Here is a 144,179-nt window from a genome sequence, read left to right on the forward strand (position 1 = left end):
ACACTGTTTAACTTTTTGGAGAACTGCCAAACTCTTCCAAAGCAACCGCATCATTTTGCATTCCCATCAGCAATATGTATACTTCCTAATTCTTCCACATCCTTATCAACATTTGTTGTCTGTCTGTTTTTTTTTTTTTTTTTTTGTCTGTTTTATTATAACCATTCTAGTTGAATCTTTGCCCTTGTCTTCACACACATATGAATTAGGATTAAAATTGTTCCTCCCAACCCACTGATTAATTATAGTAAATATTTGGTCCGTTTTCAGGTAAGAAGCTGACATAAAAGAGATCAAATGTAAGGTAGCCAGTAAGGTTAAATTTTTAGCAGTTTTTGGATTTGACAGGTCACTATTTAAACCCTAAGGAAAAACAGAAAACCAAGTCAGTTTGGTTCCTGAGTTTCCTGTCTGGCTTCTGCCTGCTACACAATGAAGCTTTCAGCAGCAGAGTTATTATCACTAGGTTTGTATTGCTTTCTGATATTGAAAATTCCGCAGAAAAGTAATTTAATCATACTGAGCTCTTTCTTCTCATCCACCCAAGTCTGTTCAAAAACCTGGCTTAGACTTTACTTTTTCCTGAAAATGTTCTTGATTTATTCCTCTTGGCCCTTGTAATAACTTTGACACTCAAACATTGCGTTGATGCTTTTGTTTCCCCTACTAGAGCTTCTGGAACTTGGTTTTATTTTGTTTCTTCCAAATTAGTCATAAGCTCATTAAAATCAGAAACTGTCCTTTTTACTTATCCTCCACAATACTTTATTCAGAGGGTCTTGAGTAGTTTAGTTCACTTACAGTGCTTGTGCAACTCAGATATTAGTAATTGCACAACTTGCCTTCTGGCATATTGGGTTGTATATTCCAACTTGCCTAAGAATTAGAAGAGATATTTTAAAAGTTAAGTTCCCAGCCCCTTGGACTCAAGATTCTCAAGCAATTCTGAGCAAATATTCTAAGAACCACTGTTTGAGAAATATTTAGAAGAGCATTATAAATTTGTCAATAATAGGAACTTCTCTAATCTGAATTTTGTTAACCAGAGCACCTTTTTAGGGCAGTGTCCTCTAGATTCATTTATTGAACATTTACCAAGCACCCACCAGCCTATGCCAGACTCTGAATATGCAACTGTTTGTGTTGACATACCTCAAAACAGTGACAGGTTGGAAAAGAAAGATGCATGTTGTTAGATTCTCTGCTGCTCAACCTGTGGAGTAATTTCTTGACTTTGTCATGACTAATTCCCAGGAGATGGTAACAGATATCCAAGGCTAGTCACTTCTCTGGCTGTATTGCTTCTATTGGAGGGGTCTTAATGTATATCTCTTACCCAGTAAGTGAATAATGAACGTGTCCATAATACTGTTTTTAATGTAACTTATTGTGTCCATAATACTTGAAAAGAGCTGTCTTTTTCTAGCAACATAGATGAGATATACATATGGGAAGAAAGCAATTATAAACATGGAAGGAAAGATAAAAGTACTAAGTACCGCCAGGTATTTTACATAAACTACATCATACTACAACCCTGAACGGTAGGAAGATATCCCTCCTCATTTTGCAGATGAGGAACCTAAAATCCTTGAGATTATACAGAGTTTTATATGAGCTCATTACTCCTGAGTATCAGAGTTAGGATTTAATTCCAGGTTTATGCTCTGAAGTAGTTCCCCAGAGAAAAAGAGAAGAGACAGCTGTGAGAGTCTCTTATACTCTGATCTCCTGCTTGTTTTTCATTGATCTTTGTACCATCGATTAACTTTCAACCATCTCTTTACTTTGACGTGTGGCAAAAGGCATCAAAACGTATGAACTTGAAGAAATTCAGTACATTCTGGAGACAGATCCCTTGTGTGGAGACCTGAGAGGCAGGACTTCTGCGTCAGTTTTTGGGGGTCCTTGTGGTGGTCTAAGTGGTGGCAACTGGCTGAGAGAGTAAAACACATTCCAAACGTGAACATACTTTGCTACATCTTGTTCCTAGATGGCAAATATAATAGTATATTAGAAAAACAAGTATAAAACATATCTTTGAAATCACTTTAAAATAATGATCTGTAACTCATGATTAATTATTCTGTTTGCACACAAATACCATCAGCCCTTAATACTTCTTCCTGAGAAGTCCTCTAGTGAAGAGCACATTTCCAACAGTGAGGCGCCACAAGTCGGTCACGTGAAGGGAGTTTTCACCAAAATGCATTTAAGAAGTGGAAATGAAAGTTTTCCTGACAAACAGCAGATTCTCAATCTGTCCATCATGTTGCAGTGTCAACTTACAGAGCCCTTGGCATTCTGAGATCTTGCTCATGAAGAAGGTGCTCTCTGAAATTGCCTGGATACGTTATTGATCATCCTGAGCAACTCAGAACCAAAGTAGCCATTTTAGATTCAGTCTTGTAGCTGCCCTTAAGGCTTTGCCGCTTTACCTTTCAAGTTTCTCCTCCTTTGCCCACAATCTCAGCATAAGAGCAAAACCAGTACAGTCACGGTTCATCAGCATTTCAGACTGCATAATATTCTGTTGTGTTCTTATTTGGACTTCAATGTAAATGGAGTAGAGTTAGATAAGGATCTCTCTTAAAAAAAAACCTCTTCAGGCCACAGTGTAACCCAGTTTTATGACAAAAAGCTTCTGGATCTGATAAATGTTGTTGGCAGTAGTTGGAATAGTGTTGGGAGATAGAGGCTAAATTTCTTTCAAAAAAGGAAATTTGGGAGGTAGGAAAGAAAAAATGGAAGAAGTTATCTATTTTTGAAAATATGGTGTAGGAAAGGATGGAAATTTGGGAGATTGAGAGAAGGACTTTAAGTGAGGAAGAGTTGAGTGGGTTTGGAGGCTGAGAGGAAGGCTGTAATTGAAAGGGAAATATGCAAAAGATGGATTTATTCTGGGAGGAAAGCCCTTGAAGAGAGGAGAGGATAGCATGAGGGATCAGCACTAGAAAGGAGGGGGAAAATTACTTTCTAAAAGAGAAGGAACAGGGAAAATCTGGTCATTAGTCAAAAGGGGAGTAGATTGGAGCAGTTAGATGAGATGGCCTCCTTTGTTTCAGTTAAGGTCAGGTAGCTGAGCATGATCACAGATCAAAACAAAAACAGTGGTTAAAACTATAGTAGAGTTATGCATACGGCACTATGAGAAAACAAAGATCACTTAACTCAGCCAAGGCAGGTGAGGAAAAGCCTCTGGGAGGGGACATTTGAACTGGATGTTAAAGGATGCCTAGGAATTAGCTTTGTGGTTTTGGGAAGTAAGAAGGAAGAGAGAAGAGCAGGGAAACGTCTGGTGCAAAAGCAGTCGATGTTGAGTGAATGTGCCCTCTCTGGGTAATAAAACAGTTTGCCTGAATGAATATTGGATGCGGAGGTTGAAAGAGCCAGAAAGGTCTAGGAGGAATCTGAAGTTTCTAGCTTAGGCCAGACTATGAATGCTGGTATCTTTCACCAAGATAAAGAACAAGTGAAACCTAAGTTTGAGGGAACAAAGAGTTCAGTTTGGGGCATTATTACATTTGAGGTGTCTATGAGGCATTCATGTGGAGATGAACAGCGTGAAGTTGGTTTTACGGATTGAGAGGTCAGGAAAGACTATACAGAAACAGATCCAAGTCTTTGGATATAATTTTAAACAATCCAAAAGTCTTAGTGGCTTAACAAAAAAAAAAAGGATTATTTCTCATTCATGCTATCTGTCCAATGCAGACTGGTAGGAACCCGCTTCAGACCAACACTCAAAGAATCAGGCTGATGATGGAGCTGTCCTCTTATAACCCACTAACTGGAATGTGAGGCCTTTCTCAGTCACTGTAGCAAGGGTGAAGACCATGCAGGGCCTGTACTAGCTGTGTGTACTTGGGCCCAGAAGGGACACATCACTTCTACCTCTACTCTGTTGGCAGGATTTGTCATGTGTCCCTAACCACAGAGTTTGAAAAGTCCCATCTTGTGTATGCCGAGAAGGGGAAGAAAACCAGGCAACGCCTGACTCACAAAGGAACCACATCTATAACTAAAACTCTATTTCTACCATTTTATATGCAGCATACAGCTTTCTGTTTTATCCAACTATCATTCCTTCAGGCCTATCACATAGACATTCTGCTCCTCTAAGATTAAGAGTACATGTAGTTCCCTAAACACGCCCCATTATTTCACACTTGTGTTCAACATGCACCTTCGATGTGCATCTGGATGCCTTTGTGTCTCCTCTTTCCTCTGCCTGGCACACCCTCTTCTCATCCAAATGACAAACTCAGGCTGCACAGTTATCTCCTTAAAACCTATCTTAACCTCACAGGCAGTACTGGGCATTTCTCTTGCTCTACATAATCACTATTACATCTCTATTAGTTTAACAAGATTAGTAGTTTATATGTTCATTGCCTCTACAAGCTGTAACTTAAAGACCAGGCACCTTACTAATTATTCCATTATGTTTAATATTTTCCATTAAACAGCATAAGTTCAAAGACTTGAATCTTGGATCAACTACTTGCAATATTTGTAACCCTTGTTAATTTACAGGGATTTAATATACATTTTCTGTGTTTGATTTTTTCTGTGCCATAGTTTCCTCATCTATAACAGAGTTGTTATAAGAATTAAATTAGTGTGTAATAAACTATACACATGCCTAGCACAAAGCTCAAAACCAAGTACAGTAGTTTTTTTTTTTTTTTTTAATTGAAATGTTTGACATAGTGTGTAAATTTAAGGTGTACGTAACTGATTTGGTACACTTATCTATTGTACTGCTAGGTAGCATCTTTATCACCTCACATAATTATTTCTTTTCTGTGGTAGGAATAATTAAGGTCAGTCTCTTAGCAAGTTTGATGTTTATAATATTGTTGTCTACAGTCATTATGCTGTGCATTAGTTCTCTACAACTTAGCTGATCTTCTAGTGCTAGTTCGTTCACGTAAACATCTCTCCTATTCCCCCAACCTGGTAGTTCTACATAGTAACTATTATTTTTCTATTTTTAGGAGTTTGGCTTTAAGATTCCACATAAAAGTGATATCATACAGTATTTGTCTCTGACTTATGTCACTCAGCATGTCCTCAAGGTCTAGTCATGTTGTCACAAATGGCAGGATTTCCTTCTTGTGACTGAATAACATTGCATTGTCTGTTGTGTATGGGTATGTATTATCTTTATCCATTCATCAGTTGATGGGCATACTCAAACTGTTTCCATATCATGGCTGTTGTGAATAATGCTACAATAAATATGGGATTGCATAACCTTCAATATCCTGTTTTCATTTCTTGGGGTATATACCCACAGTGGAATTGCTGGATCATATTGATAGTTCTATTTTTAGTTTTTTGGAGGAACCTCAAAACTGTTTTCCATAGCGGCTGCAGTTTACAACCCCACTAACAGGGTACAAGTGTTCCTTTTTGTGCACCTTCTCACCAGTGCTTCTCTTGTCTTCTTGAGGATAGCCATTCTAATAGGTGTGCGGTGATACCTCATTGTGATTTTGTGATTAATGATGTTAAGCATCTTTTCATGTAACCTCTAGGCCATTTTGAAATCTTCTTTGGGAAAATGCCTATTTTTTATTTGGATTGGTTTCCATTATTGAGTAGTGTGAGGGTGTGTGCGGATTGTGTGTGTGTGTGTGTGTGTGTGTGTGTGTGTATTTTTCTTGTATAGAACTATATGCTGGTGACAGTTGGAGCCTGGGTTCTCTGCACAGAGACTCTGATGTGGTCCTTTGTAAGACGGTCAGTGAATTCCTGATAGGTGACTTGGTAAACACAGTCAGAAGTGAGCTGTAGGTCTTGGAAATGGCATCAAAAACAGCTTTGGCAAAGTTGCCCAGAGGGTGGCAGTGCAGCCCCTGGCTGAGGTGTAGTAGTCATAAATACCAGCCATCATCGTAGCTTCTTGGGCACAGAGGCTGAGACAGAGCCAGTGCCTCTGGGCAGGGATGAGGTGCACTGGCACAGCCACAGCAGCAGGTCACCTTGCGTGGCATGGTGTGGGGCTTGTGGATCTTGTTCCTCCAGTAGCCTTGCCGTACAGGGACAATGGAAAACCTGGCCAAGACGATGGCCCCATGGATGGCTGTGGCTACCATCGAGCACTTAATACCCAGAACAGCATGTCCATTGTAATCTCTGCTGGCAACAAATACCTTGAACCTGGTCCACTGGTGAGCAAGGGTTTGCTTTTGAACAGTCATAATTTTTAAAACCTCATCCTTGAGGGATGCCCCTAGGACAAAAAAAAAGTCAATGATCTCAGATTCCTTAATGGGCAGGGAGAAGAGAGAAATCTCCACCAGGGACATGATCTTCATGTCCTTGACCAGGCAGCCCAGCTTGGTAATGGGGATCCACTTCTTGTCCTCAGCCTTGCCTCCACAAGCGCGTTGGCCTTGGTCTTAGCCATGGCCCAACCATAGCTGTAACCCCAGCCCTGGATGCTGCTGCTCAAGCCTCTGTGGAAGCCACCATGACCTCCCATTCCAGGGCCCCCAGGCCTCCAGGTCTAACTAACACCAGTGTCATCCGCCACTTGGCGTTTTCTCAAAATGTTTATATATTTTGGATATTAGCCTCTTACCCAATATCTGCTTTGCAAACTATTTTCTCCGATTCTGTACCTTTTCATTTTGTTGATTTCTTTTGCGGTGCAGAAGCTTTTCAATTTGATGTAGTCCCACTTGTTAATTTTTGCTTTTGTTGTTTGTGCTTTTGGTGTCATGCAAAAGTCATTGCCAGGATTGGGGCACCTGGGTGACTCGGTTGGTTGAACTTCTGACTCTTGATTTTGGCTCAGGTCATGATCTTATGGTTCATGGGATTGAGCCCCACATTGGACTCCGTGCTGACAGACAGCACAGAGCCTGCTTCAGATTCTCTCTCTCCCTTTGCCCACTCCTCTGCTTGCATGCTCTCTCTCTCAAAATAAGTAAACATTAAAAAAAAAAAAAAAAAAAAAAACAACATTGCCAAGATCAATATTGAGGAACTTCTTTCCTGTTTTTTTGTTGTTGTTTGTTTTTTCTAGGAGTTTTATGGTATCCGGTCTTAGGTTTAAATCTTTGACCTATTTCAAGTTAATTTTTGTGAGTGGTATAAGATGAGGGGTCCAGTTTCACTTTTCTGTGTTTATGCCATTTTCCCAACACAATTTGTTGAAATACTATCCTTTCCTTACCGGGTATTCTGGCTGCCTTGTTGAATGTTAGTTGACCATATATGTAAGTGGTTTAATTCTGGGCTTTCTGTTCTCTTCCACTTGTCTGTGTGTCTTGTTTTTATGCCAGTACCATGCTGTTGCAATTACCAAAGCTTTGTAGTATAGTTTGAAATCAGGAAGTGTGATGCCTCTGGCTTTGTTCTTCTCATGATTGCTTTGGCAATTTGGGCTCTTTTCTGGTTCCATACAACTTTTAGGGGTTTTGTCATTGTTTGGTTTGGTTTCTATGTTTGTGAAAAATGCCATTGGGTCTTTGATAGGGATTGCATTGAATCTATAGATGGCTTTGGGTAATAGGGACGTTTTAATAATATTAATTCTTCCAATCCATAAGCATGGAATCCTTTTCCATTTGTGTAAGGTTTGATTTCTTTCAATGATGTCTTGTAGTGTTTGCTGTACAGACCTGCCTTGGTTAAATTTAGTCTGGGTATTTTGTTTTTGATGCTACTGTGAATGGGATAGTTTTTACCTCTTTTTCAGATGCTTATGGTTACAGAAATGCAACTGATTTGTCAATCTTATATCCTGCAACTTGACTAAATTTATTGATTAGTTCCAATAGTTTTTTGAGTCTTCGGGATTTTCTCTATATACAACATAAACTGCAAGAAAATTTTTGCTTCTTCATTTCCAATTTGGATGCCTTTTATTTGTCTTGCCTAATTCTTTTAGCTAGGGTTCCCAACACTTGTATTAGGAGTGGTGAGAGTGGGCATCTTTGTCTTGATCCTAATCTTAGAGGAAAGCTTTTGATTTTTCACTGCTGAGCAAGTTAGGTGTGGGCTTGTCATGTATGGCCTTTATTGTGTATGTTCCTTCTGTTTCCAGTCTGTAGAGTTCTTAAAATGAAAGGATATTTTGTCAAATGCTTTTCCTGCATCTGTTCAGGTGACTGTGTGATTTCTATCTTTCATTCTATTAAATGGTGGTATATGAAACTGATTTGCCCATGTTGAACCACACTTGATCCCAGGGTAAATCCTACATAGTCATGGTGTACAATCCTTTTAATGTGTTCTTGAATTTGGTTTGCTAATATTTTGTGGAGAATTTGCAGATCTACAGTCATCAGAGATACGGGTCTTTAGTTTTCTTGTAGGTCCTTATCTGGCTTTGATATCAGGGTAATGCTGGCCTCACAGAATTGGCCTAGAAGTATTCCCTCCTCTTCAATTTTTTGGAAGAGTTTGAGGATTGTTAACTCTTCTTCACGTTTGGTAGAGTTTGCCAGTGAAGCCAGTTGATCCTTGAATTTTCTGTTAGGAGGCTTTTGATTACTAATTCAATCTCTTATTATTAATCTGTTCAGATTTTGTTTCTTTCTGATTCAGTCTTGGTGAATTCTGTGTTTCTAGGAACTCATCCATTTCTTCAATTACTTAATTTGTTGGCATGCAACTGTTCATGGTAGACTCTTAGGATCCCATGTATTTCTGTAATGTCTCTTCTTTCATCTCTGATTTTGCCTTTTTTTTCTTAGTCTAGCTAACAGTCTGTCAATTTATCTTTTTGAAAAATGTTTTGTTCTTTTTTTGTATTTTTTTCTTGTCTCTTATTTCTGATCTTTATTTCCTTCCTTCTAGCTTTGAGCTTAGTTTGTTCTTTTTATGGCTCTTTAGGTGTAATGTGAGGCTGTTTGAGATCTAACTTCTTAACATATGCATTTATCATTCTAAACTTCGCTCTCGTAACTGCTTTTGCACAGGTTTGCTGTTTCCATTTTCAGTTGATAAATTTTATTTCCCTTTTAATTTCTTCTTTGACCCCACTCATTCAGAATTGTGTTGTTTCCACATATTTACAGATTTTCCAGCTTTCCTTTTGTTGACTTGTAGTTGCGTACCATTGTGGTCAGAAGATAGATTTCAATCTTCTTAAATTTGCTAAGACTTGTTTTGTGTCCTATCATATAATCTATCCTGGAGAATGTTCCTTGTGTACTTGGGAAGAATATATTGTTGCTATTGGATGGAAAGTTCTATATGACCGTTAGGTCCATTTGGTCCAAAGTATGATTTAATTCTAACATTTCCTTGTTGATTTTGTCTGGATGATTTACCCATTGCTCTAAGTGAAGTATTAAAGTCCTCTACTATTATTCTATTCTCCACTTCTCCATTCAGATTTGTTAGTATTTGCTTCATATATTTAGGTGCTCCAATGTTGAATGCATAGAGTTTACGATTATTGTTATCATCTGACTGTAGTGACCCCCTTTATTATATAATGACCTTCTTTGTCTCTTACCACTTTTGGCTTAGTTTGTTTGGTCTAAGGGCAAGTACAGTAATCCCTGCTCTTTTGGTTTTCACTTGCAAGTAGTATCTTCTTCCATCCCTTCACTTTAAACCTATGTGTGTTAAAGCTGAAGTGAGTCTCTTGTACACAGCATATAGTTGTCTTTTTTTTTTTTAATCCAGCCATTCTGTGCCTTTTGATTGGTGAATTCAATTTACATTTAGAGTAATTATTGATATGTAGGGATTTACAACTGCCATCTTCCTGGTTGCCTTCCTGTTCTATATTTCCATTGTTCCTTTTCCCCAGTTCTTGCCTCCCTTCTGTTCCCCTCTCCTTCTGTTTCAACACTGTAAATTGATTTTCCACAGTAGTATATATGGTTTCACCTTTATTTTTTGTGAATCTAAATTTTTTAACATGAGGTTTACATAAAACATTTCATACATGGAAGAGTCCATTTTATGCTGATAGCAACCTATCTTCATTTGTCTATAAAGGGTCTATTTTATTCATCTTTTACTCATATATATTTTCTGACAGCAAATTTCTTTTTATATTGTGTACTGTCAGCAAATTATAGTAGCAAGTTATTTTTAATACTCTTTTCCTAAAGGAAAAGGTGAAAAGTACTCAAATTCAGAAAACTCTAATTCTGTAATATGGTATATTATAGTTGTGGCTAATATGCCATTTTATAGAATTAGAGTTATCTAAATTTGAGTATTGTTCACCTTTACCAGTGTAAAGATGGTTTCATGTCCCTGATTAGCATCTTTTTATTTCAGCCTGAGGAACTCCTCTCAGCATTTCTGCAGGGTAGACCTAGTGGTGATAAATTATTTCAGCTTTGGCTATTGGGCAAGTCTTTCTCCTTCATCGCTAAAGTGTAACTCTGGCTGGAAGTTTTTATCTTTTGAGACTTTGAATGTCATTCTAGGGTTTTGCCACTGAGAAATACGCGGACAGCCTAATGGGGCTTCCTTTGTAAGTTACACTCCCCCAGCCGTCTTTAGGATTGATTTTTGGTGGTTTCCTTGTATCATGTCTGGGAGGTGTTTCCACATTGAGATACTACGGTGATCTATGTGAACTCTGTGACTTTGGATGTTCAAGTCCTTTCCCCCAGGTTTGGGGAATTTTCAATTATTTTTCAAACTAAATTTTCTGCCCCCTTCTCCCTTTGGTCTTCTGCATCATTTGAGAATTTGTATTCTCTAAGTCATTTATTCTGTCTTCCAACTGCTCTATTGTACAGAGTCTTGCTATAGTAGTCTTCATCTCATTCACTGAATTCTTCAACTCCAGAATTTGGTTCTTTTTTGTGATTTCTCTCTGGTGATTTCCTTCCTAATATCATTTTCTTGTAGCTCGTCGTGTTCTTCAAAACAGCTATCCTGAATTCTTTATCAGCTAGATCTGCAACATCCTGTCTTTGTGTGTAGTCGTTGAATTATTGGTGTCTTTTGGAGGGTGAAATATTTTTTCATGTTTCTTGTACGTTTGCATGGCTATTTTCACATTTGAAGTAACAGACGCCTCCCGAGTCTTCACTGGTTGCCGTCAGATGAGGTACTATCACTGGTGTCACTACGTCAGAGGTGTCCTCAGCCTTTGAATGGGTGAACCTGCTCCACTCTTCTTGCTCCCTCTAGTGGCAGAATTCTTAAACTTTTCCATCTTTTCTTGTAACTCAAGTCTAGCTGCTGGAACCTTTTGTTTTCCAGAAGGTGGTGCTATAGCTCCACAGCTCTAGCGTGTGATTTCTCCCTTGCCCAGACTCTTGGTCCATTTTTCTGAGAAAACTCTGAACACCGGGCCTGCTCTCACTGCCCCGCTCAGGAGCACGCGCGGGTATCCAGCACATAGTGAGAGGTGGCGTGAATTTAACTCAGGGCTTTGGGGAGGCCTGTGGACCCAGTGGGGCAATCTGGTGGGGAGGTCTTTGAGTGGGATACTCCCAGAGGCAATATGGGCAGACTTCCTGCTGAAGTCTTGAGGAACTGCATTCTTTTAATGCTCTTTGATATTCCTATCTACAGTTCCTTCACCTTGTCTTCCCTCCCCTCACTCATGAAGTTCCCACTTCAGTATCCTGGCTGTCACTGGACAGAAACGGGTTTCTCCAGCCATGACCCACACAACTGGCACCGCTGGGCACTCACAGCTTTCCACCTCCTCTGAAGGAGAGGTGACCACTGCCGGACAGCCCCGTGCAGCTAGGTGCTGGGTACGTAACTGTCAACAAAAGAGTTTCCTTTTTATGTCTCTACTGTAAAGTTTACTAACATTAAAAAAGGAGAATCAGCTTTTCATTAATGAACAAAGAGTTAAAAAGAAAAATGTCAGTTTGAAAGATTCCATTTACCCCCAATGATTTTTTAAAATTCTATTAATTCCAAAAGACTAAAGAATATGGAAATAATGAAAGTGATACTCACCTGTGATATTCACTTCTCAAGAAAGAATGCTCCAGAAAAAGAACTTGATAAAAACTATAGCAATAAATGACAGTACATTGATAGAGACCTGAATGTTTTATTGTAAGAAATACCTTTACTTTGACCCAGTTAACAAAGGAGATTTTAATAAGACTTCACTTTTCCGTTGAGGGAATAAATTGGGGAGGGGGGGGGCGGGAAAAAAGGGTGAAGACAACATCTAAACGTTGGGGAAAATGTGGAGGGGACAATGCAGGCTTAGTCTGCTTTTATACAGTTGTTTGGGAAACCGCATTTTAAAATCTAGTAAAAAGTAGTAAGTAGAAATTTTTGCCAATTTTTGTTCTTTATTAGGCAATGTTTCCACGTGAGAAAAGTTCTCTTATAGCTCTAAGTTAATTATTTAATAATCATTTCATATTGTAAGATTTAAGTGTTACATTTCACCTTAGCAGATTGTAATCCAGAAGTAGTATAAAATAGTATTTATATATATATCATAGCAGGAAATAAAGGGGATATAATAATCACTGTTAATGATTTTCACTTTTAAAGAAATACACTTCTATCAAACTTAAGAGGAATCCTTTATGGCCCAAAGGAATGGAACTCAAATTTTTAACGAGTTATTAAAAGAAAATTTAGAATATAAATTAAAATGTACTTGAACAAGTTCCAAATATACTTATTATTAAATATAAAGATGTTAGCTCTGGTACGTAGGAAAATATTTACAACTAATAAAAGCATATCGTAGAATATACATGTTCTCTATATAAAAATACATAAAATATTTTACAGTCCAAACCAAAGGATCTTTTCGAAAGCAGGTTTTATCCATGCAACGCTATTACAATACCATCCCATTAGCACTACTGGAACTCATACATGCATGGAAGAAATCTAACAGTAGCCTTCATTTAAAGCTCATACTTCCTTCTTAGGGCCTGTACATCTTCTAAAGTATAATGTTTGTTTGGTGTGTCTGAGAGGTCATCAAAGAGCTGTTCAATTTGCTCCTTTTGGCCCTTGCTAATTAGTGTCAACATCATCTGGAAGAAGGAGAAAAACTGTATTAGCTTCATTTAAAAATGAACATTTTAAAGTTACAGACACCCTAAAACAAAAATCAGTATCTATGTTTTGCCACTTACCTTGAACCTTTCTGCTTTACTTAGATATAAAAGATGCTGATACACCAAAGAAGGATCTTTCCCAATAAGATTATTTTTCAGAGACTGAATGAGGAGGAGGAATGTATCCCCTTCAAGTTTGTTACTCAACAACACTGGCAAATCTTTCGGTTCAGTGACGGCTAAAAGGTGTGCACAGGCCTCTTTATCGTTCCTCGTGCTGATGGCATTTATGACCTGACCAAATTCATAGGCATTGGTAGGCCTGGCGATCGGGAGTGTTTCACGGTATGCTGGTGGCCCATTGGTTGTGTCCTCCTTCCTGGTGGCAAAACGGTCACTGGACACCTCCTCAGAGGTCCTTTCAGGCTCTTCTTCATGGCCTTCGTTCACCTTCATAAGGAAAAAAAAATTATACTATGACACAACAACCACTGCACAAATTCTAAGCTCTATTTATTAAAATGGGAAAGAACTGAAAAACACTGGTAGACTCTATTTTAGTCAAATTCTAAGTGAAAAAAGTGTATACTTTATAATGAATAGGAAAACCTACTCTTTTTAGGAAGTGTTAAGTATCCATTCATGAAAGTATGTTTTTAAGTTTAAAAAATTTTTGACACTGAAAATATCATGAGGTTTAGTTTTCTATGAAAGAAGACCTATAACAACTTTACCTCTTTTTCGTGACAAGTATTTCCTCACATTTAACAGAGACATGAACTTAAAATATTTTTTCTTACCTCCTTGGAAAATACTTCTAGTTTCTTTCACATATTTGCCTCTTACTCTTAGCGGAAATGTATGATAAATGGGATATGATATTAGCATCCATAAGGACACAGGAATTCATGAGCTGACATTCTTCACTGACGCCAAATGAAAAAGCTAGAGCGCAAGACACGGAGTTTGATTCTGGGATACTCCAAAATCTCCGATTAGGCCAGTCTTGTTTCAGAGTGCTAAAAAGGTCTCAATCAATAAAAAAATCCCTATGGGGTATGGCTGGCAGGGCCACGGACACTGAATGAGTCCTGTCAGGATTCTCCAGGTGTACCCTGAAGCAAATAGGCTTCCAGAGCAATCTGGAGTAGAAACAATGCAAACTATAGGCCAGATGGGGGTGGCTGGGGGAGAGAAAGGAGAAACCTCAGGAATGCAGACTCCCAGTACCCTCGATGGACACAAGCTGGGATCTACAGTGGCTAATTATAGCAAAGGAAAGTTTTGTCTTTATAACTGGTTAAAATGTCTTTATTGGACATCCAAGTAAAAAGAAAATAAAAATTTTTTTTTGTAGAACTCAGAGAAATAGGATTTTAGCATCTACGAAATCCCCCAAAGAGTACTTTCAAAGTTAATCAAATACAAATACCTCTTGAATTTCAATTTTCCTTCTCTCTTTTTCTTTGTTGAATGATGCATTATCCTTAAGGAGTCTGGTTACCTCTTCCAGTTCCATCTTTGCCTCAATAATACTTGAATCCAGCAGAAGAACTTTATTGAGATCGTTTAAACTTTTCTGATAATCCTGAAAGTAGAAAGGCAGAGAAAATAATTTTTATGACAAAAGAAGAGGCACAGATTAACCCAAACAGAAGTGAGACTGAGGGGCGGAGTGGCACAGAATGTGTGCGGTGGGCTCCCTGTAGTGTCCTGATTACAAAGTCAGGCCCACAAAGTAGTCTCGGACTGAAGTATTAAAACCCATAAAAGCGAGCACAGAATCTGGAGTTCTTAGACTCCAGTTCACTTGTGTATCACAACCATCAGTCCCGGATGTACAGGAGGCGTTTGCTGTCTGCGAAATGAACGAACAGCCTCATGTTAGTAGTACCTCACTAAACAAGAAACTGGAACGGGGGCGCCTGGGTGGCTGTCGGTTAAGCGTCCGAATCTTGATTTCGGCTCAGGTCACGATCTCACGGTTCATGAGTCTGAGCCCAAGTCAGGTTCTGTGCTGACAGTGTGGAGCCTGTTTGGGATTCAGTCTCTCTGCCTCTGTCTTTCCCGCCCCCACCAAAGTGAACTTAAAAAAAAAAAAGGAACAAGATCCTACTTATTTAACCTCTTGAGTTTCAGTTTTCTCATCTTTAAGGATAACAAAAGCTTTCCTACTCGAGTTTTCACAAAGCTGTACCAAGCATAAATGAAGTAGTGATATGAGCGGTTTAAACTTTTATAAAGGGTGATACAAATGTCAGTTGTCACATCGTATCCTGTACCATAAAACCCTCCAAAGCTGTATACTGTTCAAATAGGCTAGTGTCGACATTTATTCTTCCATCGAGTCAGACAATACGCTGGGAGAGGTTGAGGGCAAAGAAAAGGCATCTAAACGCATAGCAGAATGTGGTAGCTGAGACAGAGGCCACAAAATCAGTCTGATGTGACAGGCCATATTCTAGAACTACAGACTACACCAATGTTCTGATTAAGCCAAAGTTAATTCTGTGACGAGGCAAAGAATTGCAATGATGTAGAACGTCCCTAAGTATTCATGACCTACCAATAACAGCCTGCTCTGGAGGCTGGGGCACGGGAAGCTAAGCTTGTGGTTACATGACATTCCTGGGGGACTAGCTGTGATGCCACATCCCTTCTCCCTCTGTCCAGCAGGACACTGCAGCAAAAGTGATTTGTTTAAACAGATAAACTTAAATCTGCTCAAATTCATTAAAAAAGGTAAATTGTTTACAAACGATAGTACATTATAAACTATTAGGAACAAACCACATACCACTGTGTCAAAACAGTACAGCTGGAACCAGCTACAGAAAACCCAAATGACACCGCATTTCCATCCTAAGTGCTCATGCTAGGAACCATACTGAAAGGCAAGCAAGTGGGGCAGCAGGGCAAGCTGAGGTAGTTCCTGCTAACTCTGACCATTCTCAACATTTTGGAAGTATTAGTTTACTCTCACAGCAGCCCTGTACATACTAACTTCTGTCCCCATTGAAAAGGTAAGGGAACTGAGGCACAGAGATATAATTCTTGGGATGATCGAGGCAGCAATGACCAGAAAGTGAACGGGAATACAGTTGTGGAATCCTAGCGAGATGCCTGAAAACAGATTTGTGAGCTACAGCCTTGGAAATGAAAGTCCACCAGTCACGGAGGCAATATGTATGGTTTTTCAACCCATTCAAGAAAAATCTATGCATAAAGAGCAATCTGTCTGGTTGAAGAAGACCTAAGAAAATAGGAAATACACTTCGATAAGAGTTAAAACAGAGGCGAGCAAATGTAAAGAGAAAAAGAGCCAGAAAAGTGGAGACACTGGAAGACAAGGGACCGCGGGCCAGATCCCAAAAATGGTCACGCAGCCTGGCCCTGGCCCTTATGGAAGTTTCTGTCTTATGAAGGGAAACAATATAAAAAAGTAAACAAATGAGTAAGTATGGACTATCACTAATGCAAGTAAGAAAACCAAGGTTTCCGATGATACTAACGAGGAGGAAGGAGTCTTTTTTTTTTTTAATTTTTTTTTTTTAACATTTATTTATTTTTGAGACAGAGAGAGACAGAGCATGAACAGGGGAGGGGCAGAGAGAGAGGGAGACACAGAATCTGAAACAGGCTCCAGGCTCTGAGCTGTCAGCACAGAGCCTGACACGGGGCTCGAACTCACGGACCGTGAGATCATGACCTGAGCTGAAGTCGGACCTTCAACCGACGGAGCCACCCAGGCGCCCCAAAGGAGTCGTCTTTTGACACAGCTGTCAGAGAACATAGGACCTGAAGACAAACAGCCACGGGGGACCTGAACACAAACAGCCACGCGGGAGGGAAGAGCAGAGCATACACGAAGAGAAAAGTATGGCTCTGGCAAAAAGGAAGACGTTCAAAGTTGCTAATTATACCATTAGGCCTTAAAAAAAAAAAGTATAATCACATGTGTTTGTGATAATATATATATTAATAGATGCACTTAAACTGTAATAAGAGTTATGTTACTTTTTGATATTTTTGGCCTTCTAGCATACCCACTTAATTGGCTGCAAATTCCTTAATGCAAGCACGATGTCTTATTTACCACTCTGCTCCCACAGTCTAGCACGTACGTAAGCGGCACTCGATTAAAGAAATAAATTCTAAGACAAATACCATATGATTTCATTCACATGTGGAATTGGAACAAATGAACACGGGGGTGGGGGAGGAGGCAAACCTAGGAAGACTCTTAACTCTGGAGAACAAACTGATGGTCACCAGTGGGGAGGTGGATGGGGGTACAGGTGAACTAGGTGTTGGGGATCAAGGATCTAGGCGCTTACTGTGATGAGCGCCAGGTGTTACACTAAGCGCTGTATCACTAAATTCTACACCTGAAACTTGTATTGCGTTGTATGTGAACTGAAATTTAAACAAAAACTTGGGGAAAAAGGAATTCTAAGTGAAAGCCCCGTGATTTTTAAAACTGGCGTGTGTGTGTGCGTGTGCTACTAACTACAGGCAGGGCACCTGCTCCTCGTGAGCCTCCGCGCCAGCCCCTCCCAGACACGCCGAGGAAGTGGATCCAGGCATGACTTCTGGTGCGTTTTGTAAGCAGTTGTCGCTTTTGAAGATACTGAAACTAAATTCGCTTGGCACATAACTCAAACTACAGGACGTATAAACAAAACTGCAAGAAATCAAACCAGAAAAACAAACTGCCGGCCTCATAAATCTAGTGGGTTGGATTACTCAAATTTGGGATCATCTTTCTGCAGAGTACAATTTCTAGAATGCATTCCAAAGGAGTATAAGAAGTCTTTCGTTAGGTACACCTCTCACATTGTGTCAGGAAGACAAGTTCCAAGAGTCAGGCAACCAGCATGGAGTAAAACTGCTCTAAGAGTCTGGACACGCATACACTCCTGAGTCATCACACACACCTACCCTCACGTACCTGAATTCATCGAGCTCAGAAAAAGCTGAGGGAGTTTTGAAGAAGCCTCTCTTAATTCATGGTGCCACATACCATCTAAGGAATCTATACGTGAGGTTTATAAATGAGCGTGTTGCTAACAAAAAAAGCAGGAGTGGGGGGGGGGGTCAGGTCACGTGCACACCGTGGCACAAACCTGCAGGGAAGGTGGCGCACCCCAGCTCCATGGAGACGGGAGTTCCCGTGCTCAGGACCCTTCTGGACCTGGGCCGACGCACCTCTACCCAGCTGTTCATCTGCATCCTTTATAACAAACTGGGAGGGGCGACAGGGAGGGCAGGCAGCTGCGTGGCTCCAATGGTCTGGAGGTCACAGCACAGCCTCCGAGCGGCGAGCGGCAACCTCAGTGCATGTGCGATGCACAAAGTCCTGACTCCTCAAGGCACAACGAGCACAGCTCATATGCTGCACTGTAGAAAAACATGACCGCCCTCTCCCAACAAAACCCAGGTTTTACAGAATATATTTTTAGTATTTCCCCGTCAGTGATGGGCAGGAACTAAAAGAATTACCTCAAACTCAGTAACGTCAAACCTAACTATCCCCCTCCCCACTCAAGCCTCTCCCTCCTCCTGAATACCCTCCATTATTGCACTGCACCACTCAGCTACCCAAGCCAGTAACCCTGGAGGTACCACCTTTGTTCCTTCCTCTGTCCATCTGCTCAGTAGGTCCTGTCGACTTTACCTTCAAACAACCGTCAGTTAATCTCTCTGTTACGGGCTAATTGTGTTCCCCTCCTAAAAATTCCTATGCTGAAGTCTTAACCCATAGCACTTTAGAATGTATACTTCAGAATGTAATTTGAAGACAGGTTCTTCTTCATTTTTTAGAGAGTGAGCAAGCGAGTGTAAGCGGGGGAGGGGTGGAGGGGGGAGAGAGAGAATCCTAAGCAGGCCCCACGCTGTCAGTGCAGAGCCTGACGTAGGGCTCAATCCCATGACCCCGGGAACCATGACCTGAGCCGAAATCGAAATTGAGAGTTGTACGCTCAACCGACTGAGCCACCCAGGCACCCCTGGGGATAGGTTCTTTAAAGAAGTAATCAAGTTAATGTGAGATCATTAGGGTGGGTCCTATCCAATATGACTGGTGTCCTTAAAAAAAGAGGAAACTGGAAGACAGACATATACAGACAGAAGACAACGTGAAGATACAGGGAAAAGACAGCCAACCGCAAGCCCAGGAGAGGGGCTAGAACACATCCTTCCTTCACAGCCCTCAGAAGGAGCCATCCCTGCTGACGCCTTAATCTCAAGATTAAGAACCGTAAGAACTCTAACAAAATAAAGTTCTGTTGTTTAACCCGTGATGTGGGTACTTTGTTATGGCAGCCCCGGCAAACTAATATGCCTTCTCTCTTCCCTCTGCCATTACCTTCCTTCAGGCAGCTGACCTGGTAGCTTCTAACCAATCTCCCTACTCCGTGCTGGGTCCCCAGTGATCCACCTTCCACACTGCTGGCAAATCTGTCCCATTGTGCCCTCCTTGACCACGTAGCCTTTAGGGGTTCCCACCACCTTCAGGATCAAGCCTAGTCACCACAGCATGACCTTCGGGCCTTTCATGATCTGACCATCTCTCTCCATCCCCACTCCTACTCACAGCTGGTCTCTTGCTGTACCAATTCATGAACAAGTTCATAACATGTGGGCGGGGAAAAATCATAGCAGCTATATTAATAGCCCCAAACTAGAAACAGCTGAATGTAATTAACTGGTGAATATGTTAAAAAAAAAAGTTGTGGTATAATCAGTAATAAAAATTAGCAATAAAAAAGGAACAATTCCTGGGGCGCCTGGGTGGCTCAGTTGTTTGAGTATCGGACTTTGGCTCAGGTCATTATCTCGAGGTTCATGAGTTCGATCCCCACATCGGCTCTGCGCTGGTGGCTCGGAGTCTAGACCCTGCGTCAGATTCTGTGTCTCCCTCTCTCTCTGCTCCTCCCCCACTCACGCTCTGTCTCTCTCTCTCTCTCAAAAATAAACATTTTAAAAATTTAAAAAACAATTCCTAATATTCACATAGTACAGATTAACTCTCAGATGCTATGCTGAGCAAAAAAAAAAAAAAAAAGTCAAACAGTAAACTCTATAGGACTATGTTTATGTTACTGTCAAAAAGAAGCAAAACTAATCTACAGTGATAGAAACCAGACGGATGGCTGCCTGGGAGTGGGGGCAGAATAAGGGAAATAAAGAAAAATGGGCATAGGGAATTTCCTAGAGAGATGCAAATAATATTTACCTTGACTGGAGTGATGGCTACACGAGAATTTACATTATTCAAAAGTCAATGACCAAATTAAGAAAACAATTCTACTTATAATTGCATCAAAAAGAATAAAATACCTAGGAATAAATTTAACCAAGAAGGTGAAAGCTTTGCACACTGAAAGCTATAACACACTGATGAAACAAACTGAAGAAGACAGAAATAAATGGCAAGACTTTCCATGCTCATGGATGGGAAAAAATAATACCTTTAAAATGTTTACCCTACCCAAAGCAATCTATAGATTCAATGCAATCCCTATTCAAAATTCCAATGGCATTTTCCACAGAAATAGAATAAACAATCCTAAAACTTACTATATGAACCACATAACACCCCGAATAGCCAAAGCAATCTTGAAAAGGAACCAAAAGCTGGAAGCATCACACTTCCTGATTTTAAACATTACAGAGGTGCCTGCGTGGCTCAGTTGGTCAAGCGTCCAACTTCGGCTCAGGTCATGATCTCGCAGTTCACGAGTTTGAGCTCCACATCGGGCTCTGTGGTGACAGTTCAGAGCCTGGAGCATGGTTTGGATTCTGTGTCTCCCTCTCTCTCTGCCCCTCCCCTGCTCATGCTCTGTCTCTGTCTCTCTCAAAAATAAATAAATTTTTAAAATAAAAAAAATAAAACTACATTACAAAACTACAGTAATTAAAATAGTATGGTATTGGCATAAAAACAGACACAGAGATGAATAAGACAGAACAGAGAGCTCAGAAATAAAAAGCCATTCATAAATGGTCAACTAATTTATGACAAAGGGGCCAAGAATTCTCACTGGGGAAAGGACAGTCTTCAATAAATGCTGTTGAGAAAACTGGACCACTGTCTTTACACTACATACAAATATCAACAAAAAAAAGATGGACCAAACTTGAACATAAGACTTGAAACCATAAACTTCTAGAAGAAAACATAGGTGGTAAGCTCCTTGATGCTGGTCTTGGGTTTTGGATTTGATGCCAAAAGCAAAGGTGACAAAAGCAACAATAAACAAGTGGACTACATCAAGCTTCTGCACGGTGAAGGAAACCATCAACACAATGAAAACTACCAAGTGGGAGAAAATATCTGCAAATCCTGTATCTGATAAGCAGTTATCCAAAGTACACAAACAATTCACAGACCTCAATATCGAAAAAATAATCTGATTAAAAAATGAGCAGAGGAACTAAACAGACATTTTTCCAAAGAAGACATACAGATGGCCAACAGGTATATGAAAAAATGCTCCACATCACTAACCAGCAGGGAGACAGAAATCAAACGCACAATGAGGTATCACTCTTGTCAGAACGGCAATCATCCAAAAGATAAGAGATAACAAGTGCTGGTGAGGATGTGGAGAAAAGGGAACCCTCGTGCGCTGTGAGTGGGAATGGAAACTGATATAGCCATTATAGGAAACAGTATGGAGGCTCCTCAAAAAACTAAAATAAGACTACCATATGATCCAGCAATTCCACCTCTAGGTATTTATCTGAAGGAAATGAAAACATGAAATCTGCAAGACCTCTGCACTCCTGTATTAACGGCAGCAATATTTACAACAGCCAGGACATGGAAACAACCTAAGTGTCCATCAATGAATGAACAGATAGAAAAAATGTGGTCTATTTACAGTCATACAAAAGAAGGAAATCCTACCATTTGCAACAACATGGATGGCTCCTGAGGGCATATGCTAAAAGTGAGGTAAGACAGAGAAAGGCAATTACCTTATGACTGCACTTGTACGTGAAATTTAGAAAACAAGACCAAAAACAGAACTGAATTTACAGACACAAAGAACAAACTGGTGGTTGTCAGAGGCAAGACAAGGGCTGGGGAGTAGGTGAAATGGGTCAAAAGGCACAAACTTCCAGTTAAGAAAGAACTCATTGGATATAATGCACAGCATGGTGATACAATTAATAATATTGTATTGCATATTTGAAAGTTGCTACAAGCATAGATCTTAAAAGTTCTCATCACAAGAAAAAAAATTTCAACTATGTGTGCTGATGGGCTGCTAACTAGACTTACTGGTGATCATTGTGCAAATCAAATCATTAGGCTGTATACCTGAAACTAATACACTGTTAGTTGTCAGTTGTATCTCAATTTAAAAAAACCTCTAAAGGGAAAAAAATTAAAAGATGTGAAAGCTTACAATGTGTGAATTTCATTGTATTATACCCTAATCAAGTTGATTTTTAAGAAATAACAATCTCAAGAAATGCCATAGCCCAGTCTGTTCTGACTTTTCTTTGTGACATTACTTTCTACAAATATGTACATTCATTCAAGTTTTCCATGCAGAAGAATCAGCCTCAAGAAAAGTGTAATTATACAATACTTTCTTTGCAAATAATGGTGTGGTTTTCTTAGAGAAGAATGCCACTCTAAAGGAGCCAGTTTAAGGCCCAAATCACCAATCTCTGATGTCTCTACCAACTTTCACTTGGTGAACCAAGCTTCCGTTCTGATGCCTTCCTCCCACCCCACAGACACCTCAATCCTTTGGTGGAGGAATCCAGTGGTTGCCTTCAGTGATTCAGTAACAAACCTTCCTGTTCCATAAAATGGATCTATCATTAACTAACAAAAGTCCTCGGAAAATCCGGAAATAAAATAATAATTTTTGAGCTGGAAGGAATCTTAGAAAATATCTAGCTCCACGTTAAAGGTAGGGGAAATCTGAGGCCTATTCTAAGCTTTCAGGATTGGTTAGCATAGAACCAGGATTAAATCCCAGGATAATCTCACTCCCAAGATTCATGTTCATAAAAACCACATATTGTTTTCAGAGCTGAAATTTACTTATTAAAATGAAGATTTCCTCACCTTGAGTCCTTTATGAGCCAGAGCTCGTCTGTAGCACGCTTTTACATTCCTGTTATCTATCTCAAGTGCCCGATCACAATCCTGCTTTGCCTCTTCAAATTGGCACAGCTTCAAGTAACACAGAGCTCTGGTAGAATGTAATTATGAAAGCAATTACGTATTATGAAATGCAAAGACAACACTATAAATTTAGATAGTTAATAACAATCAGAACATAGCTCAATAAGTCTGTTAGCTGTCTCACTGAAACCTAACATTTTACTCTAATTATGGCATTTTCTTGCAATATACATAATTATGGCACTGGGGATACAACTGCAAACAAGTACAGCTCAGGCCCCTCAAGAAGGCTATAGTCTAAGTGGAAGAGACAATTAAAATAAGCAAACATAATAAAATCTGAACAGGATGCTCTGGGAACACACAGCTGAGAATCTTACCAGATCTGGTGGGGCTGAGGCAAAAGCAAGAGTAATCAGGGAAGACTTCCCAGAAGAAGTTACATTTAAGTTGAAACCCAGAGTAGGAGGTGAGAATTATCCAGTGTGAAGGCACTGGGCTGAGAGTTAAGATGCAGGAGGGGAGAGGGTGCCCAAGGGCCCAGCAACGGCAGAGTCTCACAGTGAAAGACAGAGAGCAAGGTACTCTTGATGAACTAAGTGCCATATGGCTGGCTGGGTGCAGGGATGAGGTAGAAGGGCAGTCAGGCCAGATGGGGAAGAGCAAGGAGCCTGAGCTTTATCCTGAGCTTCCAGCAAGTCCACCAATGGGTTCTCAAATAGGGGCTAACATGTTCACCATGTTTTAGGAAGATTAGTCGTGCTGCAATTCAGAGAATGAGACGAGAGGGAACAAGTCTGTGCTGTGGAGGGGGTAGCAGACATCTCGGAGGAGACAGTGGTGATGGGACATGGGTGAAGGGGAGGGCAGAGAGAAAGGCTCCCCCAAGAGGAATTTAGAAGTAGGACATCCGAGCTTGCAGACACACTAGGAGAGGGAGACATCGGTCAGGAAGGCAGAGAGGAGCGGAGTGGTTAGGTCTGGAGCCCACACAGAGATTTGGGGGGGACACAACTGAAAGGTAACGGAACTGAAGGGAGGATGCAATGGCTCAGAGAGCATGCAGAGTGAAAAAGGGACCTACACCTACAGAACCCAGAGAACGGCTGGGAAAGAAAGGCCCATAGAGGAAGAAAAGAGCCAGGCAAGTGAGTGTCTGCACTGATGCCAAGAGGAGAGGCGGTTTCCAGGGAAAACTGAGTGGCCATTAATGCCCAGAACCGCAGAGACTGAACAGAAGAAGAGTAGAAAACTACCTGTTGGAGTTAATGACAAAATTTTTGGCAAAATAGTTGCCAATAGAGGAAAACATGTACAAAAACAAAGCAGTGAGAAGTTAAATTAAAAAGAATTCATCTAAAATAGCTAGGAAATCTTGTGCTAGGAGTCCCTGCTCTTTAGGAACTAAGCCTTCTTCCTCATCACCCCAGACTCTACTTACTCCAATCACCAGATTTCTAGAGCGATCTTTTACCATTATGTGGTATAGATGGCCTCTAAACAGCTTTCCAGAACAATCTGCCTATTCTTGCTATGCACTGAAGGATGCTGGTCCCCTCTCTTAGGACTTCAAGAGAAAAAGGACACTTAAGAACTAGTTTGAAAGGGAGGTGACTCCTGCTCCTACACGGAGGATGATGTGCAGACCTGACTAAGCCACAGTGGGTCCAAACGGCCAAGACGGGACAGTGCAGCAACGTCAGGGCGGCGAGGACGGCCTGCGGAACCTGTGTAGCAGACCAACCAGACGCCCAGCCCGCCTCATGCTTTCCATCTCTCTGGAACTTCTATGGCTCCATCTCTTTAAAGAATACTCACCCAGGACAATATGCTATATAAATTGTCAAAATGATGGGGAAAAAATTCGGCAATTAATTTGTATGTTTTAACAAAAAAAAATGAACATAAGAAATACATAAAGTTACAAAGAACTTGCCTGTTTGTATAAATGGCACATTCCTTGTTGTTAATCTTTAAGCATTCAATGTATTTACTAAGGGCATCTTTATAGTTTTTGTCCTTTACACATTGATTTCCTTCTTCTTTAAGGGTTTTAAACATTTTTTCATCTATGGGACACCCCCCAAGGGGAAAAAAAAAAAAAGAGGAAGGATTCATATAAGCACCTCTACAAAATCTTCAGTACATCTGTAAGTAGATATTCTATTGCAAATTAACCTGACCACACATACCATGCAGAGCTGAAGTCTAAGTGGAACAAAACTTGGTATACAAATTAAAAAGACAAATTGGCTGTAAGTAAAAATTACACAATTATTACAATATTTTTTCAAATTAGAAAATAAAATATAAGTAATTATATTATTTTATCCATATTGGTATGTCCTCTGCTGAAGATACAAACATCTACAGTGTTTGGTGGGAAAACTATTTCATGAAAAATGAACAAACAAACCTGTTCATGCCTGAGGCAGACATCTGGCCCCGCATTTCCTTGGAAAATCACACCTCCTCCACCCTCTGTCCTGTAGTTTAGGTAAAGCAAACCGTACCCTAGCCCTACCATTTGGAGTAATCTTTATTTTTTTACTAATCAGCACATCATATTTCTTTTTTTTTTTTTTTTTCAACGTTTTTTATTTATTTTTGGGACAGAGAGAGACACAGCATGAACGGGGGAGGGGCAGAGAGAGAGGGAGACACAGAATCAGAAACAGGCTCCAGGCTCCGAGCCATCAGCCCAGAGCCTGACGCGGGGCTCGAACTCACGGACCGCGAGATCGCGACCTGGCTGAAGTCGGACGCTTAACCGACTGCGCCACCCAGGCGCCCCAGCACATCATATTTCTTTAGCCACAATAATCTACTTGGTCAGGGATGGGCCTATGAGAGCCAATAAGATACACTTAAGATGGCAGCTTCTGAAAATTCTTGGCTCTTTCCAGTGGAAAATGAGGAGGAAAGGAGGAGCTACTCTGCCATCCGATGATACAAGGGGGAGTCTGTGTGTCTAAAAATGGGCTAAAAAGAGCAACAGAGAGGTCAAGATAGAGAGCTAAATAAGAATCCCCGAATCCTGAATCCAACCATCCCTGCAGCTACATTACTTGCGGACTTTTCCATGGTACGAGCCAGTAAACAACCTTTATTGCTTAAGCCATAAAGGGTTGGGTTTTCTGTTATCTTCAAAGAGAGAGTCCCAACTATTACCATTACCTGTTATCATGCAGTGATCATGGCTGACTCTCTGTTTAGGATCCATTTCCCCTTCCTAAGAGTGCCTTGATATTCATTCAGCTATCACCCCTCTCCTATTAACCCCAGGTGTTCAGGGGAAGCTGACTCCACTGATCAAGAACTCAGGCCTAAGCCAATCCAGGCATGGCATTCCTTCATCATAGGGACTGGCTCAGGAATGGACACATGACCCATTAGAGTAACTACCATTAGATTCTGGGCCAAGAAAGGAACAGGATAAAAAAGCTAGGGTTTTAGGTGTAACATATTTTCTCATTGTTAAATTAATGCCACCCAAAGCAATGGCGTCTCTCGGAGCCTTTAGACATTCTTAAGTGCACACATGAAGCCTAAAACTGCTGCAGTTCTATTATTTTCCATCAGAACTTGAGCCCTGATGAGCTGTGCCTGATTTTAGGGCCTGCCTGAGCCCTTTCAGTTCCATGAGCCAAAACCATTCCTTACAACCTGTCAATAGATTTTCTGTTACTTGCAATCAAAGTTTTTTAACACACATAAAGTATGAATATCTAAAGTTTTAAATCTGTGTAAATTACCCAATGGAGTCACCTGATATAAAAATCCATAAATTAAAATTTAAAATATCTTTAAATTTTATAATCTAAAAATCTTAACACACTAAACTTATAATATAAACTTGGAATATTAACAATAATCTTATTTGTCCCCTGCACAATGGCATGAAGTAGTAATCACAGAATATTAAAAAAAAATTTTTTTTAAGTTTATTTATTTATTTAGAGAGAGACAGAATGAGCAGGGAAGGGGCAGAGAAAAAGGAAGAAGAGAGAGAATCCCAAGCAGGCTCTGCACCGTCAGCACAGAGCCCAACACGGGGCCTGAACTGCTGAAACCTGAGATCACGACCTGAGCCAAAACCGAGAGTCAGACGCTCAGCCGACTGAGCCACCCAGGCATCCCAATCACAGAGTATTTCTAATGAGTCATGTTTCAAAAGATGTCATACAATGGGGCCAATGACACTCCCCATAAATCTAGCATATATAAGCCCTAAAACATAAACAGAGTATTACTCTGTTTTAGGGCTTATATAACTTGCTGAAAAACTTTCCTTAAGCTTTTCCTCCCCCAGTGTTTTTAAACCTTCGGTATCTATTCTAATAATCACATAAAAATGAGCAGAAAGAGCTGATTATACTTGTGCTTATAATTAGCTATCCCATATCTACGGTACAGTTAGTATATTCACTCTGTTAACAAACAGCTACCCTTTACTGACCAAATGCTTTGTGTGAGGCTCTAATGGCAAACTCTAGAAAACCAGAGAGCCCCACGACCTTCCAAGGACTGCTAAATAATCATAAAGCCCTGGGGCACCTGGGTGGCTCAGCCAGTTAGGCTTCCGACTCTTGATTTTGGCTCAGGTCACAATCTCACCCCAAGTCTGCTTGGGATTCTCTTTCTCCCTCTCTCTCTGCCCCTCCCCTGCTGGCACACGTGCGCACGCTCTTTCTCCCTCTCTCTCAAAATAAATAAGCATTTCAATAAATAAATAATCTTAAAGCCTCAGCAGATGTTCCCTGCATCTTCTTTCTAGTCAATGAAGAGGGTGAGGATCTAAGAGAAGCCACTGGAACATCATGACTCAGGAATCTCAGGGTGTCTGCAAGATGAGGCTCAAGGAGATATACACAGAGTTCCTAAGCAGGCAGGAGAAATGGGGCCTCAATGGCTTTACGCAGAAAGCAAGAGTGAAGTCAACACTTATTAAACACTGTACAACGTGATGAGGTAGGTACTAAGGGAATGCAGATATGTTAACAACTATGATATAAGGCAGAAGAAAATACCTGCTAGATATTTACATTGTAGGATTTTACTTTATTATTTCAAACACACCAATCTTATTATTTTAGCCCTGCCACATATAGGCCTAGTAGTAAACTAATGCTATTTCTTTTTCTTATTAATAATTATGCTAACTTAACCTTTATTATTTTGTATGCACATCTCCATTTATTCCTAAGAACTCCATGAGATAGTTACATTTCTTCCTTTCATACACACTGGGACACTGGATGCATGAAACAACTTAAGACTAGTTAGAGGGAGAACAGGGTCTTAACTTAAACCTGGGTCTGATGCCTGAGTTCATGTCCTTCTCCTTCTGCTTTACCGAGAAGATATACACACAGCTCAAGACAACCCGCACAAGAAAGGATTGTAGGCCTCCCCTACCTGTGATGCCAGGCTGGGAATGGCTACAGGAGTCTCCCACTTGGTCTGGGGGTGTCTCTGTGGCAGGCTGCCAAGCTCGTAAATGCGTGGAAGCGGGCACAGCAGGAATGGGTGACAGCTTCTCCCGCCAGCTTGGTCCATCCAGATTCATTAAAATTCTTGTTATCCTAAAAAGAAAATGAATTTTCTCGATTAATCATGCCATTTGTTTTTTATATCCATGAAGCTCAAATCAAGAGTAAGATTTACAAACATTGCATTTGTGTACTTCCCTGTAGAAAACAGTCTTAAGCTGTCTGCTGTCCACAGACCTTTAAATGGTCTTTAGAAGGACTTTTAAAAGTTGCCAAAAACTATGTTAACTTTAGATCCTTTTTGTAGAAGAAAAAAGCGAAGCCCTTCCTAACTGGTTCAAAAAATATATTTAATGTATATGCAATAAAACTGTATTTTTTTGAAAAAGTGAAAAATAAAAGCAAAATTTAGAAGGCCTAAAAGAAACGTCTTGCATAACATTTAATGTAATTACTAAATTGATAATGTATTACTCTGGAGAATAACCAAAAGCACTTCAGAATTTCTATGCCCAAACCATACACCAAAGACAGGTGTTCAAGACTAGCTGCCGAAAGTGATGAGGACAAGCTGTAATGTGGAATGCTGTTTTTTCTTAAAACATTTCCATATTGCTAAGATACTCTTACCTTTATTTTTTTTGCCTCTAAAATTATCCATTAACTACGTTTTCAAACACATAATGATGAAGGGACAAGATACTGGAGTCTACTACAAGGGCCCTTGTATTACTGACATTTACTCATGACCATCAAAAGGTTCAGATTAACATCTCCGATTATCACTGTGTCATCATTTTAAACACACAAAATATATTTAGATTTAAAACAAAATTGAATCATGTATTTGAAATGAAACTGGTTTCAAAAAGGTGTGCCCCGGGACACCTGGGTGGCTCAGTCGGCTGGGCGTCCGACTTTAGTTCAGGTCATGATCTCACAGTTTATGAGTTCAAGCCCCGCATCGGGCTCTGTGCTGACACCTAAGAGCCTGGAGCCTGCTTTAGATTCTGTGTGTGTGTGTGTGTGTGTGTGTGTGTGTGTGTGTGTCTCTCTCTCTCTCTCTCTCTCTGACCCTCCCCAGCTCACACTGTCTCTCTCCCTCTCTCTTTCAAAGATAAACAAACATTTTAAAAAAATTAAAAAAAAAAAAAAGGTGTGCCCCAAGACTGAGAAGGTTTACTGGTAATTAGGAGAATGCATTCAAGTTAGTTAACTCAATAGTACTTTTTGTGCGAATAGTTTTTATTTATCTAGACACAAATACAATGCACATACTTTTTCCCCAGTTTTTTAAACTGAAATTTCAGTTATGCTGAAATTGGTTATGCTAACCAACTCTCACATATTTTAGAGAAAAAAAAATTTTTTTTGAAAAATAATGTAAAACCACCCACAAATGCAGAAAAAAAAAAAAAGCTTTAGAAAAAAGAATTTTCAAGCAAAACTTGTATTACCAGCAGAGAGGAAGGAAGAAGCAGCTGAAAAGAGATGATGTGTTGCCAGGGAGTAAATAAGTATATGCAGGGAAATTTAACATATAAGATTCCTGGAGAGGAAGAGAGGAATATGGTTAATGGAAGACAGAAACAAAATAAGCACAGATGTTTAAACTGGGGGAAAAAAAAAAAAAAAAAAAAAGCTGTTGTTGCTCACATGGAAAAGCATAAATATGGGATTCATGAAAAGGAACAGTGAAATTTTAAAAATTGATATTTTATAGAAGAAATACAGCAAAAAAAAAGCCTCCTCACCTTCTTATAAAACATCAGTAAGAACCAATTAAAAAAAACTTACAAGTCAATCTATATAAAAGGACCTTCATGAGGACATATAAAAAGTATAACACAATCCTCAAAAAGTTTAAACATAGAATTCCCATATGACCCAGCAATGCCACTCCTGAGTATACACCAAGAGGAACCAAAAACAGGTATATAAACAAAACCCTGTGCACAAAATGTTCAAAGCAGGCCGTTCACAACAGCTCAAAGATGCAAACAACCCAAATGTCCACCATCTGATGAATGAACAAAATGATATATATTCCTATGATGGATTATTCAGCTATAAGAAGAAATGAAGCACTCACATATACCACAACAAGAATGAACCCTGAGAACACTGTGTAGGTGAAAGAAGCCAAACACAAAAGGTACCTCCTCTAGGACTCCACTTATAGGGACTACCCAGAATAGGGAAGTCCATAGACAGAAAGCAGATTAGTGGTTTCCAGGGGCTGGGATAAGGGAAAATGAGTGATTGCTTAATGGGAACAGAATTTCCTTTTGGGACGATAAATGTTTTGGAATTAGAGCGAGGTGGTGGTTATACAACATGTGAATGTGCTAAAAGGCCACTCAATCGTATATTTTAAAATAGTTTTCCCTTCTGTGAATTGTACTTCACTTTTAAAAACTATATAGTGCAGCAGGTTCAGAAATGTAATTACAGCCTGTCAGATATAGATTTCTCCCTTCAGAACTTCCAGCCTATCACTGTGAACTGTTATTTCCTAAAATACCTTTCAACAGGCCTTTCCTCTCTGTCAGCTACTTCAGGGGCCTTCCCAACTTTGTTTCACAAGAACCTCTAACCGTGAGAGGATTCTACTTTCCCCAACTACCTTGGATATGACCAGACAGAGGAGGACGGGCAAATTCAAAGCAGAGCACAGGAGTGAATTACGCTGTTAGGGAATGACTTCATTCAACACATTTTACTGAGGATATTTACTGTATGAGGTACTTCAACTACAGAGATGGATAAAACACAATTCCTGACCTCACAGAACTCCCAGGAGAATGAGAGAAAAATAATTTTACAAAAAGAGAGGGACAGAGAATTTACAAATAATATGGAAGCTGTGTAATAAAAGGCACAGTGTTCTGGGGTCACTGGGAAGAGAGCCTGGAATACATGTTTGGTGAGGCAGGAGGTGGGTGTATCTGTGAAAGTCACTTCCTAGAGGAAACAGACCCTCTCCTGATAGACAGGAAGGAATTAACTAGACAAAAAAGAAGAAAAGTACCTTCAAGCATATATGAGGCAGTAGATGACACTTTGGCAAGGCAGCTGTGCCAACAGGGCAAATGGCTGGAGAGCTCCCACGTGATGCTGCCTGATTTTACAAGATCAAGGCAACCTTGATCTTAGGTGAATGCCCAAGGTTCCAGCTAGCCCCACTCTAGATCCAATAAACAGTATATATCCCTTTTAGACAGGTTCCACGTGACCAGAGTGAACGTTCCAGGAGATGGCCATTGGCTCTACATACAGATCTTTCCAACAGTTTTCTCCAAAGTGTGGTGAAATAATGTAGGAGGTAAGGCATGATTTTATAAAATGAATTAATCCAAAACATGCCACTCTCATTTCCTAAAATTTTTCTCAAGGTTTCCTCATGTCCCATCAGTGCTCTTCAAAGACCACCTCAGGTACTCTCTCTCCAACAACTGAAGTCTACACAAAGGTGGCCTGGCCTGTTAACCCCCACCTTCCTAACCATTTTTCACAGCTGGAGATAACCTGTCTTGTGTTTTTTCATCTAACTATATTCTGGTTTGCTTAAATACAGAGACTATATTATTTTTCCCCATTTTGTCTCTTTAGGTGGTGGGGGAGTGGGGGACATGGTACACTAGACCAACACGGGGCACAGCGTAACGCACATAATTATACTTTGGACAAATGGAATCAGAAAATATTATACATAATTAGAAATATTGCCCAACTAGTAATTTTCAAATTTCACCTGAAAGCCATTTGAAGTCTGGAAATTCTTACCTTCCCATGCTCACTCAGGGGGTAAATAGGTCATAATATAAATCAGATCCAAATTCTTTGCTATTTCACCATTGTAAGTTAATACTCATCCTAGATGAGTGTCTATTTAAAGGGCATATAACACAAATATCTAGCAGGCTCATGAAGACATCCGTTCTCCTGAGGAGAAACAACAGATATGTTTCCACTGACAGATGTGGTGCCAATGAGCATGTGCAAACCCTGTAGGAGAAGAAGATTCAACATGGCAGTTTTCACTACATTTTTGGATCCTGTCCTATAATTAGTACTGATTTACAACATCACTGAAAACACTTCCTAACTCCACAGATATTTATAAATACTGAAATTAAATGCTGTGCGTTCAGAACAGCAAAGATCTGTACCCTAAGTTAAAAAAACCCATAATTACTGAACAGTAATAAATGGACCAGGAAACAAATACAAAGGTGTCAGAGGACAACTCAAAATGTACTGCAGGACAGTTAGAAATTAAGTTAGAGAGAAAGAACTGTTTGGTTTTGATGGGAGTGAGAGAAGGCGATCATTCATGCAAAGTAAATAATAGAACAGTCTACACTTTGGTAGTTCTTGCAGGTGGGGAAGAGAAAAATGTAGCTCCATTGTAAAACAACTAGACCTCAGGCACTGCTTCGGGTTAGGTTACCTGTTAATACTGTCATTCGCTAGCTGGATTGTGCAGTCCATTTGCAACACCGTTTTATAATCCACATAAGCTTTCTGATACTGCTCTAAAGTTTCATAGGCCATTGCTCGTCGAAGAAGAGGTTTGATGGAGAATGGATGAAGTTCCAGAGCCCTAAAGACAAAAATATTACATGTCACTTGTTCTGAAAATTACTTTTTAACTTACACTAACTGAACGTACACTACGGTACCGGACTCTCAGAAATATTTTTATGTATCTGCCAGTCCATATTGGGGACCTAGAAACATACTAGAAAGGCAAACTCAGAGTAGAAGAGCAATCAAACTTGCATACCTCATTTCAAACAGTTCCAAAGCACTCTGGCATTTACTCTTTCCCCCACTGAGCCTGAGCTCCCTGGCAGCAGGCAATGTGTCTCACCCCCTCCAACGCCCCTCCCCTCCCCTGTGCCCTAACAGAGCCCACCGTGGCACCAGGTACAAAGTAGGCTTTCAAAAGATTCTTGTTACTTACTGATGGATTAAAAGGAAAGTTTTTATCTACACCTATGTGTTTAACAAGGCACCTTAGCACAGAACCACAGAAGCTTGCAATACATTTTGAAAATCAGCTCTCTGAACTTCATACAGTTTATTATGATTTACTTGCTGCCAAAGGGCTTAAAAAATAAACTGGAGGGAATCAAGGAAGTATATGAGAATTCCTTATAAATCATGAATTTTCATCTTGCACTTTTTAGGCTACGAAGTATTTCTAACATCACTAGAACATACAATCAAAAGACTGAATTTATGAATGAAAACTATCATACTTAGTTTTAACAAACTTAACTAAAATTGTAAAGTATGGTGTGCACAGATCCTCGGAAGAGCCCACTTTCTATATAACCCACGAGTGAGTATCTGCTGCACCAGACTGTCCACACTGGGGACGGCAGGTCTGCTCTTCTGGTTAACTCTTCTGTTCCATGCAGCTTATAGATGAGCTGCAGGGAAAGCACGAGTGAGGGCTGCTTTACTTTTTCTCCAGCAGTCTTGGGGATCTACTGTCTATTCCTGTCTACAGTGACCTGGCAAAGAGCAAGCTCTGACAGGACATCTACCGTGTGCTAGTCACTGTAGACATTCTCACAAGCCTGCAGGGTAAACAGTCCCACGTTCATCCCACGTTCATTCTGCAGGTGAGGGGATGGAGAGACATGGGGCCATCTGCCCACATGTCAGTTCTTTTGAATTTAAGCTTCAGGAAAGCAAGGACACCGCCTGTCGTAAGCACCACTATATTCCCAGTGTAGAGATCATTGCCTGGGCCAGAGGAAGCACTTCAGCAAACACCTGATTGAACCAATGCTCTTTCTACCACAAAACAGTGCAAAAACACTATAAATAAAGGAACTTCACTGGAGTCATCTGCCACTGGGACTCCTTCACAATTCTCCACGTCATACTCAACTGCACGTGTGGGTGCACTCCCGGGCTGTGTACCATAGAGGCTGTCATGAATTAGCTTCAGTTCTTTAAAAAATAACACATTTTGTTCCACCCAGGTGTTAGGATTATGGGTTATTTTAATGATCTCCTTCATACTGTACTGGGTTTTAAAATTTTTTTCTGTAACACATACGTATTACTTTTGTAAACAGTAGAAGTTACTTTATTTTATTTACCTTAAAAAAATTTCTTCTAACATTTATTTATTTTTGAGAGAGCACAATCGGGAGAGGGGGCAGAGAGGGAGCCACGGAATCCAAAGCAAGCTCCAGGCTCTGAGGTATCTACACAGAGCCCAACGCAGGGCTCGAACTCACAAACCGTGAGATCATGACTTGAGTCGGATGCTTAACCGACTGAGCCACTCCAAAAGTTATTTTAGAAATTAAGATCAAGTAAAAGCTTTTAAACACTAGAAAACAGATCTCTGAGCATCAGGATCTATCACTAGTACCACTGCCTTAAATCTAGCTTAGTTTCATGCTTCGAGGATATTAATGGCATGAAGAGGGATTGTAAATAACGTGTAATACTTACACAACTACCTCATTTCCCCACAACTACCCCATTTCACCACTGACTTCCAATGCCCAAGGTGCTCTTTAGCCACTCAAGATGGATTTGAGGTAGGCGTGGAATGTAACACTGCGTGAGATGATGCATTTAATTTTTAGCACTCCCAGCCTAGTAAATGCAAGGTTTTTTCTCTTTAACCACAAGCCTGAAAATGAATACGAGCTTATAAATGGAGATTCTGCTAAGAAAAAAAAAAAGCATTCATTCATAAAAACACAGAGAATTTTTAAACCAGAGCTTACAAAAACTTAACTATTCAAATTAACACTTTTAAGGACCTACAGAATCTTCTAATTTGAAGCCTGGCAGAGAGCAGCAGAGGAGCAAAAGCGAAGAATTATCAGGCAACATTCATTTTTATTGAGCCTGTCAAAATACCCTTGATGGAAAGTCACTGAAAGATATTTTCGTGTAGTTTAGAGAACCCAAAAAAGTTCTCTGGCAGATGGGAAAAGTGAAGACTTTTTTTTAGGTGATAAAGAATCCTGAGAACAGACGACAAAGGTAATTTCTAGGATAATGGTTTTAAACTTCAGCTTAGGCATCATAACCCTGTTTCGTGGCTCACCTGGAAGTCTAAAATAGAAACATGGAGATACTGTGGCCAGGAGACGGGCAGGGCCCAGAGCTCCCTGAGCTCTCCCAATACCCCTTATACTCCCAGTAGTGATTCTCCCAGCACACCCCGGGACAAACCTCAGAGGAAGTGCTTCAGAACAAGCCCCTGGAATTCAGACACATAAAATCAAACATTTTCTTCCCAAAATGCATACAAAGGTATAGATCATAGGTCAATCTACGAAAGCTAATTCATAGGATCCCCTCCGCTCCTTATTTTAAAGTTTGCTCCCGTGAGTTTTTCTTTTTCAATGTTTGACTCCAGCTACCACTTGCCTTGTAATAAGGGCTCATGGCAGAAAAAACAACTCTCCAAACAGCAGACAATTAAGTGAAAAACTAAATAGGCTTCCGTTAAAATGTATGCAATCTTCTTGAGATGAAAAGAAAATACAGTCCTATTTCTGCTACTAAATAATTCCTAGTTCACACAGATTTTAAATACATTCATTTCAACATGTTCGCAAAAGCCAATCATGGTTTCTCTGGCATTAAAACGGGTTTGAGACTCACTGCTCTGGAGTAAAATCATCTCATACCCCTTATGTTGGGACTCATAAACCAGGTATCAAGAAAACACCGAAGTAGGTCGGCCTCTACGGAGGTCAGCACTGACCAGCAGAGCAGGATTCCTTGGCCTACAACACAGCTCTTATCTAAGGACATCTTAAATAAACCACTGCCACTTCCCTCCCCAGAAGGCCATCTCCTGCTCTTCTTCAAGACAAACCTCCATTCTAGCCTCCCTAGACACCATGGCTGGAATCCCATCGTTGACTTCCTCCCAGATCGACACTGAAACACAACAAATTTTATGTCTGCCACCTTAAACCATCTCACTTAAGGATAAAGTGAATCCATTTGTTTTGCAGTGGCCCTAACTATAGGGGTCTCAAGTTTTTGTTTTTTTACAGTTTAGTTTTTGAGAGACAGAGACACACACACAGCGTCAGTTGGGGAGGAGCGGGGGGCGGGGGGGGGGGGGGGACAGAAGCCCAAGCAGGCTCCATGCTGTCAGTGCAGAGCCCAACTCAGGACTTGATGTTCGAACCATGAGATCATGACCTGAGCCAAAAGTCAGACACTTAACCAACTGAGTCACCCAGGCACCCCTAGGGGTCTCAAGTTTTAATTAAAGTCCTGAACTTGCTTACTGTAGGAAGACCTAAGACCAGTCTGAAAGGTATTAGCAACAGACACTTGAGCTACAAGGTTCATAGCTGCAAATCACAATGTGCTTGATATTCCACAAATTCACATGGTCTTGTTGGTTAGTTATGTGCAGTGGTGCATGTTTAACAACCGGCTCTCCTCCTAGGGAGAAAACCCCAGATTTGTGGGATTTGCCAGTTTTCACAGTATTAGTATTCCAAACAAATTGGTAGATTTCAAGCTACCAATTTGACTTCAACCAGCTCACAAAATTCTAAAAATACAACAATTAATTAGTGTGAGCTAGCACAACAGTGGATGGGGTCTACAGTCAGGCCCAAGTGAACATATAGTATTTACTTTTAAATACATAAGATTGGGAAAAAGAAATCCAAGCCCCTCAACACTTTTTTTAAAAAATTCAGGCACAGATATTATAAGTTTTTACCCATATCAATATACTGATACTATCAATGAAAAATAATTAACTGTTCATCTTCTTTTTTTTTTTAATTTTTTTTTTAACGTTTATTTATTTTTGAGAGAGAGAGAGACAGAGCATGAGCGGGGGAGGGGCAGAGAGAGAGAGGGAGACACAGAATCCGAAACAGGCTCCGGGCTCTGAGCTGTCAGCACAGAGCCCGACGCGGGGCTTGAACTCACGGACTGCGAGATCATGACCTGAGCCGAAGTCGGCCGCCTAACCGACTGAGCCACCCAGGCGCCCCTAAACTGTTCATCTTCTTGGAAGGTTATCCACATAAATTATTGTTCAAACTAGGACTTTTGAGAGTGAAAAAGGGTGACAGTAATAATTTTACCACACAAGAGTAAACCAGGACTGTGAACATCAAACCAGGACAATTTATTTGCTAGATACTTAATAGCAGCTTCTTTCCAAAGGGCTCCTGAAGCAGGTTTATTCCTTGATAGTGGAAGAAAACAGTACTTTTTATTCATGTAAATATATTCACCAATTTCAGTATGTAACTTGTTGAGTAACATGGGTGACCACAGTGCTTGAAGGATGCAAAGCTGTATGTAAAATATGGCTCTGGTCCTCACAGAGCTCAATATCCAATGTAGTGGATGACACAAGTACCCACAGGTGTGAGAGTGACAGTGCAAGGGTTATAGCCATGCAAGTGACCAGGAAGGCAAAGAAGAGGGAGGGGTTAGTTGAGCAGGGATTTCAGAGGCAAAGATGTGCAGAGGGCGTTACAGACAGTGGACCAAATGAGAGCAGAAAGCTTGTTCAGGGGGCAACGTGGTAAAAAAGGAGCCTATAATTATCTGGAACACCATACTGAGCCACTGAATGCCTATTTGAAACACAAAATAATGCTTCAGGAAAAGTTGTTCTGACACTACAGTGGATTGGAGGCGGCAGAGAGGTTAGATGGAAGGCTTGTCCAGTAGTCTAGGATATGAAAAGAGCGTGAATTAAGGTGGTGGCTGTAGAAATGAAAAAAGTTGCAGTCTTCTATTAACTGTCTTCAGTTAGAAAAAATTTATGAAAGAGATGAATTTATGACTTCCATGTATAATTCAATTAACATGTCTTAAAAAAGTGTCTTAAGAAATCAGACTCATGCAAAAATTTAGTAAGCAATTAAATACTGCATTCATCACACTGGAATGGTAAAACTCTCTTGAGAAACCTGAAAATGGGCAGTTTACCTGGTACAATCTTGAATGCAGCCGCTGCAGTTTCCTTCTTTTAGGTAACACGCTGCTCTATTTGAATATAAGATACTTAGATCATCTGCGCTTCCACTTCCTAAAATCACATTTAATTAAACACGGTTAAAATCCATTAGCGCAGTCACAGTTCACCAGCACAAGACGACTGAGGTCTCCAGGGACACTGCAGTCCTGCAGGCCGCCCATAATGCGGCGCCCCGGGAGCGGCCCGTGCCCGCAGTGGCCTGCCCGCGCACACGCTACGCATTCCACGGTGCTGCCCGCCCAGGTCGGTGCCACCCCGCCCTGGGTCTGTTCCGCATGAAGGAAGCACGCACGCGAGCGCCTGTCACCGGGCGGCGGCCCGGCAGGTCCCGTGAGCCGCAGCCCTAGGGGAGGCGCGGGCGCGGGCGCTGCTCGCCTACCTGCAGGCTCCAGCTGCGCGATCGCCGCCGAGTACTTGAGGGTCGCCTCGGGGAACTGCCCGCTTCTGAACAGCTCGTTGCCCTGGCTCTTCAGGCCGGCGGGGCCGAGAGGGGCGGCGGGGGAAGGGGGCGCGGTGGTGGGGTCTCCCGCGCCCCGCTCGCCGCCAGGGTGCCGGCTGGCGCCGCCCTCCGCCGCCGCCGCCGAAGCACGCGGTCGGCCCCGCTTGTCCGAGCCGGCCCCTGGCGACCGACCCCGCCGCGGCGCGCCCCTCTCCGACCGCTTGCCGCCCTCGCTCTTGCCGGTCAGCTTCTTCTGCATGTTGCCCATGGCGCACGGCTCCGCGGCGCTTCTGGCTCCCGCCGGCTCCGCGCCCTCTGTGGGAAGTTGATGCGGGAAGTGAGTGTTTGCATCATCAGGAGAAACTACCTACCGCGGCTGCCGCGGGGGTGTCTGCGCAGACGCACGGCGCAGCGCCCGAGGGGGCGGGTCGCGGGAAAGGCCCGGCGGGCACCGCCCCCGCGGGCGTGGAGGCGCGGTTCCCGGCACTTCCAGGGGCAGGTCGGCTCCGGGGCTGACCGCCTGGCCCGGTCCTCCCGGCCGTGCCTGGAAGCCGCCCCGTAGTTAACTCGTTAAACGCCGACGGGTTCCAGGCGGAATCGCTGTCCAAAGTCATTCCCTATGTCAAAGCATACGTGGCGAGCTACAACTTACAAAATATGTGTACCCTTCTCCCATTTACAATTTACGAATGAAGTTACTAAACCTTGAATACAATAATTAGTTGCACCCAACGTCAGAGTACCATTTTCCTACGTTAAAGGACTAGGAGAAAAAGATAATGCGAAAGTGAAATAAAATCCAAGTGATTAAATCATTTAAAAATGAATTTAGCAAAGAAGTGATATAAAATAGGTACCAAGTTTTTAAAGGGAGCCTTAAAAACAATAAATTTCCCATTACAATGCTTATGCAAACGTAAATTCCTTTGATCTTAATTGAAAGATTTCAGAGCCCACTTTGGATCCTCTCTTTCTCTCCCCCTCCCCTGCTTGAGCTTGTGTGTGTGCCCGCTCAAAGTCTCTCTCTCTCAAAAATAAACGTTAAAAACAACGAAAGGAAAAGAAAACCACAAATATTTAAATGAAAATCAGTGGATGCTCACCTTAAGGCAAGCGCTGAGTATAAAAACACACATCCAAGTGTAATAACCAAAACGGGCTTCATTATGAACACAATAAAAAGATCTTGTTATAGCAATAAATCCTGAGATTGGACCCAGCAAGATTATTAGAGCAAGGCTCCAGTGTTCGTCATCTGGTATCTGCTGCTCAAGTCCCCTCCCAGCATAAAACCAGATAAAAGCATAGATCAGTGTCAGGAGAAACAAGACAATTTAGTACTATTTTCTATTACCTTGTACATTATCCCCTCAAGTCTGTCTATTACTACATAGCTGCAGTTTATTCGGAACTTAATACGGGTCAATATCTTTACATACATTATCATTAACCCTCAAACCAAGTATTATCATCCCCACTTTACAAATGGGGCAACAAAGACACAAGGAAAAAGCTAAAGAATGTCCTGGAGCAAAAGAGCTAGAAATCAGCATAACTGGATTATGGGATTCCAGGGAAATGAACTGAAAGTCATACCTCTTTCCTTAAGATTGAAATGTCTTTGAACAGCTTTGTTAGTCTCTACAAAGGTAAGCAGAGGCCCAAACATGAAAGACCTGTGAGTTCTGGCGGTACTGAACTAACTGTGGAACATTCCAGAGGAGTTGTTCAGGAGGTGGCTCCAAAAGTAGCTCAGAGGAGTGGCCTTATCTTGACTCTTCAGATGAGTCCTAATTAGCTTGGGAGTTGCTGATATAAACAGGATCATCGAAGTTTGGGTATGGATGAGGTCACTCAGATCTTCTGAAGGATTCTTAAAAAATACTAATACTTAAAGGATGATCAGAAGAAAAACCTCCAATGGGATGGAGAAGTATATAGAAATGAGAGAAAACCCAGGAGGGAGTACTGCCTCAGAAACCAAGAAAGAGTATTTCAGGGAGAAAGGACTCAACAGTAACAAATATCAAAGGAATGGATGACCAGCAGTGTCAACTATGTAAGGCCTATAGAGAACCATTAGATCTAAAGCCACAAGGACTTACTTCAGTAGCCTTCAATAGTTTGGGTAGTTGGTAGATGCAAAACTCCTCAACAAAAATAGCAAACCGAATCCAACAGCCTATACAAGGATTATACACCATGACCAGGTGGGATTTCTCTCAGGAAGTAGCTCAACAGTACAAAATCAATATACACACCACACATGAATAGAATAAGGGGAAAAACCACATGACCACAACTGACATTGAGAAAGTGTTTTACAGGGACACCTGGGGCGCCTGGGTAGCTCAGTTGGTTAAGCATCTGACTCTTGTTCTTAGCTCAGGTCTTGATCTCAGGGTCATGAGTTCAAGCCCTGTGTTGGGCTCCATACGCTGGGTGTGAAGCCTACTTAAAAAAATAATAAATAAAAACAAAAAGCATTTTACAAAATCCAACACCTTCTCATGACTTAAAAAAAAAAAAAAAGAAAACCACTCAGAAAACTAGGAACAGAAATGAAATTTCTCAATCTGGTAAAGTACAATTATGAAAAACTCAGTCAACATCATATTCAATGGTAGAGTCCTAAAAGTTTTCCCCTGAAGATCAGGAACAAGACAAGGATACTGTTTTCACTGCAGCTACTCAACATTATACTGGAAATTGTAGCCTGATCAATTAGGCAAGAAAAAAATAAAATAAATTAAAAAATAAAATAAAATAAGCATCCATATTGGAAGGGAAAAAGTAAAACCATTTATTAACAGATGACATAATTGTTATATATTATTATATATATTTTATATTATGCATATGTGTTTGTATGTGTGTGTTTATATATGTGTGTGTGTGTATAACACACACACACACACACACACACACACACACACTAAAAAGCAAATTCAGCAATTTCAGGGTATAAGATATACTAGCAATGAACAATCTGACAATTACAACAACAATCCCATTTACAATAGCGTCATACGAATAAAATTTAGGAATACATTTAACCAAGGAGGTGAAAGACTTGTACGCTGAAAACTACAAATCATTGCTGGAAGAAAACCAACAAATGGAAAGGCATCTCTTCATTACCGATAGGATGACTTAATTTTAAGGTACCCAAAGTTATCTACAGATCTGGCATAATTCCTAACAAATTCTTACAGGCTTTTTTGCAGAAATGGAAAAGCTGATCCTCAAATTCATATGGAATTTAAAGGAGTCCAGGATAATCAAAACAATCTTGAAAAAGAACAAAATCAAAGGACTTAACACTTCTGATTTCAAAACTTACTAAAAGTTCCAGTAATCAAAACAGTGTGGTACTGACATAAGGATAGACATCTAGACCAACAGAACAGAGCTGAGAGTCTGCAAACCCATATTTATCTATGGCCAGTTGATTTTTGACAAGAGTGTCCAAGTCCATTCAATGGGGAAAGAATAATCTGACAAATGGTGTTCAGACAATGCATTTCCACATGCTGAGGGGGAAAAAAAAAAGCTAAGTTGGACCCCTTCCTACATCAATCAATCAAAATAAGTTAGTAATCTAAATATAAGAGCTAAAACCATAAAATTCTTAGAAGAGAACATAAAGGTAAATCTATATGACCTTGGATTTGGCAAAGGATATTTATATATGACATCAAAGGCACAGGCAACAAAAGAGAAAATAAATTGAACTTCATCAAAATTAACAACTTTTGTGCATAAAAGGGTATTATTAAGATAGTAAAAAGACAACCCACAGAATGGGAGAAACTGTGTGCAAGGGTCTAGTATCCAGACTATATAAAGTGCACTTATAATGCAACTATAAAGAGACAATCTAATTTTTAAATGGGCAAAGAACTTGATAAACATTCCTCCAAAGAAGCTAAACAAATAATAATAAACACGTAAGATTGGTTAACATAGAAAGTCATTAGAAAAATGCAAATCAAAACCATAAGGAGTTACCACTTCACACCCATTATGATGGTTATAATCAAAAAAGTAAACTATAACAAGTGTTTCAAGGATGTGGAGGAATTAAAATCCTCATATATTGGTGGGACTATAAAATGGTATAGCCACTTTGGAAAATAGTCTGGCAGTTCCTAGAGAAGTTAAACACTGAGTTGCCATGTAACCCAGCATTCTACTCCTAGGTATTAAAATTAAAAACACATGTATAAACACAAAACTTGCATAGCCACATTATTCATAATAGACAAAAAAGTGGAAACAGCCCAAATGTACATCAACAGATAAAGTGTAGTATTATCCATGCAATAGAATATTTGTCCATAAAAAGGAATAAAGTACTGACACATGCTGCAACATGGATGGACCTTGAAACTATTATGCTAAGTAAAAGGAGCCAGACATAAAACACCACATATTGTATGATTCCATTTATATGAGATATTCAGCACAGGCAAATCCACAGAGACAGAAAATAGTGGTTGTCAGGGGAGGGGTGATGGAAGTGACTGTTAATGGGTATGACATTTCTTTTTGTGATGATAAAAAAAATGTTCCAGAACTAGACTGTGTTGATGGTTGCACAACCTTGTGAATATATTAAAATCCACTGAACTTGAAAAGGATGAATTTCATGATATATGTATCCTATCTCAATTTAAAAAAAAGGAATGCTTATTTCACTTTACCCTTGATGAGTCAGAGGATACTTTCTTTCTTTTTTTTTTTTTTTAAACCCCCATGTTGGCCAATTTGATGGGAGAGAAAAGGAATCTTTTCCCTTTTTTATTAACAATACAAAATTTGTTGATCACTTAATTTATCCATTGGTGATTTATCTGTTCATACACTTTGTTCATTTCAGTACTGGGCTATTTTAACATTTGATTATTGTTTTTTAAAAGCTCTTCATATTATAAGGTTATCAACTGCTTGTCATTTTTCTTAGTTTGTCATTTGTCTTTTCATTTTTTTTATAACATCTGACTTACACAGGTTTTTCACTTTTACAGTCAACATCATTTACCTTTCTTTTCATGATTTTGTCTATTAACTCTTTGAAATCCCTACCCTTCCACCTTCCTGATCCCACTGACTCCAGGACAAGAGAAATAACTGTATTTTATTCTTCTGTGAGTTACTATTTAATTTTCTTATATTTCATTTTTAAGTGGGGAATAAGCAACAGCACTAAAGAGGGGCTAGATGCTTAATTTTCTCTGATTGCTTCTCACAGACTCTGTAAGAAGACAAAATAAATACTAAAGCCTCTGACAGCTAGTTGTATGATGATGGTCACGTCTAAATGCTCTCCAGTAGGGAAAGAAAACACAAATAGATGGGGAGTTCCCAAGAAAGCCCAGAAACTCAAATCCCCAGACCTAATCAGCCTGACATATAGATATTTCTTCATACTGGTCCTTGGAAGGGCAGGTGAAGGAAACCTATCATTTGTCTTGTCTCAGTACCTGATACAGAGTAGGTGCTCAATAACTGTCAGCTATTAAGTTAAATCCACTGGTTATGTTATACCTCAGTCGGGATGAACTGGGCCTGGCCAACGCAAGTGGTGCTCGCAAGGGAGCAACATTATCAGCCGAGGTTAAACAACACTAAGTGCTGCATTTTTCCATGGCCTTCAGGGCTCCCTGCATCATACCCCATAATGACTAGGAATTCTTTCTCGGAATGTGGTGATATGGGGAAACACATGCAAGGATTCCATCCTAATAACATCCCTCTGGGCTTTCACATTATTTCCTAGAAGTGACTTCGATTTCTCCTGTCTTGTCCAAGGCTCCAGGACCTCTAACAATGGAACTCGGTAAGGTGAGCATAAGATAGCCCCATTGATTTTATTTCATCTTAAAAGGACTACCTCTGTGCTTCTAGCCATTTATTCCACCTATGGATTTGCTTTCCTGATAAAAGGGAACTAACTGGTCTTAACATTTACATTCCTCTCAAGACATTTTTGTTTTCGGAATCTCACATATTTTTAAGTATTCACTGATCTACAAAATAATTATTGAGGGGCACGAATGACAAGATCAGATATGGTTCCCTTAAAGCTCTAGCTGCTTGGAAATCTGAATGAGAATATTGCTTCTCTGTAGTTCTAATGTTAGGGATAACCACTTAACTCAGAGAGAAACATCTTATGAACCTATTAAATGATATTACATAACAATCCTAACTCAGATTACTAATCATAGAATATTACTCATTGTTTAATGATTAGCCCTTCCCTGTTTATGTTTATTTGTGAGGAGGGCCATTTAGTATCTCTCCCTCCCCCAGCTTTATTGACATATAATTGACATATAACATTCCTTGTGTAAGTTTAAAGTGTACAACATGATGATTTTATATATATACATATACATGCACACATATATACACATATAAATACGTATATACGTATATTGCAAAATGATTACCACAGTAAGGTTACTTAAAACATCCATCACTTTACATAACTTTTTTTTGTAGTGAGAACATTTAAAATATACTTTCTTAGCAACTTTCAAGTATATAATACCACATTTTTAACTATAGTCACCATGCTGTAAATTAGCTCCCCAAAACTTATTCATCTTACAACTGGAAGTTTGCACTCTAACCAACTTATCCCTCATGCCCCCACTCCTGGCAACCACTGTTCTACTCTCTATTTCTACAAGTTTGACTTTTTTTTACATTCCACACAGAAGTGAGATCATACGGTATTTGCCTTTCTCTGACTTATTTCACTTGGCATAATGTCCTAAAGGTCCACCTATGTTTTTGCACATGGCAGGATTTCCTTCTTTTTTTTGTGTGTGTGGCCTAAAAATATTCTAGTGTGTGTGAGTGTGTGTCTTACATTTACTTTATCCACTTATCTGCTGAAGGACACTTAGGTTGTTTCCATGTCTTGGCTATTGGGAATAATGCTGAAAAGAACAAAAGGGTACAGATACCTCTTTAAGATAGTGATTTCATTTCTTTTGAACATATACCCAGAAATAGGATAACTGGACCATATGGTAGTTTTATTCTTAATCTTTTGAGGAACCTCCATACTGTTTTTCATAGTGGCTTCATTAGTTTATATTCCCACCAGCAGTCAGCAGGTGATCCCTTTTCTCCACATCCTTGCCCACATTTGTAATTTCTTATCTCTCTGATGACAGCAATTCAAACACATTTGAGGTGACATCTCATTGTGGCTCTGATTTGCATTTTCCTGATGACTGATGTTGAGCACCCTTTTCTGTATCCACTGGCCATGTGAATATCTTCTTTGGAAAAATGTCTACTCAGTTCTTATGCTCCTTTAATCAAAAATGATCACATTGGTTTTTAACTCACTTGTTCCTCAACATAGGTTCAGCCTCTGATAAGAGTCAGTGAGCACAAGGGAGATAAACACCAAATTACATCTGTTTCTTTGACAGTGTAGCCTGGTGATGTTCAGTCTGGACTTTATAGAGTATAGAACGTATACTTTCTTAGTTGGCATCCAGTAACCACTTTTATGAGATAGACTTTGGAGTCACACAGATACTGGGCCATATCCTAGCCACGTGACTTACAGCCAGTGCATATGCGGCAAATAACTAGAACTGTCTAGGCTTCCATTGCCTAATCTATGAAAGTTTGCATTATAGCTTTCTTGAGAATTAAATAAAATAATCTATATAAAACACTTTCATAGTTCTGCAAATGTGCTAATTTTTCAAAAAAAAAAAAAACAAAAAAAAAACTAGTGATGAGAAAGGCAGCTCCTGTCAACATGGAGTAAACACACTCCACCCATCTCTCCCACTGAATAGAACTAAAAATCTGAAACAGAATTGATGCAGCAGGCACACGAGGACACCGAAAAGTAAATGGTAGCAGCCCAGTTGGGAAAAGGAACTAGAACCTGAAATACCACCAAACCAGCAGTGAGTTTCTGTTTTTTCTTTCCTCTGATATCTCCTAACCTGGGTCAAAGGCCATCTAAAACCCAGAAGTGCTGCACTGGGTGTGGGGAGAAAGACCTTCAGGAGAAGCCCTCTATTTAGTTTATCTAAAGCAACAAGTTAGCTGGCACCTATGAGAGAGAGTTGGGGAAAACCTGGTTTTTTCTTTTTTCCTTTCTATCCAATCCCAGCCCCCAGCCAATCCTGCAGCAGCTGCAGAGGCAGCAGCAGCCAAGTAGGTACCTAAACTCTTATCTCTGGTCAGAGAAGCTGTGTCCCAAGCATTCTTCCCCATTGCTTTTCTTCTCTGTCCTGTTGCTGCTTAGTCCTGGAGGCACACAGCCATGGGAAGTGTGCGGTAGAATGGGGAAATTAAAAGTCTGGCTTTCTAGCTAGAGGAATGGGAAGGAAAACCATTGGAAACCAGAATGAGTAGAGAAGAATCACAGAGAGAAGGGAACTCAAGAAAACAATTGCAAAGAATTGTATATGGACTGGACGCACCCTCCAGGTGATCTATACGCATAAAGTGACCCTAAACGTCATTCTGAAAATTTTGAGACCGGAATCACAGGGGAAGACCACTGCCCAGACCCCAGCTAGCCACAGAGTTGTGTACAGGTGGGACAGATCCAAATAGCATTGCAAAGGTCTTGAAACTAAACTGACATTAGAACCATATTCCACAGGAATGCCTGGGTGGCTCAGTTGGTTAAGTGTCTGACTCTTGGTTTTGACTCAGGTCACGATCTCACAGTTTTGTGAGTTCAAGCCCCACATCGGGCTCTGCATTGGCAACACAGAGCCTGCTTGGGATTCTCTCTCCCCACCCCACCCCCCAGCCCTTCCCCCACTGTGCTGTCTCTGTCTCTCTCAAAATAAATACATAAACTTTAAAAAAAAAACCCATATTCCACAGAAGTTGGGTAGGAAAACGGTTACCCTAACCTAATCAGATTAACTGCTTTAAAAAAATTCTCCATAAGATTTAAACAAGACTGAAAACCACATAGTATTTAAAATTGCTAGGGGCGCCTGGGTGGCTCAGTCGGTTGAGCGTCTGACTTCAGCTCGGGTCATGATCTCGCGGTCCGTGAGTTTGAGCCCCACGTCGGGCTCTGTGCTGACTGCTCAGAGCCTGGAGCCTGCTTCGGATTCTGTGTCTCCCTCTCTCTCTGACCCTCCCCCATTCATGCTCTGTCTCTCTCTGTCTCAAAAATAAATAAATGTTAAAAAAATAAAAAATAAAAATAAATAAATAAATAAAATTGCTAGTATACAGTACACAATTACTTAACAAATGAGGAAGAGAGAAAATATTAACATTTGGCAAGGGGAAAAGACAATTAAGTAATGCGAAACCCCAGATAACACAGCTGTTAATCCTCAAAGACTTTTAGTGACTATTATAACCATGTCCCAGAAATAAAGCCAAACTCTCCCGAAATGGACAGAAAGACTTAAAAAACTTTGCAGAGAAATGGAAGATTTTTAAAAGATGGAAATTTTAGAGTGGAAAACCACAATAACCAAAATTTAAAATTCACTGAATGGGAGCAACAGTAGATTTGGGATCAGAGAAGAAAAAAAATCAGTGAACTTGAATATAGATCAACAGAAACTTTTCAATCGTAAGAAAAAAAAAAAAAGAAAAAAGCCTCAAGGACTTGTGGGACAATACTAAGTGGTCTAACAATTGTGGCATAACAGTCCCTGTGGGAAAGGAGAAGTAGTATTGTCCCCCAAAAAAAACTTTTGAAGAAATTATGACAGATCATCGGTTACCAAGGTTTGAGGTGAGGGGAGAATCTGGCTAAAAGGAGAGCAAGGAGTCTTTGGTGTGATGGAATTGTTCTGTATCCTGATGGTGGTGGCTGTCACATGAAATTATATACATGTTGGAACTGCATACCAAAAAACTCCATTTTCACTATATGTAAATTTTTTAAAAGAGTTTTTAAATATTTATTTATTTTTGAGAGAGAGTGCGAATGAGCATGAGATGGGGAGGGGCAGAAAGAAAAGGAGAGAGAGAATCCCAAGCAGGTGCTGCACCGCAAGCCCAGAGCCCCACATAGGGCTCGAAACCATGAACCATGAGATCATGACCTGAGCCGAAATCAAGAGTTGGGCACTTAATTGACCGAGCCACCCAGGGGCCCCCCACGTAAGATTTTAAATGATCTCCTTTAATTTTAAGACACTTGGCTTGACACCTTTAGATGAATATAAACCTGTAGAACAATATTTGCTGCAAGAATTTATTTAAAGGTGCTGAAAGGTGAGTCTCAATCCTTGAAAAACTATTTAATGTCTCCTTTTTTTTTTCTTTTTTTTAAATCCTTTTGATGCCCTCTCTTCTTTTCCTATCTCCCTGGTGCTCTTACTCTGTTTCCTTTTTTTCTCTTCCTCCTTTTTTTTCGGTCCCTTTGTCTTTACCCTGTCTTCACTGATCATATATTGTCTTGAGCTATATATCTTACGTTATATTTCTGTCACTGAAAAAATAACAATGTTTACCTCTTTACTTTTTTAAGTTGAATGAACATTTTATATTTCTCTTTCAAAATTAAAATATTCTGTCAGTTACTTGCCAAGTTGAGTTCTGTCCATGAATGATCTTCAAAACTGTTGCTTTCCCTTTGAATGCTGGGGTGGGGGGTGGGAGGCTACTCTCAGAAGGGGGTAGAGCCGCCCACCCACCCCCCTACCCCCCACAAGGGAGTAGGTGGATCTTCCCCCTTAAAGCTGATGTAACTATCATTATTTTGTATTATGAAGATAAAAGTTTACCTAGTCTGGATTCTTTTAAAAAAGTTATATCAGAGGTGAAATTATGCCTATTTCTTTTGCATATATAAAAAATTTTTTTGAGAGGCACATGTAGCAATTTCCCAACAATGCATTCATCTTTGTCCTATACTCCTGTGAAGGCAACATGTTTTGTTTACAACCAAGTAGATATATACGAAACAATCATCTAGGAGAAAGGTAAAGGTTAAGGTTAACTTGCAAATGGCTGGTACATGGATAATATGATAATATTATTGATATTATCAGTATACCATGATAATCAGGAATTGAACACCAGAGATGAGTACCAGGTTAAGAAGAAAAATGGGTTTGGAAGATTATAGTAGGAAAAACATACAGAAAAAACTTGCTTGTGAATTTACAAGGTAAAGCTAGAAAGAGTTTGGTAGACTAAGAATTTTGATAGAAAGAGAAAATTTGAGCCAGCTCATCATATAAAAAGGGAGGTTTTTGCATAACCAAAAGAGAAAAGATGTTTTACTCTTATCTCTGCTGTTGTCTTCCTGTTTTCTTCTGCTGTCCTTTCCACCTTCATCCTCTGAGTTTTCTACTTCCTGGATTACCATTCTCTTCCCTTTGGTTTCAGTCTTAGGTGCAGGCTTAGAATTTTTCAGATCTCTTTCAACCTCCAACAAGGTCTTCTGCAACATAACCACCATGTTAAAGAAAATTTCTTCCTTTAATTAAAAACATAACCATCCTGTCAGGTAGGAATATGAAGATATTAAAAAGTGAATAAAGATATCTAAGATAACACTTTTTATGGTGACCTTTCTTTCCTTTTTCAAACAACTTCATTGGTTTGTCTGATTATAATCATACATGTCCATGGTTAAAAACTTAAAGCATCATGAGCATGAAAAAGAAAGAAACCACCTGAAATCCTACCACTCTGATAACACTGACATTCTGACATTTCTAGATATATTTTTACATGTATGTATACACAGTGAGACACAGTTTTATACAAACAAAATCATATGACTCATTTTTTTTGAAGTAATGTTAAAAGTTCTACGTTTTATGCCAATTAGAATGAAAAATACACATATATCAAAATACTTTTCTTCCCTCCCTTCCCCCAATTTTTAACAGCTTACAGAGGTATAGCTGACAAACTTGTATACTTCAAATGCACATGTTGATAGCTTTTGACCATAATAAATATCCATCATTCCCAAGTTTCTTCCTGTTTCTTTCAACTATCTCCTTTTTGGCCCTCCCCTGTATCAGCTGTTCTTTTTGTCATGATAGGTTAGTTTATATTTTCTAGGATTTTATATAAATAGAATCATACTATATGTACTTTGTTTTTTACTCAGCATAATTATTTTGAAATTCACCCACAGTGTTGTATATCTCTATCAGTTCATTCCTTTTTATTGTGAGTAGTAGTCTATGGTATGGATATAACAATTTATCCATTCACCTATTGAAATATGTTTAGGCTGTTATTAATTTTTGGCAATAAAAAAGCCATTATGAACATCTGTGCATAAATCTTTGTATTGACATATGCTTGCATTTTTCTTGGGTAAATACATAGGAGTGGAATGGTTAGATCATACGGTAGGTGTATGATTTTAAGTTTATTTTTTTCACAGGAATATATTTATTTTAATTTACCATACATATTTACATTTTAGGAAGTTGCTAGGTCGGTACATTTTCCTCTGTAGGTTTAGTTTGAGCTTCAGTTAGCATTTTCCAAGATCTTTCCAATGGCTTATCCCATATTGTAACATGTGCTCTTAAGTGTATAGGTAAAGACAGACCCTGGATTCTTCATACAAGACTCAACTGGGTGGTTTGAAGATTGTGAACTGCTGACACTTCCTAATGGAAACAAATACTTGTTCTTGGACTAAAAGGACCCTCACTCACATCAATGAAGTGACCAATCTGTGTAGCTTGACTATTCTCTCAGGGTTCTGAGATGACTGCTCTTCTATGAAATCCATTTTATACTTGCTGTGTTGAAATATCTCTAATGTCATTTTTGCTTCCACTTCCAGAGTTTCAAATGGAAGATGTTTATAAATTAAAACATGAGCATCTTCTGTGAAGGAACACAGGTTCTCTTTTGTTGGCATCCACTTATCACGTCTCTTATCCAGAACTGCATCATAGCAGAAGGCTCCAGAGATTACAGAAACCTCTGGAGCTCTGACCAAACTGACCACACATTCATCTTTGAATGCCCTCTCTATCACACAGCTCATCATCATGGCACAAGAATGCTAATAAGCCTTATTCATTTCTACTGGACCATGATCTTTGAAAGTAAGGAATTCAATTTCCTGGGATGTGGTCAAAGGTTTAAACATGTCCCCAGGTTGTCCATCCACAAGACCCAGAATTGACTTCCTGCAGGATCATTCACTTAAATGGATAGCACAACTATAAGGAGTTGAAATGTTTTTATTCGTCACAAAGACAGTGCCAGGGTCAGTTTTCTCATCGTGTTTAAATTCAGTCTTCTCAGTTTGAGGAGTTAATGATAACTGCCTGTTTTTCTCTTTATTAAAGAGATCATTCTGCATTATTTGCTTGTTTGCTTCTTTGTTATTGAGTTTTGAGAAGAACTTTACAGAAGCCCGTCGTAAATTGAAAATGCATTTAATACACCTAACTTACCAAACATTGTAGCTTATTAGCTTAGCCCACCTTAAACGTGCTCAGAACACTGATATTACCCGATGGTTGGGCAAAATCCTCCAACACAAAGCCTATTTTATAATAAAGTGATGAAACCTAATGTAATTTACTGAATACTGAAAGTGAGAAACACAGTGGCTGTATGGGCACAGAACAGTTGTGTCTTGCTTTCCCTATGTGACCACATGGCTGACTGGAGCTGCCACTCACTGCCCCTGCCCAGCGTATTGCTAGCTTGGAAAAAAAATCAAAATTCAAAATTCAAAATTCAAAGTGCAGTTTGTACTGAATACATATCACTTTGGCACCATTAGGAAATCAAAAAATCATAAGTCAAAACATTGTACGTTGGGGACCATGTGTATATTCGTGATGCAAGTCCTTTGTTGGATATACAATTTGAAAATATTTTTTTCCTTAGTCTGTGGTTTGTCCTGTTTTTTCTTCTGATGATGTTTTTCAAAGAGCAAAAGTTTTAAATTTTAATGAAGTCCAATTTACCAACTTTTTCTTTTATGAATTTTATCCTATGTTTCCTTCTAGAACTCTTATATTCTAGGTTTTACACTGAGGTATATGATCCATTTTGAGTTAATCTTTGCATATAGTTAAAATATAAATGGTTAAGTCTTGAAAGTTAATATGTAAATATTAAATTATATTGGGTAGTGACATTAAAGGTGGTTCTCCTTGTTTAAACATTTTTTTTAGAGAGGGGCATCTGGGTGGCTCAGTTGGCTGAGTGTCTGACTTGATTTCAGCTCAGGTCGTGATCTCACAGTTCGTGGGATTGAACCCCGTGTTGGGCTCTGTGCTGACAGTATGGAGCCTGCTTAGGATTCTTTCTTCCTCTCTCTCTGCTTTTCCCACTCACATGCACCTTCCTTCTCTCTCTCAAAATAAATAAACAAGAAAAAATTTTTAAGAATATTGTCATACAAACTTTTCAATAAATATACCACCATAAAATGGAAATACTATGGGAAAAAGATGTATTTTTTTTCAGCTGGGCCCTAAACCTAATCCATAGAAATGCTGACTTGATAAATCCACCAGGGACATTAACTGCTACTGAGAGAGTGAGACAGATAACCCAAAAGGTGCATGTGGAAACAGCGACAACTTACTGCTGAAAGTTTCTCCATGGGTTTCTCATATTTCTAAATCTGTTGTGAGCAGAGGCAATAAATGACATTTGTTCCGGACTATCTTTTTGAGGATGTTTGTACTGAGAACAGCCTTGGAAAACAGTATTTCCCTTCAGAAAAGAGAGAGGTATATTTGCTCTCCAGTATAATAAAGATATTTCCCTCTGGAACAGAATTTTGGATAGGTTTGCTTGTATTCCACTATAAAAGATGGGGGATTCCTAAATTTGGGATTCTTTGGCTGTGATATAAACTTGCTGAGTGCGCAGCATCTATCTGGGCCACTCTGCACCTCCCTGGGGCACTTGGGGGCCAAGGCAACTGACGTGAACTCGAAGCTCATCAGTTTGCTATAGTGTGAATAACACAATACTTTGTGTCTAACCCAGAAGTCTTGCCTCTTCTGCTAGGCTCCCTTGTTAATTTGCAAGAAGGGTAAAATCTCAGACCCCTCACTGTTCTCAACACTTACCTCTACTCTTTAGGCCTCAAAACAGAGCCCAGAGTGCATATATGAATCAGTCTGCTCAGTCAGGCAGCAAACGCTGTCAGTGGTGCTATGCTTACCATGCACTCTTCTATGGCCATGGAGCGCGTGCCTAATCCTACCTAGGAAACTTCCATACCACTCTGCATGTTAAATTGAGATTGGCTCAGAGAAAAGCATTGCTTACAACACTGCAGGAAAGAGAAAAATTAAATATCCCCATTGTATGATATCACTTATATGTGAAATCTCCAAAAGCCAAATTCATAAAAACAGAAAGTAAAATGGTTATAACGAGGGGCTGGTGGGGTAAGGACACTGGGGAGATGTTGTTTAAGGGTACAAACTTGCAATTAGTAGATAAATAAGTTCTGGAGAGCTAATGCATAGTATAGAGATTACAGTCAGCGATACTGTATCCTAAACTTCAAAGCTTCTAAGAGATTATATCTTAATTGTTCTTACCACAAAAGAGAAATAATTATGTGATATGACAGAGGTCTTAGCTAAAGCTAAGGTGGTGATCATATTGCAATACATAAATGTATCTAATCAACATATGTATACCTTATACAATGTTATAGATCTAAATCAATAAATATTTATCCTTCAGAAGTAGGCTTATAGTTTTGGACAATTTAAAAGCCTGCTTTCTTCCACTTCAAATAGATATTAACACTTTAGGGTGTTTGGGATATACCTAGTTTTTAAAGCTGTGACCTAATTCTCAACATCATTCATCCAGCAAGACTGATATCATTTTAACATAAATACAGAAATAATAGAATTAGGTGAGGAATCACTTTCTGTACTTACTTTGGCCAACTCATTATCAGGTTCAACATTCAGTACTTTATTCAAATCTTCTATAGCTTCCTGGAGCTTGTTTTGATGTTTATATGTAGTGGCACGGCGCAGAAGAGCTGAAAATTTACCGAGAAAAAGTTATATCTTTTAATGTACACTAGCATGGTTAGAACATATTTTTCTTTTCTTTTTTTAATGTTTATTTGTTTTTGAGAGAGAGAGAGAGAGAGCTAGCAGAGGAGGGGCAGAGAGAGAGGGAGACACAGGATCTGAAGCAGGCTCCCAGCTCTAAGCTGTCAGCACAGAGCCGGACGCGGGGCTCAAACTCACAAACCGCAAGATCATAACCTGAGTTGACGTCGGCCACTTACCCAACAGTCACTCAGGTGCCCCTAATTTGGTAACTATTTAAAACTGATAATGAATGCCTTTATAGCCCCATCATTATCCAGGTATGATGAGAGAACTTTGTATAGTTATTATTTTGAGAAGAATCAGGCTTAGAAATTTTGAAAAGTGAGAATTTTATACCTGATATATTTTAATATGCTATTTTAAAATGTAAATTTGGCCAATTTGCTTCTAGTCTTAGAATGAGCCATGATTTAAACCATAAGAGACTCTTAAATACAGAGAACAAACTGAGGGTTGATGAGGTAGGGGCAGGAGAGAGGGGAAAATGGGTGATAGGCATTAAGGAGGGTACTTGGGATGAGCACTGCGTGTTGTATGTAAGCGATGAATCATGGGAATCTACTCCCGAAGCCAAGAGCACACTGTATACACTGTATGTTAGCGAACCTGACAATAAATAATATTAAAAAAAAAAAAGAATGAGCCATGAAAATCTAAAGGATAAATCATTTTCACATAAATTTAATGAAAACTGTTGCACTAAAAGTACTATGACTACGCAGAAGGAAATGTCTCCAAAAAATAGGCATGATATAACAATTATTACTTTTTTAACTTTTATTTCTGAAATAATTTTAGATTTATGGAAAAGTTGCAAAGGCAATACAAAAAGTTCTCATATACCTTCTCCCAGCTTCCCCTAATGCTAACAGCTTATGTAACTATGGAATATTTAACAAAACTAGAAATTAACATTGGTATAATACTACTAACTAAACTACGGGTTTTATTTGGGTTTCACTAATTTTTCTACTGATGCCTTTTTCTGTCAAAGGATGAATCCAAATACCACATTGCATTTAGAACAATTATATTTTGAGTAAAAAATAAAGCTTTGAAGAGGAAGTTATTTATTCACTTAAGCAAACATAAGACAATGTTTTATAGCCATACTCATTACTAGATTTGGCTTTAGTTTGTTTAAAAAAAAGTTTTTTTTTTAACATTTATTCATTTTTGAGAGACAGAGAGAGACAGAGAATGAGTGGGGAAGGGGCAGAGAGAGGGAGACACAGAATCTGAAACAGGCTCCAGGCTCTGAGCTGTCAGCACAGAGCCCACCTGATGCGGGGCTCGAACTCACGAACTGCAAGATCATGACCTGAGATGAAGTCAGATGCTCAGCCGACTGAGCCACCCAGGCGCCCCATTTTAATTTGTTTTTTAAATAGTGAAGATTCTGGTGCTTTTGAAATTACTCAAACAAGGAAGAATGAAAACATAAAGCCATTCTGGTGACAGAAATTAGTGTTTGAATGTGGACTCTGGAGTCCGTTGTCCAGTGTTGAGTCCTGTCTCTGCCATTTGCTAGCTGTTTGATCGTGGGTGAGTTGCTTAATCTTTCTATGCTTCAGTTTCCTCTTCTGTAAAATGAGTATACTAATAACAGTATCTGAACCTCTACTAAGCTACTGTGAAATTAGCAGAAATAATACATTTCAAGTGCCTGGCATAGGGCCTGACATGGTGTTGGTGTGGGCTCATCAGGAGATCGCAAAGCCCTTTCTGCCATCTCCTAAAATTGGGAGTCCACCCATACTCTGTGACAGAAACAAAATATAAGCACAAGAGGACTTTACTAGTGAAAGGAGGGCAATCCATGGTAATGACAGTCAGGGCTGATCTCCCAGGATCCAGGGTCTCCCCTCAGCATGCCCATGGTTTCTGCACACCCATGTTCACAGTCACAAAAGGTTACATTCCATGTGAAAAAAATTAAGTGTTTATATTTACTCAAATACATAAACACTTAAAGAAATAGAGTCCGGGTGCCTGGGTGGCTCAGTCAGTTAAACGTCTGACTCGGCTCAAGTCATGATCTCATGGTTCATGAGTCTGACCCCCGCATTGGGCTCTGTGCTGACAGCTCACAGCCTGGAGCCTGCTTCAGATTCTGTGTCTCCCTCTCTCTCAGCCCCTCCCCTGCTCACACTCTGTCTCTCTCTCTCTCAAAAATAAAATAAACATTAAAAAAAAATTTTTTTAAAGAAATAGAGTCTATTGTAAATTATGCTACTCCCTTGTGGAATGATTGCTTCTTGATAACAGAAAAGGAAAGCAAAGTCTGACTTGTATACCTTGGACTTAGACTATGGCAAAGTTGTGCAGTCACAGAGACAGGAAATCAGAACAGAGTGCTGGTGTTGGTGAAAACATATAGTTGGTTTTGGACACATTTAAAATGTCTATGGACATATAAGTGGAAATGCCCACAAAGCCACTGGTAGAAGGTTCTAGAGCTCTGGTGTGGGCTTATTATATTAATAAATGTTAGAAAATCTGTATTAAATTACACTTAGATATTTTTTGGATAAAAAGATAGTTTGATAAGTAAGTAACAAGAAGGCAAATATTGGGACACCTGGGTGGCTTAGTCAGTTAAGCATCCGACTTCCGCTCAGGTCATGATCTCATGGTTCGTGAGTTCAAGCCCCACATTAGGCTCTCTGCTGTCAGCACAGAGCCCGCTTCAGATCTTCTTTTTTTTTTTTTTTTTTTTTTTAATTTTTTTTCCAACGTTTTTTATTTATTTTTGGGACAGAGAGAGACAGAGCATGAATGGGGGAGGGGCAGAGAGAGAGGGAGACACAGAATCGGAAACAGGCTCCAGGCTCCGAGCCATCAGCCCAGAGCCTGACGCGGGGCTCGAACTCACAGACCGCGAGATCGTGACCTGGCTGAAGTCGGACGCTTAACCGACTGCGCCACCCAGGCGCCCCCCGCTTCAGATCTTCTGTCCCCCTCTCTCACTGCCCCTCCCCCGCTCATTCATTTTTTCTCTCTCTCTCTCTCTCTCTCAAAACAAATAAACATTAAATAGAAGATTTTAAAAAAAGATAGGGGAGCCTGGGTAGCTCACTTGGTTAAGCATCCCACTTTGGCTCAGGTCATGATCTCATGGTTTGTGAGTTTGAGCTCAGAGACTAGAACCTGATTCAGATCCTGTGTCTTCCTCCCTCTCTCTCTGCTCCTTCCAAACTCGCACCCCTGGCATTATTAACTACTTCAATACAAATAACCAGGAATTCAAATTCTAAGTTAAACTTGAAGTTAAAAGTCACTTTATGAAGATGATGATTCACATATAGAAATTAGAGCGTTTGAAATATTCTTAGTATAATTACAGTGTGTACAAATGGTCTAACAAATCCTGATGTAAATTTAAAGCATTCTACGAATAGTTTTTACCCTTTAAGTTTCCAGGTTCTAACTCCAACACCTTTTCACAATCCTGAAAAGCACTGTTCCAGTTCTGTAGCTTGAGTTCTGCTTGAGCGCGATTGTTATAGGCCACTACATTGGGAAGCACTGATATACTCCTACAAGAGAGACACTTATTGGCAACAAGTTGACCAGAGGAAAACATATGAAGATAGAGAAACTCAGGTAAAGTTGTAAAGAGAACAATCATAGCCCATGTCACGGGTGGCATTGTGTCCCCAAAACTCATGCTGAAGTCCTCATCCCCAGTAGCTCAGAACATAACTATATTTGGACGTTGCCTTTACAGAGATGATGAAGTCAAAATGAGGTCATGATGGTATACCTTCGTCCAATATGACTGGTGTCCTTATAAGAAGAGATTAGAACACAGACACATGCCGAGGAAAGACCACTTGAAGACACAGAGAGAAGACAGTCACCTACAAGCCAGAACAGGGGCCCAGAAGACGCCAGCCCTCCTGACACTTTGATCAGATTTGTAGCCTCCAGGATGGTGAGAAAATACATTTCTGTTTGAGCCCCTCAGCCTGTGGCACTTTGTTATGGCAGTCCTAGCAAGCTAATACAGCCTACAGGATCAAAAGCAATAAAATACAGCTCTGTAAACATACTGAATCACTATTTACACAGATGCTTAAATATCCAGTTAAGCAGTTTAAGGTTGGCTCTGGCTTTACAAGTGACATGGTAACCTAAACGCCCATAGATCTCCTAAAAAAAACAGTTTAGTTAACATCAAATACATGTTTTGATCCCTTAGAGACAATGTCCTAGTACAAAAAAAATGGAGCAATCAATCACAACTAATACCCTTTATTAAGCTATTATGGTGAGTTTAGTTTATTATCTAAAAACAGGAGTTTAGCTTATAATCTAAAAGATTTAACTCTAAGGCAATGCTCATAATTTAATCCGAGAAGTTTAATTGAAGAAAAACAGGAGAGTAGTAGTAACTGAGGAATACGGACTTTACGAGCACATTTTGTTGTGCTAAGAGTATGAATGCAAAATAACTGATGAGAGAAGGAACTTAAAACCTAGTTCGTTGCTGTTTAAAAAGTTGATTTGGAATGCTGTGAAATAATGTATTCCAAAGTATAGGAAAGATAAGGGTATTGGTGCGTTGAATTTTCTAAATCCAGAAGAATAGAAGATGAAAATGGAAGAGCCAGAAAACGTAGCAATTTACTAAGATCATTAAAGATAATTATAGAGCAATGACATGGTTGGGTAGAGACCAAACACAGAAAATACAAGTAAGGATAACTAATACAAGTACTTGACACTGAGCACTTCCCACGTGCCAGGCACTCAACACTGAGCTCCTTTAATTCTCACTACAATCCACGAAAGACATTACTGCTCTAAATTTACTGCTCACATTACTGCTCTTCCTACTTTACGGATGAAAAAAAATGATGTAACAGAAAGGCTAAGTAACATGCTCAAGGCCACAAGTTAGTAAATGAGAATCAGGACTCAAACCCAGTCTACTCCAGCACCTGCTATTGTTACCACCACGTTATCCTGCCTTTCAGTATTTGCTTTATTTAGTCCTCACAGCTGCTCCGAAGTAGGCACTACACCAGCGTCATCACACTGAGAAAACTGAGGCAAGAGAGGTGAGGAATCTGCCTGACGTCAGAAAGTGGCAGTCTGAGTTCCTTTAGCCATTATGCCATGCCGCTTTACTTTTTCCCTCTTTGATTTCTTTTTTTTTTAATTTTTTTTCTTAATGTTTATTTTTGAGAGAGACAGAGAGACAGAGTACAAAGGGGAGGGGCCGAGAGAGAGAGGGAGACACAGAATCTGAAGCAGGCTCCAGGCTCCGAGCTGTCAGCACAAGGTCCAACGTGGGGCTTAAACTCACGGGCTGTGAGATCATGATCGGAGCTGAAGTTGGAAGCTTAACCGACTGAGCCACCCAGGTGCCCCTCCCTCTATGATTTCTTAAAAGACAAGAAAAATTTTGTTCCCTATAATAGACTAAGATACTCCACTGGTGGAAATCTACAAAAAAAGAACATCAGTATTGATGTCCATCTATCTGAAAGGGGAAGACTATACTGAATAAAAGAACATACCTTGTATGTCCACCTAATCAGTGGAGATAAAATGCTTTAGTGACACAACATTGAAAAAGAAAATCTTCTTTTCAAAGGTGGATAAAAGTTTGTAGAGAGTTTATTTCTAAGATGGTGTAAGGGATTCTATAAGCACAATTAGTTTGTAACAATGTTTTAGGAAATTAGTCTACTTTTCATGGACTATAAGAGCTTCAAAAGCTCAGATAAGTATTTATTGAACATCTACTATGAACCAAGAACTTTGTTGGACACTGGGGATACAAAGGTATAAAAAAACTGACAAGGGCACTATGTTCTGACAGAGCTTACAGTCTACTTACTATCAAATCACACGAACTTAAATTATACCTCCAACAAGTACCACAAATGAGAGGCAAGACTGGGGGCACCTGGGTGGCTTGGTCGGTTAAGCGTCCGACTTCGGCTCAGGTCATGATCTCACGGTCCGTGAGTTCGGGCCCCGCGTCGGGCTCTGTGATGACCACTCAGAGCCCGGAGCCTGTTTCAGATTCTGTGTCTCCCTCTCTCTCTGCCTCTCCCCTGTTCATGCTCTGTCTCAAAAATAAATAAATGTCAAAAAAAAAAAATTAAAAAAAAAAAAGGAGAGGCAAGACTGCTACAAGAGCGTATAAATTGGGGGTCAAGGGTGGGGAGGAGTGGAGTAGGGTAAAGATTTAACCTTGTCTGGGAGGTAAAGGAAGACTTCCCCCAAAGAAGTAAAGCATGGGATGAGACCTGAAGGTAAGTTAGAATTAACTAGATAATGAGAAAAGGAAAGAATATTTTACACAGAGACCAAGCATATGCAAAGACCCTGTGGTGGGAGGTAGTATCATAAGTGTCATGATTAAATCTAGGCAGTATGACTACAGAACCTGAATTCTTAACCTCTATGCTATATGGACTTTCTGTACAGTTCCATTCAGATGCCTTCTATTTTCTCTGTCAAATAGGAAAGTTAGGACCTCTGTCAAAACTGGGGATGGGGTGGGGAGCTTAAAGGGTTGAGAAAAAGTATTTAAAAAACAAACCAAACACAAGTAAATTTATGATAAATCATAAGTATAATATCTTAAATGATTCTGAAAGACTTTTTATTTATATCATTTCAACAATTAAATAGAAACATTATCTTTTTTTTTTTTTTAATGGGAAGTTTAAACCACTACAAAGGGTTCCTGGCTGGCTCAGTTGGTAGAGCATGTGACTCCTGATCTCAGGGTCATGAGTTCAAGCCCCATGTTGGGCTTGGAGCCTACTTAAAAAAAAAAAAAAAAAAAAAAAAAAAAGCAACATAAATCACAGAAAAATCTGCTCACCTAGTATAATACATCACAGCTTCCTCATAATCTCCTGAGTTGAAAGCTTCATTTCCTTTTTCCTTTTCACGAGTAGCAAGGGAAGTCTTTTCTTTCTCAGTTAGACCTAGAAATAAATTATCTGCTATAAATAAAAAAATATATAATTGAATAGAATTTAAAAAAAATTTAAATCCAAGAATGCTTACTTCAACAGAAGCAGTAAATTGTGAAGGAAATAAAAGGAAATAGGAGGTTTCTTAAGTTTAGGAAATGTTTCTTTAAATCATCACAATTTGTGAGTGTTTAGATTTTTTCTATTATTGGTTTTACTTCACTTTAAAGGAGCTATACACCTATGGACTTCAAATGAAAACAAACTGCTATATCTTTTTATTTTGAGGTAAAAGGAAAAAAAATGAGGTATCTGGAGAAAAAGAGGATTTGAAAAAAAGTGAAAAATTATAGTAAAAACATAGTTTTATTCTTATATTTTTGAGTCTTACTAAACCTCAGTGTAACTATTACTCATAAAATTAGGTAAAGAATGGAACTGAATTTGTTAGAGGTGGTCAACTCTAGGAGAAAATCCATGAACTTTTAATGGAAATCTGTACTGCTTAAAAAGAATGTCTTCTAGACCTTCTAGACCTAATAGCTTTTACTATAATTTTTAAAATGTAAACTGTAAAGACTACTAAATTATTCTTATTTTTCCCCAATTACCTGCTGTGTCTATTCTTGTCTCAATTTTAGACAAATGTGACTTGTTGTTTACTACGGCTTTTTCTTTGTAATCTTCGTCAATTTTTGAACATTCTTTTTCCACGTCAAATCTTAAATGAAAGGAAAAAAACTGAAAAAATGTACATTATAAGAAAATAAAATATATTATTGATATTCTTATACTTGTACCACTGTGCCTTTAGACACATATTCTGAAAATGCGTAATAGGTTTATGCCACAAATTACCTGTTTCACTCTTAGAAACCATGCAACTCATTGAGGATCTACATGGGGTTTTTTTGTTTTGTTTTGTTTTGTTTTTAACGTTTATTTATTTTTGAGAGAGAGAGAGTGCAAGCAGGGGAGGAGCAGAGAGAGAGGGAAGAGGATATACATGTTAATCAGACCGAAACTGTTCAGAACTTTGTAATTAAAATTATAATTAATTTATCTATTTAAAATTTTTGTTCTTTTTTCTTTTCAGTGAGCATTAGGATTACCTATTTTTGGTTGCTTTTATAAACAAAAGGATGCTATAGATATTTATTCAGTGAAAAATGAAGATCAAAAGTGCTTAGACCAGATACTCTTAGTACTCTGCCAAAGTAACTTGGTAGTTCAGATTTATAATAAGTAAGAGATTACTACAATATTCTATGATAGAGAATTTTTCAGTGACAAGTTTTATATAAAGAAATATAAAACATACTTATCCCATTCTGCATAATCCCTTGGGATTTTCTTTTTAGTTGGTCTACTATTAGAATATTTTTCCTGAAAGAATAAAATCATATTTTATGAGACATATTTAAGATTAGCAGATTTTATGATAAACACAATGTGAAGTATTGGATTAAGATATACCGATTAAGAAAAATAGGTACTCTTGAAGTTATAACAACTCCAGTATTGTTAACTATAACATACAGTATGTTAAAAAAAAAAGGATTTTAAATTGGTAGTTAATTCTGGGAGCGATCTACAGGACTTTAAGTACATATATAAAATTTAAAAACTTGCATGTGTGAAATTTCATTTTTAGTGATTTTCTTATAACAAAAAAGTAATGAACTATCAGTCTTTTAAAACCTAGGCACTGGAGAAATAAGATTAACTACTTTGGTGCATTAGAATAGTTTTGTTTCAAATGACAGATTCCCAACTTGGACTAATTCTATTAAAAAAATAAACTATTGGCTTATGTAACCAAACTGATGAAGAGGCAGCGGTATTGCTAGATAGAAGATTCTGATACTCTCTCCAGCTCTTCCACTCTCCCCTTGTCCCCAGTCCCTGTTTCTTTCTGCCTACTGATTTCCTTTTCCCCGCTGGCTCTTTTTTCCACGTAGCAGGCATAGTGGCCACAAGCAGTGTGGGATTATAAACTCACGGGACTCCCAATCAGAAAGGAAAAGGAGAGGGCACCTGGGTGGCTCAGTCGGTTGAGCACCCGACTCTTGATTGGTTCAGGTCCTGATCCCAGAGTCATGGGATTGAGCCCCGAGTTGGGGTCTGCGCCGAGCATGAAGCCTGCTTGGGATTCTCTCTCTCCTTTTGCCCCTTTCCCTCTTTCTCCCAATCACATGCTCTCTCTCTCTCTCTAAAATTAAAATTAAGGGGCGCCTGGGTGGCGTAGTCGGTTAAGCGTCCGACTTCAGCCAGGTCACGATCTCGCGGTCCGTGAGTTCGAGCCCCGCGTCAGGCTCTGGGCTGATGGCTCGGAGCCTGGAGCCTGTTTCCGATTCTGTGTCTCCCTCTCTCTCTGCCCCTCCCCCGTTCATGCTCTGTCTCTCTCTGTCCCAAAAATAAAAATAAAAATAAATAAATAAATAAATAAAATTAAAATTAAAATTAAAAAATTAAAGTCTTTATAAAAAGAAAAAAAAAAAAGAAAGGAAGGAAGGAAGGAAGGAAAAGGAGCATGACTCCTCTCTAACTTCAGTTAGAGAAATCCCAGGGAAGGATAGAGGATTGGCTAGCTTGGGTCAGGTGCCCATCCCTAAGCAGGCACTAGCTCCCTGCCATTCAGCAGCCCAACCTCGGTCACATGCCCCCTACAAGCACCAGAAGGGAAAGAGAGGAAAGCAAACAATAGCCATAATGCTCAACAGTTTCTTAAATGGTTTCTTAAAAGTTAGTCACAATCTGAAACCACTTTGAATGGGTCATTTACCTATGCACAATTTTGTAACATTGGGCATCGGTCACTTGGAGTTATGCAGATCTTCCAAATATTCCTACATTTCATTATACAGTTTAAAAATCTTGGGGCACCTGGGTGGCTCAGTCGGTTGAGAGTCCCACTTCGGCTCAGGTCATGATTTCACTATTGGTGAATTTGAAACCAGTGCTGGGCTCCCTGCTGTCAGTGCACAGCCCATTTTGGATCCTCTGTCCCCACCCCCCCTCTCTCCTCCCAAAATAAACATTTAAAAAGTAAACAAATAAAAATAAAAATCGTATCTGTTAATATCTGCATGGAGCTCATCAGAAAAGTCTTTAAGTATTCCCTTAAGGAGAAATTTTTTTGTCACAAGTATTTAAGAGCCATGTAAGATTCTGAAATACTCTAAGCTGCACTTGAAAGCTCAGATTTTACCACTAGCAAAAACCACTGTCAGTTCTTTTCCTTAAAGTGACACTCCCAATTGACTCATTTTCAATACAGTGTCTGTCAAACACCCAAGTCTGAATAACCACAATTTGTCTGTCAATCACTCTTTCAAGTTAAAAACTGTTCCAGGAAAAAGTGGTTACTTAAGCTGGCAACTGAACTCAACCTACAAATCTCAAAATAACCTAGATTTCTCTTCACCATGAAGTGCTTTTCGGGTTTTTTTGTGTGTGTTCTTATTTATTTTGACATGGTGAGGGTTGGGGGGAGAGGGGGAGAGGGGGAGAGAGAGAGAGAGAGAGAGAGAGAGAGAGAGAGAGAGAGGGAGAGAGAGAACATTCCAAGCAGGCTCCATGCTGTTAGCGCAGAGCCCGATGCATGGGGCTCGATCCTCCGAACTATGAGATCATGACCTGAGCCAAGATCAAGAGTCGATGTTTAACTGACTGAGCCACCTTGGCAGCTCTTGAAGCATTTTTTGAATACTTCATATTTTGTCACACAGAATATTAAAAAGATAAGTTCTCAAGACTCAAGATTTAAATTTTTTTTTTTCAACGTTTTTTATTTTATTTTTGGGACAGAGAGAGACAGAGCATGAACGGGGGAGGGTCAGAGAGAGAGGGAGACACAGAATCGGAAACAGGCTCCAGGCTCCGAGCCATCAGCCCAGAGCCTGACGCGGGGCTCGAACTCACGGACCGCGAGATCGTGACCTGGCTGAAGTCGGACGCTTAACCGACTGCGCCACCCAGGCGCCCCTTTTTTTTTTTTTTTTTTAATTTTTTTTTTCAACGTTTTTTTCAAGACTCAAGATTTAACAAAATAAAGAAGTCTTGTTGTTTCATAGAAGACATTTTTAAGTTAAATTGGAATGTTTACTGTAAATGGGTAGCAGTGGAGAAAAGTAACTCCTAGTATAGTTTGGTCCCACTCGCTGCCTTGATTTGTGCTAAGACACCAGCAGCTGCACCTGCTGCAAATGTCAACACAGAGAAAAAGACAAAGAATTAGCATTATTTTTTAAAATAGCATTGACTTTCTAGACCCTCTGGAAGGATCTCTGGGACACCCAGGATCCACGGATTATACTTTCATAATCACAATACCACATTGAACTATATAACCTCCTGTTACATTTTTACAGCACAGACTTAGCACAAAATGGGTGTCCAATAAAAACAAATTTATTGATTACAGACAGTGGCATCCTTACAATATTACTGTGTACCTTGGTTATATGAGTTATTCTTAATGGGGAGTAAAAAGATGCAGGAAAGTTAATTATCAGAGAGCTGTGTGATGAAGAGCTATGGATGTTTTTTAAATAAAATTGAGTATTCAAAGAAGAAATGAGAAGAACAATAACGAGTTAATCCAGAATGAAGAGATCTGGGTAGCCAATCTTCCACAAATGATAGGAATAAAAGAAAAAATTGGGGGGAGAGGGAATGGAATGTGTGATCCATGTGAGAGCCCAGAGACTCCCAATGCTTTTGAGACAATGGCTTAGATTCTATAATATCCGAGTCAGGTGGATGCTCAGAAGCTCAGTTTTAACCTGAAGTTAAGTATAAATGGACCCGGGGGCACATAGGTGGCTCAGTTGGTTAAGCATCTGACTCTGGATTTTGGCTCAGGTAATGATCTCACAGTTAGTGAGATCAAGCCCTGTGTCAGGCCCTGTGCTGTTGGGCTCTGTGTGGGATTCTCTCTCTCTCTATCTCCTCCACTCACCCTCTCTCTTGCTCTCTCTCTCTCAAAATAAATAAATAAACATTAAAAAATATATATATAAATGGACCTGGAACTCCCAACAGGTTTTTTCTCTATGAAACCCATGGGTTAAAAAGGACAGGTCTACAGAACAAAATAGGGATCAACCACAGAAAAATCATCACAAGGGGCTGGGGAAATAAGGGGGGAAAATATGCAATAAACAGAGGAATGACATATATAACTGCTTGAGTACTTTAAGTCCATAGTTAATTATGTTACAAATTATTTCCTCTATGCTTCTACTGGACAGATAAAATTATTCCCTGAAATGCTCACACACTCAATTAGATCTTATGAGCACATAAGATCATGGCATAACAAATGAAAAATGAAGAAAGGCAGTAAGCTCAAGATGAAAGTCTTCAAAGGGAAATGGCATTTCATTTTGATCACCAGGTGATGAAACACAGCCAACTCAAGAAGGCAATAGCACACGGCCAGCTGAAGGATAACCCCCAACTCTCAGAGGACATCACACTGTGGTTACTCTGATTAAACTGAGCTAGTGCCCTCAATAAACAACAACCCCCCCCCCCCCCCCCCACCCCCACACCAAAATGGCCTACCTTACTAACATGAAGACGGCTGTTTGAACCACGAACTGGAGGCAAATTATCTTCCATCGCTGGAAATGTTTCAGTTTCATGAAAGTATATTTTATTTTCTTCATTTTTAATTTCTGATACCCAACTCTGAGAAGAGGGAGAAGAAAGTGAACATACAGTTTGAAGTAATTAACCAGGTGTTAGAAAGGACTATACATCATCATAGTTTCTTAAGTGTTCATTTTTTGGGGGACAATTTGGTCATGCCATTCTATCTGTAATGTTCTTCTGCTATTTTATTTTTTTTAATGTTTATTTATTTTAAGGACAGAGAGCATGAGTAGGGGAGGGCAGAGGGAGATAGAGAATACCAAGCATGCTCTGCGCCATCAGCAGAAAGCCCTATGTGGGGCTTGAACTCACCAACTGTGAGATCATGCCATGAGCCAAAATCAAGAGTTGGACCCTTAACCAACTGAGCCACTCAGGCGCCCAATCTACTCTTCCTTTAAATTGTGGTAAAATACACAAAACAAAATTTATCACCTTAACCATTTTTAAGTGTACAGTTCAGTATTGTTACACACATTCACATGGTGCTGCCCTTCCTACTTTCATTATCTTGCAAGCTTACTCTCATCCCTTCAAACAAGCTTTTCCTGAACTTCCTGGTTGGACTAGAAATGCTCCTCCTCCACGTATTAGCACAGAGATTTAAAATCATCCATGTATTGGGGCGCCTGGGTGGCGCAGTCGGTTAAGCGTCCGACTTCAGCCAGGTCACGATCTCGCGGTCCGTGAGTTCGAGCCCCGCGTCAGGCTCTGGGCTGATGGCTCGGAGCCTGGAGCCTGTTTCTGATTCTGTGTCTCCCTCTCTCTGCCCCTCCCCCGTTCATGCTCTGTCTCTCTCTGTCCCAAAAATAAAAATAAAAAACGTTGAAAAAAAAAATTTAAAAAAGTAAAATCATCCATGTATTGTTCATCTCTCTCACATTCTGTAAATTCCTTTGGAGGCAGAACCTATGTCTTCGTCTCATCTTCGTGATGTATGAACCTAGCACAGTGCCTGGCACATAACAGGCTCATAATAATGTTTATTAAACTGAATTGTTACAGGTTCTAGGCAGAAATTGAGAAGTTTCTTTGTTATCTGTGAAATTCTATTATTATTATTCAGCAGCTATATAGTGAGGGTCTAATATATGTCAAACCATATTAAATTAGACATGGTTGATATAGTGATAAAATATATTATCTGTATCAGGAGGCAGGGAGACGAAAAGGAGGCAGACAGATGAAAACAGAAGAAGAAACAGAAAAACAGTAAGGGAAGAAAGGTGAAAAGGAAGAGGAGGAATTACAAAGGAAGAAAGAAAGAGAGAAGGGGGGCAGGGGGCAGCAGCACAGAGAGGGAGAAGTGGCAGGGAAAAGCATGAAAGAAAGGGAGATGAGGAGACAAAATCAAGAGGTGACTGAGAAAGAACACACGGTTGGGAAAAAGCAGATTCTGCAACTAAAACTAAGCTGTTTTTCCCTGGAAAATAAAGCCAAAGAACTCTGGACATAAACTACTAATTTAACTCGTAGATTAATTACCAGATTTTCAATTTCAAGTCAATAAAATGGCAAAACGAGAAAGTTTTTAAAAATGTAGCTTTCTGGGTTAGAGAATACATATTCCTCAAAATTGTCTTCAAATATATTATCCAACCCAGTAAAATATGCTGAATAAATAAAGTAAAACAACAAAGAACTATTTCTCCAGAATCCATTTTAGGAAGTTATCTCTTCAGCAAAAGGAAACCACAAAGAACTCTGAGGAAACACAAGTAAATATGTATCTGGTGGAGAGGAAGTTTTCCTAAATATAAATGCAAGAAAAGATAATAAAGGATAAAACCAAGAGTGATTACATAAAATGTTTTTAATGAATAAACATGAAGAACACCACACACAAGATTTAAAAGACTAATGACAAATTGAAAGAAAATTTAGACTATATACGACAGATCTCTTACAAATTAGTAAGAAACACAGCAATAGAAAAATCAATAAAGGGATATCTCCTCCTGGCCCTGATAGAGTATCAGGGACTGGATTTACCCTCTTGCTTAACTCTAGAAAACCAGATAAAATATATGAAACAATGATTTTCAGACACTACACAATAGGTAGCACAGGACAATGATCCCTGAAAGAAAGGAAACAAATGAGGTAAGTCTTGCATCTGTCCCAATTTACTGCCTGTAATTTCCAGGCTACAACATAGGGAAGGGCAACCCAAACAGCCCTGCGGTCTCATTGAGTTCAGAGGAACAGAGTGCAGGCTTCAGGGAGGCAAAGACTGCAGAGATACGGGGTGCAAATAGCCAAGAAGAGGGAGCCAGACAGAGAACACTAAAGATGACCTGAATAGCACTGTATATCTGTTCAAGAAATTTAACTCATAGTCAAAATCTTGCTTATAAAGAAAACTTGAGACCTAGATGGTATCAATGGTGAATTCTGGAAAATATTTAAGGAAGAAATAACAGTAATTACATACAAACTTTCCTAGAAAATTCAGGAAGAGAGAACACGTCCCAACTCATTCTAAAAAGCCACCATTACCATGTTACCAATACCAGACAACAACATTACAAGAAAATTACAGACTAGGAGCTCTCATGACTGCAGACACAAATATACTTCAAAAAATTTTAGCAAATTAAATCCAGCAATATATAAAAAAGACACATCATGACCAAGTAGAATTTATCCCCAAGTGCTATATTGGTATAACATTTGAAAAGAGTGCACATAATATACCTTATTAACAGGCTACAAAGAAAATCTTATTTTCCTCTCAATGCAGGAAAAGAATTTATAAACTTCTGTAACTATTCATGATAAAAATTCTCATCAAACAAGGAATAGAAGGGACCCTCCTCAGCATTATAAAGGGTCACATCATAAAATCTAAAGGCAACATTATACTTAATGGTGAAAAAAAAGCTGAATGATAATCTCCCTAATATTGTGAGCAAGACAAGGATATTTGCTCTTACCATTTCTATTGAACATTGTACTAGAGAGCCAAGCCTGTGCAATAATGAAAGTAAAAGAAATAAAAGGCAGCCATTCTGGAAAAGCCAAAGGAGACCTTTTATTATTTGTGGATAACATGATCCTAAATATAAAAAATTCCAATGAATCTAAAAAAAAGTTACTAGAACTAATTTGTAAATTTAACAAGATTGCAAAGTGCAAAGTCAATATAAGAAGACCATAAACTATAAACTTGCAATGGACAAATAAAAGTGAAATTAAAATTCCACTGATATGAGGTATCTACATTAGTCAAACTTATGAAACAGAAAGTAGAGTGGTGTTTGTCAGGGGCTGAAGGCAGGGGGAATTGGAGAACTGTTGTTTAATGGGTATAGAGCTTCAGTTTTATATAATAAAGTTCTGAAGATTGATTATACAAGATGAATATAACACTACTGAACTGTATACTCAAAAATCTCTGAACATAATGGGCACCCGGAATGGCTTAGTCAGTTAAGCGTGTGATTCTTGGTTTCAGCTCAGGTCATGATCCCACAGTTTGTGAGATTGAGCCCCGTGTCGGGCTCTGTGCTGACAGCATGGAGCCTGCTTGGGATTCTCGGTCTCCCTCTCTCCCTGCCCCTCCCCCACTCATGCTCACACGCTCTCTCTCAAAATAAATAAACTTTAAAAAAATTTAAAAAAATTTTTTCATGTCTGAATATAACAATGTGAATATAACACTAATGTACACTTAAAAATGGCTAAGATGGTAAATTTTGTGTGATATGTATTTTATCACACCAAAAATAAATAAATACATAGTACATACATAAAATTTCGTAACTAGAGTGACTTAGAATAAGCAAAAAAATTGAAATTAAAAAACACTAACTTTGGGGTGCCTGGGTGGCTCAATCAGTTAAGCATCCTTCTCTTGACTTCAGCTCAAGTCATGATCCTACAGTTTGTGAGTTAAGCCCCTCATCAAGCTCTGCACTAACAAAGCAGAGCCTGCTTGGGATTCTTTCTCTCCCTGTCTCTCTGCCCCTCCCACACGCATGCTCTCGCTCTCTCTCTCAAAATAAATAAATAAAACTTAAAAAATTTTTAAAAATAAAAAACATTAACTTTTACAATAGCATAAAGTATATTATATACTTAGGAATAAATTTAAAAAATATGCAAGAACTACACACTAAAAACTACAAGATACTGGGACAAAACTTTAAAGAAGACTTAAATGAACAGAAAACATATGATGTTCATGGATCAGAGAATTTCAATATTGTTAAGATGTCAATTATTCCAAAATTGATCCATAAATTCACCACAATCCCAACCCAAAGACAAGCAAGTTATTTTGTAGTAACTGGCAAGCAAAGGACCCACAGGAGCTAAAACAACAATGAAAAAAGAACAAAGTTGGAGGACTTGTACTATCCAATTTTAAGACTTAATATAAGCCTTACCAGAATCAAGAGAATGAGGTACTGGAGTAAAGAGAGACATTTAGATTAATGAAAGAGAATAGAGAGTCCAGAAATAGACCCGTACATACACGGTCAATTCATTTTTGACAATGCTACCAAGGTGTTCCATGGGGAAAGGATAATCTTTCATAAAATGGTGCTTGAAACCTTGAATACCTATATTGTATGTGTGTATCCAAAAATGATAACTGATCCTAGAACTAAATTTAAAAGTTAAAGCTAGAAACTTTCTAGAAGAATCATATGAAGGAACTTGGGGATCCGGGATTATTAGACAAAGACTTCCTAAATAGGACACAAAGTACAGACTGTAAAAGAAAAATTGATTTCATCAAATTAAAAACCTTTGCTCTTCCAAAGACACTATTAAAAAAATGAAAAGGGAATCCACAGGATATAGAAAATACCTGCAAAAGGTGTATCTAATGAAAGATACGCGTGTTACAACTCAATAAGAACACAAATAATTCAATTTTTTTTTAATGGGCAAAGGATTTCAAGACTTTTCACAAAAGAAGATCTATGGATGGCAAATAAGCACATGAAAAGACACTCAGGAAAGTCGGTCATTAAAATGGAAATTAAAACCACAATGAAACACCACGGCATACTTAATAAAATAGCTAAAATTAACAAAACTGGCATTACGAACTGCCAACCAGGATGCAGAGCAACAGGAACTTTTCTTTTGTTAACGATTATTTATTATCGAGAGACAGAGAGAGACAGCATGAGTGGGGGAGGAACAGAGAGAGAGAGACACACAGAATCTGAAGCAGGCTCCAGGCTCTGAGCTGTTACCACAGAGCCTGATGCAGGGCTTCAACTCACGAACCATGAAATCATGACCTGAGCTGAAGGCAGATGCTTAACCAACTGAGCCAGCCACCCAGGCACCCCAGCAACAGGAACTTATGCCACTTTGGAAAACATTTTGCTCAACCGGAAAGTGGATAAACAAACTGTGAGATACCCACACAATTCAATACTACTCAGTGATTAAAAGAAACCAACTGTGAACATGCAACAACATAGACACATCTCAAAAGCATGATGCCAAATGACAGAAGACACAAAAGACCACACATACTGTATGGCTACATTTATAGGAAAGTCTAGAAAAGACAAATCCGTATGACAGAAAGCAGATCAGCGGTTACCAGGGACCAGGGTGTGGAGTCAGCACTGACTACACAGGGGCACAAGATAACTTTTTAGGCTTAATAGAAATGTTTTATAGCATATACATGTGTCAAAACTCAGTGAAATGTAGACCATTGCTATTTTTTATTGAATGTAAATTATACCTCAATAAAGCTAAATCACTAAAGATATAGCTATTAAAAGAAGAAATTCAACTGATAAAAAAATTTAATGTTGCTAGTAATCAAATACATCCTTATCATGTTTTCAATTATTTGATTAAAAAATGATTACAGTATCCAGTGAAGAATACCTTAATTTTTTTTAATGTTTATTTATTTTTGAGAGAGAGATAGGGACAGAGCATGTGCACAAGAGAGTAAGCAGGGGAGGGGCAGAGAGAGGAGACACAGAATCCAAAACAGGCTCCAGCCTCTGAGCTGTCAGCGCAGAGCCCAAAGCAGGGCTCGAGCTCACGGAACACGAGATCATTACTTGAGCTGAAGTCAGACACTTAACCGACTGAGCCATCCAAGGGCCCCAGTGAAGAATGCCTTAAACGGGCATTCTTACATACTGTTGGCGAAAAGGCACAACTTTTCTGAGAACATGCAAATGTGTTTCAACAGTCTTAGAATTATTCAAATCCTTTGATCAAGCAGCTTGAATACTAATAATTTATCTCGAGGAAATAACCAGGATGGTACAAAAGAAATTATAAACCAACATGTTTGTAGAGCTCTATTTACAGAAGCTGAGTGAATTATTTTTCTCCATAGGATAGGATAGAATTTTGTTCAGTCATTTAAAATACACATGTGGGGCACCTGGATGGCTCAGTCAGTTAAGTGTCGGACTTCGGCTCAGGGCATGATCTCCTGCTTCGAGAGTTCGAGCCCCGCGTCGGGCTTTGCGCTGACAGTTCAGAGCCTGGAGCCTGCTTCAGGTTCTGTGTTTCCCTCTCTCTCTGCCCCTCCCCACTTGTGCTCTGTTTTTCCCTCTCTCTCAAAAATAAATATCAAAAAATATATACAATTAAACAAAATACACACGTGGATGTACAGACACAAACATACACATTCACAATATTCTCCTGCGTATGAGAAGCAACCAATACCACGTAAGTGATTGCCACTAAAAGCCCTTCAGTGACAAAAAAAGAAAGAAGTCTACGATTTTGGAAAAGTGAAGTGGACATATATTTAATGTGACAATGTCACAAAACCCACAAAAACCGGGGTCACTCTATACCTTTATATCACCGTCAATTTTTTCCCATTCTTCTGCTGTAAAGCTGGATGCTGTTGCTGCAGGCTTATCTTTCCTCAAAGCTCTACTTTCAGGGGCCAAGCCTCTAAGGCGCTTTTCACAAAATTCCGTAAGTTCAGGATAATATCCTTCCTCACCAGACCTTTAAAAAAAATTCAGACTTTGGAGTTACCACTTTATTTAGAGATCATGTAGTCTGGTGGTTTACAGGCTGGGCTCTGTGGAGCAGAGGGGTTCTGTGGAGATCTCCAGGGCAGCCCCTGCACAGGGATGAAGGCCGGAGTGTGGGCTCCCCACTCCCCTTCCTCAACCAGCACAACCTCCATTTTTACGTTACTCTATGGAGTGAAGCCGTGAAGGAAAAAATGGAGCCCCAAAGACACCAGTTTCCATCACACATTTTGAAAGCTGAGTAACATTTTCTCTCCTCTTTAACATGTGTTCACTTTGTTACATAAGATAATTTTAAGTTACAAATGGAAATTAAATATTAGAGATAGGCACACAGCGAGACTGGATTTCCCTTCCAAGGAGGAGTTTGTAGCTCAATTTTTTCCCCCAAAGGGATAGGAAGAAAATGGCAAAGGAAGGGTTCAGAACAACACATCTCTAACCAACCACTCCAGGAACAGAATTCACTCCTAGAGAGTTAAATGGAAAACTCTGTTCATTGTTGTTTAAGGAAAATCAATCCTTTCCATTTCTCTTGTAAGCCTGTTTACTTTTAAATTTTTAGAAAAATTGAAAAAAAATCCCACTTTCGAATTAAAATTTTTAAAATAAGTTCCAAACCAATGCAATGTAATTTAATTAAGCCATTCACAGAATTTCTTAGAACCAACATAACATGGCTTTTAAACTCTTCCATCGTGCCAGCTTCTCATTTGCTTTATCAGTCCTTGACCAAACATAAATGAAAAGGTGCATACACTGCTGAGAAAAAAAGGAAAAATATGATATCTTTCACCGTTCCATTTCAGAAATGATGACGTTATGACATCTACTCTGGCTGGGCATAAGCAGGGATGCTTAGGGAGGACAGGAGGCTGAAGGTGGTAACAGAGAAAAAAAGGAGAGGACACAGTGATGAGGAAGGGGGTCACAGGGGAAAAAATACAGAACTGCCACCAAGCAAAAGGAACGCTACTGATGTGCTCAAAAGGAGCAATTCCTGCTCCACAAGTGCTTCTGCAATATTAGGAAGGAAAGGAAAACCCCCCATGACATCCAAAATAGGTGGCACACATTGGTATGCCACAGGGCAGTGTTCTTGGAATGGGCTCCCTTGACCACCTCCATGTCAATCAGCCAGGCACTTGTTTAAAAACATATGTTCCTGGGCCCCACCCCAGATTTCCCGAGGCAGGATCTCTGGGAATGGGACCCTCAAATTTGCATTTTTAACAACCATATCTGATGTATATTAAAGTCTAACAATCACCACCACGGGGTCCTCCCCCTGAGAAGGCCCGGATCCCCTGCCTTCTGGTCCTACATCCTGGTCTTCCCGTCATCCTCTCCTTGTGACCAGCTCACAGTAAGTTAGCATCTTTGTTGGCAGATAGTATGGAGGGGGAGAGTACCAAAGAACTTTATCAACCGGTAGGCTGGTGAGCTAACCTCATCTCCTAATGGCTACTCCCACGGCTACTTTACCTTCTCCTAGAAAACGTGGAGGAAGCAAGAAAAATATCCTCTTGAATACTAATGAGACTAAATGGCATGCTGGAAGTAGACCTAGCCAGAACCCTGGATCAAACTAACCACTGGATCAAAACAGTGATTTTGGAAGCTAACTTGGGGGAAAAACAAAACAAAACAAAAAAAACAACATCAATGTTTGAAAAATTTCTGCAATATTTCTGAGAGTTTCAACTTTCAGAAGGCACAATATAATTGGCATACTGAAACATAAAATGATTTTTGAATGCTTACCTGAGCACACAAAGAATTTTTTCCAAGTGTTTAACATCTGAACATTTTTCAATATACTTGAAATCCAAATGTTCAACGGGAATTTTAAATGTTTTTGTTGTTCCAAAACCCCACAATGATGGATAATCTTTGGTAGTCATGGCTGAAATGTAGCACAGAAAAAAGTTATGAAGTATATACATAGTAAGACTTAATTTGGATAGTAGTAACCATCTAGGCATTTCTGTAACATTTATTTTTCAAGTCTATGGAAAAGGAGCTGTGTTTTTTCTAAGAAGGAAGGCTGCTCATTTTAAACTCTCTCTCCCTGATAACAACAGTTAAGTCATTCCCTGCCTTTACATTCCCTGCTGCCCAGTCACATCAATGAACAGCTCCCAGATCTGTGTTCTAACGGCACTGTGCCCATACCTTTCTCATGGCATGTATTTTAATTATGTATTTTTGTCTTCCTTTCTAGACTGTGAGATTTTACTTTATTATCATATATTCAGGACTAACATAAGTAGTGCCTTAGACCTTTAAGAAACACTTGCTGAGGGGCACCTGGGTGGCTCAGTTGGTTAAGTGTCCAACTTCAGCTCAGGTCATGATCTCATGGTTCATGAGTTTGAGCCCCGCGTCGGGCTCTGTGCTGACAGCTCAGAGCCTGGAGCCTGCTTTGGATTCTGTGTCTCCCTCTCTGCCCTTCCCCTGCTCATACTCTATCTCTCTCTCAAAAAAATAAACATTAAAAAAATTTTTAAAAAAAAATGCTGAGCTGAAATGGGAATGGGGTATTTGGACAGTTTCACTTTAATGATACTGCTGCTAATTATGATGATAATAATAACAACAGCAAAAAATACACAGTTCTAAATGAGTGCTGGGCACCACCCTAAGAACTTTACATACATTACCTCATTTAATCTTTCAACTACTGTAGCAGGTAGGTTTTATTTTAAGTAACGAGCTGTAATAACACTTAGGGATCTAAGTTACTGTATGCCATGGATTATCTCACATAATCTTCAAAAACACTCTCGAGAGGGGAATTAATAATTACTATTTTACAGATAAGGAAGTTGGTATTTTAAGTAACCTGCTGAAGTCATGTAACTATTAAATAGTGAACTGGGGATTTGAATCTCAGTTGGCAACTGCAGAGCCTACATACTTAGCATCACACCCAGGCTTTTCATCTGCAGGTGGCAACCCCTGCTATCAATTTAGTGAGTTGCGATTAGCACTGTCTTATAATGAGACAGAACAGAACAGCAACAAAAATATCTGACTACTTCACATACCATTAAAGTAAATACTTGTTTTGTAAAAACTTTTATTTCATGTCTATACAAATGACAAATGTGTGTAAATACATGCACACGTTGCAAATAAATTTCTTATCATGAGTCATTGTCAAAATTGTTTAAAAACACTGCAGTAAAACATATTGGTTTATAAATTTTAAAACAGTTAAGTAGCAATGGGTCTAATTCACCAGGAGTATTTCCTCCAGCATGCCTGCCCTCTGGGATTCTGGTCCTACATCAGACCTCTGCAGAAAGAGAGGTGCTTCTGGTTCTCCATGTTCCTGCTGGCTTTGACTTGGGCATAGAAAAGGGATTGACAGTTCATCAGCTCTTGGATGAAATCCAACTGAGAACTGAGATTATGGTTTGCACACTATACTGGCAAGGCCCAGGATGATGAATATGTCCCATCACAAGGACAGCCTTAAGGGTAGAAGTTACTGGAGAGCAACATGAAGAACTTTTAAATGATTGCCGCTGCCCAGAACAGAATGGGTTGCATTAGAATTTTTCCAAAGAGTTGGAGGATCTTTCACGGGAGAAACTTAAAAACATCCAACAGGATTAAAATACATGATCTCAAATTGAATTTATTTTGCAACCCCTGAAATTTCACGATTTGAAGAAATCACAGTGAAAAGCATTTGAAATAACAGAGTCATCTCTTACCTAAGCAAATGAATTTCATTCTGCACAGTTTTAACATTTCCCTGAAAATCCTTTTTGAAAATTACCATGTTTGTTTGGGTTGTTTTCCGGCACAATGCACATCTTACTAAATGTTAATTTTCAAGTTCCAAAAAGGAAACCATACAATATTCGCTCTCATTTGAACCTTTCCACATGTTTGGAATTTGATTAGGAAAAACCTCGGTCCTAGTTGGATTTAATCTCTTCATCATCATCCTGATCCACATCCATTTCCCATATGCCCTAATCAGCGGGCAGAAATAACCTCCAGTGCAAAGTGTGATGCGCAACAAGAAAACCGGTTTTCTTCCACCTGGGCACCTTCTTTCCAGAAACCACAGGGCCGAGCGCCCCCTGCAGGCAGAGACCGAAAGGAAATGGCTTCCTCAGCCATAGCAACGGTTTGTGTACAGCACGGCCGCCGAGGGGCGGGGGAGGCTGGTCAGGGACAGGCCGGGAACCCTCAACTCTACAGCCAACCCAAAGGTCAACGGGCCCTTGAGGACACTGAGATTGCTCCCCATTCCCCAGCTCTGGTCGCCGCCGGCGGATCCCAGCAACCCCCGTCCCAACATCGGCCACCGTCAGCTGCAGGAAACTAAAGCCCGTTTGTTCATCCCATAACTCGCTCCCTCAGTCGAGTCCGACCGTACATTTGCTTCTTGGGGTCCGCCTTTAACCCCAGCTCCCTGAGGGAACTGCGATGGGGAGATGTAATTTACTCCTGGCCGGCGGGTACTCACCTGGCTCTCAGACCCAGCGTTGTGGAAGGACGAGACCGCTACACAATTCACCGCAGGTGCCGAGATGGGGGGAGTGTCGCCCCGCCTGGGCACCCAAAGGCCAGAGGCTGAGCGCCGGGGGCGGGACTAGGGCCTCTTCGAATGATTGGCTGGCCCTCGATCTGCCGCACTGATTGGCCTCCGCGCCCAGCTTTGCCGGCACAGATCATTAGGGAGAAGTTAAGAGTCCAAGTGAGAGGGTTCCCTTTCTGTTTTGCATTCGTTTTTGATGGCGTTAAAACGCCGTTACAGTTCTGGATAGTTAAAAGTACCAAGAACTGTAAATTGATAACCATTCCATTTCAATTTTAGAAATATAATTAAATGTTCAGGATATCTACAAGGCAATCCAGATTTAGCCCTTCCCCTTTACACAAAAGAGTAAATGAAAGAGTCTGCCTTCCTTTGCAGGTGTTCAACATTTTCTGAGCGCTGGTTATGAGTCAGACACTGTACTGGGCACCGGGATACAAAAGCAAATAAGGCACAATACAATCCAAATGAATAAAGCAATATATATCATTTGTGGGGAAATATATTTCACTTTATAATTTCAGATTAGTGCCTGGCACATAACAGGAATTCATTAATGCAATTCGCCCTCCTCTCTGCACTTAAATTAAATCTACAGTCCTTTAGCAGGCACCAATAGTGGTAAAAACTCTGCTAAAAACATGATTAACAATACATTTATTATTATTTCCATTGCCAGTGCTAGAGAATGTTAAATTTGAATATTTATAGACAGATTCAAACTTTAGCATAATCCTTAGTAAGCTTTATTAAATTGTCATGGGGAACGTCATCACATGCCCCAATCCATGCATAATCATTTCACACCTCATTCCAGCCAACAAACTTCACTCAAAACTATGTCCTAGGTTTAAAACACTGTTTTAACACTATTCTAACTTCCAGCATGGGAGAAATCCTTTAAATATTCAGTGAAACGGTTGTAATTCCACATGCCCTGTACTTTTCTTTTCACTGTTTTCTTCTGGTTATAATTATGTATATACATTTATGCTGAATAAACAAGTAGGATAAAAAGTAACATGACTGGAATAGACTATGTAGGCAAAAGAAAATTATCACTATCATCTTCATAGAGTTAAGACTTTGCATCCAAGAAACAAGGATGGATATATACTTTAATTTTTCTTTGAATGTATATATATTCAAATATATTTTTGAAGAAAAACTAATAACCTTGTAGAAATTAAAATTATACCAGAAATGAAAATCCCAATAAATGGATTAGAAACTAAAATTGAGGGGTGCCTGGCTGGCTGTTAGTGGAGTGTGTGACTCTTGATTTTGGGGTCATGAATTGAGGCCCCATGTTGTGTGTAGAGCTTACTTTAAAAAAAAAAAAGAAAGAAAAATTGAAGGCACCTTTTAAAGAGCAAAGAAACAAAGGAAAAGGAAAGATGAGAAAGTCAGGTCAATGAAGTCTAATATTAGATTTTTAAAAAAAGACCTAGAGAGAAGAAAATATCGAGGGCAGGAAGTTACTAAACAATTCAAGAAAATTTCCCAGAATTGTAGAGCTTTACTTTCCAGGTTGAAAGTACCCACCCAAGTGACCAGAACAGTGGAAAAGAGCCCCATACCAAGGCACATATTATAAAATTTCGATACACTGGCAAGGAAAACTCTAATTTTCCAGAAAGAAAAGGCATCACACACAAAGAATTAGATAGAAGAATGGTTTTGGACTTCTCAACGATATTGGAAACTAGTGGACTATAAAACAATCCTTTGAAATTCTGATGCTGGTGAAGAACACCAGAAAAGATCATTTCAACGCAGGGGGAAAAGCATGGGAAAGGACAGATAAGAAAGAAATAAGTCCTGTTACCTGCTTAAGGAACTGCAGAGATCTCCTTAGAATCAAAAGATTAAGTGGTTTAAGTGGGCTGAACTTGTGACAGAGATAGAAAAGGAGTCATATTATCAAGAACCAAATATACCATTCCCAATAGTTTTGACTTTATCAAAATGGAGAGCTACTGAGGATTTTCAGGAGGACAGCGCCATGAAATCTGTATTTCAGAAAGAACAATCTCAAGAGTATGGAGACAGCAAGGCCCGTAGCTGGGAGACTAATCCTAAAACTAACAAAATCATCTTTGTGGAAAACAGTAATACTTAGACAGTAATGGTGGTAATAGTTAACATTTGTTAGGGTAAAAGCTTTTATGGATTTTATTTTGCAACTAACCTCTGAGGTAGGTGCTATTATTTCATGCCTATCCTACAAATGAGGAAAGCGAATCCTGGTGAAGTCACACGGCCAGTTAATAAAGGACACTGTGGATATCTGAACCCAAAGCCTTTTACCAAAGTCCATACTGTTTACTAAACTGTTAAGTACTTACCAATAAGTCCCATTAACCTCAACTTCAAAATGTTATGTTACAACCAAGTACTTCTTACTTCCCTCCACAGCTACCACCCTGGCTCAGCCATCATTATCCTGAACTATTTACATGTGGCCCTTAACTGGCTTGCCCATCCTCACCCATTCCTACATTGTCCACTCTTACAGAACAGCTCAAGTAAGTCTTAATCCGTGTCACTCTCCTGCTTACTCCCATCATGAGACCGTAAGTGAGCAGGCCTCCCTGCCTACCTCAAAGTGTGTATCACAAGGGCTTCATTCTGAAGTGTGAACAAGGCAAGCTTACTTTCAACCCCTGAGCCATTATACTGGCTATTTCCTCAATTTCAGGGATACTCCTTCCTCTTGTCTTGCTATGTCAGGTTCCTTCTCATCCTCCAGCCCTCTGCTCAAAGAGCCAGTCCCCCTTGACCAATTTTCTACACAGAATTGTTCTAGGAGGGGTGGAAATGTCCATGGATTTGTATATGTGAAGAGCCAACTCATTTTTACATCTTCTCAGTTTACACTTTCATACCTTATGTATTTTATTAAGAGTGGCCATTTCTGATTTCATCTATTATTTTTAAATTTTCCACAACTTCAATCTCTGAAGGTAACTTCAGAATCTCAAAGCACTGTACTGACCATCATAAATTCCTCCATTTTGACAATGAAACTGAAGTTAAATGAACTGGCCAGTCACTGAGTAGCAAGGCTGGATTTGAACCTGTTTCCATGAATTTTTCATGAACATACATATCCATAGTCATTGGTAAGCAGTTTAAGTAGGGAACAAGTTATATGTCAACTTTAAGCTCAGATTTACTGATTTTTATATTTATACATCACTATTCAAAAGAATCTTTTAAAGCAATTATATATCTTTTATCTTTTTTTTTTTCCTTAAGAAGGCAAGAGGTAAAATTACTTCCATTTTTATAGATGAAAGGGACACAAAGAGGTGACTGATTGAAATGTTGGTCTTGGATTCCAGTGGTAATACTTTTTCCATTAAACCACTGTCTAATTAACAAGCTAACAATATTCAATTAAACTAACAATATGTAAAATACCTAGGATGAAATAAAAAACAGTTAACAGCAACATTATCCAAAGTGCTGGGAGTTTTTTAGGGGACTGTCGTATCATATTTATTGGGACTCTTTTATCTAAAAGAGACAAGGTCAAGGAACATAGCAGAATTACAAAATTATGAAAGTCATGGGTAAAGAAAACCTAGACCTAGGAAGCACTCTTTAAAAATTTCAGCATGGTAGTACTTTGTATAGCACATAATAAATTTACAGAACTTAATATTCAAAGACGGTGGTAGAAACACAGGGGTTTTTTTTAAATGGCATGGTGAATATTTTGAATTTCAGAGACACACATAGCTATTAGTGAAGGTGGAATGTATCTACTCTTTGAAATGAATATCAGAGGACATTCCATAATGATGGAATCCTGGAACAGATGGAGTATCTGATTATCCATATCCCTAAGATCAAGGCAAAAGTTTTAAACATCCAACCACAGTTCAGTGTAAACTAGTCCCTTTTTTAATATCCTGAAAGCAGAATTTTTTACCTTAATGACTGCACCTCGGAAACTACACCTGCCTTAATAGTCTGCCTCATCTACTTTACTTAGGGTTGACTTTGCCTTACAGAAACAACCACTGAAGTTTCTTTTCCCTCACCCAAGATTTAAAAAATAGTTAAGCATTTTATCAGAAGGCCTATACCAAGTAACAAATGAAAAATATAACTCAAAATAATGCATGCATTATGTGTGTGACAGTAAGTACACTGGTATACTCAATACAAAATGATGCTGGAGGGTTTACAAATTTGATGTAAAACAGGGGCGCCTGGGTGGCGCAGTCGGTTGGGCGTCCGACTTCAGCCAGGTCACGATCTCGCGGTCCGTGAGTTCGAGCCCCGCGTCAGGCTCTGGGCTGATGGCTCGGAGCCTGGAGCCTGTTTCTGATTCTGTGTCTCCCTCTCTCTCTGCCCCTCCCCCGTTCATGCTCTGTCTCTCTCTGTCCCAAAAATAAAAATTAAAAACGTTGAAAAAAAAAAATTAAAAAAAAAAAAAAATTTGATGTAAAACAGTAGTTTCCAAGGAACTTACTTAATCAGACCTTCACAGGGCCCTGGTAAACTTCATTCTCAACAAGGCCCCTACAAGATTCTAGGTCTTGATTAAAAGTGTGATTTAGGGAAGCACTTTTAACTTTCCCTATGTGTCAGATTACACATACAAAAAAAGTGAATTAGGGGTGCCCAGGTGGCTGAAACAGTCGAGTGTTGCACTTGGGCTCAGGTCATGATCTCACGGTTCTTGAGTTTGAGACCCACATCAGGCTTGCTGCTGTCAGTGCACAGATCCAAGAACCTGCTTCAGATATGCTGTCCCCCTCTCTCTGCCCCTCCCTTGCTCGTACTCTCTCAAAAATAAACATTAAAAAAAAAAAGGAAATTATAAATAATGTAATTGAACAAAGAATTTTTCTTTATAGACATTATTAATAGATGCCTAAATACAAGATGAATTTTAAAACGAAATCATGTGTATGTAATTGTATTCATAAAGATAAATACACTCATCAAAAGCTATACAACATTAACAGCAAGTCCAAGTACAAATGAAGATAATCCTCTGAATTCCATGTTTCATCGAGCATCAAAAACCACCACTGTATTAAACTGAGTTAAGGACAAAACACTTATTTAAAAATTATATGAAAGATTAACACTTCCAAGTCACTTTCTATTTGCTAGTTATGTGATCTAAAATGCAAAAAAGAGAGATTAAATAAACAAACTTAAAAAAAAAAAAGGGGGAGTGCCTAACTGGTTAAGCTGGAACAGCATGTGATGCTTAATCTCAGGTTGTGAGTTCGAGGCCCACGTTGGGTGTAGAGATTAAATAAATAACTTTAATAAAATAAAATGCACAAAAGAACAGAACTCACTATTTACTATAACAACTAGAAAAGAACTACAAAAAAAGATTTCAATTTTCATTAGTCCCCTTTCCATGATACAAAAGATCAATGCACCAAAAAACACTAAAGCAATGTTGGCAAGGTAACTTACTGGTTTTAAAAATATTGTATTTGTAGTTACCACGTAACAATGTACTCTCAGTCTTATGGCCAATTTGTAAGCCTCACTTTTTCCATAAGGTAGCATTCATATACAGTATTTGTATTTCTCTTTGTATAATTTAGTTTGTCCATGAACTCAAACTCAAAAATGAGTATAAGTAAAATAAGTTAAATATAGAAGCCTGAAAAATAGACTTATGAGATCCAAAATCTACTAGTATATAGATATTTAGTATATGCATCTGAATTAATTATTATGAAAATAAAAACGATTATGAAAATCCTAATCATGCTTTTTTTTTTGGTAAGTAGACCAAAAATTATTACCATTTACCAGAAATTAGTCTTTGACTAGCAACCCAAGCATTATTCTTCACTTCCATCTACTTCATATTTAACAAGTTAAAAGGATACATCTTTTAGTCCTTTTCTTGTACATTATTCTGTATCCACATTCTCTGCATCTGATTGGATCCCTGGATTTTATTTCATTTTCTGTGTGACATTCTAAAAAAGAAAGCATGTTTATTCAATGTCTAGAGGAAAAATATTACAGACAAGCAAATTATCTTAACTGTATTTTTCACCCAAAGCACTAAAATGTACTCAATCTCAAGAGTATGGTGCTATGGCCATGTTAAAAAGGAAACTACAGGCCCCAAATGGCCTCACTTGGGTTGAGGCCCCAAATCAGTAAACCAAGACCTAACACCTAACCTAACTGCAGTTTCAGCCCTGCAGAAACGCAACCTTTGACCAGTCAATATGGGAATTTCCTTGTCAGGGCTAGGAAATTTACTGATTTTTCCATTCCTCTTAGAAGGGTGACCTTACCTTAAACACAGGATTCTTCGCTAATAATTTTCATTTCTCCACTCCTCTCTACCTTTAAAAACCTTTCCTTTTCTGTAACCCTTTGGAGTTCTCATCTACTTGCTAGACAGGATGCTGCCAGATTCATGAATGGATTAATAAAGCCTATTACATCTTTAAAATGTACTCAGTTGTTGAGGGTTGATGGGGGGTGGGAGGGAGGGGAGGGTGGGGGATGGGTATTGAGGAGGGCACCTTTTGGGATGAGCACTGGGTGTTGTATGGAAACCAATTTGACAATAAATTTCATATATTGAAAAAATAAATAAAAAGAAAAAGAAAAAAGAAAAAAAAGAAAAAAAAATAAAATGTACTCAGTTGAACTTTTGTTATTTAACAACCAACATATTAAGGAGGAAAGAAAAAAGAGTAGTGGGCGCTGCACTTTTTCTTGGTGAGTAAATGAACTCTTAATGAGAGGTTTTCTTAGGGTTGCTGGTGTTCTGCTTTGTAACTTTAAAGACTCGTTTAAGACTAAGTGTAATGTGATTATTTCAAAACTGAAGTAAAACACTCCCACTTTATGTATGTAAGTGCCCTTACCTCCGCAGATATATATCATTGGCTGCTGCTTTGGGGGTTGAACGTCCTTCTGAGTATCCATTGATAGTCTGAAATCAAATCACAGACTCAAATATTGAGTATCTCAAAGGGGCTCCTTGCAAATCCAACCATACCTCATTTTTTCTCAGGGAAATCTAAAAAAGTCCCAATTCCTAACCTGTACTTTTTCAAACTGTATAGGTAGAGCTAAAGGACGAAACAAAAACACAATGTATTGCGCGCTTACCCCCAAACCGGACACGATAACATTTTACACATGTTATTTCATTATAATCTTTACAACAATCCTAGGAGGTTATTGCCCTTACTTTTCAGATGAAGAAACCCAGCCTTGTAAATTAATTTGCGCAGGATTATTCAGCTACTAAGAGGTAGGGGCACTGGGATCTGACTGCAAAGCTCGTGTTCCACTTAACACAAGTCTTGTTTTTCCAAACTTTAGCAGAAAGCAAAAAACTATATGCCTCAATAGGAAAACATGCGAACAGAAGTTAAGAGTAACTCCCAAAAGCCAAACTAAACTGAACGAAACCAAAGTACTAACACCATTCACTCCTCAAACTCCAGCTTCTCCCGATTTCCATACTGGGCCTTTTTAACCTTGAGGGTCTTTCCAGTTTCAACCCAAATACCCACCTCTAAATCCCAACCAGCCAATTCCCTACGCACGTAACGCGGCGAAACTTCGCACTCCGAGCTTTAACCAGATTACGGCTCGTCGCTGTGTCTCAACCAACTTCCGGCGCTGGCATATGATGCATGGAGTCTCCGCCCCTTCCGCCCCAGGCGTGGCCGAGAACCCGGATTGCACACAGGCGGCAAAGTTTGAACTTTTGTGTTAGTTTCTGCGGCTTTCTTGTTTCGCCCCAGTTTATTTCGTTTTTAAGGAAAGCAAAGCATTCCAATAGTTCCTGAAATCGGAGGAAGTCTGTTTCTCTAAGGAAGTCAGTAGAAAGTAACACTTTTCCAGGAGGGCTGAGGGTTAAAAGAAAGTGCCAAGTGCCCCTGGAATCCTAGGTTAGCCGTTACTAAGAGGTACACAACGGCAACAACTCCCATCACTGATTTTCACGTAGAAAAGCGCTTTTCAAATTACGTTTTTTCCAGTGGATTGATACCTGTGCTGGACCAGTGAAGCAGCTGCCCCCTATCTTTGGCATAATTTCATTTTTGCTTTTCGAAACTTTCATAGGCTCTTGTCATGACCCACTCCTTTTACTCATTTTAAAGCAAAGGTGGGTATGAGGGCAGCTACACCAACTAATTCTACCTAAAACTAAGGGATATTGGTAGCAGTAACTATTTACTGACCTTCCTTCCATCTCATGTATTCCTCCCTAGATGAAACAAACGATCTGCTCAGTGGAGGTGTGTTTTTTGAGAGATCAAAATATGGGATTAATATCAGTTTGGTTCACATTTACATTCGTTTGCTTCTTTCATAGCAGACGTTTTATATCAGAAGGAGGAAGAAAATGAAGTAACTAAAATCTAGGGGATAATCAGTTGTTAATAACGATTATAGTTCAGCAGAGAAACAGGTTAATATCTTTGATTTTTTTTGTCTTTGATTTGTTATTAAGCAGAATATACTGCTTTCCAGTCTTCCATCCAGCAACTTGAGAACTTTGAGCTTCACCTTTTGCTTTGAGGAGTTCCAACTGGTTACACCTCTACAGACCAGCTTAGGGGATACAACTACTTCATATTCCCAGTCTTCCTGGCTGCCAGTTTTTTAATTTCCAGGAAAACAATGGATTTTCCTGCTTCTTCCTTCACAGACAGGCTGACATACAGCATAAATATTTTGATCATTAGCTCTCTTACAAAATATCTCTCCTCTCAACCAAAGAGAAGAAGGTAATTCAATACAACAGTCAAAATAGGCTTTACTACAAGAATTATTAAATAAAACTATTGTTATCATAAGAGAAAGATAATGGAGTGATCCAGAAAGTTTAACAAATCATTGCAAACTTTCCTGGATTCTGACTCTCCTGTTGAGGTATCAAGATGATTCTGGCACATAACACAGTCTATGGAGATCAAAATGGATCAACACATGTAGAACACAAATGGGTCTTGGGACCCTATGGAAGGCTAGATTAATTACAAGTGGTGTCAAGGAAATCCAGAATTTCAACAAGAGCCCATGTAGATGCTAGTTCTCACTCCAAAACCCTTTTTCCAATTGGCAGGAACTGATAGTTTTAGGATCAGTAGGGAGCGTGGTCAGTGGAAGCTATATCATTGGTAACAGCTAACTTTTCTTGAGCACTTAATATGCGCCAGATACCGCTGTACTGCCTTCTCCCAATGAGGGTGGATGTCTTGTTATCTTGGATACTAGTGCTTTTAACTCCTTGTAATATGGTTGTGAAGATGCAAGTTGCTATATTCCTCCTGAATCTCTGTTTTTCATTTTCTTTGATCTTATTCTTTTAAATATACCTGCATAGCTTGAATGTCTTGGTGATTGGAAAAGTCTTTCGTTATGTTTTGCTGGATGGTCCCCAAAAGAAGAATTAGATCTTGTGGGAAATAGATGGGTTTAGACTACTGAGGTAAGAAATGGGATGACATCCAATCCAGAAAGGGAAACAAAAAGGCCAAGGACTGTGGTGGGTAAAGAATAGGAAAATGTGAGTGACTTATATTTGGGGTATGTGAGTAAAGTCAGGACAAGCTACATGTAACTCGGTTCCTTTTTGCACTTTTGGTGGGGGGGGGGGAGGTAAAGATTATTCTTTGAATGATAGAAGGGAGTTATATACTTTTCTGCTCTTCAGTCGTAATATCTGAAAAAAATAAATTAACTAGAGAAAGAAAAGGGCAGCGTTTAAATGGTGTTTGGGACTGTGTGAATTTTTTAAAACCATAGGCAAGATTCCCTGCCCTGTTTACATTAAAGTAGGAGTGGGGAGCAGACATTAAACAAGATAAGTAAATAATATGGTATTTTAGAAGGTGATAAACTACATGGAGAAAATTCAGCCGAGGATTGCAAATGTTGTGTGGAGAAAGGCAAAATGGCTGTCATAGAGATTTGTTTGAAGAGCTAGAGAGAGCACTATTCACTCTACCTGGGTGTATGGGGGTAGCTTCAGAGAGGTGCTATCTTGAAGCATATGTAATTCATCAATTCCTTATCTTAAGTCCTACAGGTACCTCAAACAACAACCTCATACTAAAATTTTTTTTAATGTTTGTTTATTTTTGAGAGAGAGAGACAGAGTGCAAACAGGGGAGGGGCAGAGAGAGGGGGAGACACAGAATTCGAAGCAGGCTCCAGGCTCTGAGCTATCGGCACAGAGCCCGACACAAGGCTCAAACCCATGAACTGTGAAATCATGACCTGAGCTGAAGTCGGATACTTAACCAACTAAGCCACAGAGGTCCCCTAACCACATACTAAATTCAGTTTATTTTCTTCCAAACCTGTTATCTGTGCTCCCCCCACCCCATGCAGTTGATTCTGCTAACTGAATATGCTGAATCCAGGTTCTTCAGCCCCACTGGCTTCCAGAGTAATGTAGTAGCTTCCTAAGTGGTCTCTTTGCAACCACCCTCACTTCTTTTCCTTCTGTTCTCCACTCTGCCATGGGAGTGATCTTTCTAAAATGCTCTGCATGGCCTAGAGGATAAACTTCTCTTAAATGCATCCAAAATTCTCCATGACTTGGCTTCTGCCCCTTCTCAAGAATTTTCTTCAGTCTTTCCTCAAATAAGTCTTAGTTTCTAGCTATAACAAACTATAGTTTTCCCAACTGTTTCAATTTTCCTGCTCTTGTACATTTTGTTTTGAGATTGCAATCACCTGTTGTCTGACTTTTAAATTGCCACTTGTGCTTCAAAATCCATCCCAAAGTCATGGTCTTAATAAAGTTAGTTCCACCCCCTCTTCTTCCTTAGGGTTAGTTGGTCCTCTTTCCTTAGTACTACTACTGTTCCTCCCTTACAGCACTTGTGAACCCCTTAAGGCCAGTGACTGTGGTGTACTCATCTTTGCTTTCCCAGTACCTAGCCCGGTGATTGGCACATAGAGCAGAGCTTAATAGGTGTTAGTGAGTTTGACTTTGGATATGTTCCATTTTGGATGGCTAAAGGGCATCCAGATACAGAAATGTCCAGTTGGAGGAGAGTGGTGGTAGCTGCTATTACGGGCTTAAAAGTAATGGGTGAAACTCTGCATGAGAATTATGTAAGCACATAATAGTAAAGCCCTCCCCCCCTCCCAAATAAAATGCTGAGGTAGGATGCCTCATGTAGGGAAAAGGCAGAGGGGAAAACAGCCAGATAAAGGAGACTAGTATGAAGCTGCCAAGAGCAGAAGGATGGAGCCTGGCATAGAATAGGTGCCCAATGAGTAATATAAAACATCCCGTCCAGCATAATCAAGCATAATCCCATGTAGAGATACTGTAAAGTCATACCGTTCCAACCTCATCCTGTGTATATCTATATCCTGTGTGTATCTATACTTCTAAAAGGCGTCATTTGGTTTGTAACCTGCTTTTTATACCTGATTATCTCGGAAACATTGTCAAGCAAACATTCACCTACATTATGTTTATTGGCATCTCACTGCAGGACCTAGTAGCTTGGATACACAATGCTTCCCAAAGTGAGAATGGGGAGAGACAGAGCCCATGAAGTTAGAAAGCCCGGCTGCGCTTGTGGTGGGGGTGGAAAGATGGGAAAAGGACGAGACTCCTCTGGGAGAAGCCGGACCAGAGCCTGCGGATCGCTGGGCGGCCGGCGGGGGCGTCGCGGAGCTGGAGGAAGGAGCGGCGCGGGGCGAGGCGGGGCGGCGCGGCGGCGCGTAGCGGTTACTCAGGGCGGGCAGTTCAAACTGAAGGAGGGAATCTCGGCGGCCCCACGCGAACGTGGCGTGGGGGTTGCCATAGCCGGGCATCCCTGGGGGCGAGGCGGCGGCTCCTGCCTGACTCACCCAGCGGCGGCTGCCTGTCTCCCCTCCCGCCTGGCCCCGCGGCCCGGTCGGTGCGGGCGCGCCTCGGTCTCCAGGTGGGCGGGAGTGGGGGGCCCAGGTGTGTGCCCGCTAGCGGGCGTCTGGTCGTCCGCCGGCCCGGGGCCCACTTTGCTTTCTAGGTGCTGGGACTAGAGAGGGGCCCCTAAGCCGGCCTCTTGCCCGCTCGCTCCGCTCCTGGTGACGCCCACCCGCCCTCGGCCTCTCGGTGGCGTTCTGGGCCCTGAGCCGTGGCGGCGGAACCGAGGCGACCCCGGGCCGCCGCCAGCCTGGCCTTGGGAAGGTCGGGGAGGGACGAGCGGGGCCAAAGGACGCCCTGGTGAGACCGTTAACCACCCACCCGCCGACAGCACCTTGGGGAAGTCAATGACAGCGCTGCGGCTTACACTGCATTTTCAAAAACCCGATTTTGGGAAGATTCCTCAGTTCCGAGACTAGCTGGAGAAAACAAGGATATTGAAATTACTATTATTTGGAAAGCTGGAGGAAATTCGAAGTGATTTAGGCCTTTTCATATGTTAGAAATAATCCCTGCAGCATGTGCTTTATGTACCTTTCCGATTTTAGCAGTCACGTGCTGCTGCACGTTTCTCTTTAAGTGGTATTACTTTGGCATGAATTTTAAAGGCAGACTGAAAGATTTTCTTGTTTGGAAGCCCTCATAACTGACATCTAAGAGCTCAAGATTTACTGATGGTAAGATTTTCCAATTTAACAAATGAAGAAAATTTGTTTTTTATATAGTTAAGTAGTAAGTATTTCATTCTCTAACAAGTGTTCTTAAAAATTGAATTATAATTGACATACAATATTACTGTCAGGTGTACAACACAATGATTCTATATTTTTATATATTACAAAGTGATCACCTTGATAGGTCTATTATCTGTCATTATAAAAAGTTGCTACAGCATTATTCACTATATTCCCTATGGCATATATTACAGTCCCATGACTTATTTTACAACTAGAAGTTTGTACCTCTTTTTTAAAATTTTTTTTAAATTTTTTAAAATTTACATCCAAATTGGTTAGCATATAGTGCAACAATGATTTCAGGAGTAGATTCCTTAGTGCCTCTTACCCATTTAGCCCATCCCCCCTCCCACAACCCCTCCAGCAACCCTCAGTTTGTTCTCCATATTTATGAGTCTCTTCTGTTTTGTCCCCTCCCTGTTTTTATATTATTTTTGTTTCCCTTCCCTTATGTTCATCTGTTGTGTCTCTTAAAGTCCTCATATGAGTGAAATCATATGATTTTTGTCTTTCTCTGACTAATTTCGCTTAACATAATACCCTCCAGTTCCATCCACGTAGTTGCAAATGGCAAGATTTCATTCTTTTTGATTGCCGAGTAGTACTCCATTGTATATATACCACATCTTTATCCATTCACCCATCAGTGGGCATTTGGGCTCTTTCCATACTTTGGCTATTGTTGATAGTGCTGCTATAAACATGGGGGTGCATGTGTCCCTTCGAAACAGCACACCTGTATCCCATGGATAAATGCCTAGTAGTGCAACTGCTGGCTCGTAGGGTAGTTCTAGTTTTAGTTTTTTGAGGAACCTCCATACTGTTTGACAGAGTGGCTGCACCAGCTTACATTGCCACCAACAATGGAAAAGAGATCCTCTTTCTCTGCATCCTCGCCAACATCTGTTGTTGCCTGAGTTGTTAATGTTAGCCATTCCGACAGGTGGAAGGTGGTTTTGATTTGTATTTCCCTGATGATGAGTGATGTTGAGCATTTTTTCATGTGTCGGTTACCGATCTGGATGTCTTCTTTGGAGAAGTGTCTATTCAAGTCTTTTGCCCATTTCTTCACTGGATTATTTGTTTTTTGGGGTGTTGAGTTTGATAAGTTCTTTATAGATTTTGGATACTAACCCTTTATCTGACATATCATTTGCAAATATCTTCTCCCATTCTGTCAGTTGCCTTTTGGTTTTGCTGATTGTTTCCTTTGCTGTGCAGAAGCTTTTTATTTTGATGAGGTCCCATCAAAATAAATTTTGCTTTTGTTTCCCTTGCCTCCGGAAACATGTTGAGTAAGAAGTTGCTGTCACCAAGATCTAAGAGTTTTTTGCCTGCTTTCTCCTCGAGGATTTTGATGGCTTCCTGTCTTACATTTAGGTCTTTCATCCATTTTGAGTTTATTTTTGTGTATGGTGTAAGAAAGTGGTCCAGGTTCATTCTTTTGCATGTCACTGTAGAAGTTTGTACCTCTTAATCCCCTTCACATATTTAGACCACCCCCTACCCTCATCGCCTCTGGCAACCACAAGTTTGTTCTCTATGAGTCTGTTTCTGTTTTGTTTGTTAATTTGTTTTGTTTCTTAGATTCCACATATAAGTGAAATCATATGGTATTTGTTTTTGTCTGACTTATTCTTCTTAGCATAATACCCTATGAGTCCTTCCATGTTGTCACAAATGGCAAGAGTTTTTTTTTATGGCAGAGTAATATTTTATTGCATATATGTACCTTATTTTTATTAGTTCATCTATTGATGGACGCTTAGGTTGCTTTCATATCTTGGCTATTGTAAATAATGCTGCAATGAGCATGGGGTGCATACATCTTTTCAAATTAGTGTTTTCATTTTCTTTGGATAAATATCCAGAAGTGGAATTACTAGATTGTTTGATAGTTCTATCTTTAATTTTTAAGGAACCTCCATACTGTTTTCCATAGTAGCTGAACCAATTTGCATTCCCACCAACAGTTCATGAAGGTTCCCTTTTCTCCCCATCCTTGCCAATTTTTTCTTTCTTGAGAGCACTGTAGAGATACATGTTCTCAACATTCAGGAATCTGGTTTTTAAAAATGAGTATCAAGGAGGGGTGCCTCCGTGGCTCAGTTGGTTAAGATTCTGACTCTTGAGTTTGGCTCAGGTCATAATCTCACGGATCGTCATGAGATCGAGCCCTGCATTGGGCTCTGTGCTGACAGCACAGAACCTGCTTGGGATTCTCTCCCTCCCTTTCTCTGCCCGTTCCCTGCTGGCTCACTTTCTTTCTCTCTCTCTGTCTCTCTGTCTCTCTCTCTCTCTCTCTCTCACTTTCTCTCAAAATAAATAAATAAGCTTTAACAATTTTTTAAACATGAGTATTAAGGAGGCTCATTTGATTAATCAGTGAACTGTTGAGTCGGTAAAATTAAATATGTCAATGGGAATTTCATAATTCTACATGTGTCTGTTTAAAAGATTTAAAAATTAAGTTTTGGGGCGCCTGGGTGGCTCAGTCGGTTAAGCGTCCAACTTTGGCTCGGGTCGTGATCTCACGGTCTGTGAGTTCGAGCCCCGTGTCGGGCTCTGTGCTAACAGCTCAGAGCCTGGAGCCTGCTTCAGATTCTGTGTCTCCCTCTCTCTCTGCCCCTCCCCTGTTCATGCTCTGTCTCTCTCTATCTCAAAAATAAAAAATAAACGTTAAAAAAAAATTTAAAAAAAAGAGTTTAAAAATTAAGTTTTGAACAGCCAAGTTTTGCTTAAGACCAACATCTTGGGAAAATGGAAAGATGAGCATGATGACAGCAGAGAAAAGCACATTGGAGGCAACTTCGAATGTATAGATGAACAGAAGAAATTAGATTTTTTTATATATGTATATATATATGTGTTTGTATCAAGTGGCCTATGGTTGGTGGGGGGAGAGGATGATATCTGCATCCCCATTTTGTTTCTAACAATTTGCCTCGGTTTCCCAGATTCTAGCACTGTGAGACACCTAGTGGTGACGTCGAATTGTTACATTTGCTCTTTTTAGAAGGATTTCGCAACCTAATTTTAACTTAATAGAATGATTCTCAGGGGAAAATATTCATGGGTAGAGGTGTAATTTGGAAGCTCATTATATGTCATTAACTTAATATTTTGTTTGAAAATATAATACAAATTATAGAAAGCAAAGTTTGATGATCTTGGCTGGTAAGCACGAACAGAAGATAGCAGCCATTCTCATGATCTGAGGGGATCTAGATGGGAAGAGAACATGTATCAAATTTACCAAAATTGAATGTAAGTTTAAAAGGTTGAAAAACACATAGATACTTTGCCCAGTAATAATCTTCCAGTGATCATTTTACCATAAAGAAACTGTTTTGTTTTGTGGTTGGAGTAGTGATTTGTTGTTTTTAAAAACTCATTCACTTGTATACTTAACTGGTGTAACCTAGGCATAAATATATTCCTTTCCCATTGTAGTCAACTAAAATTTTTCTTCCTAGGATCTTTTAATAGAGAAAAACCATGCATTTGGTCTGGAGAAAACTTTAAAAGAATGACAGTTTTCTTAGTGTCCTTTGAATAATCAGGAAAAATACCAGAAACTGTGACGATTTTCTTCCCTTAGTGCCCTCTGGGTTAAGATTTGAGTTTATAAAAAGGAGGAATGTGATAATACTGTTTAAAAAGGTTAAGGAGTAAAGTATTTCCTTGTGTTGTTTCTTACAAATATAATTACTGAGTAACTTATTAAGTAATTTACTTGAATTCTGTGCTCGCAATTTCAAGAATATTATAAGGGGTGCGTTTCCCATAAATAGTTGTCTGTTATCTGTGAAATCAGGCCTGCAAGTGGATGTTATGTCTCAAAATATTTACAAAATGACACATGAATAAGCATAACAGGCCAAGTTTGTAATGGCCCTATGTCTGTGTGGCACTGGTTCATTTTAGTTAGCTCAAGAAGAATGTATTAGTAATTTATCAATAAGCCAGGGAGTCTTTTCAAAGTAATAAGTCTGGAAATTCAGACGTTGAGAGCAGTCATGGGGACTGGATTTCTGTGACAGGCCTATGTTACAAGTATGAATAACATTATCCTGGAGTTGCTTAGCCAGATTGCAGTTAAATCTAGTGGCAGTACTCATTTGACACCTTTCCAGAGACGTGTTTAAAAATTAGCATATAGTTTGTTTAAGCAGCTTTACTTATAACCCAGAATTTTGAAGGGAAATATCCAACTGACTAGATGCAGGCCAAGAGAAATAGCTAAAATATTAAAACTATAATTATGCACATCAATGCTGTTAATATCATAAGGTTATCTAAAAATGATGCCGTCAGATTTTTTTTCTCAAGTGTAGTTCAAGAAAATATTTGTGCATGGTGCTTAGACTAAGCTTATCAAGTAATCTGTGAATATGTATAACCCAAAAGTTTTGGTTTTTAGGATGTTAAAAGTTGGCTTAAGTAAGATACACTTGAGTATATATTAGAGTAGATTTGTTTTTTAAAGTAACTTTTTTTTATTGCCATAGCATTTTCTATTATTATCTATAGTCCTAACAAATGTATTTTGGTGTAAGATGCCAAACTCCTCATTTCAAAGGAAGAATAAAATTTGTTTTCCTCTGTAGAAACAGAGCTTTTGAAGATGTCAGAGAGACATTTAGGTCAGACTTGCCCTGGAGCAGAAAATGAGGTGGACTCTCCTGTCAATTTCACGTATTCCAGCTTCAGAGGCTACTGTTCCACATCTTCATTTCAAGACAGTGGCTACAATGAGTTGTTACAGCCTTGCAACAATGAGAATACAGGTAAAGAATTTTTTGGAAAGAAAGGAAAAGGCCCACCATTAATCCATGAACATACTGAAACTTCAGATCTGGGCTTGACTCATCCTTTAGAATCTCCAACTCAAAAAAAGAGAGGTGTCTTTTCTAGGAAGGAAAAGGAGAAAAGCCCCAAACTTTGTGAAACTCCTAAACTCAGTGGGAAAAAATTTTTGCAGCGCAGAAGGTTGGACATATCTTTCTCTCTTCTAACAGGGGACTTTGAATCACAAAATAGTTCTCTAGAAAGTAGTATGAACCAAGTCCTCAACTTAGAAAAAAATATTCCAAGCCATGTTTCAGGTCTTCCACGGCAAAACAGTTTTAGTCCTTTAGTTACTAGTACTTTGAAGACAGAAGAAGCAACCTCTAGCAGTCAAAAATTGAGACTTAATTTTTCTCAACAGAAGACTTCCACAGTTGATGATTCCAAAGATGACTGTAGCCTGTTTGAAGTTGAATGTCTATCTCCAATTCAGGGCAATAGTTTTAGAGACTCTATCACATATGACCTTAGTGATAGCAGTCTGTTTGTTAATGATGAGAATACATATCCCAAACCTCTGGGCTCCTCTGTTAGTGCAACAACTTGTGGGACAGATGAGGACATACGTGTGACTCCAATAAGTAATCTTGTAGCAAACATTAAATTTAATGCAAGTCAAAGGCTCTCCCCTTCAACTAAAGTGAGGGGCAATATTTCAACACCTGAAGACAGTGGTTTTAACTCACTTTGCTTGGAAAAATCAGAAGATTCCCTCTCTGACCAGGAGGGTTCTTTTCAAGAACTTCAGAAACATAAGGGAACTGTCAGAGTGGAGAGTACCATAAAAAAGTCAAGGCATCTTAGAAGGCTGAGAAGATTGTCCACCCTGGAGGAGCATGGCTCACAATCTGAGACAGAAGGGGAAAAGCAGACTGACCACTCTGACTCTAAAACAACACCAGCAGCTGCCTCAGACCACTCAGAGAGTCAGCTGAGCAGTGACACTAAGATGTTAAGCTTTAAGAATTTATCAAAGACCCCAGCCTTGCAGTTAGTGCACGAGCTCTTCATGAGAAACAAAAGAAAAAGATTCCAGCAGAATGGTGCACATGAATTCTTAGAAGAAAGGGATGGGGGGCAAATAGCCGTGCTACAGTGTGTACTTACAGGACTGATTGGCAAGAAAATGGGTATAGAGAAACTGGACGTCTTAACAGAATTAAAATATAGAAATTTAAAGCATATTCTTGCTATGGTTTTAGATTCCTTGACTGCAGAAAGCCTATTCAGGTAAGAAATATTTTTTTTTTCTGAAATAAAACTTCCTTCTTATCACTTTTTTTTTTTTAATTGGAAAGCTTTTCTATGAGTTGAACAGTTGTCCTGTTTTTTATTTGTTTTATTATCTCTCTCTTTGGTTGTCTCACACTTTATCAAAGGTGGTTTAGTGAACTTCCCTAAAGTTACTATATTACTAGAGCTTAGTAACATAGGTTCTTTCTGTTTAAAATCCTGTTTTAGGGGCGCCTGGGTGGCTCAGTCAGTTAAGCATCTGGCTTCGGCTCAGGTCATGATCTCACAGTCCGTGAGTTTGAGCCCCGCGTCAGGCTCTGTGCTGACAGCTCAGAGCCTGGAGCCTGCTTCAGATTCTGTGTCTCCCTCTCTCTGACCCTCCCCTTTTCATTCTCTGTCTCTCTCTGTCTCAAAAATAAATAAACATTAAAAAAAAATTTTTAAATCCTGTTTCAGATGCGTCAATATAGTCTTCTGGGTAAGGTTCATGGCACTGTCATTTGGGAAGAGAGTTTCTAAAAGTCGAACTTTAAATTTTCAAGACTGGCAAGCTTTATTCCATGAAAGTTATTTGATGATTTAATAGTCCACATCCTGTTGTCAGATTGCAAATTGGATTAATGTTAGGACACTTGGTCAGAAATATTGTAAAATGTCATGTTGACTAAGAAAGGGCAACATACAAAGGATACCATTTAGTTATTGAATCTAAGTTCTAGAATACAAAATGACGGTTAGCTTTCATTTTAGGGCTTAGTTTTTCTAGAGACAAAGGGAATACGGATTAGTTCATTTTCATTGCCAACGGTGCCATGGAAGGTAATTGCTTTTGAAAATGTCAAGGAATTAGAAACAAGAATTTGTGCTAACAGAAATTTCAGTATGTTAAATGCTGCTACATAATTAAAGAGAAACAGACATTTAGGATTATTAAGGGTGGGAACTAGGGTTACAAAGACTAAAGTGAGACTGTGTTCATACTGGTAATTTTGGGGAGTTGCAGGACTATCAGAAGATGAGACCCTTGGGAATGCCATGGCCAGAAGGAGGGAAGCCTTGTGGAACGGGACTTCTGCAAGTGGCAGTTGGGGGAGGACATGTGGGAGAGTTTGTAAATTTGTTTTTCCATAGGGATATGTCAAAAGTTTGGTTCATAGAATCCTTGCTGTTTTTATGGCCACTACCTCTATTTGAACCCTTCTTCACCTTTCCTCCACAAATTAATTGTAGGCTATTGTAGAAAATCATAGAATTTCATAGATGGAAGTCTAGTCATTAAACATCTAGTCTAGTCACATATTTTTCAGATGAGGAAACTGAGTTCCAGAGAAGTTAAGTGATCTGCCAGCAGTCATTCAAGGACATAGGAATATATCTAGGTCTATAACTGAGCCCTCTGATTTCTAATCCAATAGTGTCCCACAAACTCACATTACAGTTTAAGGCCTTTCTAAATAGACTTGATTAGGAATGTACTTGGTGTAACCCAAGTAGGATAATAAACAGATTAGTGCACCTGTATATATGTGCCTTTAAAAAAATGTTCAAATGGGATAGTTGTTTAATAAAATCAAAGGGATGGCTGAAATACAGGAATTTTATTTTTATATGCTGGAGTATTTGGATATAGATGAGTTAAAAATTGAGTAATACTTTTGGGTGCTCATTTGTGGGAGTAGTTGATATTCAATCATATTTTAATAATTACCTCTTCTCCCCGCGCCTTCAGATTTATAGTATTTGTACTGTAGAATGCATGTATAATGTTAGTAGTGTTTATTCTTGGTAATGTGAGAGATTATGGTCAGTTGAAATAACTGGCAAATATCCAATTATATAGTTCATTTCTTCCCCATTAATAGGTGTCTATCTGCCTTTCTCTCTCCTTAATCTGATATAAGACCCATGTATTGGCTTGGGGAGAGGCAAGGCAACTGAAGTGGCCATGACAGCTGGGAAGTACGCCAGCTTAACAACTCAAGTACTTATTACCTCTGTAACAACAAGGGACTTTTTTTTTTTTTTTTTTTTAGCTGTCTGGTCTTACTCCCTTTGAGTGATTTAAGTTAGAGTAGTAAAAAAAGAGCAGAGTAACACTTGAAAGATTATTTTTCTTTAATAGTTAGTATAGCCAAAGTTATTGACAAATAGGCAATCACTGGATGTAAGTCGGGGTTTTTTTTCTTTAGCTGCTTCATTCTCATAAACTTTGGTTTATAAAATAGAAACTTTGGAGTGCTAGCCATCATAATAATCGTTATTTGGCACCTACTACTTCTAATGAATTGTTGATAGTTCTTACATTTGTTTAATCAACAATGATAGATTTGCTAAGTTTAATCAACAATGGTAGATTTCCTCCTATAGATTTAATAGGAGAAACAGATAAAAAACCTCTTGGACTGTATAGATGATAATCATTTTCTGCATGTTGTGTTCTAATTTTTTTATTGTTGGGTCACATTTGAAGTTAAATCCTCTTAATCAGTCTCTCAGTGGGCTCATATTGGTCTTATACGAAACTATGTTTTTCTGTTAACCATTTATAAGATAATTTATTGATATAATGCTGGCATATATTTAATGTTTTAATAGGAATTCTTTCATATAGTGAAATAATATGAAACAACAATGTAGATCAAATCATATTTTTAATGTAAATATTTAGGTTTAAATTTATTGTCCAGAATCTTTTTAAGTTTTTCTTATTGCCATTGGCAAAAAAAAAAAAAAAAAAAAAAAGTTAATTTTGTGGAATATATACAATATAAAACTGACCTTTATGTTATAGTGTTTGGAAAGTAAGCAGAAATTGGCGTGAAATTATTGTTCAAGATAAAAATGCAAATCGGAGGAGGAAATTTTACATCTCACAACTGAAAACAGATTCTGAGGTAATGTATATAATACTTTTCTCAAATGGATTTGTAAAAATAATAATCTCATATTGCTGGACAGCCCAATTTGGTTTTCCTGCTATCTTTTAACTTTTTCCATTTACCAAACATTCACTCACGAATGTTTTACTTTTCCCCAACTCCATTTCCTTCCAGTCCATAAGTGGAGTAGATAACCTAACATCAAGAGCGTCTTGTGGGATTATGTTGTTTGGGTGTGTGTGCAGTGTTTGAATACTGGTGCTATGCTGGGTCTTATTCATAATTGGATATCCTTATAGCATTTTCTATTTAGCCTTTTGAGTGGCTATTATTGTGCCAATTGCTCAGATTACAATTGTGAACCTTTTTGAAATGATCTCTGCTCTCTTGGAGCTCATGCCCTGTGGGTGTTACAAGTAAACAGGTGATTACAATACGGGTGTGTTAGAGGAAGGCCAGAATTAGTTCTATTGGAACATTAAAAAAACATTTTTTTTTAACGCTTATTTATTTTTGAGAGACAAAGCACGAGCAGGGGAGGGGCAGAGAGAAGGAGACACAGAATTTGAAGCAGGCTCCAGGCTCTGAGCTGTCAGCACAGAGCCCGACGTGGGGCTCAAACCTATGAACCATGAAATCATGACCTGAGCAGAAGTCCTACGCCCAACTGACTGAGCCACCCAGGCGCCCCTCTGTTAGAACATTTAAACGGAGTATTTGATGCTTGAGAATCAACAGAAGGCTTTTCAGAAAAAGTGCAACTCAACTGAGACCTGAAGGACCAATGAGTGGTTATCCAGGTGAAGACAGGGAAGAGTGTTTCAGCTGAGAGTTTAGCATCCAGGAAGGCCTGGAGGTGAGTCAGCATAGCAGATTAGGACTGGTAAAGTATCATAAGCTTGTATTTTCTTGAAGATTTGAGGACCAGCTTTGAGGGTACAGGAAAAGTCCTGTAGAAGCTGACTAATTTTTCCTGTGGACACAACTTTATGTAATGCATCTAATGACTCTGGCACCCATATGTATTATATACACAACTTTTAACCTTTTCCTACCCATCATTACTGAAAGAAACTGTGAGTTCATGCTCTTATTCTTGTTCTAGTAAAAAGTATTTAATAAATTATTATTTCATTAGGTAACGTGAATAATGTAAATTTCTAATTTGACAAAACACAATACTTGAGATGAAGCATGGTACAAACAGATATAAACACCTAGACACAGATTGGTGGGTTTCTCATTGCAATGAAATACTAGGGACTGAGTTAACTGAAACATTGACTTTCTATTTGACTTTGAAGAAAAGTTTTACTTTCTTGCCTGTGATATTGCCTTATAACTTATTCACAGCCCCTGGCTACTTACTGCTGCCTTCTGATCCTGGGAGCTTATAATAGTGAAATTATTAATTGCCTTCTTCTTATCTTATTAGAGTGCTGCTCTATATGCTGAGGACCTACTTAAAAAAACAGTTTTTAAGCAAACACCTAATAATATTAACCTGTTAGCTCCATTTACATTGTACATCCTACAGGGAAAGAGACCTGCTTGTGTTTGGCAACACTTCAGGTAATTCTAGATAAAATATTCTGTCTTTATATCCTGGCCACCACTTTTCTTTTCTAACTTTGTTTCTCAAAAGACTATACTTTTTTTTCCTTACTTGAACTTTTTTCTTATTTTCGTTTGCTTTTTAATTTTTTTTTTCAGAGTAAAACAAGTACATGGTCTAAAAAGTCCAATTGGACTGTGAGGCTTAGGACAAAACACATTCTCCTGCCTATCCCTTCTCACTCTTGATTCTTGCGCCCAAGTCACTTACCTCCAACTCTTCAGCTGTTCCTCCTGAGATTTACCTCCACATTTCTAAATAGCACACCTTTACTGCTATTTCTTGACTTTTTAGAGAGAGTGTTTGTTCTCTAACTTCTCACCGCCACTACCACTACCTACCCACCCACCTGTCTCTCTGAATTCCTTTCTCTTGTCTCACCATTGTAACCACACCATCATGTGGGAGTCGGTCAGAATTAGGTGCTGACATGATGAAGAATGTGTTGAGATTATTATGAGTTATTGACAGCTGTAACATGCAGTACACTATGAATACACCTTTTTTCCTATATAACTTTTTTTTTTCCAGAGTTAATAATTGCCCAGTTTCTTTCTTTTGTTTTGCTTAGTGTTTCTCTATACAGATCCCTGATTCATCTCCTATTATCCACCAGAACTGGAAATCTCCTCTGTGTAAGTCCAAACAAATCAGGTATTCTTCCTGTTCCTTCTTGTCCCTAGAAACATTCTTCCCAGTGCACTTTGCACTCCTGTTCTGATATGGACTAGTTGCTTTCCACTTGAGCTATCCTAATGTGTATCGTTAACCCAAAAAGAAACATTGTAAAACAAAGTTGTTTAATGGTTTTCCTCATACTTGTGTAATATCTCTGAAAGCTCCTTATGTGTGAAAATTGGAAGGCACACACCAGCTGTGTGTATTAAGATCACAATTCTATCTCTTTGCTTTGCAGCCATAAGAATGAGCATAAGAATTGGGATACCACACCTTTTCCATCGCATTTCTTAGTTTGCTGTATTCTTCGCTGTTCTTTTATAATCATGGAAATGAACAACCACATGGTGACTTCACTCTCACATTTAAATATTTTCTGGCAACATGATGTGACTATGTTTGAAAAATTTTGGCATTCACGAACATGTGCCTTTGTTTACCGCTTTGCCTCCTTTTGTTCCGAGATGGCAGCACACATTTTAACTCGAGGAGGACAGGAGTTACACTGTTTTATTCACTTGGTACCTTTAGGAGTTCTAGAAATATTTATTAAATCAATGAATGTTTAATCTGTGGCTGAAATGTGTTTCAACAATGTATCTCTTCATTTTTTTAAATTTATGCACATTGTGTTTACCAACTGCATCAAAATTTGTCAGAATTTTGGTGTGCTCCAGTGTTGTGTGCTTGTGGCCTAGGCTGCAAATTATTTATACAAATGTACTATAAAGAGATGCATCGAGTCCTTGAAAAAGTTCAGTTGTATTCATTTTAATTTCAGAAAATGAATATTTATCCTTCACACTTATGTATATGTTGTTAAACTTAATCACGGAATTTTTCATGATCAGCTAACCTTATTTCCTATACTTATCCTACTATAATTTCTCATATTTTCACTCTTCTCACTGTTAGGAGCCAATTGTGAGAAAGGGAGACAATTAAGGGAGAAGAAACACAATTTTAGTTAGACACACGAGGAGCTTCACATTGTATTTTGATAATTGGTTAAGAATGCCAATTATCAACTTTCACAAAATAGAAGGCTTATTGAAAATATTTCTTGGCTGAATATTGAAGTAGTATGGAAATCCGGTTCAGATAAGAGGTACCTTTTTTCCTACTTGTTTAAAATGTAAGTGTAAAAATGACTCCAGTATTTACATGTAAAAACTAGCCAAGCCAATGGGATTTCATGGTCTAACCAGGCCCATTATTTTTCTGATGTGTGGCTAAGGTAAGAAACCTTCAGAGAATTCCATGATATCCCGTGGCAAACTTGAAAAAGATTCACCTCTTCTTAAACCTTGGCTTAAAACAAGGGTTGGCAAACGCCAGTCTGTGGGCCAAATCCTGTCCGTCACTTCTGCTTCTAAAGTCAGTTGCATTGGAACATAGCCTTGCTCTTTCATTTACATATCTCTACAGCTGCTTTTGCTAAAATGGCAGTTGAGTAGCTGTGACTATCTGGCCTGCAAAATGTAAAATATATACCATCTGGCCCTTTTCAGGAAAAGTTTGCCAACCCATGCCTTAAAGAGAAAAATAACCAATCTTGCAAACTTAAAGCTAAAATTTATTGTTTTAATTTTGTTCATTTATATTTCTTTGACATTTAAATGTTAGATGAGAGAGAAAAAATTTTCCAAAAGGGAAAGCTTAGGGAGAAAATTCTTGTGGAATTTAGTGTGAAACCACTTTCAACATTTAAATACATGTGCATCAGAAAACTGTTCTGGAACTTTTGATATTACCGTATTGACCCCTCTTATCTTTTGCCGCAGGGGGCTCTATTAAATGTTGAGGACGCTGCCACTAGGCTCCATCTTTTAAACCGATCAGCTTTAAGATCTGTACAAGCTCAGGCTAGGATGCCAGGTTTTCAGAAAGAACAAGTTTCAACACGTTCTCCTTGGGGAGAAGTTTTGACACCTGTAGCAAGCTCTTCTGTTACTCACTTAAGTAGTAAACAGGAAGAATATGTTAAGGTGAGTATTTATCATCAATTATTAGAAATAAATACTCAGAGTTTGACATAAAGTGTTTCTCTATATGAAACTGGAAGATTTAGTGTGTATGCTTTCACTGCAGGTTGCCAAAACACTTTTTATTGATGAAGCATTAAAACCTTGCCCGAGGTGCCAATCCCCTGCTAAGTACCAGCCATATAAGAAAAGGGGACTCTGTAGCCGCACAGCCTGTGGTTTTGACTTTTGTGTGTTATGTTTGTGTGCTTATCATGGGTCTGAAGAGTGTAGCAGAGGAGCAGCAAAGCCAAGAAATAGAAAAGATGCTCTTCCAGGAAGTGCCCAGAGTAAGCGGAATTTAAAACGCCTTTAAAGAGACTTTAAATATAAAAGAAGCATTCCCTCTAAACAACGTTTTGTCTGACTTAAAATTATGAATATTTTGAAAGTATGCAAATTTTCCCATTAATGACAGATGATGATTTATTTCCTATTTTGTATATATCATAATCCATGTCTGTTTTCTTTAAAGTATTTTACTGTGTCATATTTACCCATTTTAATAACAGTGTTTTTAAATAAAGAATTTTTAATGTTATCATATGTATGTATTTAACTGTTTCACGTAACCTTTAAAAATTGTGCATTTCATCACTATGTGTTGAAATGTTCTTCGATCACTTTTTAAAAATAGTTTTCCAAATAATATTACAAATTTTGAACTTGAGACAGATGGCCTTATAGATTTGGAAAATGAGTATCTGAAATGAAATATAAATAAAATGTTTTCAGAAGTTCTATTGAATTTACTCAATAATTTCAATCTTTCAATTTAGTGTCATATTTGAGCAGACTTCTGGTTAAAGAAAATTTACTTCATATTGATTTCTAAGAAGACATGAAAAGTAAATTATTAGACATGTGATTATTCACAATGAGAATCTTAGTAAAGTCATGCATTTCACATAAGTATTTTCTAAAATTCCAGAGCTATAAGGGTGCCTGGGTAGCTCAGTCGGCTAAGTGTCCAACTCTTGACTTTGGCTTAGGTCATGATCTCACAGTTCGGGTCGTGAGTTTAAGCCCCACATCGGGCCCTGAGGTTGGCAGCATGGATCCTGCCTGGGATTCTGTCTCCCTGTCTCTGTCCCTCCCCTGCTTGCTCTCTATCTCTCCAAGTAAATAAAAATAAACGTAAAAATTCCAGAACTATAATCACAGATTCCACTTGTTTTATCTAGGCTGGGTATCAGTATTGTGACAAATTCGGACTAGTTGGACAAGATTGGGTTTTTTTAATAATCAGATTTACTAAATTGTTTATAATGTACCTCTTTCCAAAAATGGTTTGAGGTGGGATGTTCCATTTGTAGAATAGCAACAAGAAAGAGGTAAGTTCTGTTGTTGAACAAATTACTAAGACGAGGGGGAAATTTGAGTATAGTGTCACAGTTTCTTTGTCTTTAGGTAACTGATGTGTGTATATGTCTGTGTACACACTCTACACAGAGATGTAAAATGTAGCTCTTCTTACGCATTATTTTAATAAGACGATTTTAAAGTGTGAATTAGAAAGAGAGATATTTGCAAAAATCTGTTCTAAATTTTAATTTGTTGTTTAACTCACTAAAAAAATTAACTTCTAAATATTAAGTTTTATCTATAACCCTTCTAATTCCACAAAGAATGTTTGGAGGCTAAATATAAATATAAGTAAATTGTCACTTGTCTTTAATAAGTTACACAGTCCATGAATTTTATATCACATTTTCTGACTGATGTGAATCGAGTTTAGTTTTCAGTGTCTATGTAATTTCCTGAGATATCTTCCACATCAGGATCAATATACTTATTAACATCATTTAATTAACCTCATTGAATTTTCTTTGTGTTTAGGAAACTTATTCCCAGTCTTGATTCTTTTAATAAAAGATGACTCTGATTTAATCTTTGACCTCTCTTTCTGTGGCTCAGATCGAATCATATCTTCTGTCATATGAACATTTTTGCTATTTTATGCTCTGGATTTCTTCCTAGCTTAAATGCCATTCCAGAAGTAACTCCCCCATCCCCCCCCTTTTTTTTTCAGAAATGACTTCTTAAGCCTTAAAAAACAGATCCAATCTTATGATATGTTTTTAAAAGCTGAAATGCAAGATTTTCTATTCTATATAATTTTAAAAGTTTATTTTCCCATATCTTACTGATTTTTATTATTTTATCACAGAATAATGAAAAAGGAAGGATAAGCATTTCTTTTGCCTCTTTATCCTTGAAATTGTAAGCAGTGCAGTGTAAGAATCTGGAATCCTAGTTCCTGTCCATTAGGAAGCACTTTGTAGTTGTCTTATGTGTTGCAATTACATTGCCCTCTCCATGGGATCACCTTTGTGGTCTTGTGGCTGCCCAGCCTATTGAAGTGTAATATTTTATCTTACTCTGCTTTTGAAAACATAGATTTTTACCACATTTAGTTTTAGAAATCAATAATCTACATGTATTTTTGTCTACTACAGGTACTGGTAGCAATGAAGTTTCAAATTTTTTATATCTCTGGTTTCAATTGGGATTTGAGTATCATGGTCAAGTAGTTATGAGGAAAATAATGTAAGGACTTAGTACCACATATTTTAATGATTTTATAATAACAATTCTTAAGAAAAAAAAGATCAGGGTAGGAAGTCAAAAGATAAGCTTTTTATTGGTAGGTTTTATATTTGTAATGAGGTTAAGGGGTAGGTTAAGTGGAAGAAAATCATGTAGTATTCCTGAATAACTTTATTAAACAAAGGCTCTAACTATCCAAAAAATAATCACCACCACGCTAATTATTGTAAATTATTATGTATTACAGTAACCCACTGAAGCAGTTACCCTACGGTGTCTGCCATAGCATCCTGTACTTCCTCTGTATAGGATGGTACTTAGAGTACTTTATTCAAACGATTTGTTTAATTTTCTTTCTGCATCAGATTATAAACTCTGTGAAGACCTGGACTATATCATGTTTGATTTAAATACTATTACAGCCCTAGGACCTTGCCTAGTGCCAGGCAAATAGAAGGTGCTCCATAAATATTTATTGAACGAGTAGATTTTTTTAGTGCCACTAGTAACTTTTATCAAGTAAATCATTACAACTCTATCCTGATCTGGTAATCTCTTAATATTTGATCTTAGTGATTAGTGCTTCATTATACAAAAAAGTGGGATCTAAATGATTTCTTAAGTAGCTTCAAACATGTAATCAGTGGATTTGTTTGGTTTACTCATTTTTTAAAGCTACTTTTCTTAAATGTAATAGGAGTGCTAGGTTAGGAGTCAAAAAGCCTGAGTGGATATCCTGAACTACTTACTAGCTGTGCCCTTCTGCAAGTTACTTATTGGTTCTGAACCCATTTCTTCTATCTATAAATGAGAGAAATGAAAATAAATGGTGTATGATGAAATCAGTGTTGAAACTCTTTAAAAGTGTTGTACTAATTTGTATAGCTACACATTTGGCTAAATATGAATAGAATAAGACAAGATACCATTTATGAGGATAGAATGTATGATCTTGATAGCATTAGCATTATGCTAAATGAAACTATAAAGTCAACCTCTAACTTGCTTGTAAAAGATGTCTGCTTGGAAAAAAAAATTCAATCCTAAATTGAGCATTTACTACGTATAGGGACTGTTCTAAATCCCTTACATGTGTTAATTCATTTATTCTTCACAGTGACTCTATAAGGCAGTTATTATCTTATGTTTTTATATATATCAGGTAAACCAAGAAGTAGGTTGAATAATCTAAGATCACACAGGCAACAAGTGGAGATTCCACCAGAGGGAGTCTGTTACTTTTACATGACAAAACTCTTTGCAGGATCCTGGTGATAAATTCAATATGCATATAATTACCGTGTCTTAAAAGGAAGATTGTTTTGCCATTAAAGAAAAATCTAGTGGCACCTCGGTGGCTCATTCGGTTAAGCGCCTGACTCTTGGTTTCAGCTCAGGTCATGGTCTCATGGTTCATGAGTTCAAGCCACATATTGGGCTCTGCTTTGGCAGCGCTGAACCTGCTTGGAATTCTCTCTCTCCCTCTCTATAGAAAATAATAAATATTTATTTACTAATAAATAAGCTTTAAAAAAGAGAAAAGTCTATTGGCATATTGGGGGAAAAATTCTAATTTAAAAACAACTCTGCCTGAATGAAGTAGTTCCTTATCTTGGTAGTTCCTTGCAACTTTATAATTTGGAAAACTAAATGAACCACATGAATATACTATTATCTGAGAACTCAGTTCCAGAGAAAAGCTACTGTTCCAGTCTAAGGTCTTTGCAATCTAAAGACACAAGGCATGAAAATAAGTATTAACACATTCCAGTAATTACTATATTCTTACACATTTTGATTATTGAGTGAAAGTAACAAAATTTCACCAAATGATTATTGATAGGTCTATTCTGTGTTCCCCAAAAGATTGCAAAACAAGATAGATGATTAAAAATGGCACTTTATTTTTAAATTTTTTTCTGCTTAATAAGGACATAAGGGAAAAAATGCGTGTTAAATCTGGGGAAAACCAACAAATACTTTACCTTCTACTGACTTAGGATAAGAAACAATCTTTTCCCACAATGGTCTGCCCCCTTGACAGCGTTGTTAGCCAATGGACAGGAATATTATTTTTCTTTTTGGCTTCTACCTATTTCCAGTAAAGAGAGGACTTTCTTATTTCTGATCCCCTGGTTTGGAAAACAAATGGTCAGAAACTTATGGTAAGTGATATAAGGAGAAACAACATTTTAAGAGTTATCTGATCATTTTGCACTAACATTTCTATGGGCATAAATATGGATGTTAAGAATTATTCCAGCTATTTAAATACTTTAATAAATAAAGTCGAGGGTAGAAGTGCTATTGAGAAAACAGTTTTGGTACTTACCTAGCCCTGTATAAAGCTAAGTTTTTCCATTACTTTTTCTTAATTTATGATTCACACACACACACACACACACACACACACACACAAATGGTGGTAAATTTAGGACAAAAATGTACTGGACATTTTCAACATATGATCTTTTATGTTTCTTGTTTGAATTAGGTTATTTATATGGCCTTAGTTCAAGTTACTTTTTAATGTTTGTTTATTTTTGAGTGACAAAGAGTGCATGCACGCAGGGGAGGGGCAGAGAGAGAGGGAGGGAGAGAATCCCAAGCAGGCTCTGCACCTGCAATGAACAGCCTGATGTGGGCTCCAACCCTCGAGCAGTGAGATCACCGTCTGAGCTGGAATCAAGTCGGACGCTTAACTGACTGAACCACTTAGGCACCCCTATATGGCCTTATTCTAAGTTGTGTCTCTTAAAAATAATGTAGCCTATATAGAAAGTACTTTAAATGTCTTAAAAGATGGAAATAACCCATTACTGTTTCTGTGTGGAAGGTAACTTACTTCAAAGCTCACACTAAACATTCCACAAGGGGGCACCAAAGACTCATTTATGGTGATTTTGGGTCTCCTTCAAAAAAGTTCATTTCACTTTCATGTATTTCACGTTGATGTAATGTGACATTGCCAGATGGGGAAATGTTCCTTGACTTAACTTTAAAAATGCATGTATAATAAATTTAGGTAATAGTTATTACTCAGAGTTGCTAATTAAAATATTTTAGCTGGATTGCAAGAGTGCACTGTTTTCTGGGATGACTTAGAACACCTTGTTAGCGGCTGGGTCTTTGCCTTGGCCATCTGTACTTACTTGCCCAATGGCTCTGCCCTCCTGGCTCCCTCATCATGGACAGTGGAGCCAGAGGAGTGGAAGGAGCAGTAGAGCCATGATGGTGAGTCCTGGTTTGAACAGTGGTGTGCTACCAATTATTTCCCTCTGGTATTCTCATTTCTGCAGGAAGGTGGAGCTTGCTTGGTTCAGGTCCTAATCACAGCTTACCTAGTTTCTGTAAATGCTTCCTAACAGGTCTCTTTGCTTTTACTTCCTCCCCATCTAAATCAGTCCTAAATAGCCATTGCCAGGTAATTTGTACTGAAATGTGGCTCCAATTATGTTGCTTCCTATTAAAAATGTAGCTGAACTCAGGATCTCCTAATGGTCCTAACTTTCTAGCAATCTCTCTCACTATTCCACTCTATACACTTTGTTCCAGCCAAACTAGACTCCTTACGGTTTCCTAAATCTCCCCTCTGCTTTTTGCCACTTCCCCTCTCCCTTGCTATACCAAATCCCATCAAATCCAGCTAATCCTGAGTTTCTTTCCACCAGTCATTTTCAACGATCTCTCTAACAAGATGAAATTTTTACCTTCTTTGAATCTAGTGTTTATTTATACCTTTGTTGTAGTGTTTCTGGCATGTCTTAATTTGTATTAAATTCTTGTAGTTTTCTACCATTAGCAACAGTTCCTTAAGAGTACAACTGTTTTACTCACCCCTCCACCTCCTTTAGCAGAATGTCTTGTGCATGATAGATGATGGAGCAAACATTAATTGTTGTATTAATAATGATTGTCACATGATATGATAATGAACCATATGATAATCATTTGCTGAATTAAAATGTGTGTGTATACACACATTAGGTGTTTAGGGGTAGAAGATATTGGCCTTTGGAGGTGAAATATGCATCATTTTAGAATTAAGTGGTAAAAAACTACACATGCAGAAAGCAAACAACATGATGTTCACATTTTTATGCACGAGGGCAGCCGAGATATTTTTGCGTTGGTACCAAAAGAGGGAAATACATTGGGGCGCCTGGGTGGCACAGTCGGTTAAGGCGCCTGGGTGGCACAGTCTGACTTTGGCTCAGGTCATGATCTCCTGGTTCGTGAGTTCCAGCCCCGCATTAGGCTCTGTGCTGACAGCTCAGAGCCTGGAGTCTGCTTCGGATTCTGTGTCTCCCTCTCTCTCTGCCCCTCTCTTGCTCACGCTCTGTCTCTCTCTCTCTCTCTCAAAAATAAATATTTAAAAAATTTTTTAAAGAGGGAAATATATATTGAAGACATTGTACTAATATTAAAATAAAAGAAGAAAAGTAATATTCCCTTTTTTCCAGCTTAATTGAGATATTGACATAAAGCATTGTGCATATTTAAGGTGTACAACATTTGATACACTTTTATATTGCACAATGATCACCACAATCATATTAGCTAACACCTTCATCCCATCACGTAGTTAACATTTTTTCTGTGATGAGAACATTTAAGATCTACTCTCTAAGCAACTTTCAAGTACAGTTGACCCTTCAACCACATGGATTTAAGCTGACTGGGTCTACTTATATGTAGGTATGTAGATTTTTTTCGATACAGTAGAGTACTGTCAGTGTATTTTCTTTCTTTTTTTTTTAATGTTTATTTTTGAGAGAGAGAGAGACAGAGATAGAGTGTGAGTGGGGGAGGGGCAGAGAGAGAAGGAGACACAGAATCTGAAGCAGGCTCCAGGCTCTGAGCTGTCAGCACAGAGTCATATGAGGGCTCGAACCCATGAACCAGGAGATCATGACCTGAGCCGAAGTCAGATGCTTAACTGAGCCACACAGGCACCTCAGTGTATTTTCTTTCTCAGGATTTTAATACTTTCTCCCTAGCTTATTTTATTGTAAGAATACATTATATAATACATATAACATACAAAATACGTGTTGTCTGACTTTTGATATTTTCGGTAAGGCTTCTGATCAACAGTAGGCTATTAGGAGTTAAGTTTGGGGGGGTCAGAAGATATGCATGGATTTTCAACTGTGCAGGGGGTTGGTTTCCCTAACCCCCATGTTGTTCAAGTGTCAACTATATCCTCTGTTTGTAAAAACTACAATAGCCTAGAGCAATATTAGAGTTTAAAACTTTAACTGGGGAAGGGTTAAAAATTGAATGATCTCATCAGTCTGTGCAAGAAGCAAAGTAATGTAATGGAATATATTGATAATTATAATAAATCTAAACCAGCAAGTCCAGATGGTAGTTATCTTGGATAAGTTAATAAATTGCCTAGTATTAAACTAATTATATTTCTTTTTCGAAAAATCATGAACTGTTAAGAAATAGAAAAACAGGGGCGCCTGGGTGGCTCAGTTGGTTAAGCGTCCGACTTCGGCTCAGGTCACGATCTCGCGGTCCGTGAGTTCGAGCCCCGCGTTGGGCTCAGGGCTGATGGCTCAGAGCCTGGAGCCTGCTTCTGATTCTGTGTCTCCCGCTCTCTCTCTGACCCTCCCCCGTTCATGCTCTGTCTCTCTCTGTCTCAAAAATAAATAAACTTAAAAAAAAAAATTAAAAAAAAAAAGAAATAGAAAAACAACGCTGTTTTCCAGTTAAACGTGATACGGATATATAGTTGTTATCTAATATAGATATGTAATGTCATAAAAAGGAAAGGTAATTATTATCAAAAAGAATATAAATAAAAACAAAATATAAATTTTATAATTTGTGTTTCTGATCTCCTTGCCACAACAGCAGTTACTTTAGGGACTGCCGTGGGGGTTGGTATCATAAGTTATTAGGTGTTGCCCTCCAGCTGCCAGGGAAAACATCTACTGCACTGTTCTGTCATTTTGATTCATTTGTGTGTAAAAATTAAAAATATGGTTTAGCCATGTGGAAATAAATGAAAACAATCCAAATAAGAACAAGCAAAGGGTATTTATTCAGAGCTTACATATATGGCAAAGGAGTCAGTCACCATCACACGCATTTGGTAGAGACTCAAAGGCAAGCAAGAGAGGGGGAAAGCTATACAGTGAAAAAAGGGGAAGACTTCAGGTATGCTCTGACTGGAGGTTGTTGGCATGGGGGAGAGGGAAGCAAGCTTAGCTGGAATCTTGACGGCATCCTATGTGATTGGTTTGGAAAGCATACTTGGTTTTCTCTGGTTGGTTCTTAATTGGAAATAGGGACAAAAATTAGGGAAACTGACAGTTACTGAGCAAGTCTTGACCATTCTGGGTCTACTGCTGTAGAGGTTGTTATCTGGTTTCTAAGACTGGTTGCTGCAGGGGTTTGAGTCAGAGTTCTATTGGCATATATGGTCTGGTCATTGTCCATTTGTATATTCAGACTCTCAGCTATTTAAAAAAAACAACTCATTACTATTAAGAATTAAAATCACAGTGATAATACAAATTTTAGCCTTTGGTGCTATTCCTGTTCACATTCAACAAAGTTTAGGATTGGCTTAAGTGGGACCTAACCACACCAAACTCAAGAAAGGAGTAGTACTTCTAAATCATTAAACAGCTAGGATGCCTGAAAGTTTACTTTTGATTGTCAGGGAGATATATATACACATACACATACACATCCTAGCACATCTCTCCAGCAGTACTTGGGAAAATCACTGAATAAATCCTTGTACCTTCTCCCCCTGAGCAGGCTACAGAGTAGCCTTTATGTAAATTAATCTTTGCAATTTAGGTCAGCCCTTGAAACATTTGGTTTGGGCCTCATATTTGAAACCTGATCATTTTTCTTTGTCCACAGCAGCTTAACATGATATCACTTCTGTTCCGTGGTTATGTTGGCTTCTCATTACAATTTTAGCTGTTTTACAGGGAGATTGAGATGCTCTCCAGAGTTCCCCAAATTGAATTACAGGTATACTGCAAAGTCTATTTTTCAAAAAAAATTTTTTTAATGTTTATTTATTTTTGACAGAGAGAGAGACAGAGCATGAGCAGGGGAGGGACAGAGAGAGAGGGAGACACAGAATCTGAAGCAGGCTCCAGGCTCTGAGCTGTCAGCACAGAGCCCGATGTCGGGCTCGAACCCACAGACCGCGAGATCATGACTTGAGCCGAAGTTGGATGCTCAACCGACTAAGCCACACAGGTGCCCCCACAAAGTCTATTTTTAAGTAAAGGCATCTCAAACACATCCTTCAAATTTGCTAACAATATGTGCAGAATCAGAGTAAACAGAAACTTAATTCCATTTATGTAGATATAATTCCCATTATAAACTTTGGGTTTGGGACTGCATTGGTTTTCAACAGTGAAACAGACTAGTTGTAGAAAAAGGCCTTTTTGGAAAAACTAGCTAGTTTGGGGAGTATAGACAGAATAAAATATTTTTAAAATAAATAAAATCTAGTCATCAGGGTAATGCAAATCAAACCTACCAAGAGATAACAACCATTTCACGCCCAGTGGAATGGCTATAATAAAAAAGGTGATAACAAATATTAGTGAGGATGCGGTGAAACCAGAACCCTCAATCCGCTACTGGTAGTAAAGTTACAAAGAGTTGCCAAACAAACACAGGATTACCTTTTGACCCAGCAATTCTACTCCTAGGTATATATTCAAGAGAAATGAAAACATATGTCCACGCAAAAACTTGTACATGCCTGTTAATAGAAGCATCATTCATAATAGCCAAAAAGTAGAAACAACCCAATGTCTACCAACTGATGAATGGACAAATTGTGATATATCTGCACAATGGAATATTATTCAGCAATAACAAGGAATGAAGCACTGATTCATGCCACAATATGAATGGATCTTAGAAACATTATGCTAAGTGAAAGAAACCAGTCATGAAAGCCCAACATATGGTATGATTCCATTGATATGAAATGTCTAGAATAGGAAAATACACAGAAACAGAAGGTAGTTTACTAGTTGCTTAGGGGTGGGGGAAGGAGGAATTGGGGATAATAGCTAAAGGGTATGAGACTTTTTTGAGGTAATAAAAATGTTCTAAAATTCATTCTGCTGATAGTTGCACAACTTTGTACTAAAAATCATTGAAGTGTACACTTTATTTTTTATAAAATTTTATTAAAGTTTTATTGTTTTTTTTGTTTCAAGAGAGATAGCAAGTGAGCAAGGAAAGGACAGAGAGAAAGGGAGACAGAATTCCCAAGTAGCCTCCTCACTGTCAGCGCAGAGCCCAATGTGGGGCTTGAACTCATGAACTGTGAGATCATGTCCTGAGCTGAAATCACGAGTCAGATGCTTAACTGACTGGGCCACTGAGGTGCCCCTAAAGCATACACTTTAGATAGGTGAATTGGATGATATATGAATCACATCTAATAAAGCTGTTAGAAAAATAAAATCACCAAAACGTTAGAATAACTGACAACCTATGCATTTGGGTTCAAATTACAGTCTTTGTCGTTCTTGGGTTGTTTTTTAAATCTCATGAGATTATTTTTAGAAAGAAACTCTACATAGCATGGTTGTAAAAGAGCAAGGCTTTGGAATCAGACCTGGATCAGCTTGCGGCTTGAACACTTTAAAGCTGTTTGTCTTTGAGCAAATTATCTCACCTCTGGAAGACTCAGTTTCCTAAACTGTTGGGAATAATACCAGTCTCTTACAGATATTATTAGAGGCCCATAGTAAGTGTGCAATTAGTGTTAGCCACACTTGATGATAAAACAACAATTGACCTCCCATTGGTGTGGTTATCTGAAACAGGGATAAACAAATCTTTTCTGTGAACAGGGCACAGTGCAGAATAACTACAATGCAGAGAAGGTATTTCAACAAATATTTACAAAGTGGCAAGCACTCAATAGAGTGAGTTGGAGGTCGGGATTGGGGGTGAAATAAGATGTATCTCTTTCAATCCCCAGGAGTTTACTGTCTGCTAGGTGGCACTGAAGGTAGAGGGTGCACCTCTCTGTACAGATTATTTTTTTTATTTATTTTTTTTTCAACGCTTTTTTATTTATTTTGGGGACAGAGAGAGACAGAGCATGAATGGGGGAGGGGCAGAGAGAGAGGGAGACACAGAATCGGAAACAGGCTCCAGGCTCCGAGCCATAAGCCCAGAGCCTGACGCGGGGCTCGAACTCACGGACCGCGAGATCGTGACCTGGCTGAAGTCGGACGCTTAACCGACTGCGCCACCCAGGCGCCCCTCTGTACAGATTATTTTAATATTAGTATGTTTTTGAGATACGAGTTTTTTTGTTTGTTTGTTTGTTTGTTTGTTTGTTTTTTACCAAGGATACAGGAACAATAGGAGAGGCCAGTGAAAGGAATTCATGGGAAGGTACATTAGAGAAGATGACACTCAAGCTCACTATTGGAGAATGAGAAATTTTTGCTTGAAAAAGGCCAAAGGGCTTTCCCTAGCAGCAAAAACAGCGCAGGCAAATGCCTAAAAAGCCTATTTATATGTCAGCTCTCAAACTCACATCTTCTACATTTCGGGCTTCTATATCAAGTGCAAGTTCAAAATCTTCACTTGGATGGCTCATAGACTTCTTAAACTCTCCCTCGCAACGTGGTCCGCTCACAGCTTTCCTCATCTTCAGTGATGGCACCTCTATCCTTCCGTTTGTTCCTGCCAGAATCCTTGGAGTTACTCTCAACTACTTCCTTTGTTTCATTCCCACAGTCAACTTGTCAGGAAATCTGCTTGGCTCTACCTTTAAAATACATGCAGAATCTGAGTTCTCAAACCTGTTACTGCTACCACCGTGGGTTGAGCCACCATCAGCCCCTGTCCCCCTCTACCTGTGCTCAGGTACGTTCTCTATACAGCACCCAGAGTGATCCTTTTACATAAAAATGCGATCATGATACTTCTCCGCCTAAAACTTCTATGGTTTGCATTTTGACAGAATGAAAGCTGGGGTCCTTGCAAGGGCTGACAAAACCCTTCCATGATTTTTTGCCTCACACCTCCCTTTACCTTTCTATTTACTTATTCACCCTTGACTTCATTTGGCCCTCTGAGTTTGGTTGGTCAAAGTAGTGGTTTACAGTTTTTTCTCTTTGCCTATGTACTACTGAAAAGGGAATAAATATAGCTAGGCAGGTGTTACGGTTCCTTGCTTTACAAGCATCCATTGTCTGACTCCTTGCTTCCTTAAGCATTCGCATACTTGTAGGACCCTGGCAGGCTTTGGATGTCCTCCATACCGCCTTAGGAGGCAAATGTGGAGCCACTGAAGGTTTAGGTAGGTCATATTTGCATTTAGATTGCTTGGCTTTCAGCATGGGGAAGGGATTTACGGGGAACTCCTCTGGAAGCAAACAGTGGACAAGGGACAAGTTAGGAAGTTTTTACAACACTCCAAACGGGGGCCTGTGCTAAGGCAATTGTTGTTCATGGGAGTGGAGAGAAGACTCTGGATTCCAGAAATGCTTCAATGTAGACTTGGCTTAGTACGGGGTTTCTGGCTTGCGTCCCTTGGAAGATGAAGGTACCACTTACTGAACATGGGATTTACCTAGAAAGATGAAATTCAAAGATAATGAATATGGAAAATGTACATATCCTTTTGGATATGTTGATTAGGAAGCATCCAAGGAAGAGCTACCACTGAGTAATGTACAGCAAGGACTTGGATTTAGGGTTCTTAGGCTCAGAGGGAGCCTGAGGTGGAAATCTGGTTAGTTGGGAAATGTGAGTTGACATGACTTTTCTAAAAATCTCCTCCCCCTCCTCCGCCTAATCCTAATTAGAAGTACCGTTTTTCTTTTTTTCGAATTTCACTTTTAAACTCTCTGGAATACACACTATGGGCATACTCAATTTATTGTCACAGCCTCCTCGGGTAATTTTTAAAGCTTAGATGATATCTTGAAAACGCAGCAGTCGTAACCGACTGGAGCAAAAAATGTGGGGCAGATCTGCCAAAGCGCACGAATATGTGCATTTTCACAGCGAGGGTGAGCTCAGGCGCTGTGTGTGGCTCTGCCCTCCTTCAGTATCAAGAAAACTCCTGGGGCCCGACTCCCCTTTCTGCCTCCTTTTCTCAGGACCAGCCCATCAGGGCCGCTCTCCCGCCCCCACTCGCCCGCGGGTCCCTTTCTCACTAGGAGACACCAAATTTCCTGGACGGGGCGGCCGGGATTTTGCTCGAGGGACCAGGCCCGAGTCGCGGTCCCCACAGGAACGAGGCCCGGCGAGTTGGGACTCTGCGCGGGGTCCCCCAGCCCCTGGCGGCGGCGCCCGCCCCCTGCCCCGGAGGAGGACGGGCTGCGGCGGCCCGCATTGTATCAGCTCCATAGCAACTCAGCCGCGGCGGGGGCCACGCGCGCCGCTCTGCGTCGGCGTCCGCTCTGCGTCAGCGTCCGCTCCCGTCCGGCTCCCTCTCCCGGGGAGAGACGGGCGCTGCCCGGCGGTGGCGCCCTGAGGGCCCCGCGCGGGCGCCGGGCGCGGGCAACGGCGGCGGCATGCCGGAGAAGCGGCTCCCCGCGGGTAGGTGCGGCGGCGGGGACCACACACCCGCCTCCGGACTTGACCTCTCCTCGCCCGGGCGCCCCCCACCGTCCGCGCTTTAGAAAACCTGACTCCACTGCGCCTCTCATGGCATTTTATTACGAACTTCCTCACCCCCACCTCTAGCCCCGACCCCCGTTTGCATCGCCTCGTTCGCACCTCTTATTTTGTCTTCCTTAATTCTCCGTTTTGCAGCTGGAATAATGGAAGCCTACAGGGTTAACCCCAGGGTCACAGTGAATTAGTGACCAAGCTGGATTCCAGAGGCCTTTCCTCCCCACTTCCACCTTGAATTCCAACTTAAAATTCAATCCATGTGCAAAGAATGAAGAGAGGGCCAACATTTTACTGAGCTTGCCCACGTAGAAAGCAGGCCTAGGTGCCGTCTCAAATTATTTCATTTACTTTAAAAGGAAATCAGATTTGAGTGAGATAATGCCATATTTTATCTTGTTTCAGAGCCACCAGATATTACAGAAGAAGAATTTGTAAGTACCATTTAGAGGGCTATCTCCCCCTCCCCCCGTGGCTCTTTAAAAATAGCAAATCATACATTGTAGAAAAAAGCTGTAGGTTTTCTTTTCTCCTTTTTGCCAGATGAATATAATAGAAGCTTTGGTTCGGCAACAATGGTGCTGAATACAAGACCTTTTTACGTTCTTTAACAGGTACATTTTTTAAAAAGAGGCCAATTGATTTTTATGGTGGGTGCTATTTATTGTTAAAGTTCTTTTACATAAATGACTTCATTTTATTTCTCTAAACTCTTTAATGACTCTGTGAGAGGAACGTTTTATCTCTGTGGTTTTACGGTGATGTGGTTGTGCAGTTGATTGATTGAAAACAAGTGGTCGGTTTATAGTTATAATTACTTTAAAAATGTACTAAATGGGTGAGCCTGGGTGGCTCAGGTGGTTAAGCGTGGGATTCTTGGTTTTGACTTGGGTCATGATCTCACGGCTTCATGGGTTCAAGCCCCACATCAAACTCTGTTGTGGCAACACGGAGCCTGCTTGGGATTCTTACTCTCTCCTCTCTCTACCCCTCCCCCACTTGTGCTGTGTCTGTCTCTCTCAAAATAAATAAACTTAAAAAAAAATAAAAATGTACTAAATGTTTTCAGGTCAGACTTCTGGTGAGTTGAGTAGTAACAAGTAAGTACATTATTTACTTTGTCATTTAGGTGAGTGCTATATCTAGGATGGGTTCTATTGTAATTCCTGTTGTGTATTTAAGGAACTTGCCCAAAGGTAAACAGAGAAGAGGTAGCAATGCCTGTTTCCCGCTAAGGTCTGAGTTTGATTCCAACAGCTCTAACCACTGAAGGGGCCAAGGATAGGCTGCTCCAAGATGGGTCACTTTGGCATGAAGATTATTTTGGGTTAAAAAGTAGTTGAAACCCAGCAGATTCAAGAAAAGCTCTTAACCTCTCCCACAACAGCCTCAAAAGAATTTAGGTAGAGGACCTGCACCAGGAAGGGAACCATCACCACAAAGAACTACATTATGATATGAACAAGGTGTGGTAGACAGGGAGGAACCTAGCAAGGCCTGTTTGATCAAAGTCCTCTACGTCCCATGGTTGCCAAGTGTCCCCAGGACACATTTGTTTACCAAACATTTACTCCTTTTCATTTTCCTGTGAATTACATTTTTTCCCTTTGAAGTCCCAGACCCGTGCCCCCTTCTTAGTTCAGAATGACCTATATGCCTCATTTTGCCTGTCTTTGGAATTTCCACGTCTTGGTGAATTCCCCATATGTACACTGTTGAATCTGATCTTCTGTTAATCTGTCCCATGTAAATTTAATTCTCAGTCTAGCTGGAAGACCATGAAGGGCAGAGAAAAATTTTTCCTTCTCTTCACCATTTCTCGATGTTATTTCCTTATGTCCTCCGGTACTTATTTCTCTTCTTGGACGAGTACCTTATTTGCTTTTGGCTTTTTATTCAACAGACACCGGTGCTTCTATATCCACCGTGCAGTGCTAGATGCTGAAGATAAGTCTCAAAAAGCTTAGGCTAAGCTTAGGGCTTAGGCTATATCTGCTAGCACCTTCCATTTTCACCCTTCCACACCGTTGGTCCACTTCGGAGAGAGAGAGAGAGAGAGAGAGAGAGAAACAGACAGACATTAGGATAGAGGCACAAAAAGCATGTCAGCAACTCCACCCATCTTCTCGTTGCCTTGGTGTAACCCTGTGTTGTAGCAGATTTCTTTAAGCTGCTTCCAGAACTATTCTACATTCCAGCAGGAGGTCAGCATTTCTCGAGCCAATCAATCTTTCTTTCTTTTTCTTTCTTTCTTTTTTTCTTTCTTTCTGTCTTTCTTTCCTTTTTTATTTTTTGGGCATTTTTTCATATTCTTTTTTTTAAAGTTTATTTATTTATTTTGATAGAGCCAGGGAGGGGCAGAGAGAGAGAGGGAGAGAGAGAATCCCAAGCAGGCTCTGCGCTGTCAGCACAGAGCCTGACGCGGGCTTCAACTCATGGACTGTGAGATCATGACCTGAGCTGAAATCAAGAGTCTGATGCTTAATTGACTGACTCACCCAGGCGCCCTTGGAGCCAATCTTTTCCATACAATTCCAGCATCAAGTCTCCGAGGGGCACTCAGCAGCATTGCACTTAACCATTTGAGCAGGCTGCTGACCTTTTCAGGTCTTTGCAGCCATTTGGGAACTCTTAGGAGAAGGCTTTATTAGCTACCCCTTTTTTCTCTTGGTGTCTGTGCTACCACCATCTCCCGGTTGTCCCATCTGTCATGTCGATGTTCCCATTTCTGGCTTCTCTTTCTTTGCCCACGAAAGCGTTGACCTTCTTCGGGATTCTGATCCACAGGCTCTCTCTGGAGGACTTCTTCTATAGTTTTAGCCACCCTTATTTCACCGGGCTTCTAGATCTATACATCTCCAGCCTAGGCACCTTTTCTGATGCCAGAACTCAATATCTGTTGGGTCATCAGGCACCTTCATCACCTGGATGTCCCTATTTCTTTTTTTTTTTTTTTTTTCAACGTTTTTTTTTTTTTTTTTTTTTATTTTTGGGACAGAGAGAGACAGAGCATGAACAGGGGAGGGGCAGAGAGAGAGGGAGACAAAGAATCGGAAACAGGCTCCAGGCTCCGAGCCATCAGCCCAGAGCCTGATGCGGGGCTCGAACTCACGGACCGCGAGATCGTGACCTGGCTGAAGTCGGACGCTCAACCGACTGCGCCACCCAGGCGCCCCTGGATGTCCCTATTTCACCTCCACAGTCACATTCCACATATATTTACCTCTGTTTTTCTTTTTCTTTTCTTTTTTTTACATTTTATTTATTTTTGAGAGAGAGAGAGAGAGCGCGCGCACACAAGTGGGGGAGGGGCAGAGAGAGGGAGACACAGAATCCGAAGCAGGCTCCTGGCTCTGAGCTGTCAGCACAGAGCCTGATGCGGGGCTTGAACCCACGAACCGTGAGATCATGACCTGAGCCGAAGTCAGTTGCTTAACCGACTGAGCCACCCAGGCGCCCCTTTACCTCTGTTTTTCAAGAGTGTGGTCAGGTGAACTCACCTCTCTGCTCCCCTGCGCCCCATGCTGGTTTTCTTCCTCTTTTTCTTGTTTTGGTGAATGGTACCACTGGCCATTCAGTCATCCAAGCCAGAACCTTTCTTCCCGTTTCTTCACCTCCTGCCTGCAATCATTTACCAAGTTCTTTCATAGCCAGATATTTTTCTGCATCCTCACAGCTACTGTCTTATTTCAGGCCCTTATCCCTGGGCCTGGACTTTGGCAGTTGTCCTAACTGATATCACTGCCTCCAATAGTCCTTCTGTCGACTCCAGTTTTTCTTGGCCTGAAGCTTAAAGTGCAAACTCCTGAGCATTGACTGTGCTGGATGATATTTCTTTGCTCTGTCTACCTTTACATTTTCCTTCTCCCATCCCTCCTACCCTGGCTGAAAGATTGCTATGAACTCTAAAAAAAATTACCGTATTACTTAATGACTCAGCTCTTTTATGAATCCTACTGTTTATTGAATGCTGACTACGTAGTATTTAACCTCAAAACAACTCCATTGGGTGGTTATTATCACCCACATTTCACAGGCGAGGAAGTTCAAGTCCACAGTGCTAACCAACTTGGCCTGAGGCCACACATCTAATAACTGGCAGAGCCAGAATGTCAAACACCTCCCTTTGGCACTCACAGTATTTTCTATATTACATGTGAATGTCAGGCAATGTGTCCCTATATAACTTTTCAGCCTTTTTAAACCTTCCTTCCCACTACTTTCTGTGTGGTAGATAATGTCATACTGTTTGGGGGATTATAGAGTATGTCCACATACCTTCTGCCCCGGCCAAACTGCCCTTCTTGCCTTTGCTGCGGAGTTCTGTCTTGGTTACCCTCCCCCTCTCTTTCCCAGTCTTGCACACCCTTCAGGGTCCAGTTCATCTCCTCTGTGAAACCTGTCCAACCTCAGATCATTTGGACTGCCTTTGAACTCTGTGCAGCTCGTGGTAGGGACCAGTTTGTGATCAGCTCCCCAAATTCATGTGCTCACCAAGCATTATCTGTAGGTGAAATAATTCCCACCTTGTACATGTATTTACCTCTGTTTTTTCAAAAGTGTGAAAATATTTTTTCTTTTATTATTAATTTTAAATTATTAATTTAAAAAATATTAAAATATTTTTTTATTTTATTTTATAGAAAGATAATGTGACAGAGCTCTCTAGTTCCCCTAAATTGATTCTACCCTCTTCCACAGTATATAAGAGATACACTGCTCTCCATTTTAGACTACATTTTCTAGTGTTCCTTACAGCTAAATGTGGTTATGTAACCAAATTGTGGTCAATGGAATGTAAGCAGAAGTGTCGGGTCCTAATTCTGGAAAGCTGAGGTTTATAGAGATTAAATAACTCACCCCTAAATAGGTCACACAGCTAGTACCTGGTCAAGTCATGGTTAGAATCTGAGTCACTCTGACTCTAACACTCACATAATGTAAAAGGAGAGAACATGCCGTTTTTCTTCTTTCCTGCTGGCTGGAATGAGGATGTGATGCTGGAGCTGAAGCAGTCAGCTGGGATCATGAGTTCGAAGTGGTGTCCAGAGGACAGCAGATCCTCCATCATACGGTCATAGGGACCTGAGCACCTGCTGTTTGAGACGGCCAGTCTTGAACTGCTTTTGATTATATGAGAGAAATAAACTTGTATCATAGTGTTACTTCGTTTTTCCATTATTTAAAAAAATTTTTTAAAAATGTTTTTATTTATTTTTGAGGCAGAGAGAGACAGAGCATGAGCAGGGGAGGAGCAGAGAGAGAGCAGGAGACACAGACTGGGAAGCAGGCTCCAGGCTCTGAGCCATCAGCACAGAGCCCGACGCGGGGCTCGAACTCACACACCTTGAGATCGTGACCTGAGCCGAAGTCGGACGCTTAACCGACTGAGCCACCCAGGCGCCCCTCGTTTTTCCATTATTGACAACAGAGTCTATACTACTATAAAGTGCTCCTATATTCACAGGAACTTTTTTCATACTGTATTTTCTCCATCAGTGCTGTAAAAAGTACAGTGCTGTTGTGGACATCTGTAAAATACGTTAACTCTTACATGAGATCTTCAGCCTCAAAGGACAGAATAACTATGTTAGGATAAATCATTTGTGGTCAGGGACACATTGCCTGACATTCATATGTAAAATTTGCAATTTCGTAACAAAACTGGCAACTATTACAGGGCTGGTACTATGTCTCAGTACATCTTCACATTCCCTAGAGGGTGTAGTACAATGTCCAGAATATACTATTAGGTGATTAATAAATTTTGGTTGATGGCTATCTTCATACATGATAATTAGTGTGATTTGTTTCACTTATTTTAATTTAATTTTATTATTTTTTTACTTAAAAACTTTTTAGAGTGTAGTTGACACACGATGTCATATTAGTCTCAGGTGTACGACATAGTGATTCAGGTTCTTTATACGTTATGCTATACTTCACTTTTTTTTTGAAAAGTTTCATTTAATATATATTCTATAATTCTTTTTTTTATGTTTATTTATTTTGAGAGAGAGAGGGAGAGAGAGAATCCCAAGCAGTCTCCACACTGTCAGTGCAGAGCCCAACACAGGACTCCGATTCACAAAACCATGAGATCATGACCTGAGCCAAAAATCAAGAGTCAGATGCTTAACCGACTGAGCCACCCACTAGCCCCTATATTCTATATTTCTTAAACACCTCTCTGGTGGCATTTTTCTACTTTAGTATTTTTGTTAACTTTGTGTTTGTTTGATTTTTGGTACTTCTGTTAAGGAAAATATATACACAAGAAATTTAATACACTATATATTCTCCTTAGTTCCTCTGGGAGTATATTTTTAACTATATAAGCAATGTATGAATATTGTTATAAATACTTCAAATAATGAAAGTGATAAAGTGAATGCTTCTTTTCATCCCTTCCCTTAATCCAAACCTCTCTCATTTTTATATTCCCTAAAAACTGAAATATAAATCTGTCATAGCAAGAAAAGTAGAGTTCAGACTGCTTTATGTTACATTGGGATTTGATTATGTGTTAGGTATACATTGAGGAAAGTTTAAAGTGAGAGTGACTCCTAAATTATTTTTAGCTTTAAAATAGAAAATAAATTCATATTAAAGACTTAATTATTTGACTCTTAAATCCAAAATAATCGTATTTTTTTCTTGTGCCCCCAAAACTGTTTGAAACTATGCAGGCGGGCATGTCATGACTCAAAACAGTCTTTGTAGAGTAAAAATTTTGTAGTACAATGATTTCTTTTTTTTTTTTTTAAGATTTTCTGATATATAAAGCCCACAGTTTCATTAATTTTAAAAGCAGATGCCATTTAAAAAAAAAAGAAAAGCAGATCCCTTTATTTTTACCATCAAAACAAGAGGGACTGTACCTTCAAGCAGTATTTACGTATTTAACTTATGAAGAAGGATACTCATTTTTAGCTAATCTTTTGCTCGTTCAGCTTCATATTATGCTGTCTGTATAGGTTGAGTGAAATTAAAGTCCACACAGAGGTGGCATTATATGGAAATGGTGGAGGGCAGGAGCAGGTAGACATAGGCACCATTCCTTCCCCTCGGTTCCCTCTCTCTTCTTAAGAGCGTGCACCACAAGTGTTTCCAAGAAGTCATTTGGAAACAGACAGGTCCCGCACGTCCTTTGGAAAGTGTTAGTCTGTTTGGAATTCTTCCGTCTCAATGGAGTCCAGTTCTCTGGTTGGAATCGAATTTCTGATGCTTTCTGGAACTGCAGAAACTGCATTAGAAGTTCCACCAATAAGTTAGTGACCAAGCATATTGTTAAGCAACTCCTTGCACTTACAGCTTTAATTAGGCACTACTGGGGACACACATTGTCCACTAGTATTCCCAAAAGTGGTATAGTTTCTGATTGGAGAGATGACCTTTAATGTGAAACAATAAGAGGATAAGCAGTTTATGTTTAAGTGTGAATTTTGAGGTTTGAATCAAAAGTGCATTAGGACTTAGGGAAACTTTTTACCCATGGGTAAGGTGTGGGATGGAAGAAGAGGTGATACATTTTTAAAATTTTATTTATTTTTGAGAGAGCACAAGCAGGCGGGGGGGGGGGGGGGTGGACAGAGAGAGAGGGAGAGAGAGAATCCCAGGCTGACAGCATGAAGCCCAATGCAGGGCTTCGGCTGATGGACTGTGAGATCATGGCCTGAGCTGGAATCAAGAGTCAGGCACTTAACCCACTGAGCCACCTAGGCGCCCTGAGGTTCTCTCTTTTAAATTAGAATATCAGGTTGTAAGGACCTTTGTACAAGGGAGAAAGCCTTAGGGTATTTGGCCAAATGAACTGACTGAAGCCAAGTAGGTATGATTAGAGATGAAACTGGATAAAAGGGAATTGAGAGCTTCCTTTATCTTCCCCAGATCTTTGAGAATTTCTTCCAGTAGAGAGAGTGAGAACAGAAATCTGTTGCTGGGTAGATGCTGATTGAAATTTGTGATGGTAACTGTTAGGAATGAAAGGAGGAGGGTCCATACTTCTGGTCTTTATTGCATGAGACACCCTTATTTTCTGCCTCCTTCATACACTACATTCATAATACAGTACAATTTTGTGAACCAGATGGGTCTGAGAAATACGCCACGAGTTCTTAAATTTCCCCAAATGCTTTGATGGTAAGCAGGGTGCACTTTCAACAAGCCACCTTGTGGAGTGTGTTTCTCCTTGTGTTCTCCTTATCTGACTCTTTTCCTCTTTTTGTAGTATCTCTCCTTTTTATTTTAGTGATATTGTTTTACTAGAGTCTTTATTAGGCTACCAGTCTTTTCAGCTTTCATATCCTTAATGTAATCATTCAAGCATTCATTCAACAAAAATGTTGTAATTATCTATTATCTAAAAGCATTGGGAATCGAAAAAGTGAATAAAAAAGAACCTTTTTCTTCCAGAAGTTCACAATCCAGTGGGTGGGACGTGTAAACAGACAATTTTAGTGTGAAGTGTTAAAGGTTGTGATAGGGGAAAATAGGTGACCACTACTCTAGACTTTGGGGAAGAAAAAGGGTAGGCAGGAGAATAAGGCAAAAAAAAATTTTTTTTTCTAGGTAGAATAATCAGCATGTGCAAAGGTGTAGAACTGTAAAAAAAAATTGCTATGACTGAAGCATGGTGGTATGAGTTGAAGCTGGACAGCTGGGCAGTAGCCAAATTGCATTCATTATAAACTCTTTTTGTGATAGAAAAGGGTTGGGGGTTGGGGGGCAGGTAGATCTCTTGTATTAATTGAAATGTGATTAGAAAGACTGATTCATAGTGTGGTGTGGGTAAGGAGGGGTAGGGAAGATAAGGTTTGGCATGTTATGGACAGCAGGGTGAAGCAGAGGTCCTAGGTCTGACCCTTAGTGGATGGGATCCCAGGATAGTGGTCAGAAGATGATCACATGTCCAGGGGCTTATTCTAGAGGTGGTGATAGTGATTTGGGATCTGTCATTTAGTACACAGGAGGCTAAGAAGGCTGATCATCCATAAGGTGCCAAGAACCTTGACATTGTTTCCTTGTACGTAACTCCCCCCTCCATTTTATTATGAAAAACTTTAAACATATGAGAAAGTTGCAAGACTTGTATAGTGAACACCTATATACTCACCACTAAGATTTCACAGTTATTAACGTTTTGCTACATTTGGTTTTATGTGTTTCTATCCTGTCCACCATGCCATCTATCCATCAATCCACTTTTAAAATATGTTTCAAAGTAAGTTGCAGGTATCCACATGATACATATCAACCCTAAACATTTCTAAGCAGGAATTTCTAAGCATGAATATTATAAACTACTGTTTTGTATTAGTTTGTGGGGTTCTTTTGTTGATGTAAAATTTACGCACAATGAAATAGAAAAAATTTTAAGGCGGGGGAGGGGGGCTTGGGTGGCTCAGTCGGTTGAGCGGCCAATTTCGGCTCAGGTCATGATCTTGCGGTTTGTGAGTTCAAGCCCTGTGTTGGGCTCTGTGTGGACGTTGGAGCCTGGAGCCTGCTTTGGATTCATGTCTCCTTCTCTCTCTGCCCATCCCCTGCTTGTGCTCTGTCTCTCAAAAATAAATAAATGTAAAAAAGGTTTTTAAAAAAAATTTTTTTAAGGGTACCATTTGATGAATTTTGACAAGTGTATCCAACGATGTAATCCAAACATTCATTAATATATAGAACATTTCTATAATCTTAGAAAGTCTCTTCAAGCCTCTTCCTAATTTCTTTTGTCTCCACTCCCCTAAGACAACTACTGTCCTATGTTTCACCATAGATTAGTAGCATAGATTATAGATTTTACTTAGATTTAACTTCATATAAATAGAATCATACAGTTAGTTTTCTTTTGTGCAAGTCTTTTGCTCAGCATAATGTTATTAAGATTCATCCATGTTGTTGAGTGATTCTGGTGTGTGCATACCTTTTATTGTGGTAAAACATAAAATTTAATTTACCTGCCATTTTGAAGTGTACAATTCAGTGGCATCGAGCACATTCACACTGTGGTACAGTATTCCCCACTATCCACGTCCACAAGTTTTTCATCTTCCCAAACTGAAACTCTGTATTCATTAGACAGTAACTTCCCATTACCCCTCCCATAACTCCTGGTTACCATTATTCTACTTTCTGTCTTTACAGATTTGACTATTCTAGGTACCTCATATACGTGGAATCATACAGTATTTGCCCTTTCGTGGCTGGCTTGTTTTACTTAGCATAACATTTTCAGGGGTCATCCATGTTGTTATATGTATCAGAATTTCATTCCTTTTTTTTTTTTTTTTTTTTTTTTGAGAGAGGGGGGGCAGGGGGGAGAGGGGCAGAGAGAGAGAAAGAGAATCTCTTGAGATGCAGAGAGAGAGAGAGAGAGAGAGAGAGAGAGAGAGAGAAGTGGGGCTCAGCTGGGGCTCGTGATTTATATGAAGTGGGGCTCGAGCTCACCTGATGCAGGGCTCATGTTCATCCGATGTAGGGCTCAAACTTACCTGATGTGGGACTCTAACTGATGAACTGTGAGATCATGACCTGAGCCGAAGTCAGATGCTTAACAACTGAGCCGGCCAGGTGCCCTGGAATTTCATTCCTTTTTAAGGCTGAGTAATATTTCATGTGTGTATTTACCATATTTTGTTTATTCTTTCATATGTCAATGGGCATTTGAGTTATTTCCACCTTTTGGCTATTTTGAATAATGCTGCTGTGAACATGGGTGTAGAAAATTCTGTTTGGGTCCCTGCTTTTCAGTTCTTTAGGGCTTATACCCAGAAGGGGAATTGCTGGGTCATATGGTAATTATATGTTTTACTTTTTTGATGAACTGCCATTTTGTGTTGCACGGCAGCTGCACCATTTCACATTCCCACCAGCAATGTACAAGAGTTCCAATTTCTCCACATCCTCACCAATACTTGTTATTTTCCTTTTTTTTAAAAAATAGATGTGAAGTGATATCTCATTGTGGTTTTGCCTTTCATTTTTTATTGCTATTGATCTTGAGCATCCTTTCACATGCTTTTTCACTATTTGAATGTCTTCTTTTTTTTTAATGTTTATTGTTTTTGAGAGAGAGAGACAGAGACAGAGGGCAAGCAGGAGAGGGGCAGAGAGAGAGGGAGACACAGAATCTGAAGCAGGCTCCAGGCTCTGAGCTGTCAGCACAAAGCCTGATGCGGGGCTCAAACTCACACACTGTGAGATCATGACCTGAGCTGAAGTCGGCCACTTAACTGACTGAGCCACCCAGGCGCTCCTGAATGTCTTCTTTATAGAAATGTCTATTCAAGACCTTTGTCCATATGGAAGATTTGGATTGTTTATCTTTTTCTTGCTTATCATGTATATGATTTGCAAACATTTTCTCACATTCTGTAGGTTTTTTCACTTTCTTAAGAGAAGGTTTTGATGCATAAAATTAAAAAATTTTTATAAAGTCCCAATTTTTTTTTTCTTTTGTTGCTCCTGCTTTTGGTGTAATATCTAAGAATCCACAGGCAAATACAAGCTCTTGAAGATTTATCCTTATTTTTTTGTAAATATTTTGTAGTTTTAACTCTTATGTTTGGGTCCTTCATCAATTTTGAGTTAATTTTTGTGTATGGTTATAAGGTCAGGGTCCAACGTCAAGGTCAGGGTCCAACGTCATTAAGTTTTCTTAGCACCGTTTGTTGAAAAAGAATGTCCTTTCCTCACTGAATGGTCTTAGTATCCTTGTTGAAAATCATTTGATCATGTATGAGAAGATTTATTTATGGACATTATTCTATTCCAGTAGTCTGTAAGTCTGTCTTTATGCCATACTGTTTTGACTACTTTAGTTTTATAGTAAGCTTTGAAATCAGGATATAGGAGTCCTCCAACTTTGTTCTTTTTCAAGGTGGTTTTGGGTATTTAAGGTCCCTTGAAATTCCATATGAATTTTAGAATGAGTTTTTCTTCCTTTTTTTAAAATCTTTATTATTTTTTTAATGTTTATCCACTTATTTTGAGAGAGACAGAGAGAGAGTGAGAGAGACACATGGGAGGGGCGTGGGGGGTGGGGGGGGACAAGAGAGAATCCCAAGCAGGCTCCAGACTGTCAGCACAGAGTCCAATGTGGAGCTTGAACTTATAAACCATGAGATCATGACCTGAGCCAAAACCAAGAGTCAGACGTTTAACTGACTGAGCCACCCAGCCACCCCTAGGATGAGTTTTTCTATTTATGCAAAAAATAAATAAATAAATAAAAATAATGTTATTGGGATTTTGGTGGAGATTGTGTTAAATCTGTAGATTGCTTTGGGTGGATTGTCATTTTAACAATATTGCTTCCAATTCATGAACATGGTATGTCTTTCCATGTACTTATATCTTCTCTAACTTCTTTTCAGTAAATTCTTTGTAAATGGAATTATTTTCTTAATTTCCTTTTTGGATGTAGGTAACTTTTTAATATCAAGTTTTATAGTTGAAATGACTGTATGCAATTACTAATCAAGACTTTTTAATGGTGATCCCTTATAATTCTTGAATAGTCTCTATTGGTAAAAAACTGTATCACCCAATAAGAGTTAAAAATTTTTAGACAATTTTTGTAACCATTTAAAATTGCAAGAGTTGAGATTAAAATTTAATAGTTCTTTTTTTCATGACAAACACAAAGTTAATATTTCTTAGGATAAAGAAATAGATTTAGAAATCAATAAAATGTGGGGTGCCTAGGTGGCTCAGTCAGTTAAGCATCTGACTTCAGCTCAGGTCATGATCTCACAGGTTTGTGAGTTCAAGCCCCAAGTCAGGCTCTGTGTTAACAACTCAGAGCCTGGAGCCTGCTTCGGATTCTGAGCCTCCTTCTCTCTCTGCCCCTCCCCTGCTTTCACTCTCTCTCTCTCTCAAAAATAAATAAAAGTAAAAATAAAAAGAAACAAATCAATAAAATGTTTCATATCAAATATTTCAAAGTAATGATGAAAGTCTGTGTTGCAGGATTGCATACGTTTTTTGACTGATCACCTTATATCTAGCTTGGATACTACTACAGGCATACATCGGTTACCAGTGGACAGAAATATCTGATATATGTGAAGGCAGAGATTTGGAGCTGTCATCTGTAGCCTTCCAGGATCTCCCTTCCCCCTTTCCTCCAAGCTGTCAGCACCTTTGTCTTGTGCTGTTTTCTTGGACATCTAAAACAAACTCTTCTGGGAGCTCCATGGGACAGTGTATGCTCTGCACATAGCTAATAAATCTATGTCCAGGGGCTTGAGCAACTCGTTGGCTTTGCTTAGTGTCTTACAGAGGAGCAGTGGGTGTGGAATGTGACTCATAAATCACTTTATCCAGGGGAGGAAGATGGACATGAGGAGTACCAAACAAGGTTGCTCACAACCTTGAGTCACCATCCTGGGAGCCCCAGCCATTCCTGGCTGTGCCTGGTTGCCTTGAAGGCTGAAGAGGTCCACTTTCATTTGACCCGTTGAACTCCATTGTCTTCCCCTAGTGAGAAGCTCTGGTCTAGTGATTGGCTTGTTTGGAAAGGAGAAAAGAAAGATCATGTGTAATTTAGGAAGAAACAATAAAAATAGGTGCATCCTGATGGCTGTAATTTTTGAAATACGGTCTGTCTTATTCACTGACTGATGATAGCATTCCTAATCTAAGGTGTGTCAGTATAGGATTCAGCATTGGATATTAGATGAATAGCTTTGGTGTAATGTGGGAATGGCTGGAAATGAAGTTGGAAACATGGATTATTTTTCTACTTCTGCCATTAGCTAACCGTGATCACTTTTACTGTGTTTTGATTTCCACGTTGCTTTGCTCATGCATTTCTCTCTGTGCTTTGCATTGTTGCTTCTCATTTATGTATTTCTAATTATAGAATTGAAGTTACTTCAAATGCCATTTTCTCCACTTGAGTCTCTTCTGATTCCTCCTACCAGATAATATCTCCTTCTTTTGAGAGGAAACATTTAATACTATAATTTTCTTTTGGCATGTATCATATTCTTTGGTGGACTATGGTTTATGTCTATGTATATCTTACTTCATCTTCCTTGTTTACAAGGTCTTCTTTGTATATCTTGCCTGTTTTAGAGTGGTGAACTAATTGTAGTTTATCTGATTTGAGGGCTCAGCAAAATAAATTCTTAAGCAAAAAATTTTTTGTCTACCATAATTAGCCAGCACATATAAACTATTTTGCTTAACCCTCTTTCAGGAAGAAATTTGAGAAGTCTGGACTAAAAACGGAAAAGCTGACTTCACTTTCACAGATGGCACACCTGTAATACATGAAAAAACAGGTTTCAAGTGTGTATTCAATTCTGAAAAAATGTTCCTACCTTCCATTGCATCATTCAGCAGAGAATCTGTGCTGCAAAGTTTGCAGTCAGGTTCATGGAATGATGTAATGGAGGAATTGATTGTAACTCAGTTTTCTTCTTGATTGTGCCATTAATAACCATCACCAGTTTATTGGTTATTTGGAATATATTAATCCCAAGCATGGCGACTTACTTCATTTTAATACAGCCGTGTGACTAGATTGTGGAAACTTACAAAGAGTAAGTTTCTTTAGATCAAGGCCTTTTTTAAATGAAGCGTTTTGAGAATAAAGTGTTTATGAAGATCCTTAATAAATAAGGATAAATAAATAATACGTAAAGGGTTTCATAAAGATCCTCATTGGCTCACTGATATGACAAACTATCTGAACATGTTGGACTAGAAGCTTCAGTGGGAAGATACGCTCATTTATTTAGAGACGTGCAGGCCTTCCCATTGAAGTGCAACAGGAGAACTGAGTCGGCACTTGGAGACCATGCTTATTTCCCTTGCAGAACTTCCCTAGTAGCAGCAGAAGTGCTGATATTTCATATGGGGAGAAAGCAAGATACAGTTTCAGAAAAGAAATACAGATTTTGATGTTTGTGAATACTTGGAGTTTCTATGGTTGGAAATGCAAACCTGAGGATGTGACCGAACGCCAGAGAAATGCCCTGTCAGTGTGGTTCAGTTTCAGGGCGCCTGAGGTTGCTGGAAGCAAACTGTTCACCAGGTAGGGCAGTGCTACTTGATGAGGGTTTGTCGACCAGAGCTGCCTGAAACTCTCATCAGTCCTTGTTGAGATGAGTTCAGAAGTCGAGAGCAAACATGTAAAAACTTTATGGTATGTTGACAGAGTCTGTTTGTATCTACTGAATTTAGTAATAAACCATTGGGCTTTTGTATTATGCGTATCTTTTATTTCATTTTCTAGTAATTCATTCTTATTGTATTTGATAGGTTATTTGTCTGAAACTTAGGAAACACACAAAACAAAACAGCTACTTCATCATAGATAGTTTGGAACTCATTGAGTTACAATCTCTGAGAAGGGTGAGGCAACTGGAAATGAATATATGAGTCTGAGGATTATCTAGAAATTTGTGGCCATGTGACTGGCCATATTCTAGCAATATTTAGGTGCACCTGACTCTGTGAAATGCACATTCTGTTTGATAGGTAAAATTTAAAAATAAGGTGCTATTTTAGAAAAATTAGTAAGGGACAGTACTCCCTTACTGTTATTAATTAAAATACTCATGCTTCCCATCTGAGGATTTTTGATCATGAGCCCAGTAGTACAAAATTTGGCCACCCTTACTGTGGGACAGTGCCCTCCATCTAGGAGATCCTAAAAATATTTATTAAATTCAGTTGATTTCTCTTAAGACTTAGCAGAAAGTAGATAGTTCACTAAATAAAGTCCAGAAAATTAAAGTAACTTTGAAAGGTAAAATTTGAAAGCTTATTAGCTGTATATCACCTCTATCAGCCTTGCTCTGCTTTGTTAAATCTTCGCCAGTCAGAACTTTGAGAATATATTATTGAGGTACCACTATGAATGTAGATGGTTTATGAGATGCTAAGTGTGTTGTTGTTTTAATCAGTTGAGATTTTTAGTAAGCTAAATCCTTAGTTTTAAAGTTCAGATTTTTAGTACGTTCCTTGATGTAAATCCTGTAAGTGGTTATTTATAACTCTATACTAATTGTACTACAAATACTTAGAGAAATTACCCTGCAAAATCTATTTTCCAAGTCAATATGCTAGAGTATCTTCCTTACACTGCAACACTATACTTCAACAAATTTTAAAAATTGGCCAATATAAGAAGAAAATAATCAGCCATATGGAAATAATAGCATTGTGTCATATTGTCAACTTTCATGTTAGATTTGCAAAGTGGAAATATAATTATGAATAACAAAATAAACACATGTACTGTATAGCAGAGTATGCCATGATATGCTTTTGACACAATGGAAACAATTGCTAATAAAATAAGGTGTTTTATTTGGAAGAGAAAATTTGTTCTTGGCAGGGGCTTTCCAATTTTGCCAGTTTTAAAAGTGGCTATGTTGGTGGGTGAGAGAGTTATGGAAAAAATATATACAATCTTTATGCTTAGAACACATGCATTGTCAAAGTTTCTTCATGCAAATTACTAACTGTCAGATTACTAAAGCTGTCTCATTCTGGGGAGGAAGCGGTAGAATATTTTCTTTACTTAGTTTATCACTTCCATTAGGCAATTTAAGAAATTTACATTCTGAATTTCATTTTAACTTCAAACACGGTTCTGTATTGATTCTGCCATTATTGTAATGAAATATATTTAATATAATATAAATAAATATCATATACATAAGTGTATAAAAATACGTCTGTAGGAAATTTACCTTGTGTTGAGTTTTGTACTATATTTCATTTAAGTGCTGTGCTATATTTTTCATGTGTTCTGTTTTCCAGCTAGGCATACTGACAAAATCTTTTAAGAGTGTGCTCCATTCTGTTTTCTTCTTTCTTTCCTCCAGAGATTGTAGCACTGTGTTCTATTTATAGTGAGCACTTGCTGTTGACAGACTGAAAAAGATCTGAGGATCTACATTATAATCTTTTGATAAGCAGAATTAGAGAATAATATTGGCATGTTTTAAAACATCTCAGTATAAGCATAATATTGTGTTTTATATTTTTTCAGGAAGATTCTTTGGCAACAGATGATTTCCTTGTGGACTACTTTAATGAATTCCTAAGCCTTCCAGTGAGTATATTCTTATGTTCTATGGAATATATTATCAAAGCAAAATATTGTAATCCCTGGATTATTTTATAAGATAACTTTATGAAGGATAATCTCTTTCAGAATTATTAATGAAAAGTAAAGTTTGTATCTTTTTATGGAGTTAATCATTTGGGTTTGAATCATATTTGGAAATTACTGAAGAAAGCTGCATCAGTTGTACAACAATAAGAATGAATGAATGAATGAATGAATAAGAAAGCTAGAATTTTTAAAACAATTTTTAAATGTGTATTCATTTTTGAGAGACAGAGAGAGACAGAGCATGAGCTGGGGAGGGGCAGAGAGAGAGGAAAACACAGAATCTGAAGCAGGCTCCAGGCTCTGAACTGTCAGCACAGAGCCTGATGTGGGGCTCAAATTCACAGACCGTGAGAACATGACCTGAGCTAAAGTTGGATGCTTAACCAACTGAGGCACACAGGCACCCTGAAAGCTGGAATTTTTCTAACCATTAAAAGTATTTTGTACAAAAAATAATAATAAAAATAATAAATGTGGATAAACTAGAAAAGAAGTATTCTGTACAAAATCTGATGCTATTGTATTTGGCACTGTTTCAGGCTTTGAACAGAGGTGATAAAGACAAAATATCAAAAAAAAAACCTGTATTTCTTGACTCTAGGCAATTATTGTCATCCTTTTGTACAGATATTAAAGTGGAATTTGTGTCTAAGTTAACTAGAATTTTATATTAATAGTAAATAAGACATAGGTGGATGCCAAATAATAGAATTTTAGTCTTTCAGAGCATTGACTGATATACTTAAGTATCAAGGGGGTTGGGGAAAGTGAGATGGGAATGCATAAAAACACTTACAGTGCTTGGCAAATAAAGTTAATCAGGAATTTCAAATAAAAGAAAGATAAGAAAAGGTTTTCATTATTATACAAATGCAAAAACTTTTTTCATTAACATATTTACCAGGGAAATTTTGGAATATAAAAATGTCACAAGTAATTTTAGAGGGTGTGGGCCATAATATGTTACTTTTAATTAAAATTTTAAAACTTATTTTAAATTTAAATTTTAGTGCAATTTTGGCTTCAGGAGTGGAATTCAGTGATTCTTCACTTACCTACAACACCCAGTGCTCGTCACAACAAGCGCCCTCCTTAGTACCATATCCCGTCTAGTCCATCTCCCACCCACCTCCCTCTGTCAAACCATAGTTTGTTCTTTATCATTAAGAGTCTCTTGTGGTTTATTTCCCTCTCTTCTCCCCTCTCCCTTCCACATATTCATCTATTTTGTTTCTTAAATTCCACATATGTATGAAATCATATGATATTTGTCTTTCTCTGATTGACTTACTTTGCTTAGCATAATACATTTTAGCTCCATCCACATCATTTTAAATGGCAAGATTACATTCTTTTTTTGATGGCTGAGTAATATTCCATTTTGTGTGTGTGTGTGTGTGTGTGTGTGTGTATTTATATATTTGTATGTCATATCTTCTTTATCCATTCGTCAGTCAATGGACATTTGGGCTCTTTCCAGAGTTTGGCTATTGTTGATAATGCTGCTATAAACATTGGGTACATGTACTCCTTCAAATCTGTATTTTTGTATCCTTTGGGTAAATACTTAGTAGTGCAATTGCTGGGTCTTAGGGTAGTTCTGTTTTTAGTTTCTTGAACCTCCAGAGTGGCTGCACCCATTTGCCTTCGCACCAACAGTGCAGAAGGATTCCCCTTTCTCTGCATCATCGCCAACACTTGTTGTTTCTCGTGTTGTTCATTTTAGCCATCCTGACAGATGTGAGATGGTATCTCATTGTGGTTTTTATTCATATTTCCATGATAATGGGTGATTTTGAGCATCTTTTCATGTGTCTGTTAGCTATCTGGATGTATTCTTTCGAAAAGTATCTATTCATGTCTTCTGCCCATTTCTTAATTGGATTTTTTGGTGTTGAGTTTGATAAGTTCTTTATAGATTTTGGTTACTAACCCTTTATCAGATATGTTGTCTGCAAATATCTTCTCCCATTCTGTAGGCTGCCTTTTTGTTTTGTTGATTGTTGTTTTTTGTTTTTTGTTTTTTGCTGTGCAGAAGCTTTTTATCTTGATGAGGTCCCAATAGTTCATGTTTACTTTTGTTTCCCTTGCCTTTGACAATGTGTCTAATAAGAAGTTGCTCCAGCCAAGGTCAAAGATGTTGTTTTCCTCCAGGATTTTTATGGTTTCCTGTCTCACATTTAGGTCTTTCATTCATTTTGAATTTACTTTTGTGTATGGGGTAAGAAAGTGGTCCAGTTTCATTCTTCTGCATGTCACTGTCCAGTTTTCCCATTTTCCCTTGTTGAAGAGACTGTCTTTTTCCATTGGATGTTCTTTTCTGCTTTGTTGAAGGTGAGTTTAGCATATAGTTGTGGGTCCATTTCTGGGTTTTCTATTCTATTCCACCGAACTATGTGTCTCTTTTTGTGCCAGTACCATACTGTCTTGATGACTACAGCTTTGTAATATAGCTTGAAATCTGGAATCATGATGTCTCTAATTTTGTTTTTCTTTTTCAGAATAGCTTTGGCTATTCGGGCCTTTTTGGTTCCATACAAATTTTAGGATTGTTTGTTCTAGCTCTATGCAAAATGTTGGTGGTATTTTGATAGGGATTGCATTAAATGTGCAGATTGTTTTGGGTAGTATAGACATTTTAACAATGTTCTTCTAATGCATGAGTGTGGAATGCTTTTCCATTTCTTTGTGTCCTCTTCAATTTCTTTAATAAGTGTTCTATAGTTTTCAGAGTGTAGATCTTTTATCACTTTGGTTAGGTTTATTCCTAGGTATCTTATTGTTTTTAGTGCAATTGCAAATAGGATTGATTCCTTGATTTCTCTTTCTGCTGCTTTGTTTGTGGTGTATAGAAGTGCAACAGATTTCTGCATGTTGATTTTGTATCTGGCGACTTTGCTGATTTCATGTATTCTAGAAATTTTTTGGGTTTTCTACATAGAGTATCATGTTGTCTGCAAATAGTGAAAATTTGACTTCCTCCTTGGCACTTTGGGTGCCTTTTCTTTCTTTTTGTTGTCTGCTTGCTGAGGCTAAGACTTTGAGTACTCTGTTAAATACTAATGGTGAGAGTGGGAGTCGGCCATGATATGTTGAATCTCTTAAAGCCTAGCCACTGAAGATGTCTTTTGAAGAGACAGTACTAGATTCACCCTCTTGCCTAGATTAGTTTTTGCATGTATGTATGTATCTATGCATGCATGTTTGTTGTTTTGTCTTATTTTCCATTTTCCAAAAGAATTTGTGGTCTCTCCCCCATTTGGCACAGCCAGGCCTCTGGATCCATTATGGGGGTTAGGCTGAGACACCAATCACCTCTCGCTTTCCAGCAACAGGCCTGAGTGATGGTACAGGATACCTCATGGGTTCTTGTTTGGTCTGATTTTCTTTTTCTCTTTCTTTCTTTTTTTTAAATATTCATTTATTTGAGAGAGAGACAGAGATAGACAGAGTGTGAGCAGGGGAGGGGCAGAGAGAGAGGGAGACACAGAATCTGAAGCAGGCTCCGGGCTCTGAGCTGGCAGCAGAGCCTGACATGAGACTCAAACTCATGAACTGCAAGATCATGATCTGAGCCGAAGTCGGACACTTAACAAACTGAGCCACTCAGGTGCCCCTCTTTTTTTATTTTTAAAGTTTATTTATTTTGAGGTAGTGTGTCCCTGTGTGTGTGAGTGGGGGAAGGGCAGAGCGAGAGAGGGGGAGAGAGAATCCCAAATAGGCTCCATGCTGTCAGCACAGAGCCTGATGCAGGGCTCAAACTCATGAACTGTGAGATCATGACCTGAGCTGAAATCAAGAGCCCAACGCTTAACCAGCTGAGCCAGTCAGGTGCCCCTGGTCTGATTTTGCAACTTTTTCATCATCCGGTTGTATATTATAAAAAATCCAGCAGCATCACAAAATTGTCAGAATTTTGCTCTTCTTGAGTATATAGTCTTTCCTCTAGGCTCTGCATTCTCCATTTTTCCTCTAATTTTTGTGACATTTTAAAAAGAAAAATGTCTATATTGGGTCTGATTTCAATTTCTCAAGATTTACATGTCATCATCTCAAGTTTTGTGATCATCTTGACTTTTACTTGCTCTAGAACATAAATTCCCCTACCTTTCTTTTTTTTTTAAATCTATTTTAAATTATAGAAGTGATATAACAATACTAGAGAAAATTTATCTTAAATGTAAGAAAAACTGAGCCATAGTCCTGCCATCCAGTCAGAATTGATGTTACCATTTTTGTGTGTTTTGTGTGTTTCAGGCTTCAGGTGAGATGGCAGAGTGTCTCTGTGGTCATGTGTTCGTCCCACCCAAGCAGACTCCTGCAGTTTGACCCTTTCATATATCCCATGTGGCCGAGCTCGGCCACTTCTCTCCTGTTTTCTGTCTCTCCAAATCCTTCTCTTTTATTCTCTCATTCTGTGTCCCCCCACCCTATGAAAATCTCTCTCATTCCTTTGCAGCTACATGTGGTACAATGTAATCTACCTATTAACTACCCACGCTTCATGCCACAAGATAGGAGAAGGGGAAATATGGTAATAGGTTTCCAAAAAGAATTTGGGGACAGGGAGGAGAAAGAATGATGAATTCTCAAACCAAATTCCAGGCAAAATTCTAGAACAGCTTAGTAATGTTTGGTTTATTAGCACTTAGCTAAGAGTTAGAAGCCAGCATGGGTTTATTGAGAATAAATGTGTCAAACTGAGCTCTCTTTTTTTGGAGCATTATGGACTGGCATTTTAGGGAGCCATAAATTTAATGTATTATAGTTTTAGTAAAGCATAATCATAGCAATAAAGTAATAATAATAATACAGATAAATGGAACCATGTTACTTCCTGCCCTCAAAGCCCTCAAAGGTGGCTTCTTATTACACTAAGAATAAAATCCAGAATCCTGTATGATCTGGCTCTTGCCATCTCTTGGTCTTTATTTCCTGTGCCTCTTCCTCTTATTAATTCTTTTCCGGCTTACCTGGCCCTCTTCATGTTTCTCCACCATGAATATGCCAAGCATACTCAGGGCCCTTTAGGCTGGAGTGCTCTTTCCTGAGATACTTGTTTCACCTTCTCCCTGATTTAAGTCACCTCTACTCAGGAAACCTTCCCTCCCACGCCTATATCTAAAAGAATACACCCAACACATGCTCCACTTATACGGCTTTGTCTCTCCAAAGCTCATATCATTACCTGTGAAGTTAGTTTTCAAATATTTGAACACGTTCTCTAACTGCAGCCAGTAGGGGTTGACACTTAATAGCCTACGGATTTAAGTCCACATTCCTTAGTATGGAGTTCAAGACCTTTTGCAATGTGGCCTGAATCTAACCTTTCTGGTTTTACCTCCCGCTTCATTCTGCTTGTGTCGTCCTGCACATTCTTTCCTGCCTCCCCTGAGCCACCCCCACCCACCTTGGCCACACATATTCTTCCTGTGTCCATGCCCCAGTGTAATGATTAGTAATAGAAGTGAGGCAGATATTACCCATGTGATCTTAGAAACATTCTTTAGTTACTTAATACCTTGATATCTTTCTCTGTGAAAACAGTGTAAGTATCCTATAAGGTTGTAATGAAACAAGGTAATGTATGTTAAGTGCTTGGCACAGAATTAGTGCTTCTCTTTGTTTTTCCTTCACTAACTAGACCAACTCATCTTCTGATCCTGAAACATGAGGGGCAGTCACTCCTTAATTAGATTAGTAGGTCATTGTCAGTCTGGAGAATAAACTTCTGTGCCATACAAATATGTCATTGGCTTTGACTTTCCAAATTATTTTTATCAGGGTCTTGGATGAAACGTTGCAAGTGAACTAGTGTTTTTCCAGCTTAAGGTCGCTCAGCTAGTTAAGTGACAAGGTCCACCCAGGTCCACACGACTCAAAAACTTGTCCTACTATGCCGTAAGAACTATAGAACTGGCAGTGGAGGAACAGAATCTGGTCTTATTTTTATTGTGGTAATCTGAAATGGTCTGAAACAAAGCTGATGTATTTTTAGGGGGCATTAACAGAGGTATAGTTAAAATCAAGAAAAATATTAGTCTGGAGCATAGAAGGCACTCAATAAATGTTTTGCTTTGTCTTGTCTTTTTTTAAAATCGTATTGACTTGTCAGACTACATTTGGAATATTGTGTTCCATTCTTGGTGCCACAGGTTAGGAGTTGCTCTGCCAAACCAGACTTGGGGAGATTCAGCCAATGAACACTCTGGAAACCATGTCAGATGAGGAAGGGTTGAAAGAAGTGTGGGTGTTGAACCTGGCTGGGGAATGGGTAGAAGGGTTGGAGTGGACCGGCTTTTTTCCAAGTATTTCAAGATCTGATTGAGGAAGAGGGGTTAACTTGTTCTGTGAAGCTGGCGGGCACAACCAAGGCCAGCATTTATGAGGAAGTTGATTTTCAATCACCAGAAGAAAGACATTTAAAGTTTGTTTTCTAACAGTGGAACAGAACAATAGGGATGACATTATTCACAGGAGTAAACTTCCTGTGATTGGAGATATTTGGATATAGGTTAGAAAATCATTTTGGGGAATATTTTATGGTGGTACATATGGTAGGTGGGAGATTAGACTTTCCCAGCTAAAGAAAATTTGATTAATCTTCTCTATTTTTATCTCAGGAGCTACATTATAAATTTCCTGGGGCCAAGGATAGGTCCCTTTCTTCTGTATCTCCAAAAGCTTCTTGAGGATGATTCTGTTTTTTTTTTTTTTTAATTTATACATCTTCCATGTAAGATAATTTTTAAATAAATAAACTTTCTAATCTTCTTTTGCCTCACCTCCTCTACCATTTCCTCCTCCACCAAAAAACCGCAACAATCTAAGCCTGAGATAGACAGTGTAGATATGTATTATAATATTCTCAATCCAAAAGTCCCTCCCTTAAGTCATCTAGATTTCTGAGACTTCTCAGTCTTCTTCCACATCTGTAGTGACATGCTCAAGGTCCCAGATTGGATTGTGGCAGAAATGGGCCTAGGAATCAGGCTTTCTGGCTCCTACCCTCCTTCTTTCCATTACCCCATAACACCCATGGGACACACTGTAAGATCCAGAAATTGATGGCTGGTAGCCTGCCTCCATGTTATTTTGATGAGGGGAATCCAGGACAGTTGCTGCTATTATAAATGATTATGGCACTTTCCAAATCCTAGCTTTCATAACTTCAGTCCGTTTGTTCTGTTGCCAGGTTCATATTCAGATATTGTTTTCATTTGGTGTCTGGGAGGTTGTTTTTTTTTTTTTTTTTTTTTCTGTCAACTCTTTATGGACAAGTGTTTGCTTATTAAGTTTTCTTCTGTGCTATAGTGTGAAAACATTTTTTCCCCCTTTTGGTTTTGTTTTGTGTGTTTTATGCTCAGTGACTGTTGTGGGATTGGGTAGATGAGCCCACATACAGATTTAGGTTGGTCCTCTGTGGGTGGTTTAGAATGTTTGTGACATTTATGGTCTGCAGAAGCCGAAGGGGTGGCCTGTTCCATACCCTCCTTGCAAGGATAGGTATGTCATGTGTTTGCCAGACCATGCTTAGCTATTTGCCTTTGGAATTTTACCATAACTTCTTTTTTGGGGACTGATTCTCCA

The 144,179-nt window shown here is 39.1% G+C and overlaps 4 protein-coding genes, 2 long non-coding RNA genes, 1 other non-coding gene and 2 pseudogenes across 15 annotated transcripts in view; 5 read left to right on the forward strand and 4 right to left on the reverse strand.

Annotated features, from left to right (window-relative positions):
* Window positions 1-5,674: 5,674 nt before the first annotated feature.
* Window positions 5,675-12,754, reverse strand: LOC125924228 (40S ribosomal protein S2-like; annotated as a pseudogene).
* SPAG1 (sperm associated antigen 1) lies at window positions 11,991-79,712 on the reverse strand. Of its 5 annotated transcripts, XM_049633037.1 has the most exons (19): window positions 79,260-79,712; window positions 76,535-76,676; window positions 74,582-74,741; window positions 67,686-67,811; window positions 63,436-63,500; window positions 62,726-62,835; window positions 62,021-62,126; window positions 58,579-58,709; window positions 54,985-55,091; window positions 50,357-50,516; window positions 39,035-39,409; window positions 38,607-38,706; window positions 33,088-33,240; window positions 28,561-28,727; window positions 25,079-25,211; window positions 23,083-23,209; window positions 14,422-14,577; window positions 13,068-13,439; window positions 11,991-12,965 (listed from the first exon to the last, which is right to left on the reverse strand). In XM_049633037.1, exons 2-19 carry the CDS (start codon window positions 76,672-76,674, stop codon window positions 12,834-12,836), a joined length of 2,820 nt encoding a protein of 939 aa, XP_049488994.1. In that variant the 5' UTR covers window positions 76,675-76,676; window positions 79,260-79,712; the 3' UTR covers window positions 11,991-12,833. The 5 variants fall into 5 exon arrangements, with proteins under 5 accessions (XP_049488994.1, XP_049488993.1, XP_049488996.1 ...); XM_049633036.1 differs by lacking the exon at window positions 79,260-79,712 and having other exon boundaries at window positions 76,535-78,943; XM_049633039.1 differs by lacking the exons at window positions 74,582-74,741; window positions 79,260-79,712 and having other exon boundaries at window positions 76,535-78,943.
* Window positions 44,820-59,337, forward strand: LOC125924498 (uncharacterized). 2 transcript variants are annotated; one of them, XR_007458439.1, is made up of 4 exons: window positions 44,820-44,941; window positions 46,930-47,043; window positions 58,587-58,776; window positions 58,901-59,337. It is a non-coding gene; the product is annotated as an uncharacterized LOC125924498 (long non-coding RNA). The 2 variants fall into 2 exon arrangements; XR_007458440.1 differs by having other exon boundaries at window positions 58,630-58,776.
* LOC125924496 (39S ribosomal protein L39, mitochondrial-like) lies at window positions 50,896-54,697 on the reverse strand (annotated as a pseudogene).
* On the forward strand, window positions 61,878-61,950 carry TRNAR-CCU (transfer RNA arginine (anticodon CCU)). The gene has a single exon. It is a non-coding gene; the product is annotated as a tRNA-Arg (tRNA).
* LOC125924499 (uncharacterized) lies at window positions 79,230-79,820 on the forward strand. Its single transcript, XR_007458441.1, has 2 exons — window positions 79,230-79,315; window positions 79,710-79,820. It is a non-coding gene; the product is annotated as an uncharacterized LOC125924499 (long non-coding RNA).
* Window positions 79,821-84,234: 4,414 nt separating this feature from the next.
* On the reverse strand, window positions 84,235-86,977 carry POLR2K (RNA polymerase II, I and III subunit K). The gene is made up of 4 exons (XM_049633043.1): window positions 86,870-86,977; window positions 86,213-86,280; window positions 85,211-85,303; window positions 84,235-84,382 (listed from the first exon to the last, which is right to left on the reverse strand). The coding sequence occupies exons 2-4, from the start codon at window positions 86,271-86,273 to the stop codon at window positions 84,360-84,362; spliced, it is 177 nt and encodes a 58-aa protein (XP_049489000.1). The 5' UTR covers window positions 86,274-86,280; window positions 86,870-86,977; the 3' UTR covers window positions 84,235-84,359.
* FBXO43 (F-box protein 43) lies at window positions 86,712-107,093 on the forward strand. Its single transcript, XM_049632678.1, is given in 10 exon segments — window positions 86,712-86,730; window positions 86,840-87,070; window positions 90,927-91,258; window positions 91,356-91,645; window positions 91,848-91,886; window positions 91,888-91,916; window positions 96,587-98,057; window positions 100,852-100,954; window positions 105,017-105,220; window positions 105,324-107,093. Coding segments are annotated over 10 exon segments (2,967 nt in total). The 3' UTR covers window positions 105,573-107,093.
* Window positions 107,094-119,206: 12,113 nt separating this feature from the next.
* The window catches only part of RGS22 (regulator of G protein signaling 22), a 135,340-nt gene continuing 110,367 nt past the window's right edge, over window positions 119,207-144,179 (forward strand). For 3 of the 4 annotated variants that reach the window (XR_007458582.1, XR_007458583.1, XM_049633581.1), the window contains exons 1-3: window positions 119,212-119,380; window positions 119,861-119,889; window positions 136,464-136,526. Coding sequence is in view for 2 of the 4 variants with exons in the window: in XM_049633581.1 (XP_049489538.1) it covers window positions 119,356-119,380; window positions 119,861-119,889; window positions 136,464-136,526 (117 nt within the window). In the remaining 2 variants the exon portion in view is untranslated. Of the gene's footprint in view, window positions 119,381-119,860; window positions 119,890-136,463; window positions 136,527-144,179 lie in introns of all 4 variants that reach the window. The other variant, XM_049633582.1, reaches the window with a different exon arrangement.

This window comes from Panthera uncia, chromosome F2 (genome assembly GCF_023721935.1).
Source record: "Panthera uncia isolate 11264 chromosome F2, Puncia_PCG_1.0, whole genome shotgun sequence".
Lineage (NCBI taxonomy): Eukaryota > Metazoa > Chordata > Mammalia > Carnivora > Felidae > Panthera > Panthera uncia.

Coding starts and splice junctions, on each gene's coding strand:
- SPAG1 (XM_049633036.1), bottom strand. CDS start 76,755: ATGCCTAGATGGTTACTACTATCCAAATTAAGTCTTACTATGTATATA. Junction 33,241..38,606: donor TGCATTCAAGATTGTACCAG/GTAAACTGCCCA, acceptor TTTTGTCTTTAG/GGCTCTGGAACTTCATCCAT. Junction 25,212..28,560: donor TTCCCAGCCTGGCATCACAG/GTAGGGGAGGCC, acceptor GGTGTCCCATAG/ATGAAAAAATGTTTAAAACC.
- POLR2K (XM_049633043.1), bottom strand. CDS start 86,273: ATGGATACTCAGAAGGACGTTCAACCCCCAAAGCAGCAGCCAATGATA. Junction 85,304..86,212: donor AATGATATATATCTGCGGAG/GTAAGGGCACTT, acceptor TTTCTTTTTTAG/AATGTCACACAGAAAATGAA. Junction 84,383..85,210: donor CAAGAAAAGGACTAAAAGAT/GTATCCTTTTAA, acceptor AGTTTAATACAG/TGGTGGTTTTTGATGCTCGA.